The sequence below is a fragment of the Polyodon spathula genome, chromosome 4 (genome assembly GCF_017654505.1).
Source record: "Polyodon spathula isolate WHYD16114869_AA chromosome 4, ASM1765450v1, whole genome shotgun sequence".
Lineage (NCBI taxonomy): Eukaryota > Metazoa > Chordata > Actinopteri > Acipenseriformes > Polyodontidae > Polyodon > Polyodon spathula.
The window spans coordinates 54,742,762-54,872,644 of record NC_054537.1 but is presented as its reverse complement, the minus strand read 5'-3'; the positions used below and the strand labels follow the sequence as shown (position 1 = coordinate 54,872,644).

At 38.7% G+C, this 129,883-nt stretch overlaps 2 protein-coding genes across 4 annotated transcripts; one reads left to right on the top strand and one right to left on the bottom strand.

Moving 5' to 3' along the window:
* Nucleotides 1–31,735: 31,735 nt before the first annotated feature.
* atp2c1 (ATPase secretory pathway Ca2+ transporting 1) lies at nucleotides 31,736–114,017 on the top strand. Of its 2 annotated transcripts, XM_041248094.1 has the most exons (28): nucleotides 31,987–32,055; nucleotides 59,104–59,197; nucleotides 66,552–66,656; nucleotides 73,618–73,734; nucleotides 74,056–74,145; nucleotides 74,260–74,295; nucleotides 74,657–74,718; nucleotides 82,041–82,149; nucleotides 82,571–82,726; nucleotides 83,288–83,356; nucleotides 83,553–83,628; nucleotides 84,333–84,399; nucleotides 87,768–87,892; nucleotides 88,256–88,353; nucleotides 89,276–89,371; nucleotides 89,468–89,557; nucleotides 89,641–89,745; nucleotides 90,164–90,320; nucleotides 90,655–90,825; nucleotides 91,217–91,314; nucleotides 91,758–91,808; nucleotides 92,046–92,212; nucleotides 92,415–92,483; nucleotides 92,929–93,045; nucleotides 96,592–96,739; nucleotides 97,178–97,273; nucleotides 110,257–110,398; nucleotides 113,073–114,017. In XM_041248094.1, exons 3-28 carry the CDS (start codon nucleotides 66,588–66,590, stop codon nucleotides 113,189–113,191), a joined length of 2,700 nt encoding a protein of 899 aa, XP_041104028.1. In that variant the 5' UTR covers nucleotides 31,987–32,055; nucleotides 59,104–59,197; nucleotides 66,552–66,587; the 3' UTR covers nucleotides 113,192–114,017. The 2 variants fall into 2 exon arrangements, with proteins under 2 accessions (XP_041104027.1, XP_041104028.1); XM_041248093.1 differs by lacking the exon at nucleotides 59,104–59,197 and having other exon boundaries at nucleotides 31,736–32,055.
* Nucleotides 114,018–114,031: 14 nt separating this feature from the next.
* On the bottom strand, nucleotides 114,032–122,488 carry LOC121314640 (protein asteroid homolog 1-like). Of its 2 annotated transcripts, XM_041248091.1 has the most exons (5): nucleotides 122,432–122,488; nucleotides 117,385–118,709; nucleotides 116,899–117,109; nucleotides 116,233–116,410; nucleotides 114,032–115,899 (listed from the first exon to the last, which is right to left on the bottom strand). In XM_041248091.1, the coding sequence occupies exons 2-5, from the start codon at nucleotides 118,687–118,689 to the stop codon at nucleotides 115,608–115,610; spliced, it is 1,986 nt and encodes a 661-aa protein (XP_041104025.1). In that variant the 5' UTR covers nucleotides 118,690–118,709; nucleotides 122,432–122,488; the 3' UTR covers nucleotides 114,032–115,607. The 2 variants fall into 2 exon arrangements, with proteins under 2 accessions (XP_041104025.1, XP_041104026.1); XM_041248092.1 differs by lacking the exon at nucleotides 116,233–116,410 and having other exon boundaries at nucleotides 115,758–115,899.
* Between the last annotated feature and the right edge of the window lie 7,395 nt (nucleotides 122,489–129,883).

Below are 129,883 nucleotides of genomic sequence, written 5' to 3'. Positions count from 1 at the left end.
TATATATATATATATATATATATATATATATACATACAGTTCCTATAGAAAGTCTGAAAGTCTACACCCCATTGTTGTGTCAGTGACTCAAAGTTTCATGCACTAAAATTAGCTAATACTTGGTGGAAACACATGTGGCAGCAATTACAGCTGTGAGTCTGTTGTGATAGGTCTCTACCAACTTTATGCCCCTAGATTTGGCAATATTTGACCATTCTTTACAAAACTGTTCACTGTCAAGTTCTGTCAAGTTCCTTGGGGAGCGTTGATGGACAGCAATCTTCAAGTCATGCAAAAATTTTTCAATTGGATTTAGGTCGGGGCTCTAACTGGGTCACACAAGGCACTCAAGGCTGTGTTGGGTTTGCGTCAAACATAATGCTTTGGATTTAGGCCAAAAAGTTCCATTTTAGTTTCGTCAGACCACAAAACTTTTTGCCACATGGCCACAGAATCAGTTTTTTTTTTGTTTTTTTGCATACTTCAAAACAGGATTCTATCATACAGGCCAGATTTGTGGAGTGCTTGGGATATTGTTGTCGCATGCACACTTTGACCAGTCTTGGCCATAAAAGCCTGTAGCTCTTGTAGAGTTGCCATTGGCCTCCTGGTAGCCTCTCTGATCAGTCTCCTTCTTGCTCGGTCATCCAGTTTGGAGGGAGTGCCTGATCTAGGCAGGGTCTTGGTGGTGCCGTACACCTTACACTTCTTAATCGTCTTGACCATGCTCCAAGAGATATTCAAGGCCTCTGATATTTTTTTCTATACCCATCCCCTGATCTGTGCCTTTCAATAACTTTGTCCAGGAGTTCTTTTAAAAACGGCTTGGTGCTCATAGTTGAGTCTTTGCTTTGAAATGCACTACCTATCAGAGGGAACCTACAAGAACTGCTGAATTTGTCCTGAAATCATGTCAATCACAATTTAACACAGGTGGAGGCCACTTAACATGGTGTGTGATTTTGAAGGTGATTGGTTAGACCTGAGCTAATTTAGGATTGCTATTACAAGGGGACACTTATCCAACCAAGCTATTTCAGTTTTTATTTTGAATTAATTTTCTACAAATTTGTATAATATTTTTCACTTGGAAGTTGTGGGGTAGGATGTGTAGATAAATTTAAAAAAATTAATGCATTTTAATTCCAGGCTATAAGGGAACAAAAGGTGAACATTTTAAAAAGGGGTATAGACTAGACACTGTGTGTGTGTGTGTGTGTGTGTATGTATATACATACATACCATAAAACTTAAATTAAACACCTCAGGCGTTTATTTACAATATTTGCCAGCAGACCCGGCGCGTATTGGAGACTGGCGATTATTTGAGACCGGCGTTTATATTGGATCTCTAGCTTCACATGCTTCATGTGGTCATTGAGAAGCCTCTAACACACAACCTAGCAACATCGTAGCAACATCGTAACCCAATTTAAATATTACAGGAACTTTGTTAAAAGGTTGTGTGTCAGTGGAAGCAAAGTAACACTTTCATCACTGTCACTTATTAGCAGATCATTATGCTCAAGCTCCTCCTCATCTTCCTCATCTTCAATGGCAATGGCAGAGACCCTGCGCTTAATAGAGACCCAGTGCTTATATACAACATGTTCTAGCAGACCCAGCGCTTATTGGAGACAGGAGATTATTTGAGACCCTGTAATTATCTGAAGTTTTACGGTAATTACATATTCGTTCATGTAAATATATGCATATGTAACCATACAAAAACACATAGCAAAGAATCTACCACACGTGTGTAATCCTAATCAGTCACTGAGACAGGTTAAAGTAATGAAAGCGTTCAGTTTTAAACAAAAAGGTAAAAAGAGAGTTATAAATCCATGAGAGTATAGTCTAATTAAAACTCATTCTATCTATTCTCTTAAAATGTAATTCGATGAAGGGACCTGCTCATTCAAAACCTTGTTTGGTTTATTTTGAAGACCGTCTGCAAATTATTCAAGAGGCATTATCTTAGATACTAGTTTATCCCACATCTTTAAAGTTGGTACTGTTTCAGGGTTCCATAATAACAAAATATATATTTTAGCCAAGTAGCTAATCATATCCATCAGTCTTTCACAATCTGGGTCCAGCACCAACTCAGGATCTACACCAAAAAGGTACAGATCTGGGCATAAATTAAGGGATATATCAAAATTATCTTGAGTAATTGAATGTATAGACTTCCCAAATTCTTAAATTTCTAAAAAATATGGATAAGAGAGTCCAACTCAGAATGACATCTATGGCATAAGGGGGAATGATTGGGAAATATTCTATGGAGACAAATTGGAATCAGATAGGTTCTATATATGAACTTGTAATTAAGTTCCTTTATTTTATTGTAATTGAATGAGGGGTTGATTTTGACAGATCCTACAACACAGTTCATCTATTTGATGGCCAAAGTCTTTTTGCCATATAGCCCTGTGACAAAGTGCCCGCCCCGTGTGTATTTTCTGTTATATGTTGCGTGTGGTGTGTTAAATGTTGGTGTATAGTCATTGGTTCACGGGATATAAACGGGTCTGTGTAACACAAGTGTTTAAAATGTATATTTGTATTTAGGCACGAGGACTGCACAGCACTTCACATGCAAGTAAAATATAATATGTGAGCACGGGGAATTGCACTTTATTAATTCACGTGCAGTTGTACTGCGACTCCAATTGAATGACTGATTAGCAGTCGAGTCTCAGTACAGCTGCATAAAAGCAGCATGTTTTCACATACTCGGGGTTGTGTGTTCGATGAGTGGAGAACGGGATTGCAGACAAAGGTAATAATTGTGATAGGAATAATCGTATTTAAAATATCTGCTCACCGTGTTTTGTGTAGTGTTATTCCGTTTTGTTTATCTCTTTTGTTTTGGCGAATGTGCCGTGTCCTTGTATTTTTGTTTGTTACAACCTTTTAATTTTCTGTTCTGTTTATTTATTAAATGCTGAACGAAAGCATTCGCTCAGCTCCACCAAACTCCATCTCTCTCTGTTGCTTATTTCCTGGCTCTGGTCTGACGTCACCCACTCCGGCTGTCTTTCTGACAAGCCCTTAACAAGTTGAATGAAGTGGACATATTTCATAGAACATTACAGGGTTCTGAGATAAATATTTTTTTTGTTTAAAAGATGGCGTTTTGAGCAAGAACTGTTTGATTTATTCGATTAATTGTCGGATTTGAAGATCACTAAAAGATTTAAGTTCACTTTTTTTAAAAAGACAATTAAATACCTCTCACTCCAGTTCTTTAGGCCAATATCTGTACAGAGGGAGGTAGCTCTGGATTGAGGAGTAGAGGGGAAAAAAGAGAGGGGATTCCAAACAATCTCTTAGCATCTTGCCAAGCAAGAAGAATGTTATAAATTACAAAAGTTTTAGAAGTTAATCCCAAAGACTTAAAGTTAGTAATAAATGGAAGGGACATCAAAGGCACAGGATGACGAAACATGAGACACTCAATTTGTATCCAAATTGATTCTTTACGCTCCAAGAGCCAACTGATTATAGGTCTGATCTGAGCTGACCAGTAATAAAGTTGTAGACTGGGTAGGGCAAGTCCGTTCCCCAACCTTAGGCTCAATTACAGTTGAAAATGTAATCCTCGGTTTGTTATTGCCTTCAAATAAACAAAGAAATAATCTTGTTGATAGTTTTGAAAAAAAGGAAAGAAAGGATAGAAAGCAAGGGTTTGGAATAAGTAATTAAATCGAAGCAGCACATTCATCCTGATAACATTTATTTGACCCAGAAGTGAGAGTGACAATAAAGACCAATAGGCTAAATCCTCTGATTTTGCCAATTAAAAAGGGCAAAGTTTCCTTTATATAAGTTATGTAAGTTTGGAGTAACAGAAACACCCAAATATTTGAAAATATTTGAGCCCAGCAGAAGGGAAATATTGTTTTAAGTTTCTCAGAGACAGAGGAGCACAGAAGGCAGGCATTGGACTTGCTTAATTATAAGTTAATCTTATACTGAATTCAATATGGAATTCAAAGCAGCAGGGACAGATAAAGTGGAGTATCATCAGTGTACAGAGAGAGATTTTGTGTTCTACTTCCCCAGTCTGTATTCCACATACCCCACTGTTTGATCTTATTGATTCAGCAAGATGTTCTATTGCCAGAGTGAAGAGGACTGGGGATAAGAGGCATCCCTGTCTTGTACCCCTATGAAGTGTGAATCTTTCAGAGATAATTTCGTTTAAGACCTGAGCTTGAGGGTTCAAATACATTGTTTAATTTAATTGGTAAAATTAGATCACAGATCATTTTTTCCAGTACAGCAAACATTTCAATTTCACCCTTCCAAAAGCTTTCTCTGTATCAAGGGATACAACCAATGAAGACACCCTGTGTTTATCGGTTTAGTCGATTATATTAGACAAATATTGTCAGACGCAAATCTTCCTTTAACAAGGCCTGTCTGATCAGGTTGAATGATTTTTGGAAGGTGATTCTCAAGTCTTCTTGCTAACAATTTTGAAATTCATTTAAAATCAAGGCTTAACAAGGAAATTGGGTGAAAAAGATAAGCATTTTAAGACGTTCTCATGGATTCCAGTATTGATCCGTGTCCTATAAAATTTTTTAACATTGGGATAAAAATGGGCATGAGTTCTGGCCAAAATGTTTTATATAACTCAACTGGATATCCATCCAGTCCAGGGGATTTATTAGAAGGCATAGCTGTGACAGCCTGTATTACTTCATTGGGAGAAAAGGGGGAATTTAGAGCTTCTTTTTCTGATTCTGATATTTTGGGGAGAGAGATGCTATCTGAATACGAGTGCATGTCATCTTTTGTAAAAGTACACTCAGACTGATAGAGGTTCTTCTAGAAGTCCCAGAAAGTGTTGTTAGACATGGTTGGATCATAGGCAATTTCTTTTTTTTTCAGTGCGGACTGATTTAATACTACGTTCGGCTTGTTCTTTTTTTAAACTGATATGCCAACAACCTACTGAATTTGTTTCCGAATTTGTAATATTTTTGTTTTATAAAACATGAACTTAACATGATTAGAGTAATATAAATGTAATTGTGTTCTTGCTGTGGAGAGATTCTTCCAATTTGTATTAGAAGATTGGTTGTGGACCTGTTCTAAATGAAGTACCTCTGCTTCCAATTGTTTTCTTTGATTTAATAGTTTCTTTATTTGAAAGAGGTGTGTGAAGTGAAGTGACCATGTATGACTACCCTGGCTGCATCCCATTCAACTGAAGGCCAGCATACTGGACGATCCACTCTCTAACCTTTTTACAGATATCAGGGTTGGAAAAGAGAGATGTATTAAATTTCCAATACTTGGATTTAGGTAGTCTTGTCTGAGGCGATTTCTAAATCAACAGGTGCATGATCTGAGAATAAAACTGAACCAATTCTAAATGGCAGAACTGAAGTAATCTTGATGAATAAGACTGTAATCTAGACAGGAGTAAGATTTATGCGGGTTGGAATAAAATGTAAAATCCCTTATTTGTGGGTTTAACTCCCTCCAAGTGTCCAAGGCCATCTTATTCTGTAGAAATATGGAGCAGTTTAGATGCTTTGGCATTGGAGATAGGAAACAGAAGATTTGTCAAGGTCACTGGTAAGAATACAATGAAAATCACCAGCCATTATTCCCAGACCTTCACAATTCTGATTAAACAGTGCAACCATATCTACAAAAACTGTGGGCAATCATAAGTGTTCAAAAACTTTTTTTTGTTTTTGTTTTTTGTTTTTTGTTTACCATAAACTGAACCACAAATCAATATGTACCTGCCTTCCTGGTCCGCCACCTGATGCTGTAGAACAAAAGGAAGTTTATGTATAAGAATAGTAGTGCCCCTTCTATGGGATTTAAAAGAAGAAAAAATGACTTGCCCCACCCAATGTCTCTTCAGTTTTCTATGCTCAGTACCTAATAAATGAGGTTCTTGCAATAAGGCTATGGATACTTTATCTTTCTTTAAAAAGGTTAGTATTCAAAAGTGTCTGACATGTTGTGTAATGAGGACAGATATCACTTCTATGAGTATTTTCACAAGACATATTAAAAGTAAACGGAATTCCATTACTGTAGACAATCTCAGTTCGATACAATAAAGTAAAACAAAAAGGGAAAAAGAAAAACCCAAACACCCACCCCAGAACAAAGCCCTGACCCCAAACGACAAGGCAAAACAACAGCTAAGTCAACATACCCCGATGCAGAAGTCATACTCGGAACACCATGTAAATAAAAGTAGCTTTACAGGGTTATTTCACCAGTCAATCCTCCTAACTTGTTCTTAGATACTCAGAAAGAATTAAATGGATGTGCTACATTGTGGCAAAGTGGTTGGTAAGGGGAACAGGTGTAGCGGTGATGAGGTGCAGGAGTGATGAACAGACAACAGTGATTCAGTGAACAAGGTGTTGTAATTCGTAATCCAGGTCTGGTGACTGATAAATAATAACTCCCCGGCTATACACACCAATGTGATTAACGCGGAGATAACCAAAACTGGGCACAGTCCCGAACAAAACACAAGACGCAGTCACCAATCCTGGGTGCGTGCGGACGTGCAGGTGCTCGGTGTACGCAGGTGTGTGCAGTGCTGCTCCGGATAGTGCTTTCCTTTCGACAGCTCCGGAGGTGTGCGTTAACTGTCTAATAGTGTGACAAAAAGACAGACAATGACTCGCAGACAAAAATAAACACACAACACGTAAATCCTTTACACTGAGAGCTCCTCTCTCAATCCTTCTCTCTCCCACTGTTTAAACCAAACAAAAGAAAAGATCAGCGTTACCCTGGCCCCTATATGTAATCCTGCATGATATCTAGGTAAACGTTTGCAGCTGCCTTATTACTTGCAGCTGCCTCTCGTTTACCTTTCAAATCAATACGGTCTTACAACAGAGTCGCGCTTCTTTCCAGGCTGACCTACTTCCCTGAAACGAACTGTCAGGCCAACCCTTCCAGATACTTCTCCTCCCGTTCTTTAGCGCCCTCACAGGTCGGGAGGAAGACTCATCACCAGAACTCATCTTTCCGTCACATACATATAAACTAAAAAAGAGACAAAGCATTTTATATTGAATTCAAGTAAGCAATTTGCGAGGACCTGTCCCTAAGGCCACTAAGATGTAATTGGGAGAAGTACAGTAACGGAAAAATAAATGAACAAAAAAAAAGAAGGGATTTGTAGCTAACTATTCAGAGTATTATTTTTGTCAATCTTTGCTTCCCAGTACAGTATTTACTTAGACTTAAAAGTTTAAAAAGTAAAGAAAAAGTAACTTAAAGCCATAACAATCCAGACCTTCACAAAATTATTTGTCAGATTTGCTTCTCCATATTCAGCTTTGTCATAATGAACAAAGTAAGAGTTACACAACTAGGCAGCACAATGAGTTGATTCGTAGTAACGATATTATATTACGATTGTGTTCGTAGCACACAAGACTTCTCTTCGAACAGATGAGGAATCTTCCTGGCCCGTCAAGTTATGCTTTCAGAAATTCACAGGCTGCAGCAGGTGTTTCAAGCAGCTTGGTTTTCCGCTCATAAGCGACGAAGCTTTGCAGACTATGCAAATCCTCTGAACAGCCCCTTTCATTGAAAAAGTCGTATCTTCTCCACAGTACTTCAGCTGACATATCTTGATAGAATGAAAGCCTTGATCGGTTGTGTTGGACATTGGCCTTGATCCTAGCTGCTTTAGGAATTGCCTCTTAAGAAATTTAAAAAACTGAACCACAATACACCTCGGTTTCTGGTTAGGACCAGGTCTCAGTGCCAAAGATTTATGCGCCCCCTCAATTTCGAATGGTTGATCAGAGGGTAAGTCTAGCCACACAGGCAGTCTGCTTAACAGAAATCTGAAAAGTGGGCCTGCTCCCTATGTGCCTTCAGGTAGTCCCACAATTCGGATATTCTTACGTCTCCCAATTCTCAATATCATCCAATTTACATTCGGCGACTTTAGCACTCTATGAATTCACCAAGTGATCATTAGCGTGGAGAATGTCGTCAATGTGAAATCCTGCACTCTGCTGCTGTCAATCGTGCCTCGTGTGTGCTTACTCACTGTGAAATCTTGCTTTGCAAATTTTCCAAAGCAGATACAGATCAAATCGATATTCTGGTGGAGATGATCTGAGACCGAAGGTGACTCAGTGACACAGTAATAAATACCAAAAAACTCCTCATAGAATTTTGATAAAATACCACCTTCTTTTAAATGTATTTAAGATTTCTAGAGAAATGTATTTATTCTCATACAGGAAGTGTACTTTTTATTAATGATTTTAATAATGTACATATACTTTTATATTACTGTAGATATCATAGATGGCACTCTGATAGATACATTAATGCTTTGTGTTATGTTATTTTCAGCTAAATAACCATCATGCATTTGAAAAATGTATTAAACATTCACGCCTAAGCTACTCTGGACCTCACTGTGATACTTCAAACAAGCCATTTTAAAAGGATTTCAGTTTAGTTTGTGATTACCTTAAAAGTTTTTGTCCTTCACTAATAAGTAACTAATTCCAGTTACAAAACACAGATGTTTCCTTTTTTTTATTTCTAGAATGAATGAACTGTCCCAGACTATAGAAATGTCTAAGGATTTTAAATCAAAGTTCTGAAATGAAGAGAAACAGACACAAACCTGCATTTCAGAGAGAGAGAGAGAGAGCTGGCCCACAATGTGAACTTCGTGTCTCCTGTTTCCATGTCCCACATGGATATCTCATTATTTCCTTGCACAGCTGGAAAAACAAAACTAATGTAATTAGCAATAATAATACAATTAGTTCCCAATATGCTCATTTACTGATAATGTATTCCTCTCTGAATGCAAACTTACTATATTGTGTAAAAAGTAACTATATTATTGTAGAAATGCCTATAATCAATTGAATTATCTGCATTTCATAGGCATGGTAATGCTCACATCTGGCAGGAAATGGCGTTAGACCAGAAGAAAGCACACACAGGTCAAGTAGCTACAGTTTCAACAAAAAGACGCAGCGTGCGCTGTTTTTATTTTAAATACAACAAAAATAAATAAAATATTTAAACAAAAGCAACACTGCTCACAGAGCACAAAAATAAAATAGATAAACAAAAACAAATCACGAACACAGTAATAACTGTTAAGGTCCGGCTGGGCAGTAGCCTTCACGGATCCTTCAAGCATTTTTAGTTTTGTTTTCTCTTCTCTTGTTCCCCCTCTCGAACACCCCACCCGGAGAACACTTTCGGGAGATGGCAATCATCTGCATAGGTTTTAATGTGGATGGGGCTTCCCATCCTCGCTGCAAAACAATAGCAAAACCCATGGCGCTTCGCCGTCATACAATAAATATATACACAAATAAATAAATCATAATACAAACACAAAATACAGTACAGGGGCAGAGTGGGAAACAACGTTCTAAAAATATACAAATACAAAATAAAAAAGAAACAATAACGTGGCGGACAACACCACGCTCATCCTCCACATATAAACTCTTTAAAATAGCAGGGCTTTCCTACCGCCCGGCTACACCATTATTTAGTTTTTGCATAGAAAGTGTATATAAATAATAAAATGTGGTCCAACAGACCACTTCATTGAAACTATATGACTGAATGCTATTAGAACCCTTGTTCTAACTGAGGACTGGTACAGAGGATGCATAAGAAGACGCCTGATACAAGTTCTTGCAGAGTGAGAATGATTGGAGATCGGTAGCGGAAACCTCATATTCCAGCAAGCCATTGTGCCATTGCTAGTACCTGTAACAAAAATTATGTTTTGCAAAACAGTGATAAGAAATAATGATAATGTTGCAACAACATGACAGGGCTAAAAGGGAGTGCTAACTGGTTTAAAAAATGTATTTCATGCTGGCAACAAAATATATTCAATGACTGTCCTTCCAACACACAACCAGCACTGACATATGTTCACGGCAAATGATATAATGTGTCCTAGTCTCAGGCTGTGTTTCAGTGTCCAGGCGTTAATGGATGACCGGAGGTCCCAGCCAATGAGAGAACCATTTACTGCTGCTTAAGCCAGCACAGACTGAGCTCCAGAGTTGAAATGGTGCAAATCCACCACACAGCCATTATCTTACTGGTCCAAGAACCTAGAGAAAATCATTTCAGTTTATTTTACATGTACATTCTTGGTTATTTTTCTAACACCCCCACACAATAGTAAAAATACAGTATACATTGTTGGTTGCAATAACTGTAGTTAGTCCTGTTATCCACAGTAGAAGCATAAGCAATTCATAATGCTATTCAAACAAAAGTATTCTTGAAGTGCTGAACTAAAATATTTGCAGAAAATATGCATTAGTTATGTGCTCCGTGGACATGTAATTTTGACCATTTCGAATGTGGGGGAAAAAACTAAGGCACTCAATCCTAATTTGACTACCACTTTTTTATCCCAAAACAATATTGGTCACAGTTCTCTTACAGTACAACATATTTAGGAACAAATAAAACAGACAGTAAACATGCCAAAAGAAGAATATGGATCTTAATCCACCAATACAGACTAGACTGAATTGATTTTACTCTCATTTAATTTTTCAGCCTACAAAGATTATCCAAAGGAGCAATACAGGGCATTATTCATATAGCTCTGTCTTGTTCTAAAACCGATCCCCATTGTCATCCAGACTGAAAGCCAGTTAAGTGGTATTGTTATTTAAAAACAAAATCTGTCAGATTTAAATATTATTTTCATTTCAGAGTCTCTGGTAAATGTTATATACATTTAATATGTATATAATTTGCTATATGTTTACTGTAAACATAGCCATGGACTCATATGACGATTGCATATCCTATATAACTAATCTATTTCATATTTATTATCTTTTTGTTTTTGGCACAGTCCTCAAACATTGACTGTACATTTGTTAAGAATGTTTTCTTAAAATACACAAATAGCTATTTTGACCCAGCTTTAAACAATCCACTGTCTATTAGCCACACAGACTTCTGAGTTGGAAAAAAAAAAAAAAGATTAATGAAGATACTTTGTTTGAAATGGATGGACTTTCAAAGATTTGGGTGGTTTGTTCTATTCAATTGCCAAGCATTGGACAGACCCATTAGCTCAAGCTACAGGCAAGTAGTATGAGCCTTGGCAGAAGGTCAGTGTTTTGACATGTCCTCCACAATTTATTTTTTAGAAAACAAAACACACACAATGAAACACAATCCTCCCCCCGTCCCTGTAACAAAACAAATCCATTCATCTTAGCTATCGCACAGTTGGGTCTCAACTATGCAGTTTAAAAATAAAAAGCATTTTACAGCAAATAGATTTTATTGTTTTTAATCAAAATACATGAATCATTTTTAGGAAGTACCAGGGGTGTGGAATTTTTGAAAAACCCTTTTTGTCCAAGAGACAAAATGGCAGAATAATCTACTTGCCCCACCCCATTGCACAAAACACTAAAGTAGCATTTTGCCTTTGTTTAACAGTGAACACAATCAATCAATTTGGGATTAACAACCATTTTTGCTTAATTAAATTTGAGATAAAAAGTGGCAGGGCAGCATCATTCACTGGGACCTGAGTTAGACGCCTCTTTCATAGTTTTTTCTTTAAAAAGGCTTTTTTTCCTGAATCCAAAGTTGAAAGATTCTGAGATTTTGGTAAGAAACTACAGTTATTTTTGATGATTTATTTAACGACTCTGTTATAATACAGCACTAGACAATAACCTATTTCGTGAAAATGGAAATGGAATCAAAGTATCATTATTGAAATAGCAAACCATGCTGCCTTACAGTTTGGTACGACGGAATGTCTCTGTGCACCTTTATGTTTGTTAAACTGTAATGACCGTCAGACATCAAATGCTCCCGTGTCATATTTTACGAAACAACCTCTCTCCTTGTGTAGAACATCCAGTTAACCTCGGGTAGGTCTCAATATAAACATATGGATACCCTCGTCAGTCAAAATGTATCTTTAGATAACAGTCTATTTTTACAGTAAAATGGACCACAAAATATTACCTGGTTTTTATAAACAAAAGTGATCCGAATGACTTACTGTTAAGTTAATTTTAATGTAAAAACAAGTTCATATATCGACAGTCATTTACCATGGTTAGTCCTGGGATTGGACCCTAAGCTAATAGAATATCTGTAAATAGTCACTATCAGTACGTAATCGATGCACTGACTCAGTCAGGTACTGGTGGAAGTCCGTGGAGGAGTTCAGGCACCTCAAGTCTGTCGTTCAGACATTTGGAGTTGAAAGTCTATACTGGACTATATGGCACCCAACTGTACCAGTACTTGCATCAGCTTGTACTTGCACTGAACTGCTCCATACCTTGCTGCATTCAACTACTGCTCCTAACTATAACTACTTATCTTGTATTTGATTTTACTCTTATAGGTAACCGTACTCATGTTTTTTGTATTTGCTCTTATTTGAAATCATTCTCATCCATTTATCATACTTACTACATACTCTTACTGGACTTTACTCATATAAGCAAATAATTACTATAAGTTATAACTGCTCTTAGTCAAACTTGCTCTTACCTATACCTATACTGTATTCTTTATTTTGCTCCTAATTAAATTTGATCTTATTGTACTTTCATAACTGCTCTTATCTGTATTATGATATTCTGTAATATGATATTTTATAATGTGATATTTTGTAACAACAATTGTAAGTCGCCCTGGATAAGGGCGTCTGCATTAAATAAATAATAAATAATAATAATAATAATATATTATAATTATATATTATTATTATATATATATGTTTATCTTGTTAAGGTTAAAAAAATTTTTTTCTCTATGTTTCCTGAACAAAAATGTTGACTTTTCTTATACGTACGTAACGTAGTCTACTGGGAAATTGTAACATTATTATTTTTTATGATATAAAATTGATTCACTAAACATAGACTTGATACCAAGTAATGACAATTGTTGTTATATAAGGCTATTCTTTGTAAATTACCTCCATATATAAATGAATACTTTATAGTCGCTTTTTGTAACTACAGTATTAGATTGCATACATTTTTTAATTTCACGGTTCCTAAAGTGTGTACAGAGGCTGCTAAAAGATCATTTGCCTGTTTTGCTCCTTGGTCTTGGAATGATTTACAATCTAAACTTAAGTTGCAGTCCCAAATAACTTTAGTACAATTCAACAGTAATTTGCACGATTATCTACTTGAGAGTTGTGCATGTTTTAAAGTTGTTGAGTAGAATTGTTACCTTTTACTATCATACTAAATTCAGCTTCTTATTATATAACATTTCCATATAATTCAAACACAACTTTGTTTTGGAAAAAAAAAAAAATAGGATTGAATAGATTTTTTAAATTTAAAAAAAAACAAAACAACATATTTCCTTAATTTCTTAAATCAAGAAAACGTGAATGCAATAGGCTTACTTCTGATTTGCCTTTCCAACTCAAATGTAAACACCTATAGTGTGTTTCCTAGCAACGCGCTAATCTACTGTACTAGCACTAAAAGAAGCGCACTCACACTCAAGTTTTTAATGGGTGCGTTAAGTAAGTGAGCCGCTCAGAGTGGCTCAGTAAAAGAATCAATTTAACAGCTTGCTCAGTTCCGCTCCTGCTGAGCTGCTCAGAGTGCTCCTGAGCATTTTTCATCAGTGATCAGAGTAAGTGCACAGAGATGGCCACCTGCAGGAAACAAGTGGAGGTGACAGACAGAATTGACTAATTAACTTTGTATGTCACCAACGATATATTGGTTTGACTTAATCAAGGCAACCAGCTAACCCATAGAGGGCAAGGCTACAGTCCAACGTTGAAATATGATGGGAAGGTAAGCTGGAAAGCATTTATATTATGGTTTGAAACTATGGCAAACAACCATGGATTAAATGAATGGGAGAAGGTATCACATCTATTTGACTGCATAACTGACTAGGCACTTAAAAATCTGTAATCTGACATAACACGGATAAGCCACAATTATGCATTGCTTCTGTCTGCATTGGCCATGGAGGCTGGGGGAGGCACAGCTCCCCCTACTGCCAGGCAGACCCAACTTGAAGGTCCAGAGAGCTATAGCTACCCTGGCAACCCATCATGGATGCCCAATCTGATTGCCATGATCAGAACCTCAACCACACATTCCCCCCGTGCACCTCTGCCTCCCTCACGCCCTTGTTGGTCCTACGGACAATTTGGGCACATCCAGCATCGATGCTCTTTTGCTCCAGCTAAACCCCTCTTCCCCCAGGGCCAAAGCTTATACCCTGTCACCGCACAGGCACCCCAGTATAACCCAGGCCGCAGCCTGCACCGAGTTGCACTACCCCCACAAGCTCTTAGCTCTGGCCTCGGCTTACAATATGCCACCCGGCCATGACAGTCCAGGAGGGCGGGGCATCACTCTCCTGACAAGCAGCCAGTGGCTGGCCTGCCCGGACAGCAGTCATTGTGGGACCCATGTGGACAGGGGACTTCTGTCACATGCTAGTCAAGATAGAGGGGGCCCCCTGCACCGCATTTATCGACACCGATTCTACTGTGACCCTAGTCTGCCCAGATGTTGAATAATTGAATAATTGATTAGCAATCAAGTCTCGGTACAGCTGCATAAAAGCAGCATGTTTTCACTCACTTGGGGTTGTGTGTTCGTGAGTGGTGAACAGGAGGAGTTAGAAGGGGATTTAAAAATATAACAAATGCTACTCGTACGAGAGGACTCGCACGATACTTGTTTGGTTTGCCCACGTCTGTCTTGTGTGTGTCTGTTTGTTTGGCCAACGTGTCTTTTTGTTTGTGTTGGTTTTGTTTACATCTTTTATTTGCTGTTTATCATTTAATAAATATACTAAGCGCCACAGCTCAGTTTTCACCTGCCAGTCCTTGTTTTGGAGTCTGTGTTCTTCTGGGTCTGACGTCACCACTACAGTCATCCTGGTCACATACAGTTACAGTATCTCCAGGCCATTTTAATAAAACATTCATCTTTTTTAAAACTACAGTACTAGTTCTTAACACAGTAGGTCTACTAGTGACATTTTATCATCTTTTCCCATCTGTATGAAACATACATGGTTACTTTAGAGGAACAGTTTATACTTACAAAATAAAAAAAAAATAAAACACTCATTTAGTTTCAAATCACCCAGACAACAATTCCATAAAAACAATTTTTTTTTTTTTTTTTTTTTTACTGTACTGTCATTTGAACTTTACTGTTTGTGCCACGACTGTGTAAGCCTGTTGAATTTCTTTCCCATTGAACAATGTCATCTTTTTATTTCACAAAGCAATTTAAACTTAACAGCATTATTTTTTAAGCAGTTAAAAAAAAAAAACTTTGAACATGTTCAGGCAAACAAAAACAAAAAGTAAAAAAATAACTATTTTGCTGTTTACAAAACTGATGCTTTAGCTTAAGTCAGCCTTCCTTTGTGCAAAACTTGCACATATACAAACAAACCTCTTACTGTTCTTTTTTTTTAACATTTACTGTGGCTTATAAAAGTCACTTATTTTAGAAGGCATCAAGCCTTATTTCAGGTTAAAAAAAATCAGTCCTTTCCATCAAGGTAAGCCATTTGTTTTTATCCATTAGAATGTCTCTAATTGTCCTTCGATTAACACTATATGCCTCACTTAGGCGAGAAAACATTTGCAATGTCTTCCTGACTTGCTTTCTTATTTTCAGATGCATACATGCAGATTTTTTTTCTTTGCCTGGAATTACCCATATAAGTAATAAAACTTCGAGCATGTCTTGATCTTAGTAGGAGCACATGCTTCACTATATATTTGGACGAACCTTCGTGCTCCTCCCACCTCTGGGTATCGCGTTGCATAATCTACCACTGCTAATATATGCGTATACCCCAAGTCAGAAGGTAGCAAAGGGCCCACCATGTCCACTGCAATGCGGTAGCAAAGGGCCCACCATGTCCACTGCAATGCGTTCAAAGGGGGTGGAAATAATCAGCAAAAGGAACCAAAGGGGCGGGGCGCACTCAACCCAGCACTACTCGCTGGCAGTCTGGGCATGTGGCTACATATCTCGACACATCAGTATGAAGACCAACCCAATAGAATCGAGCCAATATTCCCTACCTTGTCTTCTCAGCTCCGAGGTGCCCTGCAAAAGGAATATCATACACAAGCCTTATGACCTCTGTCCGACAAGATGGGTGAACCAATAATTGTGTTACAGGCTGTTCTCTGCCCGTGGCTAGATTTATTTTATACAGTAATTGCCCCTTGATACTGAAATGTGGATATACTAGTGCCCCAGTGCCCTCAACATTCTTACCTTCAATAGACCGGACCTGACCCCAAGCGTGCACTAATGACGAGTCATTGTGTTGGCCCCACACTATGTCTGCACTTGAGTACCACATGTCCGGTATATTGAGAGGGGCCAGAGTAGCATCTGACCTGGTTGGCCCAGTAACCTCACCCTCTCTGTCACATTGCGTTCCAACTCCCTTTGACTGTCATTTGGAAAATTGGGGAAAACATTTCAGCATGAAAAGGAAACACATCATCAATTTGTTCCCTTTTTTTCTGCCACGTTTTCTCATGTACGTGTGAGACTGCCATTATTTGCATCAATTCTTTGAATTTTGGCCAGCCTTGGCCCAGAATAACTAGGTTTGGCAACCTTTCCGCCACTCTTACTACGAGGTGGCGTTTTATCATTCCTACTGATAAGTATACTTTTAGGGTGAGGTATTCCGCCGTGTCTCCATGGATACAGGAGATGGCCACCTCACCTCCTGGATGCCACAACACGCTGCCCAGGAGAGCTGTCCTAATTAAGGATTGCTCACAACCTGTGTCCACTAATGCGCAGGTTTTCACATTACCTAAAACCACATCAATCATACAAGGCCCTTCCCGACCATTTTCCCTACGCTTACCTATTTCAGGTGCCCAATTACACATGGCCACATCGCACTCCATGGCAGCGGGGCATGACCTGGCCATATGTCCCAGTTGATTGCACCTAAAACAAATCAGGGAGACAGAGGGAACAGGGGTTAAGAATCTGTCCTGCTGCTGGTATGGCAATGGGGCAGGGGCAACACCTCTACCCCAGCTGGGGAACAACCTTGGTCTCCATGGGGGGGAGGCAAGGGGGCCCATTGGTCTCGGAGGTTTGGGTCCCAGGACTGATGGTGGTGGTGGTGTTGGAGGAGAAAGAGGTAGGGGTTAGCTGCTCTGAATGGCTTGGGCCGACAGTATCCCGATCCAGGCAGAAGCTAGGGAGTCTTCGAAGTCTTCCGCCAGCTTCACGGCCTCCTCCAGGGTGTCGGGGTTGTGGCGCCGTATCCAAGCCTGGGTATCTGCGCCGACCACATGGCAGAACTGCTCCACCACTATTGCTTCCCACATCTGTACCACGGTCTTATTTTCTGGGGTCAGCCAGTGCACCATGTGGTCACACAACCTCTCTGTGACCACCTTGATACTTTGGTACTCCCTAAACTGTGCCCGATGGGTTTCTGCCATTATGTTTATGTGGCGGAGGGTCTGTTTGACCAGGTCATACGTAGTTGGCGGTGTTGAGGTCATTCATCGCCTGGTACGCTGCCTGAGCTTCCCCAATCAGGCAGGGTCCAAGCTGGCTTGCCCAGAACTCCCTCGGCCAAGCTGCAGTGGAAGCAAGCCGTTCGAATGCCACCAAGTATGCCTCTGGGTCATCCTCTGCCGACATTTTCATCGCCGGAGCTGTCGGTGCAGACTATGGAAATTGCCAGCCCTACCTGCTCAATGAGCGCAGTGTAACTCTCCTCCCTGCTTCTCTCCACCATGTCCAGTCTATTTTCCAGTGCCTCCAGCAGCTCCGCCAGTGCATTGCGATCCATCACACTCTAACACCACGTGTGGCAAAGTGGCTGGTAATTGTGAACAGGTTTAGAGGTGATGCAGTGCAGGAGTAATCACAGCGAATTGTAATCCGGTTTGGGAAGTGGTTTTATTTATAATCCGGGTCTGGCGACCAAATAATAAAACCAAATAATAATAGATGAAAACAGGGTCACAGTCCCAAACAATAATCACAGATGTATCTGCCCCACAATAATATGGCACACGGTCACCAGTCCTGGGTGCATGTGGTCATGCTCATGGTGGGTGATAAACAATGTTATTTCGTGACTATTGGTGAAGTGATGATCCGGCTTGTGCTGGCCCAAGGCGACAGCTCTAGATATGTATTAGCTGTCTGGTGGTTCTATAAACACAGGCAGTTACTAACAGACAATACAAACAAACACAAAACTCACTAATATTTTTTCACATTCTCTTTTTTATTTCTCCGGCAGTCACTACTGCAGCTCTCTCAGTCCTTCCAGGTTAAAGCACAAACACAAGCGAAGGAAAAGATTACTGATTCTCCAGCCCCTTTATGCTGTTACGCATGACCCCTTGGAAAATGATTGCAGCTGCTTTTATTACTTGCAGCTGCTACCTCGTTTACCCTCCTTTCCTGCAACGGAGTCACGCCTTCATCCAGGCTGACCGACTTCCCGACCCTGGAAATGAATTGTCAGGCCAGCCTGTTTCAGGACTTTCCTTTTCACTATTTTGTGCCCTTACAGGTCGGGAGGGAGATTTCCAACCAGAACTCATTATATTTCCGTCACAGTATGCATGTACAGTGTTCCAGCATCTAGTTGAATAGACGCACATTAAGTATTGTGACGATATCAACAACATAGCTTCAGTTCAGTTACTTGTAAACACAAAATACAAGTTTGATACTTATTCTGTTGGTACAATGTTTAAAACAAAGTCTTCTTAACATGGTTGTCCTCTCTGTACAAGTACGTTGTGCAGCAGCGCAGTGCAGTATCTCCATGAAGTCTGTAGGCAAAAGCTTTCGTCGTTCCGGAGAGAGCCCATCTTCTCCGGGACAGCTTTGAAAATTACATCATTGCATCTTTGTTGAAGAACTGCAGAGTCTGATTAGTTGAGACCGATGAGATGCTTTAAAGAAAGAGCAAATCCAGACAGCGAATCCAGAGAGAAAGAAAATCCTTGTTTTGAGTTTAAATAACACAATGTATAGGCGTTCCCTTGTACTGTAAACAAGCCCTTGTCGGTCATTCCATTGGTTCACAGTATTTGATAGACAGGTGTGTAAAATATTCACCTTTTTTGTTATCAAAGGATTTCACATTTATCATTTAAACCTCCTATTCAATATAAAGTTATATATATATATATATATATATATATATATATATATATATATATATATATATATATATATATATATATATATATAGTTACATACATTCATTACAGAAGCATATAAATTTTAGCTTCATTCTCTGTACACAATTATGATTACAAGCATATAAAACACATCATAATACAATCAATATATCAATCAACAATATTCAAAATAGTTATTAGTTAATAGTTATAGTTATTAAACCCTTCAGGTTTATTGGGAAACTTACTTAAAATAACTATTAAACCTGTGTATAGAAGTTATGCAATTAAAAATTATTCTTAAAGCATTTTAACTAACTTTTAACACAATAATGGTACAACTGCACAATTTGTGGCCTGTGCCTTGGTCTAATCAACAAGCTTTGAAGTAGATCTGGTTAAAAATGTTCTAAAACAACCCAATCACCACAGCGTGTAACACAGACAAGTGTTGAATTAAATATCTGGGAAATGCTCATATTAAAAATAATTTAACCATGAATTTCCTTGCCAACCTAATCAGAGACGGTGACAGGATGACGCTAATCGGTGATGTCAGGCCAGAAAAAACAAAAGCAGAAACAAAGGCAAAAGAAGAGCTGCGTGTTGTTTAAAGACAAAAAATAAATAAAATATTTGAACGCTGCTCACAGAGCATAAAAATAAAAGGTTTAAACAAAACAAATCACAAACACAAAACACTAAAGGTCCGGCTGGGCAGTAGCCTTCACGGATCCTCTGTATTATTTTTAAATTTCTCACTCTCTTTCCGCCTTTCAAACACCCCACCCGAAGTGCAGAGAGCTGCAGGTTTTTATACAGGTGACCATCTCCCGATTAACAACAAATTAAATCATTTAATTAACTCAGGAGATGACCCCCTTCTGCACAAGGTTTTTTTTTTTTATTTATTAATTATTCCTAGCAGAGGACAAGCTGCTACCTTTCCTCTGCCAGAACACACTCAAACAAACAACAAAACAACAAAACACTGCTGCATTTCGCCGTCATATATCAATAAACACAAATAAGTAATAATACAAACACAAAATAAAGCGGAGCGGGAGACCCCATTCTAAAAATAAATACACAATACATTTAAATAGCAGGGCTTTCCTACCGCCCTGCTACAGAGAAATTAGGGCCCATTCATACTGAAGATTACACTATATTTAACAGTTTTTAACAGTTTTATTTTCCAAAAGAAAATGCACTTGGTTGTAAAGAATTAACCTCTAAAATAGTACAGTTTCACAGAGATGTGTCTTGGCATGGTGTCCACCTTGATCTCAAGGGCTTTCCACAAGTTTCCCATCATTCCAATATCCCCCCTGGGACCCAAAGATCTGGACAATGGTGCACAGAAGCATTGACCCCCATCTATTTCAAAGCATGCCACTGGGGAGGAAAACAATACTTGTTGATTTTCATTAAATCTTTTCCTGGCACATAGTGCTGACTGGTCAAGTACTGAATCCAGATTAATCAATGTTGGAGTTTCTAAGATTGAGAAAGTCATCTGTTCTGTTGAGTAGCAAAATATACCACCGGACTAGTGCAAAAAGCTTGTACTGTATGAGCTATGACTGGGGTCCCAATTTTATCACATTTTCCTTAAAGCAATTTTGTTTCAGGAAAAGTGAATAATTTCGTTTACTTTTTGTGGATTTTTTTGTTTTATTTATTTTTTTACTACCAAATGCATGAAAATATATGTTAGTTAAATCTATGCAACACATTCTGCATTATCGAAACAACTGTATCAATAAATGTAAAGTACTTACTGTACAGCACATATTCATTAACTAAGAGCAGGACAGGGGAAAAAAATAAGGTATGGTCCTTAACAGTTCTCTATACACCTAGATCCATAAGTACATATGCCATAAATGCATCTGAAAATACAGTGATAACTTTTGAATATTAAAATGGACATCAATAACTACTGATCATTTAAAAAAATAGAACAATGTGTAACATGCTGTTTTGAAATGGAACTATATAGAAGACAGTTGAATTTAGCACCGAGAGAACAAGAGACAGAGACGAAAGAGACAGCTGGACAGGATGTCTGAGAGAGAGCTGGTCAGGGAGACAGGCATAGAGATGGAAAGGGAGACAGATAGAGAGCTGGGCACTGGCAGGGAGACAGAGATAAAGGTGGAAAGGGAGTCACAGAGAGAGAGCTGGACAGGGAGCCTGAAAGTACTATGAGTACCGCCACATGTTTTTTCCATTTCAAGCACTGGTCGTGTCCACCCCCCAGTATGGGAAAATGCTGTGGTAACAAGGGTCAAGCCTTGATGGTCTGAATGACCTTTTCTCATTCTCAGAATTTTCTTATGTTCTAATTCTTATGTTTATTTATTTATTTTGTTATATATACTTCTTCTATTTCAGCAAGTTTTGTAGGCTTTAGGCTGTGTCTCAACTGAGAATGAACTGGAGCCCTGGGGCACTTTCACAGCCTCAGCTCGATATCTTCACATTTCCCTGGCAGCATCCTCTATATCCAGGGAAGGAAGCCAAAAGTGAGTCGTTTCTGTCCAGTAAGTTAACACAGTTCAGTTTCAAAACCTTGCAGCAGGCTGACATAACTTAGGAGAAGAGTTAGCAATGCCAGATGGTATCTAATGCATTGTTGTAGACATTAGCTACACATTGATTGTGGGGCTGGCTTTTTAGAATTCTGCTTCAGATTGCGTGACAGTTGTCAGCATTATAGTGGATTTCACTCTGAACAGATTTGGCTTTAAGTATTTCCACTGTATCTTAACTGCATTCTCAGAATGGCTCTAGTTATGATATTACATCCAATATTACAACAGCAAGAGAACATTCAAAGAGGAGATTAAATGTTTAAGAGATACAAATGGCAAAATCGTAGAGGAAGAAAAAAAAATAGCAAATATGTTAAATGATTACTTTTCACAAGTTTTTACAAAGGAAGATACTGACAACATGCCCCACATGTCATCCAGTTCCTATCCAGTTTTAAATAACTTTAGCATAACTGAGGCAGAAGTGTTAAAGGGACTAGGAGCTTTTAAAATAAACAAATCCCCTGGGCTGGATGAGATCCTCCCAGTAGTACTCAAAGAAATGAAAGAAGTAATTTACAAACCGCTAACCAAGATCATGCAGCAGTCTCTTGACACAGGGGTGGTACCGACAGACTGGAAAATTGCAAACGTAATACCGATCCACAAAAAGGGAAACAAAACTGAACCAGGTAACTACAGACCAGTAAGCCTGACTTCTATTATATGCAAACTTATGGAAACTATAATAAGATCCAAAATGGAAAATTACCTATATGGTAACAGGGTACTGGGAGACAGTCAACATGGTTTTAGGAAAGGGAGATCGTGCCTAACTAACTTGCTTGATTTTTTTGAGGATGCAACATCGATAATGGATAATTGCAAATCATATGACATGGTTTATTTAGATTTCCAGAAAGCTTTTGACAAAGTCCCGCACAAAAGATTAATTCTCAAACTGAACGCAGTTGGGATTCAAGGAAACGCATGTACATGGATTAGGGAGTGGTTAACATGTAGAAAACAGAAAGTACTGATTAGAGGAAAAACCTCAGAATGGAGTGTGGTAACCAGCGGTGTACCACAGGGATCAGTATTAGGTCCTCTGCTATTCCTAATCTACATTAATGATTTAGATTCTGGTATAGTAAGCAAACTTGTTAAATTTGCAGACGACACAAAAGTAGGAGGAGTGGCAAACACTGTTGCAGCAGCAAAGGTCATTCAAAATGATCTAGACAAGATTCAGAACTGGGCAGACACATGGCAAATGACATTTAATAGAGAAAAGTGTAAGGTACTGCACGCAGGAAATAAAAATGTACATTATAAATATCATATGGGAGATATTGAAATTGGAGAAGGAATCTATGAAAAAGACCTAGGAGTTTTTGTTGACTCAGAAATGTCTTCATCTAGGCAATGTGGGGAAGCTATAAAAAAGGCTAACAAGATGCTCGGATACATTGTGAAAAGTGTTGAATTTAAATCAAGGGAAGTAATGTTAAAACTGTACAATGCACTAGTAAGACCTCATCTTGAATATTGTGTGCAGTTCTGGTCACCTCGCTATAAAAAAGATATTGCTGCTCTAGAAAGAGTGCAAAGAAGAGCAACCAGAATTATTCCGGGCTTAAAAGGCATGTCATATGCAGACAGGCTAAAAGAATTGAATCTGTTCAGTCTTGAACAAAGAAGACTACGTGGCGACCTAATTCAAGCATTCAAAATTCTAAAAGGTATTGACAATGTCGACCCAAGGGACTTTTTCAGCCTGAAAAAAGAAACAAGGACCAGGGGTCACAAATGGAGTTTAGAAAAAGGGGCATTCAGAACAGAAAATAGGAGACACTTTTTTACACAGAGAATTGTGAGGGTCTGGAATCAACTCCCCAGTAATGTTGTTGAAGCTGACACCCTGGGATCCTTCAAGAAGCTGCTTGATGAGATTTTGGGATCAATAAGCTACTAACAACCAAACGAGCAAGATGGGCCGAATGGCCTCCTCTCGTTTGTAAACTTTCTTATGTTCTTATGTTCTTAATTGAGAAGCTGGCTAGAAGCTGTGATAGATCCAAAGTAAAATTTTAATTTACTTATAATAAATTACTTATCTATACCAAAACACATTATTGTTCATCTTTATCTAGGAGTGCTGGTAAACATACTAATGAGCATCACTGTATTTACTTATTTTGTCAAATTCAAACTATGTTTCCATGTGTATGTTGTCCCCATAAAATTTGTCCTTAAAGGAGGGGGGAAAGTTTAAAAAATCACAAATATAAAGAATCAAAAAGTGATAGCACTGTTAATTTCTTCTTGCTTCCTTTACTATCTATTGCCAGCACTATCTGAGAGATAAAGATCAGACACATTTTCTATAATAGACTTAACATCCACGTTTGGTTTTAAACCACAGCTTTCTGATAAAGCCGCCTTTAAGGCAGGAGAATGAATATATGGTGAGTGGATTCCATGGTACCAAAACAAATGTAGCGTGTCTGGCATGAAAAACTAAAAAACGGGAAAATCTAAAAAATTAAGACACAGACATCATACTGCATAGAAATTCTAAGCAGCAAGTGAGTGTAGGTCTAATCTGTACTAAAGTTACAGAAATAAATTTACATCACTGTATTCTGATGGTTGATTCCAGATCTGTGCAGACATACATAGGTACATAGTAACGCTCAGATTTAATCTATATAAAGTATATACAAGATGCATAGCTTGTAAAACTGATTTAAATATTGCTGATTGAATTAAATTTGGACAGGTTTTAGTACTTTATATGAATTTATATATGGATCCATCTCTTTTCTTTAGGTTTTACTGACCCCTAGTGGAAATTCAGCGTGTTTGTCCCTTTTTTGATATTTACTATTAGCACTATTATTATGATATTCACTGGTCTTCTTTTAAAGATCTTTAGATTTTTATACTTCACTTTGGAATAGGAAGATATTTCAAAGACAATGACTTAGATGAAAAGTTTCTGTTGCTTTCTGATACTGTATCTAATCACTTCAACGGTCTAGCTTTGGTCATATGGCAAGCAAATAATCATTTAGATAGAAATTGCATTTTAAGATAACTTGCAATATTTAGAGATATCTGTAAATCATTTTCTGATATCTTTTAAAACGAAACTTGAGATATCTGTAAATAAACCATTCTGAAGATATCTTAATTTAATTTTGAGATATCTAAAAAATTAAAGAGATATACCAGTAGTCTCTGGCTAAGAGAACACCACTCAGGAACAAAGCAAAGAGTTCTCTAATTTCCAACTTTTTGTAGAAAGAGAAACAGTGGCGCATTTCAACGTTGTTAACATGCCATGAGGTGCACTCGAGAAAATCTGAATATAAAACGAGGAAATATTAAATGACAGTGGTTCTGGAAAGATAGAGAAAACCAGTCTGTGTGCCTCAAGACTCTCTCTCGATGACAAAACACATTTGAAAAGACTGAATAAACCATTTGAATTTAAGTTTGATAATGATTAATTATCAGGTTACAAAACCGTAGTGTATCAGTTGTGATTGAATCACTAGCGGTGCCAAAAAAGATGTTCTTTTAAGCAAAGTTTCTGTTCCTAGGTGGAGCATTTACAATGGGGAAAATCTGCTTCACTACAAGGGTGTTCTCTTAGCTGAAGTGTTCTCTTAGGAGGTGTTCCTATACGCAGAGACTAATGCATGTACTTACATCTTTAAGTAACGTTGTGCTAGCATGATACCACAAATGTCATTTAGATATATCTCTAAATAACTTCCTGTTCATTTAAAAATATTTGTAAATCATTTATGACTTCCTATTCATTTAGAGATACCTATAAATCATTTTAAGATACTGTATCTCAAAATGATTTATTGTTCATTTAGATATGTCTATCATTTTAAGATATTTTGAAATGAACAGGAAGTCTTTTCAAGATATCTCTAAATTACTTCCTGTGAAAATGCTCTATGTTTTAAACAGACTTTCTGTCCATTTAGCGGTATCTTTAAACAGGAAGTTATTTTGATGCATCTTAATTCATTTCAGATATCTTTAAATAGAGAGAGGAAGTAATTTCAAAAGATCAAATTTAATTTTAAAGTGATTTAAAGATATCTGAAAAGGAATTTTAGACATCTCATTAAAATCTCCATTGAAACATATCTGGAAATCATTTTCAGATCTCTCTAAATGTATTTTAGATATCTTAAAATGATCTAGAGTTATCTTTAAATATTTGAAGATATCTTCAAATATTTTGACATATCTGGAAGTGAATTAAAGAGATCTTAAATCAAGTACTTAGAGATATCTATAAATGAATGCAAGAGCTCTAAATGATCATTTGTCTTGCCATAGTAGTTAGACTATGTTACCACAAAGGTTAATGTTTGGTGTTGTAATTGAAATATTTGCATATTGTATGTATACAATCAGCACTCTGATATACGACACTCAGATAAAGTGGCTTTTTTGCCATCCTTGTATATATATATATATATATATATATATATATATATATATATATATATATATATATATATATATATATATATATACATACATTAATGCATTTACCACAGGTTTATTGTATCATGCATCTTGTAAAGCTCTTTGTGCTTGTAGTCTACTATGAAAGGCATTATATAAAATACAGATTGATCGATTGATCTTAGTTGCTGATTTTTATTTTTATTCAACATATTTCCTTCAAACGGTATCAGACAGTTAACAGCTCTATCATACTTTTTCTTCAGTTAACTTAAATAAAATAGCCCTCCATAAATTATGTTTATCTTAGCTATAAATCTAAAGCATGTATGTATTATTGATATAAGATACCAGAGTCATAGTTTTCATTGGGGTGCAATGCTTCTTTTGTATCTTCTCCGTTCAAATTATGTTCCACATTTAGGTTATTTTCTAGCAGCAGTTCTAGAATGAAGTGCAGTCTAAGCTATATTCTCTGTTAAAATGAAGACCAGGTTAAATTCTTAAAATACATTAATAGACAATATATTTAATGATATATCTGATGATTTGTATCTCCTATCAGGTTTAAAGAAAATATATTTTACATGAATGTACAACTGTACCTATCCCATACAAAGCACTTACCAGCATAGGCATAGTAGCTTCATCCTGGGCTAAATGGGCAATTCCAGGCAAGAGGTACTCTGGAAAGAGATTTATATCATTACAGGGGACCTCTCTGACAGCTCTGAGCTTTATAGCAAAGCTGCCGATAGGCCTCTGCACGAGCTGACGTGTAAGCCCGCCCCCCTGGGAGCTTACTATATACAGCGCGAGGAGACTCTCTTCTTCTTTTGCTCTTCAGGCTGTGAAGGCTTCTGGAGCGACCTCACGGTTTGATGGTTATTTTCTCTTTCAGGGAACCAGGGTTGCATCCTCAACCTATCATTCCCTTTCAAGTCGAAAATAACCATCAAGGTATGGGAACAGTGTACCTAAGCTGTCGCGAGGGAGGATTCTTGGCAGTAGGACAGACTTACGTCATAACGCTACTGCATAGGCAATACATCTACGCATATGCGGAGCTGCGCCTCCGCTTCTATGCTCGCAATGACACCTGTCCTAAGGTGGAATAGTCAACAACATATTGGCATCCTGAGGTGCCATAGAGTGGAGCAGAGGAATCTAGTACGTTTAACCGGTAAAACCTCATAAAAGTATGTGGTGTAGCCCAACTGGCTGCCGCGCAAATGTCAGACAACGACACCCCTCTAAAGAGGGCCCAGGATGTCACCATACCCCTAGTGGAATGCGCCTTCAACTGCCCTGGAGGTGGAAGGCCTGTAGATTCATAAGCTAATTAACAGCATCTCCCTCTATACTTAAAATGGTGAGACTTTGGGATTTTAAGGGGGGAGGTGGCCTTTGAGGCCATGTGTGCTTTGCACGGGTGGGGGGGGGGGGGGGGGGGATTATTTTCTGTTAATTCTGTCATATGTTGAGTGTTGTCAAACAAACAAAGTGGAGAACTCTATCCTCTGCCTCCTTTATTAGGAGAGAAATAATTGTGATCATAAATAACAGAAGTAAAATATCTGCTCACCGTGTTTTGTTTAGTGTTAGTCCGTTTTGTTTGTCTTTATTTTGGTGAATGTGCCGTGTCCTATTTTTGTTTGTTTGCAACTTATTTTCAGTGTCTGTTCATTCATTAAATGCTGAGCGAGACAATTCGCCCAGCTTCACCAAACTCCACCTCTCTGTCGTTTTATTTCCTGCTTCTGGTCTGACGTCACCCACTCCGGCCGTCTTTGTAACAGAGCCCCAAAGCCAATGCGACATGTGGAACGTTTTTGTCAGTCTTGTACAGTAAAATGTAATGTAGTAGACCTAAATAACGGCACCATTTAAATATACATAAAAAATGAATAAACCATATTTTACAAAAATACACTAAAGAGACTCTCAAACAATGTTATAAATGTTAGTCTTCACAAATCCCTTTTCAGTGACTATTTACCATACTTAATACCTACTTCAGAAGGAAATCCCTTTTTCTACAAATCAGGGCAGCATTTAAACAAAACTCAGAATAACTGATTATTTGGCTGCATTTATTGCACAGTCCAAAGATAGGATATTTAACACATTTCATCACCTTTAATAATAATAATAATAATAATAATAATAATAATAATAATAATAATAATAATAAATAATAATAATAATAGTTTAATAGTAGAAAGTGGCTGAAAAAATTATCGTAGTATCTATTAATCATGGCACACTAATGATCCAATCAGAAACTGTAATAGAAACAAATATATAGAACAAATAGCATGCCATATTAAAGGGGAAGAAATTATGTATTTTGAAAAAAAAATTGATTTTATAAAGTAACCATTTAATAAATAGAGATACTGAAATATGTAATGTTTTCATATAGTAAGGGTCTGCTATGCAATTGGACATTGGAAGATAGCATAGAGATAGAGACAGAGCTAGAATGAAAGTGGAAATCAAGAGAAGATGCAGTTTCTTGGTTAGAAAATGGACTAGATTTGCAGCAGAAATCAGCAATAAAATAGAATCTCAATTTGATATTATTAAATTGCTGCGGTGTAATTGTGACACAGCCGGCTGAGTGGTGACGTCAGAACCAGGAAATGAACAACACAGACCAAATGGGTGAGATGGTAAATGTGCTTTCGCCAGTTTATTGCAAATAAAAAGGCTGAACAAAACAAACACACAAAACAAACACACAAAACAACCGCGCCTTGGCCAAACAAACAGACAAACTCCATCCGTTCTCCACTCCCAAACACACAACCCCGAGTGAGTGCTTCGTGCATTTATATATACAATTGTGCTGGGATTCAATTACCAATTAATTATTCACTTGAATCCCAGCAGGGGAACTAATCTGTGCACTCCAGTGCTCACATATCAGTACACTTTTAATTTGCATGTGAAGTGATTTTGTCACCCCCGTGTCTAAATACAATTATACGCTTGTGCTCAGAACCCTCATTATATCCCGTGAACCACTACATCTACAAATAACTAACATCATGAAACACAAAAATAGCTGAGGGGCTGCCACTTTGCCACAGTAATGTAATAACTGTACTTGTTGTGTAGAAATAAAATTACAAAGACAATAAGATCATTCCACTCTGAATATCACCATGAGTCTCTGCATTCACTTTCAATGTGATATTAGATCAAACATTGCCAAAGTGAAAATAAAAACCAGAGCGCTTCCCTGAAGTTATTCACAATATTTCCATACTGTCCCAGTTTAAGTAATTAAAAATCTGGTCACCTTAAGTAAATAAGCCAATGTTGATGCCTTGCATTTAAAAATAATATGCAGTAGACAATATGCCATTAAGAATGTATGTCTGTGCTGTTCAGTAATGATCAGAGGATTTCCTTTATTGTTGACCAGCTCCATTTGGAATTTCAGTCATGAACAAAAGTCTACTGATGGTGCTCTACAATGGGGGGGTGGTGGTATGTCATCTTCCTGAATGACTACAAATACATTGCTGCTCTAAATCAACAGATGTGATTGAATACCAGCATCAGCACTTTTTGCAAAACATGTCTACATCAAATAAGGTGGCACTGTGATACCTTCAAATAGTGTGTGTCATTGTAGCAATGGCAGAGAACACTAAACTTTTTTGTGAGTGACCAAACATACCGTTCAGAGAGCACAATTGGAGGTACTCATCGCGAGATGTTTAACGTACTCTGTGGGAACATCTGGAGGAGTGCAAAAACATACCTCAGATTTCAGTGGTATAGGGCTACAGTGCATAGCAAGAGCCAATGTGAAGCAAACTTACAAAGGCTATCTACAAGACTACTGGTGAGAAAGGTTACTATCAGCATACAATGCTGACATACTGTAACATCTCTTAGACTAGATCAGCAGTTACCAAACTATATTGAGGACCACCTTTGTGTTATAATATATCTTTTAAAAGGTTTATTTCTAGCTTTAAAAATATGTAATCATCTTATCAAATGCATGTTTACAACAAAATGACAAGTTGATATGATAATCATTCATATCTTCCAATCATCGTTCAGTATGAATTCTAAGGTAAGAAACAGTACAGGAGACAGAAAGTGGCACTCGCCAAAACATTTGTCTACTTGACTTTGATTCTTATATTATGTAAATCACCAGTTATTTACATTATTGTTGGATTTATGTGTTTCTTTCATAACCTGTGGGAAAATGCAGTGATAAGTAACTTTCTTATTTACAGTGCCTTTGACCACTGATATCCTTAGGTGACTTCTGCTTTAATATGTAGTTAAGTGTGCAGAACAATAATTTGAAAGACAATCATGACATGCCATGTTAAAAGAGGTATAATATGCCAGCTCAAACTTCACTTTGTAAATTAGCTTTTTACTTCATGTTGTGGAAATATTCAGATTTATTTATTTATTTATTGTCTTCAGTATTCCAGAAGCAAATTATGAACTTTGGGTACCCCTTATTTTCAAAAACACCATTTGGAAAAATGTCAGTTCACATAGATTGAAGATATAATTTATATTATACAGTAGCAATGGAAATAAGCCTATTCGTTCATTATGGTTGTCATGATTTACATATTCCTGTGAACTGAAGAAGCCTGTGTAAAATCTGTGGAAAACCCAAACAAATCACATACATTTTAATGGGCATGTTAACATACTCCTAATCGTTTCACAAAAATGTCACATGATGTAGATAATGCAAGTCATACAGTAAATATACATTATTTTAAAACTTTTAGTAATGTTACATTATGGTGATGTGCAACACCCCTTCCTATGAGACCAAAAAACAAAACAAAAAACACAAAACGTCGTTTTAATCACACTTAAGCGCAAAGCAGTAGGTCCATTCCACTGACAGTCAATACATAACCCAGAGACATAACTGTGTTGCAATTAGCGGTGCAGATGACCCTGCTGTTAATGCTGTTTGTACGCATTAAAAAAATGAAATACTAAATACAAACGCATACAAATTTTGCAGCTCAACTTGTCTGCCACCCCTTAAACTACAACTACATCTCCCATAATACTAGTTACCACGAAACAACTACATCTCCCAGAATACTAGTTCCCAGGAAACTGTACACAAGAAAAATCAATTCAACAAGTATTATCCAGTCTCTGGCTAAGTAAGAATTACAAAAATTCAAAGCACAGGTTGAAACATTTTGTAACTTATTAATGCATTGACTTATTTTATTTATAAGTATGAATTTATATTGAAGATTTAACATGTTCATCGAGTTTAATAATTTGATGTTAAAATATTAGTAACGTAAATTGCGTGATTAATTTGCACAGTCAGTGTGATACCTCGAAAAAAAAAACGCACAGAGCCGATAAAGGACTTTGTGGAACACACGAGTGGTTGTATATAATAGTTCAAATTAATTAACATTGCAGTTAAAATGAAAGGCTCTTTTTTAATGCCTAACGCAATTACCATTAAAGACTGTACAGTATTTATCGAGATTACCTATGACTTCAAGGTAAAGTTGTATCCATGAAAATAAATTTGACTCTTTGTGTTAAAATTAGAGGGTAAATTAATCCTACACCGAAAACCTAACCTGGAGCGTTCGCTGGTTGCAACTGTTTTTTGTAAAAAACCACCTGAGCTAGAACGCCTTTGCGTCAGTGCGTAGCAACACCTCCTATGAGATTCTGCGTGTTGACCTCATGAGCCGTCACTTGGAACTGTGGAGCTCTCGGAAGATGCTGAATATAAGAAAATTAGTGGTGAGTTTTTGTTTTGGAGAAGTTTTTTGGGGGGTTATTTATTTATTTATTTATTTTTTTAAATGTTGTTTTATATGGGTTATTTTTATCAGCTTAAACGTAAATTAGTATGTTCTGCAGCCGCGCAGCGATTGCTCGTTATTGTAGTGTTCTTCATGTTTGTTTATTTTTTCCGTCAGCATTGCAATGGTAATATTGTTTACACTGCAGGCCTCCTGTTAGGTGCTGTTACTGGGGAACTTGCTGTGTATTTTTTTTTTCCTATGAAGAGAGAACAAACAATATGGGAACACGATCTTAAATGGCACTTCAATTATTTAGAAGGAGCTGTGTGGTGTGTCTGCTTAGTTAGTATTGCACGCAAGGTCCTGATGCTGTGCAAGTACGTAGTACATATCCTTCTACTTTTCAGGGTTGGGAAGCCAGTCACATTTAATTGAATATTTTAAAAACCGAATGTGTAATTTTAAGGCTATAATTTGTCGGTTTTTATTTTCCAAATCTCTACGTTTAAATGTTAGTATTTGTTAAGCTGTCTGCATCCTAATAAAGAGAAAACTAGTAATTAGACTGGGTTTAAGTTTTTTTTTGTCGTTGTTGCTACAAATCAAGGACATTTTAAATGATGGATTTGCTATCGGTGTACACTGCATACTGGGTTTTCTGCTGAAAATAAAATCTGTCGGGACAAGAGCGAAAATAACAAAAGCACAACGGTACACTAGGCGACTGAAAGAATGAAATGCAACTAGGACCAGCGATTAGCAATTTGTCACGTTTTGTTTGAAATAAAAATTAAGCAAAACAGAATCAGGCTAGATATGAAGATAAAAACAAGCTACATTGTTTTGTAATTAACAGCTTTTATTGAGTTTAATTAAGAAACAGAATCGGCTCACTATGGGTCGATTGCAGCGTACCAGTGACTTAGACCGCATTCAGCGCATTAAAAAGCGGTTTAGCTAATCCTGCAGATCTGTACTAAATTAGTCCTGATTGCAGCGTACCAAACAGCAGGTGGTTTACCGAGTCTGAACAAGTTAGCCAGACAATGAGGGCTAACCCATAATAAGCCTCTGCAAGTGCTGGTGGAAATGCACAATTGAAGGCGTAAAGACACCTTGTACATCGTCATTACAAACATTTTATTAAAAACATTTAGGATATTGAAAGCACCAGCAAAAAAGTCAGAAATATGAAAAAAGAAAATAGTTTAAAGAGAGAGAGAGGCAGGCCCATTAATGTTTCGGGCAAACACATTTAAAATTCATATTCATAATCGGTATCAATAGACCATATTGTACCTGTCTTTGTGCACATTCCACACTAGCGGATCATACTTGATTTTAACTTGCTGGTACCGTATTGCTGCATTGACACTGAACATTAATTTCTGAATTTGTTGTTTATATAATACTAATTGTCATATTTTAAGTTGGTTAAATTGAATACATCAAACATGCATTTTTTTTATTATTATTTAAATATAGGAGTATCTTCTTGTGTGGCACTATTACAGTTTTTGCAACATTTTTATGAATAAAACAAAACCACTCTCCTCAGTCTACCTAGAAAATGTATAATTGCTTAATATTGTGTATCAAAAATACAAGGTATTGATATAACATGCATACTGAAGTTGTAAATTATGTAATTTAAAATACTGTGTATAGGGGCTATGCAGGTCTACAGTACCTTGCACTGAGCATGAAGCACTTCATGCGACTCTGCATCGGTGAGCGACCCTTACTGAACAAAATGCTTTAAAAGGCTTTAATAATTTTTAGATGCCATTTCAGAGAATAATGAAACTGTCTTTGTTTCAAAATCTGCTGTATAAATGTAGGACAAGCAAGCGTACTAAGGTAGTCTTATACTTCATAGTACTAAGTTAGTCCACCTGAACTGCACTCATTTTAGTACAAGCAAGTGGACGAAACCTGCTTAATCCACTAGTTGGACACATCAAGTGGACTACCTTTGGTATGCTTCAGTCGACCCAATAAGTTTAAGGGACGTGATGTGAAAAAAAGTAAAATCTGAAGACTTCAAGTCCTACGTGTAATTTATGTGATTTTTTTTTTTCTACAATATGGAATATTGCATACAATTACAAAATCAACATAAGTCTTTAGCGATATAAAAGCTTTCCCCCCTAGTCGGATGCCCACCTCCTGGTTTGAAACAACCGCAAGGCCCCACACTTCTGTTATTGAAATGTCAATACCCAAGGTAACTGACTCAAGTTTTGACCAAAGGCACCATTTAAAAAAATAAACAATATACACCACCCACTCAATATATCACGGGTGTAGTGGTCCAATATAAATCTGCTATATATCGAGGGCCGCGGTAGACCCATTGAAAAAAATAGGCTAACAAATACTGTACAACCACTCCCTTGTTTTATCGGGTCCAGTATAAATCTTCTCTAGGCAATCTGCTTTTTCTCATGTTTCGTATAAAAATCAACACACTGTTTTAATTCATACAGCAGAGGGTAATTGCTTCTCATCAACTTCAGTCTAAATTAATTTACCTTTAAGAATCTTTCTCTCCTTTCTCAGATGCACAAACCCGCTGTATTAAAATAATCCTTTCCCAACAACAACGTAGGAGGGTTGTTGTTAGGGAGCTGACGTCGCTGCCTTATGACTTTTGCTAGCGCATTGCTGCCACACATGAACACCTTGTTGGCTAAAATAAAACCCGCTCCAGCTGTTTATTTTGCTTTGTGTTATTGTGCAATGCGTGTGCATATGATAACAGTACAATATTAATGCTTTGTTTTTAATTTTTGTAGTTGTTGTGATGTGCAGTACGAAATAAAACTGCCTATGCATATTGCAGCTAAGGCGTGCGCAGTTTGACAGTAAAAATTGGGAGCCAACTCCAGGACCATGATATATCTGAATCAGCAGTATAGGGGTGAAGATGTTTTAATCCTTTAAACCTTTTGTGTACTCTTCAAAAAGTATCATTGGTAAGGCTTTTAAGCCTAGCATACACAAGGAAACATGTTTCTTCTCATTGTCAGGGAAACATTGTCAGGAAACTTTTTCAAGCAGCATGTGGTCATTCCTGCCGCACACTTGAAAATCGATGAAAGCCTTATTGAGCGGTGCTGCACTTATAATTGCATTAAAACTTGATAGGTGCTGCGGCTGGTTCTAAAGAAAGACAGGTTTTATTAACCAAACATAAACAAACAGCACTGGACTCATCAGCCCCTGCCTAAAGTTTTTCAAAACTGTCACTTAATCGCCTTAAAATCCTTGTTTACATCGTTGTTTCTGTTAAATAGTTATAAACACGAATCATTGCAAGTTCTTTGAGAAGTACTTACATAAATATTAATGAATGCTCCTGTCATGTGGCTAACACCAGTAGTACCATCTTTGTTTGCTATGCTAATTCTTTTGAATGTTTCAGTTAAATGTGTGACAGCACGAATGAAATGATTGAATGAAAATCATTAAGTATAACTTAAACATTGCGTCTGGAAACGTGTTTCTGGTGTATGCTGGACTTCAGTAGTGCATTTCTTGGGAGTCCGTTCATGTCACCTTTTAAACTATTACTGGTCTATTCATTGTTTAAAGTCCCACTGAAAGTAAAACAACTGCTCCCTCCATCCTCCTACTTGATTGGGTTGGGACAATTGTCAAGAGAAACCTGTTTTATTATCAGAGTGCTCAAGTATTTGTTGTGCTGTGGGCTGTAAAGCTTTCAGGTTGGTGCCAGGAATTTGAAATTGCTATAGTGGCAATGCTGTAGAAAGGTGAATTTCATAAATCTCCCAGGCGTATCCTTTTTAAAGATGTCCTGACAACAATGAAGTGGCAGCAGCAGTTCACTTACAAATGTTGCAACGTCATTTCATACACTCTCAGTGTTAAAAAGGATTGATGATGTGAATTCAACACCATTGTTTGTGGAATGACCTGTTCTATGAACAGTACCTTTTAAAGGTCAGAATTCCAAATCTAGTTTTTACAGTACCAGCATGTGACAAAGTACATACTTATTAATGCTGATGTCCTTTTGTAGTTAAAAAAGTTTAAAACAAGCATTGCCATGTTAAATGTCACAGTGGAAAAAAACAAACTACAAAAGCTTAAGTGTGTATTATAGCACGTTTATGGCACGATTTAGCCTACTTATTGTTTGCACAACTATTGAACAGTTTTGTTAGGTTACACAGCAACAAGGACTCCCTGTACTAATTGCTTCCGCTCGATAATTTGGATTAAAATAAATACACATGCAGTTTTACATTTTATAAACCTAGCCCACAGAGAAACTGGTTAATTTGGGTTGTGGAGGTTTTGTTTTTCGCAGAAATGAAATCCTGAATTATGTATACATGTGTGTACATTTCCATAGTGCATGTCATGTTCAGCAATTTAAACGTACTGCCCTGTTTTACCTTTTTAAATGTTCAGCTCTTTGCACCTCAATATCCCTTTGTCAATTTAGTATTGGACTCGGTTGTTACCATTCAATGGAATTTGAAGGACAGTAGTTCAAGCTATTTTAAGAAAAAACAAAACAGTACCTTTGATGAGCAGAAAGTTTACCTGAAGCTTTTCAAAAAGAAAAAATGAAACAGGGCAGTGTTGACAGTAGTGTGCCTTCCCCCATCATGATCTCGGTTTTATTTTCCGTCATTACAGTCTTAGAGTAAGTACAATCACTGTGTAGTTTATTTAACTTCTACAATTATTTCCCTCTAAAGCCAACACTGTCGGTCGAATTAAGCAAAGGTGTTGAGTTTTAGCAATCCCAAATTAGCTCAGGTGTAACCAATCACCTTCAAAATCACACACTAAGTTAAATGGCCTCCACCCATGTTAAATTGTAGTGGTTCACATGATTTCAGAATAAATTCAGCAGTTTCTGTAGGTTCCCTCTGCTGGGTAGTGCAATTCAAAGCAAAGATTCAACCATGAACACCAAGGCGCTTTCAAAAGAACTGTGGGACAAAGTTGTTGAAACGCACAGATCAGGGGATGGATATAAAAAAATATCAAAGGCCTTGAATGTCCCTTGAAGAATGGTCAAGATGATTATTAAAAGAAGCGGAAGGTGTATAGTACCACCAAGAACCTGCCTAGATCAGGCTGTCCCTCCAAACTAGATGACAGAGCAAGATGATGACTGATCAGAGAGGCTGCCAAGAGGCCAATGGCAACTTTGCAAGAGCTACAGGCTATTATGGCCAAGACTGATCAAAGTGTGCATGTGACAACAATATCCCAAGCACTCCACAAATCTGTCCTGTAAGGTAGGGTGGCCAGAAGGACGCCCACCCTGAATCCTGTTTTGAAGTATGCAAAAAAAAAAAAAAAAAAAAAAAAAAATCACGCAGGAGGTTCTGTAGCCATGTGGCAAAAAGATTTTGGTCTGACGAAACTAAAATGAAACTTTTTGGTATAAATGCAAAGCGTTATGTTTGACGCAAACACAACACAGTGCATCACCCAAAGAACACCATCCCTACTGTGAAGCATGGTGGTGGCAGCATCATGTTATGGGGATGTTTCTTATCGGCAGGGACTGGGGTACTTCTCAGGATAGAAGGGAAAATGAATGGAGCAAAGTACAGAGAAGTCCTTGAGGAAAGTCTGCTGCCCTCTGCAAGAAAGCTGAAACTGGGACAGAAGTTCACATTTCGGCATGGCAACGACCCAAAGCTACACTGGAGTGGCTAAGGAACAAAAAGGTAAATGTCCTTGAGTGGCCCAGTCAGAGCCCTGACCTAAATCCAATCAAAAATCTGTGGCATGACTTGAAGATTGCTGTCCATCAACGCTCCCCAAGGAACTTGACAGAGCTTAAACAGTTTTGTAAAGAAGAATTGCAAATATTGCCAAATCTAGGTGTGTTGTGTGCAAAGTTGTTAGAGACCTAACCCAACACTCAGCTGTATTTGCTGCCAAAGGTGCTTCCATCAGGTATTAACTCAGGAGGGGTGGAGACTTACCCAATTATGATCTTTCAGTTTTGTATATTTAAAAAAAAAAAATTCTCAATAAAAACTTTTTTCCGCCTTAACAGTGTGGAGTATGGTGTGTAGATTTAAATCATTTAAATGCATGAAACTCTGAAGCATTGACACAACAAAATGTGAAAAAAAAGTTCAAGGGGATGTAGACTTTCTATAGACACTGTAGTTTTAAAACTTGTACAGCAGGGGTACTTAATTATATTTTCTGGTGGAGCAGATAAGTCAATGTCCAAACCTTTGAGTGGAAATCGTGAAAATCTGACTATCCAGTCATGTTTGTACAAATAGTAACAGAACGTTGCAACACTGCACTTGTACCAATCAACTACCACATCTCCGAAATAACTACTTACAATGATACACTATCTGATTGCCGTTTAGTTTTTCTGACATTAAAACGACTTCTTGCAAATAAATAATTATAGAAATCCCACTGTAATGCTATTAAAACAGTATGTTATTGATTTAAATTTAAGCAAATGTTTTCAAAATTAATGTGCAGCAAGCATTCAGGTAATGACGTGTCAATTATTAATCGCTTTATGTTGTATAAGCATATTAAACGTCTGATTTAAGTGTAGTACTGTCTAAATGTGCATGTTCTAACTCCAATGTGTTTTAAATTAAAAGTTTCTATATTAAATACATGGCATGACAGTAAACAGGGAAAATAAACAAGTGCATTTCCACTGTGCTATCTTCGACAGGCGTGCCGTAGGTACGTTTCTTATTGTTGCCAAACAGGTTTTTTTAAGCCCATTTGCCAATTTTCTGTGCCTGAACACGTACTGGTGGCCGCATAGGTAATTTTTCCTTAAAATACTTGGTTTATCATATGAAAAATCAAGAAAATGTAGACATATGCACATAATTTTTGCATGTATTTCTATAATAAAACCAAAAATCTGCTGTATTGCAAGATTAGAAAAAAACAAAACAAAAAAACAGGTCAAACGTAATAGGTTTATCAATCACATAACTTAGTACAATACATAAGCTAAAGTACATTGCTAACGTATTTAAGTTAAATACAAAAACCAATATCACTTTCTTCTTCTAATCACATGCTGCACAATTCCCAGCTAAATCTAGCAAAATTTGTGATTTCCAGTACTATTTATCCTAAAATTATATATAAATCTGTAATATTTCAGAATAGGTTGTGAAGGCTTTACTTTGCACCACTGAATTAACTATAAAGCAGAGGATGTCAAACTTAAAATTACACTTTTTTATGTGTGTTTCAGGCAGAAACAGTACAAAAGTAGACCTTGCCTTTTTTTGTTATGCCTGCCATTGTTTATTGTGAAGAAACTACAAAGTGGCAAATGACACATTTTCATAAAGTAATGGCATTACTGGGGTTTACTAAGTTTTTTTTATTAATATTTTTTTTAGCTGTGCACTGTGAAAACTGCCAAATTTAACTTAAACTGGAAAATTTGGTTGTACAATGAAAACAAATCACCATTTTGGGTTTTGTTCATTACTCATAACAGAAAATGGCATCACAATAAAACAAAACGCTGATCACTATACTTAACATTTGCTTTGCAGGTTTGTCCAGTGAGTGGTGATGTGTAGTACCTTCATCTATATCCCCAGATTCTGACTCACTTGCCAAATCTAAAGCATCACTTTGTTCTTGTTTTTTATGTTAATCACACACATCACTTGCCATTTTAGACACAGACTTGGACTTTTGCCTTCAATTTAATGTGCAGCAGTGACTAATATTCCGATAGTTTCTCAGCACTAAAGAAAATAATATTACTACTGCTGTTTTTCATATTGCTGTGCTAAAGCCTTCTCTCATTGCTTAACCAATGAGGCGCTGATGCTAAACTAAATGGGCGGAGATTTGTGACGCATGCCAAAATTAAATCTCATCAGAATGAAAGCTGGGCTAATCAGCTGACTTGTTCCTGTTAGGTTGCCAAAAAAAAGCTTGTTTGCGAACACAGATACCCTGTAGTCCATTTATTCAGCGCTTGTCAGATGCGTCGGGTCCAATTTATTTTCACACGCGCTGTTTATTTTACACATGCTTTTTACATTTTTTTCAGAGTAAAACGGGTTTAAAAGGCATTGAATCACAAAAGGACACTCATTACTGTATCTCCAGCCAAGCCCCACCCCTTGTTTGCTGTACCTGTCACATACACATACCTCTTTAAAGACATGCACACTGATAAATCCTCTCCTGATCACTTATTCTATCACCAAGCTCCTCAGTAATTCGACCCAAGTGTTACTATAACATATCAAAAAGCTCTGCAAATGTCTGTGATATTCTTTGAGTGTTGGATGCAGAAGCAGCTATCTCCTTTGTTTATGTCCGTGTTATCTCTGTGGTGCATGGATAGATCAGATGTGCCCTTTTTTTCCTGCTGCTGTTGGTCTCACTCAGCCATTGAAAGGTCTTCCCGTCTTTTTTTTCCAGAGAAAAAACGACTTAGAGACCTGTGCTTTACATATTTTTGATGATGTCGGAAAGGGTCCGACATAGGACCGCAAAGGGTTAAGCATTAAAAATATCAGAAAAACCTTCACCCAGCATCAATAAGTAACATTAAGATTATTTATGTACCTGGATATCATGTATATATTTACGAGCCCCTGAAACACCATATTATAGTGAAACCATCTGTGTTTGTTGACAAGTATCTGTTGTTGACTGTTACAGTCTTAAGTTCTGCATTGCTGCAGTTGCATTCCTTGACCAGAAATTGTTAGTCGTGTGAGACATGCAGGAGAGTAGTGTGACAGTACAGTGAAGACAGAGTGAAAGCAGTATGGTGATGGTGTAAGTTAGTGTGAATCAGGCTACGTTCACGCTGCATGTACTGTACCTTGAAGTCATGAGTACTTTCAATAAATATTGTACTTATAGCTTTCCTTGTTTTACACCTGAAAAAAAAAATCAGCAATGTATTTTTGCCATTTAGAGCTGCATTAATAATATTATAGTGCCAAAGTTGCTGTTATCGAAGTACAGGCGGTGGACAAAAAAATTGAAACACCTGGGTAAATGAGGAACACCAAGTATATTGAAAGCAAGGGCTTCCACACAGATGTGGCTCATGCGATAATTAAGCAGATAACATCCCAGCATGCTTAGGGTCATGTATAATAATGCTGGACAGGCCTGGTTGCTTATAATTATGGCTAGCATAGCTGCAACACTAGACCTCAGTGACTTTGAAAGAGGGGCAAGGAGCTTTATTGGCCAAGACAGCTCAACTTGGCTATGTTTCACGAGCAACAGTGTTAAGGTGATGTCAGCATGGAACTCTTAGGGAAAGACATCATCAGCAAAGGGCAACAGTGGGCGGAAGCACATACTCCAGGATTGTGATACCCGTGCATTAATTTGAAGTGCAAGGCAAAACAGGCGGGCAACTGCAGATCAATTGACTGAAAATTTCAACCTTTGCGCGAGCAGCCAGTTTCATCAAAAACGGTCCTCCAACAACTCCACAGAGCAGGATAAAGTAGTCTGGTTGCTGTGCTCTTCACACCTGGCATGCACATTTGCGAGTCCAGTGCTGCAAAGAGAACAGGCAATGGACTACTGAGCAGTGGAGAAATGTGATGTGGTCAGATGAATCATCCTTCACCATGTTCTCGACCAAATGTTCGAGTGCATGTGTGGCACCAACCTAAAGAACTCTACAGCCCTCAGTGCTTGGTTCCAATAGTGAAGGGTTCTGGTGGTTCTATAATGTTGTGGGGAGAATTTTCATGCCATGGTTTGGGTGTACTCATTCCCTTAGAAGGCAAGGTCAGTGCTAATCACATGTTGCAGCATTTCTTTCCTGCCGGGGAGGGCGTCTTCCAGGATCAGGATGACAATGGCCCCATCCACAGAGCATGTGTGGTCGCCCAATGGTTTGATGAGCATGACACTGATGCTATCCATATGTCATGGCCTTCTCAGTCACCAGATCTGAACCCAATCGAGCATTTATGGGATATTCTAGAACGACACCTGAGACTGCGTTTTCCACCTCCATCAGCCAGGCGTGAGTTGATTGACTTTCTCGTGGAAGAATGATGCCGCATACCTCCTGCAGAATTCCAGAGGCTGGTACTGGCCGCATGTGGTGGCCCAATGCCCTATTAAGTCACTTTACATTGGTGTTTCCATTTTTTTTTTTGTCCACTACCAGTAGTTTGCTACTGCGTTCACATAAAAAAAAATGTCCCAAACTATATTTATAAAAAGTTTTAACTGATACTGCACTAAACGATATTATATTTATTGAGTGCTTACTATAGCAATATAAAGCACCCTGATTCTCTCCAAATACAGAATATTGTATTTAATACATAGATTTACCTTTAAAAAATTCAGTTGACAAACAGCGCTGAGAAAGCCTATGGATCAAGAGCCAGTTAGCTTATTCACCAGTCACAAACACAAATGAATGGGTTCAACTGTGCTTTTTAATTATTTATTTTTTTAATTGAAAATCCAGACTTTTAGGCAATTCCTTGTTTCTGGCAATTCTAGGTAGACTACAGTTAGCTGTCTCGACATTACTATTATCCATTGTCTAGATAATGTATGCAGTATCATCACAATTGATGATTGAAACTCCGGGAACCAACAAAGTACAAGAAGCTTGGTAATATCAAACTCAAGCTGTGCAGCAAAATTGCTATGTGTAAAGAATATGCATTACATTTCAATATCTTGCGTAAAACACCCAGTATGCAACTTATCTGGAGCACTGTTTTTGTTGTTAAAAAAAAAAAAAAAAAAAAAAAGTGGTACTGTACATGTAAAAATGCCTTTGGTTCCCTTTTCAAGTAAGAAATGTAACCGTTACTGAATGGGTATTTACATCTTGACGACCCGAAACTTGAATAATATATCAGAGGCTCATTGAGCAGGACGCAGACATGGCCCGCCCCCGAGAACATAAAAACACTGCAGTCACAGGCCTCAACGTCATTTTTCCTTTTAAGATCTGACCTGACAGAAGGAGCCTATCAGATTAGTTCTTGTTACTTTATCATTTTTGCTAATTTATTTTGTTTTACATAATTTATGTGAATTTATTACACTGCAGTAGTTTTTTTGAATTATGCATATATTGTGCAGTAAAGCCTGTTTGTTACGTCCCACTGCGGCCTTGTGCCGGTAGCTTGAGTCGCCCCTTCCCAGGGATCAAGCAGCATATCTTGGCTGACTTTGTGCTCTCTCCCCAGGCTGCGATAGCTCAGTCTGGAATGATTTTATTCTCATTTTGGTTTTGGCCAGAATTACAAGACTGTTTGTGTAATTAAAGTAATTTTTAGTACTGTGTTTTTATTAGAGATTTTCTTTTCTTATTGTATTTTTCTGTAATTTCAGAGGCTCTGCATCAATATTATGAGGGCTGTTGGTTCATTCTAACAAGCAGGCTTCCCTCAGTCTTGTGTGAGTACTGACTGAGTGACTTTACCAGTAGCTTGCACAAATGGGCATCCCTGTACAGTGCTAACTGAGAACCGGTGGACCCATACCGTTATAGTACCGAGGTCACTGACTCTCTGTTTATCAAGCCGGTTTTGAACTGCCCTGCTGCTGTCTTTAAGTAGACTGAGGCAGCACCTATACAGGGTTACTGTACACTGCATTGCTACTTGCATAATGCCTGGGTTTTATCCCTGCGAGACATGCAAGACCAGTCTGCCTCTTGAGGACAAGCACGGCAGATGGTCTTTCTGCCAGGGGCCAGAGCACGCAAAGGAAGCACTGGTGAAGTTTCTGCGGGTTTTGTGCACATTTCTCCAAGCGCACGTTGTAGAAACATCTCTCCCAAAGCTCTGGGAAAGTAGCCCATGCAGAAAGCTGTCCACATGATCTTCCTCTTCCTATTCTGCCTCTCCTCCAAGGAAGAAGTCAACGTTCAAACTGTTTGGCAGACTCTGAGCAGATGGAGAAGCTCTGGGCAGCTGTTTTCCACCAAGGAACGGTGCTCGCAGAGTTACTGTGTGAATGTTCGGCACCTCCTGCCCTGCCTGTCCTGTCTGTCCCCTTGGGGTGCCAGGAGGCTACGAGCACGGATTGGTAACAGGATGACATGCTGTCCGTCATCACCTCCTGAGGATGTGGGCGAACAGGAGCTATCGTTACCATCCTGAGGACGTGGAGTCAAACCGCACATTCCCTGCGGTTATGCTCTCCCTATCGGCAGAGCTTCTACCACTGATCAAGAGGGCCACTGCAGTCTTGCAAGTGCCTTGGCCTACAGAAGGTCCCCCCAGTGCACTAATACTTTGAGATCCAGTCATCCTGGGGTCATCCGGCTACAGGTCAATGCTGTTTACCGGTCTGTGGACACATTATATAGGTTGCACGATGCGGAGAAGCTGGGCCTGGTAGAGGCTTCAGTTGCCGCGCTGGTACAGGTGCCTAATTTTAGCGCTCCTGTCCAAGGATGCTTTCTGCCAGAACAAACAATGCCAGTGCGTAGTATTCTAGTAGCTGAGGTCACTCTCTGACTGTCACAGGACCTCACTAGACAGTTGGATGAGCTGCGCCTGGTTAATAATAACCTGCTCTGTCTGTCAAAACCTGAACAGACAGGCTTTAGGAAGAAACCAAGCTGCATTGGTAGCCGAACATAGGCAGCTTTGGCTTTCCCAGGCACAAGTGTCTGACGGGGACAAAGTACCACCGTTGGATGCCCATATTGGACCAGGGCATACCTTTTGGTCCCTCGGTGCATGAGATGCTGCAGCACTTTCACCACATGCGGGAATCTACAAAGGAGCTGGTGCACTTGCTTCCCAGACGACCACCCCACTGCTCAAAACAGCAGCAAACGGCTGTGCCTGCTGCTGGAGGTGGTGTTCAGAACTGACTCGTGGCTGCTGTCCGCGGAGGCTGCAATAAGTTCCGCCGCACGGCGAGGAGGCAGAAGCCTAAAGCCACAAGCCAGGCAACAGCCCGAAGAATTTGCTGCCATGGACCTAGGGCCCCTTTTCAGGGAGCCATCTTGAGTATTGGCATCAGTGCACCACGGACATCTGGGTGCTTGCTATTGTTCAGACCAGCTACTCACTGCAGTTCAATCACCGTCCTCCTCCCATTTGAGGCATGACTGTAACTTAAGTCACAGACCCACAGGACGCAGTGATGGTCTCAGGAGGTAGCAGTTCTGCTGCAAAAATTAGGTATTTCCATGATAAACCCCCTAAAATTGGAGACAGGGTTCTACTCTAGATACTTCCTAATGGCCAAGCAGGATGGTGGCCTCATACCGAACCTCGACCACAGACAGGCCAACCCATATCTGAGTCGAAGGAGGTTCACAATGTTGACAATGCAATAACTGTTGCAGTCAGTCAGGCCAGGCGGACCTCAAAGACGCCTATTCCATATCGCTAGCATACAAGGTCTGGCTTCTCTTCTAGCTCCATGTGTCTTTTAGAAGTGCATGGAAACTGTCGTGGCCCCATTGAGACTTGAAGGCTTCAGAGTACAGTTAATTGAACGACTGGACCCAAACTAGCACAGGCAGACACCCACATGAAAGTTCTCACTGGCAACCTTCAACGGTTGGGCCTTGCGGTGAATCATGTGAAGAGCCAGCTCCCGCCTTCTCAGTCAGCCTCCTATCTATGAAGACAATAGAGTTCAGCTGAAGGGAGTGCTCACGGTAGTGACGTTCCAGGAACTTCTGTGCTTGATGGCAGCAGCTTCTCACCCTACAATTGGGTCTCCTGTGCATGCGCCCTCTGCAGGCCTGGTTCAACAGCAGGGTTTTGCAGTCCCCTATTTATAGTGTCTCGCCAAAATATCAAAAGTATTCCCAAAACCCATTCAAAAGTAAATAACTTTTTAGTTTTGAAATAAGCATTTTAAATCTTCTTCATATTGATTTTTGTTCTGGAGTTACTGCAATGCGTGGAAGACTCAATTAAACTACCATTTTCAAATTGGAATTTCTGATTGGCGTTTCCCGTGTGGAGTGCAGGATGCGGCCTGTAGCCTGGAGATTGGAGGTTTGAATCCAGGCTATGTCACTGCTGACCGTGACCGGGGGTTCCCAGGGGGCAGCGCACAATTGGCCGAGCCAGGGAGGGCTTAGGTCGGCAGGGGAATCCACGGTCCACCGCTCACCAGCGACCCCTGTGGCCAATAGGGCGCCTGCGGCTCTGCAGTGGAGCCTCCAGATCTTTGTTGTCCTCCGGCGCTATAGGTCTGGTGGCCACAGTGCGAAAAATGACGGATTGGCAGAGCACGTTTTCGGAGAATGCGTGTTCCAGCCTCCGTTTCGTGAGTCGCCAGGGGGTTGTAGCGGTGATCAAGGATACAGATATCAATTGGGCATTCTAAATTGTGGGGGGAAAGAAACAAAAAACATTGACGACGATTAAATAAATAATAAATAACCTGCCTAAGCAGAGGCTGTCCAAATGGATAGGAGACAGTCAGGACTGCCTATGAGCTGGCCAACTTGCACCCCTCTAGAATGCTCACTGCCCATTCCTCCAGGGGCATGGCAACATTGTGGACTTTGTTTCAGTGTGCATCTGTCAAGGACATTTGCAATGCAGTGGTGTGGGCTACTCTCCATACCATTACTAGGCTGTACGGACTTAGGTCGTGGATCAACAAAACCCTGGTTTTAGAACTAGAGTGTTAAGGGTGGCTTCACAGTCAACACTTACAGCACAGGCATAAGCCTTGTAGCATTCTTGTAACTGCTTGGGTATACTGACCCATGCGGTAATGGTTACATTTTGTACTTGAGGTCTATGACCGCAGTGTTTTTATGTCCTCGGGGGCAGGCCATGACTGCATCAAAGTCTCGTCAAGCAGGTTTGATATATCTTAATCAGGATTTGGGTCTTTAAGAGGTAAATGGCCATTCAGTAGTGGTTAAATTTTTATTTCAGAGAACCAGGGTTTTGATTATAACCTTACATTTCCTTGCATTATACTTTTGTCCTCTATTAGGAAACATTGGTTTATATTGTATTACAATAGTGTGACATGAAAAGTAAGGTATATCCCTAAAACAAATGATAATATAAAACTACAAGAAAAAGAATAAGGCAAAAAATAAAATAGGATACCCAAAATATAATTTCTGTTGTATTTCACTGTCAATGATTAGAACTTACCGACAAAAAGCGTATATACTTACTTAACTGAATATACTTCATTCCACAAAGTACATTGCTTCCTCACAGTTACTGTAAATTTATTTAAGAATTACTTGTAGTTCAAATAAGATGAGAGAATCTTTATGAAAAATCTTGGCAGTTATTGTGTTCGCCTAATTTGCAGACAGACCATCGTAATCAGTGCATAAGACCAGTTTACAATGTTCATCTACAATAAAACACTGAATTGGAAGATAGAATACTAAATAAACTGTTGGTCTCATGCACTATGTGGGATACCAAAACATTTGTTTTAATCACATAATTAAAAATCATAATGTTGCCCTTGCACGTGAGGATTCTGTTTAGGATAATGTAGTACTTCAGAGCAAAGTTCAGTTTGACAATAGAAAATTGGCATAAAGTAAGTAAAAAATGTATAAATAAATATAATGCTTAAGAACTGACATGTGGTTTTTAGATGTCTGGGTGGAGATAAGCTCTGTGATGAATCTAACAAGGTAACACTTTTTTGAAGTACATATGTAACATGCAATCTCACCGCTTGCCAGTACTGGAACAGAGACAATACTTGATATAACCATAGCTATGTGTACTGTAGGTAGATGAAGTTTGTCAATATGATACGTTTAACACTGTTTATTATTGGTTTATACTAAAACCTTTTTTCTCTCCCATGATGACCAACACAAATTCTGCTAAGTACTACCAGTCTTGTTACTTTAGTGTAGGGCTGACTAAATCAATGACTCTGATACTGTATCAGACTTCACGAGGTACTACAATATAGTACACCAGTCTGTACTATTGAGACCGGTTTATCTGTCTTACTGCACAGGTTTCCTGTAGCCAGCTTGAACAGATGTCATTGTCATCTGCTGCTGCAAGGACTCCAGCTCAGTACAGTGGGTTTTGCATCTTGTATTTTAATAATAGTAATATATAGTTAAGGAAATGTGGATGTTTTCAAATTTATTTCAAATGTTGTGTCAGGAAATAGCATAGTGTAATAATGAATAGGAATCGGCGATGTAGGCTGTGTTACAGTATAAGCAGGGTTATGGTTAGCTATCACAGGAGGAGCCCCCAGTGAGATGCATTAATTCAGTTCCACTGACGCTTGCTCTTGTTTTGTAGGCACGCTTATGTGTTAAAGCACAATTTTTTAGATTATGTTTGTAACATTGTTTCATTAAGTTAATTTTATTATTTGTCAGACCCCACTGATCATTTTCAGCCCCTTTTACATAATTCAAGTTAGAATGTGTTTCTGGTGATTGCCGTGACCTTACTTCAGCATGTGTGCTCTATCTGCAAAAGGGTACTGGAATGCCACATGGTTACTGTAGTTCTCTGTCCGTAGTGGCTGTTTTAAGAATGGGAGCCTTAACCAGGTTTAAGTACACGTGTGACCCAATTATCTGAATCCACCTCAGTAAAGCTTTTCTATCTAAACTCTTGTAGTGTATTCAGATAAGGAAAACTGAATGGAAGAAACATGTTGTACTTGATTGATCTCTGGGGAAGTGAGTATTTTTGTTAAAGGTGGCAAGGCTTGTGCATAGTACTTAACTGTATTTGTGATGTGAGTGAAAACCTTAAAGTAATCTTACTGTAAGAAAATAATTGCTTACGATTTGATGGTACTCATTGCCTGGGAGTGAGTGTTTTGTACTACTGTAGCATAGTAAATTGCAATTTATAAATGTAGCTGAGAGCTTGTCATTGTACTGTATGTTTTGCTTAGTCTGAATGAATGAGGGGGGAAATGAAATTGGTAGCTTAACTATATTTTCCTGCTTAATGATCCTGTACAATTAAACAGAATGAGCACACACCCCAGACATGGCACTGCATAACAAAAATTCCAAAAAATACAATATCTAGGCCTACTGCTTTACCTTTTAATTTAAAATATGAATACTGTGCCTTGAAGGAGATACAGTATAATGTTAATAGGGATGGGTTTGAGTACTTAAGTGCTGGAGCAATTATTTTGTTTAGAGTTCTCAATTCATTACTCGAGTACTCAAAAAATGTCACTATATTAAAATAAGTTAAATACATTTCAAAACTATACATGCATACCGTCTTCACTTGAGAACAATTATAAAAAGGAAGGGGTTTGGCAATTGCCTCCAAGTAGTTTTTCTAATTTGTAGGAATGGGAATTTTAAAAACTTTAAACATACAAACTTTAAAGAAGTGGTCAAACGTTTAATAATATGCTAGATATATAACCGGTCACGTGACAAATTTCACCAAACACATTTTTTAATGTATTTATTGGAGTGATTTATGTACAGTAGTCCACCACATGTCAGACTGCAGTATGCCACAGTAAGGTGGATGTTATAGAAAGGAAGAGGGTTTGGCAATTGCCTCCAAGCAGTTTTTCTTGTTGGTTCAACTGAAAGATTGACAGTGGGGCAGGTGATATCCTTGCTTGATGTGTAGCACTCTGTGTTCATGCTGTGGCAGGTGTGGCTTGGCATCCAGTCTACGTGGTAAGAGTTAATGACAAGCGTTTTTTCTGACGTTTTATTTTTTTAATAAAATGGCATCTCTAAACAAAGGAACGAGGCGAGCAACATTTGGAAGTATTTTGAGGAACTGGACGAGAGAACCGTGGTATGTAAATAATTATGCCAAACAAAATTGGTGTACCACAAAAACACAAGTTCAATGCTTCACCATTTGAAATTAAAACATTCAGACATTACTGAGTGTGGAGCTACCGATAGCAGTAAAAAGCAAACATTCAGAACAACATTTGCTATAGAATGGGCAGTGTGTCTTAAAGCTGAAAATTAATTTAATTTACAAACCATTTTTTAAAAACATAACTACGAACTAATCCTAACTTTCCCGCCGCGCGTCATATTTGTTGTACAGTCAGAATCTGAGACTGCGTACCGAAGTGCTTTTACAAATCGAGTTTTCTACAACTAAGCAACCAATAAGCCAAAAGGAAAGTGCTGAAATCAATAAATCATAAAGAGTGTAGTTATGAAAATAAATGAAGGACGAACATTTAGAGTGGAGGCTTCATTATGACAGAGAAAAAAAAAAAGTAAAGTTTTGCCTTGTTTGGCGTCTCCCAGACTTCCAGATAAAACAGAAGCTTTATTTGTTGTGAATTCAACATTTCGTTTAAATCATATCCAGTCTCACAGTATGATGTCCCGATGGATACCCAGACACACAATCTAATTGTCAGACTTTTTGATTTGGGATCCGATGTGTTCAGGTCAAAAATGTCATTTAGAATCTTTCCAGGACTCGTTGGTATCACTCTGCAAGATTGGCTGTGACTTGGGAGAAGCTACACAAGCGACAACGCTCTGAATAGGATTGTTATTATTTTGTATTATGAATATTGTTTTAATAGTGTTAATTAATTATTAGGGTTAGGGATGGGAATTTCGAATAGTTTCCTATTTGAATACACAGGGTGCAACCTTTCTGTGTATTCGATTACCAGAACTCTGGTCCCTTATGCTACCAAGAGTAAAAGGCAAATTCGTGTGCACAAGCAGACATCATAACAGTGTAAGCTGGCAAAGTTTAGCCGGGTTCAAACAATGTCCAAGACAAGATTTCTTCGCTCTACCCTATTTCCTTCGGCACAAGTTTTTTCTTTTGTTTACTGAATTAAAATACACGAACTCCATGAGCAGCAACGTCACAGCGCGTCTCTCTTCCAATTAAAGCAACAGTAGCATAATACTGCGCAAACCACCAAATAATAATATTTGCTGTAGTGTATTCAGAATAAAATAACACCTATCATATAGCAACCTAAATATTCTACATCTGTTTAATTCTAACATATTTGACAATCATACTGTAAATATTGTAACCTGGCCAAAATAGAAAATACATTCCAACATTACAATAGTTTAATATTACTAATTTTAGCCTACAACTAGCCATCAGATGAATTTCAATGTTACCCAAGTTTGGATTACCATACTTTTAGCACTTGCTATATACATGTTTAATGGCTGAAGTAACATGTATTGAAAAACTTTGTTTAGCCACTTTCTTTTGAGATGTGGGCTGGTTAACATACACGGTTAGAAACATACTGAAAATAGAAACCACCATGAAAAAATATATAAATATATTGGGCCAGATAAAATTGCATTCGGGCCAATAAAAACACTAGCTCAGTGGCCCGTGGGGCCAGTAGTTTAAAAATCTAAACGTAGAGCCTTGAATCCTATTGCAAAAGACAATGAAACCTGGATTAATCGTAATAATTTCTCAATATTATATATCTCACAAAATATCATTCTTTAGGATTGTACAATTCATCTAGATTTCATTTGGTACAGCAAATTATATTTTTCTTAGTGGATTTTATTGTGTAGCAGATTGTTTTTAAGACAAGAGGCCATTGAATTTCCAGACTTTAAAGGGAGAAAAAGTTATGATTACACTGTGTAACAAATTTTTATTTTTTTTTTGGTTCCTGGGTAGTAAGTGTTAGTTCCTAATTGCTTATGCCTCAAAAGTATAGAAAATGGCTATTACTCCCCACAAACTTTGCTTTTGTGACCAGGACAGTGATATTTTGAAATGTACCTATTTTCCAGAACATTCCAGATAGATTCAATGCTGAGTAAACTTGGAGTAACTTCTAGAACTTTCCAGTAATATAAATAGTAGTATAAATACAGGGCCCTTAAGCCCACCAGTTCAGTTTAGTAACAGCTGCCTAGCAGAGTACGGCTGGGAGGTCATAGGAGACTTCAAAATGGTGGCATTCCTGATGGGTCTCCAAGGCGGTTTTACCAGGTTTCCCTGGTATCTTTGCCTTTGGGATAGCAGGGACACCAAGGCGCACTAACACAGGCGGGACTGGCCACAGCGGACAGAGTTCTCTGTGGGGAGGAACAACGTCAAGTTGGAGCCACTGGTGGACCCCCGGAAGGTGTTGATGCCACCACTGCACATCAAATTGGGCCTTATGAAACAATTTGTCAGAGCTCTAGATAAGGAGTCGGCAGCCTTCAAGTACCTTCAAAACTTCTTCCCTAAGCTGTTTGAAGCAAAGGTCAAAGCTGGTGTCTTCGTCGGACCACAGATAAAGAAGATCCTGGAGTGCAATGAATTCCCCAAGAAGCTCACTAGTAAGGAGAAAGTGGCTTGGAACAGCTTTGTCGCAGTGGTTCGGGGCTTCCTGGGCAATCACAAGGCCGAAAACTATGTGGAGCTGGTTGAGACTCTGGTGAAGAACTATGGCACAATGGGCTGTAGGATGTTCCTCAGAGTACATATCCTTGATGCTCATCTTGATAAATTCAAGGAGAACATGGGAGCGTACTCGGAGGAGCAAGGCAAGCGCTTCCACCAGGATATACTGGACTTTGAACGCCGCTACCAAGGACAGTATAACGAGAACATGATGGGAGACTACATTTGGGGGCTGATTCGTGAAAGTGATTTACAGTATAATTGTAAATCTTGAAAAACTGCTCACTTCTAAATTTTTTGTAGTCATTTTTATATTAGTATAAAGATATGTTAATTTGGATTCATATGTTGTTTTTTTCTGACTTTATGTTAACGAAAAGACCGTTTTCTCATTGGAAATAGGTAAATTTCAAAATATCACTGTCCTGGTCACCAAAGCAAAGTTTGTGGGAAATAATAGCCATTTTCTATACTTCTGAGGCATAAGCAATTAGGAAATAACACTTGCTACCCAGGAACAAAAATTGTGTTACATAGTGTTATCACAGACTCATGGACCCCATTACCCATTCTTCCCATAGGTGGATGGCTTTTTTCACTTGAAATTGTTTTGTATGATTTTGGATCGTACAGGCGTTTTTATTTTTTAGTTAAGTTTTCGTTTGCACTAAAGCAAAGGTGCACAACCAAACTTTTATCATGGGACGCATATGCAGAAAACTAGCTTAAACTAATGTGTATAGTGGCCGCACATTACTAAAGAATAATTTGAGTTTAACCTTTAACTGCAATAAATTGAGTTATACGTATCCGTAATATATATATTATATATATATATATATATATATATATATATATATATATATATATATATATATATATAGACAGTTTTTCCCTTAGAATTACTGTTAATTTGATTTCGTACTGCACGATACACATCAAAAATATACAAAACAATTAAAAACAAAGCATTAATGTCGTATTGTTATACCTTATACACACGCATTGCACAATAATACAAAGCAAATTAAATATCTACTTGCTGAAGTGGTTTTTATTTTAGCACACAAGTTGTTCCCTTGTAGCAGGCAGCAATGTAGCAAAAGGGACAGGGTAGTGACGCCCCTTCCCTAGCAACAAGCCTTCTATGTTGGGAATGGGTTCTTGCAATGCAGCAGAAAGGAGAGGAAGACTCATGAAATTAGTCAGAGGCTTAAGCTGATGAGAAGCAATTACCCTCCGCAGTACAATTAAAATGGTGTGCTGCTTTTTAATGCGAAAAATTTGAAAAAATAATATATATATGTGTGTGAAATGGAATTAGTACACTGGGCCGCAGTCAGGTGTTGAAGTGCCGCGGTTTGCCTGCATTAAAGTAAAGGTCCTTAAAGACACTTCAGACAGGTCGGCTAGGCATCTCTGTAACAATTTCATGTAAAGCTTGTGTGAATTGGGAATACTTGACCAAATACAATGAACTGCAGATGGCGGCAAACATTATATTATATATATACTTGATTGTGTGTTAGATTGGCATTTAGAAATACGACTTGCGGCAATGTTTGGGAGGTTTATGTACACAAATATACGTACTGTAGAAAAGAGTGGTGTTGGATTAAATTACTTGGAAATTGTAATGCTAGAGTACTTGAGCAATGTACTTCTCGAAAATCCCACCCCTGGTTATTAACTACACAGATTACGTTTAGAGTTTTACTGGTATTACAATAACCAGGATAAAATAAGAAACACTGATTTTAAAAAAAAAAAAAAAAAAAAAAAAGCTCACTGTTAGCTGATTAGTTGCTACACAGGTTCAGCGCTGTGTATCACCCGATTTGTAATTTTAAATAGTGCCCCTTTTAATGTAAATTGATTATTAATTCTCCCAATTGTTGCTTTACTAATTCTGCCTTTTTGTTTGCTAAATTTAACAAAAGGTGTGTATCCGGACAGAACCATCTTTATGAAACAAATGGTGTGTAGAGTAGTGACTACGGCCCAGATATTTGAAGCAATGCGCCACCCCCCGCAAAATTTGTGCCTCTCAGAAATGAGGTCTTTTGCACAAAAATATTATTTTCCAACATGGCACAAAACAGTTGCGCGAAATTTGAAATTAGCAGTTTTTTGCTCAGTTTGCAAATTGTGTTTGTGCCTTGCAAAACCACCTACGCATTCATCACCAATCTAGCAGAAAAGCACAAGAACTACGCGTGAATGCACAGAACTGGAATACTACACAACAGTGGACTGTTAGCCAGTGTTGTGAGTAGCTCTGACCTGTACTCCTTACACTATTCATAAACATTTACAGAAGTGTGGACTAAAACAACCACACAATGTTGAGAACACTACTCTATTCAGAAGTCCCGAAGACCGTAATCTCAGCATGGAGCTGGCCAAGAACACTGCCAGTGGATGCAGTCTGTACATGTGTGTCCCTTACTCGCACTCCTGCTGAAAGCCCCTTCCAACTGCCCCCCCAACTCACCCCGCACCCTGCTCCTGCGACACCTGTATGGCATAGTCAGTAGCATGAAATGCAGGTCGTGGCTGTCAAAGTATGCTTCTGATTTCAATGAGAAAGAAGCAATGCAAAGTCGGCTGTGTCATTATACCTGAGTGTGGAATTGCCTTTGGAGAATGCAAATACAGGGATATTTTATGGATTGAGCCCTTGGCACTGTGGCCCTTTCCCAATGTTGCTGAGGATAGGGCACTTGGCAAAAGCATGTAATAGAAACATTCTGCGCACTGCAAGCCTGTTATTTAACACTTAGCCATTTTCATTCAAATTTGGCCTGTTGGAGCAATTCAAATAATTTTGTGCTTAAGCATATGTAATTTGCATACGTGCACACATTTTAATCTGTTTACATTATCACAAGCATTAGCGTGACTAATAAGCTAAATATTTAAAGGGCCATCACAGGCTATGGAAATCAAACAGATCTCCTCTCTATGCTGTGCTGTTTGCTGGGAAGTGTCTACTTCTGTCTCCATAATTGACATTTGTCACACAAATATGAGTACATGTTACCTATTCAAATTCATTTACATTTTTTGACTTGTTTTCTGTTACAGTACCATCTTTTTATTTTTTCTTCTCCTCTCTCTCTCGCTCTCTCTCTCGGTATTAGTCGTGATCCAGCTTATCAAACCGCTATTGCTCCCTGTCTGGACTGATCAGATTTTTAAGAACTGTAAGTCGCCCTGGATAAGGGCGTCTATTATAATAACATACATACATACATACATACATACATACATACATACAACAATTAATAATATTAATAATCCAGCTGGAATCGCCTGTTTTATGTATATTGGTAATTTGCAAATAACTATGTCAATTGGGCTAAAAAAAACTAAATCTAAAAAGTATTTTTATTTTTAGAAACATTTCCCTGTTTAGCAGACTTTGAAGTTTTGCATCCAAGTATTGACACATCATATTTTGTCATTTTTTATATAGATTTTTTTCTTTATTTTTACAAAAACTCTTTAGAATCTCATAACTGACAATCTGATAAAAACCTATTAAATCTGATTCTGCTTCAAAAAAAGTATTAAAACTGGTATTTCTAAAATGCTTTTCTTTAGTCTCTGTAATGTACAAAATAAATTAAATACAAACTTTATTTTTTATTTTTTCAGGCTTTATATCATAACCAACACCCCTTATGAATTTTAATACATAATTGTTTTTTTATGAAACCATTATGTTTTATAAAGAATACTTAAATATTAAGCACTTAGTGTAGAACATAACTATGCATTATTTTTTTAATTTTCCTGATATTTTGCATACATTTTTTCATATTAATGTCAATTATGATTGATTGGTGTTGGTTATGATAAAAAAAAAGACGATATGCCTTGCAAAGAAAATAACCAATTTAATCTAAATAAAGCTTATTTTACCAGATTATAGTAAATAGTCTTTCAAAAAAATAATGCAGAGAAACAAATGAGGCTCCCTTTATTTCAGGTTTATGGGCTAGCTCTTACTAATCAATTAATCAATTTACATACATAGACATAGGGCTGTATTCTGATGACATGAGTGCAAACGCATTTAGATAGTAGGCTGCTGCAAAAGAAAGTACAACTGCATGAAGATTATAAGAGAATGACGAGAGAGTAAGTACACACCTTTGTTGTAATAGTAAACTACAATATTTTGGTTTTAATATCCTGTTTTGTGTGTTATAGACCTTAAGTATTCTTGAGTGCTTGGTGCCTATGTAAAATACAACTGGAGCTTGCAGAGGGGATAACCCTCGTTGGGTTTCTGCAAAGAAATAAGCTGTCTAATGCGATTTTACCCCTTATATTCAAGGCCAATTATCCAACATAAATAAATACATATGCACAGACTGAATAATAAGCATGCGAATAAGAAGCTGGATAAATGTAGGAAGCCAACTTCAGCCTCGTATTTTCTTTTGTTTTGGAACTTTTTTTAAATGTTTGCTTGTTTTTTTTAACATATTACTGCTTACTCTGCACTGCAACTTAATGTTCGGTCTTGGCTACTTTGCTGTGTCCCCGGATTTGACAAAATATCGTTACCATATTTTATTCATATATTTGTTCATTGGTAATTGTCACAAAGACGGCTGAGTGGAGATGTCAGAACCAGGAAATGAATACACAGAGACAGGACAGATGAGGGGAAATGATGAAGATGCTTGCTTGCGCCGATTTATTGAAAATAAAAGGTTTAAACAAACAGAAGACGGGACATGGCACTTTGCGCCAAAACAGAAAGACAAGCAAAAACGGACTAACACTTAACAAACGGTGAGCAGATACACACTAACAAACACGGTGAGTTTAAATAAACAAGTACCGTGCTGGTCCCACCAGCACGTAATAGCAATTGATATATAACTAACTTGGTTTCACCTCCTCTCTCTCCCGTTCCCTACTCACCGAACACCCAACAACCCCGAGTGAGTAAAACGTGCATCTATATATACTGTTGTGCTGGGATTCAATTGCCAATTAATTATTCACTTGAATCCCAGCACATGAATTAATTATGTGCAACCTAATGTACAATCCCGTGTCTAAATACAATTCTACCTTTTTAAACACACATGAAACATGCCTATACACCAACATTTAACACGCCACAAGCAACATATACAGGAAATACACACAGGGGCAGGCACTTTGTCACATACTTTACAATGAATATTGTTAATGTTTTAGGTTTTGTATTTATTAATTAAATTTATTGCAATTTTGCTTCTTTGACTTCCTCGTTCTGTCTGTGAGTTGCTGACAATATCAATGTTCCCGATTGCGACGTTAAATAAAGCTGCTTTCTGCAAGTCTTAACGCAGTGCTCTATTGTCTTTTCGGGACCCCACTGCGCTGTCATCAGAATCACTTCGGTTAATATGTTAGTGATGCCACGCCCCAAAATGTTTGCCGACAGGTGGCGCTGGGGCAGGCGTGCTCTTATGGCACAGAATGCGTCTGCAGAATACCATTTCAGTAAAGTTCGTGTTTTTTACGTCTCCGCACCATTTATGCGCCTCAGAATCGGGGGCAAGCTCTATTCACATTTGCACTCGCGTTTGATCTGTGATTAGAATAGAGCCCATAGAGTTCAACTAATATTTTAACCAACTGCTTTTCCGCTTCATCACTACAGTATGTTTCCAAGTATCATTTTTTCTCTTCTCTGTACCTTCTACACTTCTCTGCATTATCTTTAGTTTTCATGGCCTGTAAAATGGCAATAATAGATTGTAAATAATACTGGAAAAAAATGGAATGGAAATTATACTGTAAATTTACAGTATAATTGTAAATCTCGAAAAACTACTCACTTCTAAATCTTTTGTAGTCATTTTTGTATTACTTTAGTATGAATACATGTTAATTTGGATTCATATGTTGTTTTTTTCTGACTTTATGTGAACAAAGACACAAAAGCTGCCATTTTCTCATTGGAAGTAGTGATATTTCAAAATATCACTGTCCTGGTCACAAAAGCAAAGTCTGTGGGGAATAATAGCCATTTTCTATACTTTTGAGGCATAAGCAATTAGGAAATAACACTTACTACCCAGGAACAAAAATTGTGTTACATAGTGTAATACATTCACAAAAGTTAATCTTCTTTCCTCTTCGTCATTCGAACGATGGAATATAAACCGGCTTAACGCTGAGTGCCACGTTGTTTTCACGTACAATGTTGTCTTTCACCAAAATTTATGATTTAATAAGAGGTTTTATGTATCCTTGAATATCCAAAAAATATATAAAAAATACAACTGAAGAATAATATGTTCCGTACTTTGCAGGCTATGAAATGGGTGGTTGTAAAGGTATGCATTTTAATATTTTGATTGGAAAACTGGGGAGTCTTCACCTCATTTCTCAAATGCAAAAACCTGCTCCATTTGAATAATCCATTCCCAACAACAACATAGGAGGCTTGTTGCTAGGGAGCTGACATCACTGCCCTGTGACATTTGCTAGTGCATTGCTGTCACAAGTAAACACCTTGTTGGCTAAAATAACAGTTTCAGCAAGTAGGTATTTATTTTGCTTTGTGTTATTGTGCAGTATATGATAACAGTACGGTATTAATGCTTTTGTTTTTAATTGTTTTGTTTATTGCTTGTCTTGTGCAGTTTGAAATAAAAATGAACAGTAATTATAAGTGCTTATGTATATTGCAGCTAAGGCATATGCAGTTACAGTAAAAATGGGGAGCCAACTCCAGGACCGCAACATATCCGAATCAGCTGTGTAGCGAGGAGCGATATAACGAGGGTGGGTGTATCTTAAATATATGATACTGTTTACTGTGGTGTTTTCAGTATTGTAAATAACAGAATGAAATCACTTAAACTTGTTTTTCTTTCACTGAAACAATAAATGGTTACATGTACGGTAAAAAAAAAAAAAAAAAAAAAAAGAAAGAGCTGTCTGTGTGCTCTGACCAGGACTTCAGTAACTGAGCATGGGAGCTGCAGCATGCTATTCCCATATTACAGCTGTACACAATATGGGAGCTACAGCATGCTATTCCCATGTTACAACTGTACACAATATGGGAGCTGCAGCATGCTATTTCCATATTACTACTGTACACAATATGGGAGCTGCAGCATGCTATTCCCATATTACAGCTGTACACAATATGGGAGCTGCAGCATGCTATTCCCATATTACAGCTGTACACAATATGGGAGCTGCAGCATGCTATTCCCATGTTACAACTGTACACAATATGGGAGCTGCAGCATGCTATTTCCATATTACAACTATATACAATTGGAGGTGCCATCACCAGTTCCATACATAACACTTGCAAAATATCTCGATTATAAATCTGTTCAACAATGAGGCAACATAACAAGTGAGTACGAACAGAAGTTACTATTTCAGTATCACTTTAGAGTCTTAACAATTTGTTGTATTTTATGTAGTTTAATATGGTAGCAACCAACTTGCTCCTGAAGTGGCACCCAGCAATCTGATTTGGCGCCCAATATATATATATTTTTTTTGCCTCGGACCCATTGGCTGTTAATCTGGAGCCCTGTCTAGGTTGCTAGTTCTTGGTTTTCATTATTGTTTAGGAATGCCTCTTTTGTAATATCTGCAAACGCACACACAGCAGCAATCGTTGGAAAGCACACTTTCTGTACTTTTTTTAAATTTAAAAATGTTGTATTTCTGTAAAGTGTGTGCAGTATATGTAAGGCACTGTACAGGGGCATCGGAGCCAGGGCCCAGCTGTTGGGAGTGTCCATTTTATTTTATTTTTCTGAGCCCACTTTAATGACTAGACGTGAAAAATATATAGGTTCTGACTATTGGGATTAGAAAAAAAAAATGTAGCAAGGTAATTGGCAGACTGTCAGTGGAAACACAAATTTGCAAACAGTTGACAGATTGTCCATCTGGGGGCAGGACGCAGAGCGAGGATTCTAGCAGTACTGGTGGAGCCCTGTAGGTACAGCTATAGCCAAAAGTTTTGCATCACCTACTGGGTGTGAGGTGTTTTTTTTTTTTTTTTTGAGACATAATTAAAAAAAAAAAAAAAAAAACTATAGAATGATATGGCAAGGCAAGTCTACCAGAAGGCATAATAATTGTACAATAGTATTTCTTGTTGGATTTTGAAATGTTTTAATTGTCAGTGTTTGATTAAGTATAGAAAACTGCAAAGTGGTATGTAATTCAATATGTTAATGTAGCATTATTCCACAGGTTTCATTTGACTGTGAAGCTAAATGATTTAATTATATAGGGAGATGCAAAACTTTTGGCCATAGCTGTACTGCTAATTCACTGTATTCCAATACATAAATTACAACAGTACTGGCAAATACAGGAAACTATTTACGATGGTCTGTGTTGTATAGTGAGATTCATGATGTATATTGACCCATAATATTATTGTTATAGTTTTACATATGGTATAACTACTGCATGGAACTTTGTCATTAAAACTGATGTATATCTCATCATCTCAATTCACAAACAGCATCCCCAAATCACTGTCAATGATGATGCTAGAACAGAAATGGAACTAAGAAATGATTTCGCGAAAAGGCTAAAACCTGTTACTGTTCCACATTGAACAAGCTGAATGGGACAGTGTGTCTGCCTCATGAAATTCCACCGTAACTAATGGATGGTAAAAATTCAAAAAAAACAAACAAAAAAAAACACATGCTTTTGGGATATTAATTTTAAGTGTGTTGATAAATTTGTTTGAGTTGTAACGAATGCATGCATTGTGGGCTAGGTTTTGAGATGCACATGAATGTTGTTTTTTTTTTTTTTTTTTGGAGAAATGTTTTCATACTAATTTTTGTACTTGATAACATTCATTTAAAAATACAGTTGATTCCTATGTAATACATTTTGTGACCTGATTTGAAGCTATTATGTTTCAAGATCAACAAAATAGTTACTAATCAAATTGATTCATCTTGTTAATTGATTTATTTAAATGCTTGGATATACTGTTACTTGATTGATTACTGTCTTGTTCAGAGTCATCTTAGTTAAAATGTTTTGTTGAAAAATAAATATGTTTTATACCCATTCGAGTTTTTCTGCTAATGCAGGGTACCTTTTTAAGCCCACCAAATCTATTTTGAACCTTTTTTTAGATACTCTATGTAGCTCAGGTGTTCTGCCAGTTATGAGCGGTATAAATGAAAAATTAATCTCCTTTTTAATTTAGCTTTTTCATTACTTTATATAAACTAATATTTTTGATAAATTATAAATAAATAACTTTCAAAATGCGAGCTGAATCTGGACTGGTCTTAATCTGGACATTATGTACCATTTAAGCCCACATGTGTTCTATTAAGCCCAGTGTTTGTTTCCTTTTTTAAAGGTTGCAATTCAGAATTGTCTTTTGTTTTAGTAAAACTTCAATATAAAACAATGTTCAAAAGAATCTCTAAAAATCAAGCCCATTAAATACTCAAATAATAAAATGCATCAAACTAACATATTACACAGATAGTGACATTTTGATATTTACTGTACCAATAGTATTTCATGTTAATTAGCTTATTACCCTGCAAAATCAAAACTTTAAAGCCTTACTTTTTACTAACATGTCACACGTTAACTGCATTTTAGCACAGTTTTGATGATTCACTTTCTTATTGTTTTTCTATCCATTACTTCTATTTCGTTATGATTTTGTAAATAGAATGGTCCAGCACTCTCCAATTGATGAATGATTGATGAAAGATGAATTTTCTTTCAACGCTTTCTATTTTGTCCTTTTGAAGGTAGAACATACTTGTTGCCAGGCCGCCTGTTCAGAAACTTCATGGCGTCTTTTCCCTGAGGGTGGAGTGCAATCATTCAGACATCTCCCAATATACAGTGCCTATAGAAAGTCTATACTCCCTTTCAAAACTTTCACATTCTGTTGCCTTATAGCCTGGAACTAAAATGCATTAAGTTTTTTTTTTTTTCATTTGTCTACACATCCTACCCCACAACTTCCAAGTGAGAAAATTTGTAAATTTTGTAGGAAATTGAAAATTAAAAATAAAAACTGAAATGGCTTGGTTGGATACGTGTCCACCCCCCTTGTAATAGCAATCCTAAATTAGCTCAGGTGTAACCAATTGCCTTCAAAATCACACACCAAGTTAAGTGGCCTCCATCTGTGTTAAATTGTAGTGATTCACATGTTTTCAGGATAAATTCAGCAGTTCCTGTAGGTTCCCTCTGCTGGGTAGTGCATTTCAAAGCAAAGACTCAACCATGAGCACCAAGGCGATTTCAAAAGAACTCTGGGTCAAAGTTGTTGAAAGGCACAGATCAGGGTATGGGTATAAAAAATATCGATGGCCTTGAATATCCATTGGAGCACGGTCAAGACAATTATTAAGAAGTGGAAGGTGTATGGCACCACCAAGACCCTGCCTAGATCAGGCTGTCCTTCCAAACTTGATGACTGAGCAAGAAAGAGACTTATCAGAGAGGCTACCAAGAGGCCAATGGCAACTTTGCAAGAGCTACAGGCTTTTATGGCCAAGACTGGTCAAAGTGCACATGTGACAACAATATCCCAAGCACACCACAAATCTGGCCTGTATGGTAGGGTGACAAGAAGGAAGCCATTACTAAAGAATGCCCACCTTGAATCCCGTTTTGAAGTATGCAAAAAACACTCGGGAGATTCTGTAGCCATGTGGCAAAATGTTTTGTGGTCTGATGAAACTAAAATTGAAACTTTTTGCCTAAATGTAAAGCGTTATGTTTGACGTAAACCCAAAACAGCTCATCACAAAAGGAACACCATTCCTGCTGTGAAGCATGGTGGAGGCAGCATCATGTTATGGGGATGTTTCTAATCGGCAGGGACTGGGGCACGTGTCAGGATAAGAGGGAAAATGAATGGAGCAAAGTATAGAAGTCCTTGAGGAAAACCTGCTGCCCTCTGCAAGAAAGCTGAAACTAGGACGGAAGTTCACCTTTCAGCATGACAATGACCCCAAGCACACAGCTAAAGCTACATTGGAGTGGCTAAGGAACAAAAATGTAAATGTCCTTGAGTGGCCCACTTAGAGCCCAAGCTAAATCCAATCGAAAATTTGTGGTGCATCAACAGTTCCCAATGAACTTGACAGAGCTTGAACAATTTTGTAAAAAGGAATGGTCAAATATTGCCAAATCTGGGTGTGCAAAGATGGTAGAGACCTATCCCAACAGACTTGCAGGTGTAATTGCTGCCAAAGGTGTTTCCACCAAACTTTTCCCCCAAACAGTGTGGAGTATGGTGTGTAGATAAGATAAAAATCCACATTTAAATGCATGAAACTCTTGAGGCACTGACACAACAAAATGTGAAAAAAGTTCATGGGGGTGTAGACTTTCTATAGGCACTGTAATAAGCAGGAGGTTTGGTGAAATACACAGCATAGTAGGTGGTGTTGTCAATGATCAGGGATGACTCGCAGTTGTTGAATGCATCTGCTTTACCGTCATTATCTGTGTCCTCACTTTGGTCTACTGTTTCTGATTTGGTTGGGCTTGCTTGCTTCTGGCGTTTTTCTATTTGTTTTTCATTTTCATGCTACAGCTTGTTCAGGTGTTCTTTCCATACTTCATACATGTCATTTTTAATGATGGGTGGAGTGTTGGTTAGACCAGTAGAGCTTGATGGGAGAGTGGAAGTTGATGGCAAAGACCAAGGTGTAGGGGTGTTATCTGGAGGAAGGGCCACTTAAATGTTTGTTTTATGAAGTGTGTTTGTCCCAGGTATAGCGTCAACATTTAGAATGATCTGGTTTTTGGAGTAATCTACTCCTCCAAGTGGTATAGGGACCGCAGTTGGTTGTGTTAAGGAGATGGTGTTGAGGGAGCCAGAGTAGGTGGGGTCGACATAAATCGGCTGAACAGGATGGGAGTGTTGGGGCTTCAGCGAAAGGCACACAGTCTTCTGATATGCATCTATCCATACCTTCTTTTTAAAGCCAAATCATGCACGTCCTTGAGCTTGGATGGAAAATCTTTTTCTGAACTTGTCATGACTGGCACGTGCATGACATCGTAGCTTGTTCCTCCATTGTTGTTTTACCTCTCCAAACACAGATTTGTCCAGTGCTTATAAAAGATGAGTTAGGTGAGATGGGAGCCTTCAAAGTACTTGCCTAAATAAATGTTTTAAAATTAGTGTAGTTTTGATTATCACCCAACAACTCCATTTATAATTAAGGTATAATTATACAATTAGCTTACTCTTCTAATAAAGACCTCTTCAGATAGAATTGTATTTATGGATGTTGAGCATTAAATTAAATTTGGGGACAGAGCACATTGAAATGTACAGTGGCTGTGTGATCTGAAGTGGTTATGTACCTTTAAATAAAATATTGCTGTCGTTTTCATTTTAAGTTGGAAAGTCACCAGAAGGTGTAGGATATGCAGGATTTTAGGCTTTTTTGTTTCACAAGTATAATACCATAAGACTGAACATGTGATCAGCTTCAGATTAGTTTCCAAAATTTCAGATAACCCATCTTGTAGAGGATAATATTACTTATGAAAGTACTAATTTTAGACAGGCTTTCGAACTAAGATACAGAACATTAATCTCTTAAATTTACAAAAAAGCATTAATACTTGCCCCTAAATCCATCAAAAAAGATGTAAAATAGTTTTGGTTGCCTGGAGACAGAAGTTGTGCCTTTTTGAAGATCGCCACCAGGAAGTACAAACCAGAAAATAATTTGTATCTTAAGAACAAAAGCTGCGATTGGCTTCAAATAAAAAATAAGATGGGTAGAACAACCCACTGGATTTGTAAAGACTGAAAAAAAGAAACTGTTTAAGTGATGGTTTTCTTTAGGTTGTGTAGTAGTGGTTGGTGGGGGGTGGGGGGTCTACTTCACAGTCTTGACCAGGGCCCAGTAAATCCTAGCTCCGGCACTGCATGGCCCCCTCACTGTTTGACAAAAGAAACGCATGCAGGGCTCCCAAGTGGCTCATCCAGTAAAAGCGCAGGATGTGCCCTATAGTCTGGCAATCGCAGGTTCGAGTCCAGGCTCTGTCACAGCCGACTGTGACTGGGAGTTCCTGGGAGTGGCAGACAGTTGGCCGAGCACTGCCCGGGTAGGGAGGGTTTAGGTCGGCAGGGGAATCCACGGCTCGCTGCGCATCAGCGACCCCTGTGGCCAATAGGGTGCCTGTGGTTCTGCAGTGGAGCTGCCAGGTCTGTGTTGTCCTCCAGCGCTATAGGTCTGGTGGCCTCGCTGTGGATCCACATTAAGGAAAATGCCGGATTGGCAGGAGCACGTTTCAGAGGACGCGTGCTCCAGCCCTCGTTCCCCGACTGAGCCGAGGATACAGATAATTTGGCACGCTAAGTTGGGGAGAAAACTGGGGTAGAAAATTGGAGATGACCTAAATTTAAAAAAAAAATAATAAAAATGTGCACAGTGTAAAAATGTTTAGTTGCAGTTATACTCTTTTTGCAACCCTCTTCTTCATGTCATTTGTGCACCAAATATCACAGGAAAGTTGGAACTTCTGATTTTATAGCAGTGCAACGATATACTGTTTATGATAAGCAGCACAAGAAACATTCCAATAAAGAATACAAATAATATTTGTGTCTATCTGTACCTCTAATTTTATTTTAAACAATGCTTTTGTTGCCAGTAACATTGAGATTATTTGTTACTGATTTCCCGTTGCTCATTATTATAGGTTGATGCAGAATGTTTGGCCATAGCTGTAGTTTAATTGTGAAATATCTTTAAAATACCTATTTTTAGACCAAAAAAAAAGCATTTTTTACAATGAAAACAATACCACCCTATCCATAACTGAACAGTGTTTAAACCACATCTTCTTCCTACATGTTCAGAAACATCTGCCTGATTTCTATAAATCTTACAAATGTTTTACATAACTTGTGTTGCTAGTTTTTTGGGGGGTGGGGGGAGAATGCTGACATGCTGTAGAACCTATATTGACATTTTATAAATAAAACCCTGTTTTCCAACATATGGGGCAGAACATATTTCTCTTTTCTAACAAAGTAAGTCCTACAGAAATTGTACAATTTTTCAGTTCAACAGTTCCTCCTGTAATGTAGTGCCTATCTTACTGTTTTTGTGTCTCTGTGTAGCTTGCTGAAGATCTACCTCGCTGTGAAGATGAGAATATGGTTCCGGTACTAGCATCAAAAAGAGCGAGTGAACTGCCGGTGAATGAAGTAGCCTGCATTTTACAGGTATGTTTCTGTATTTTTAAAATGCAGATGTTTTGACACACAGGTACGCGCACTACCTGCATGTACTTGTAAGGGTCATAGGGGGTATGCAGGATCGCTTGTATTGCAAAAACTAATATAAGCAAAAGAAAATAATTTGTATTTATTTTTTAAACAGGATTATATGTTAAACCACTGTGCATAAATATTTCATTTGTTTAGCAGGTCCGTTTACAGTGACCGATAGTTTTAAAATTGTCATCCACCTGAATGCATGTCATTTCAATTGAACATGTTTCCATTTCTAAGGTGCGCTGCATTTTAGTAATAATAGTGATTGGTTGAATTGTTTTCTGTGTTTTGATATTACATTTTATTCGTCAACATGGTGCAGTTTTGTCTGTGTTTTAGTGCCGGCCTGTAGCGACACCTCCGGGGTAGTGTGAGCAGTCTAATAACAACAAAAATAACAACAAACAAGTAGATTTTAGATATGACAAAACAAACCAAACACTCACGATAATCCCACAGTACTCCTTCCGGTTCAGCTTAACCATTACAAAAGTACAGATCACCTAGCCACGTTCCCTTTTTGTACCTTCAGTCACGCCCCCTTGGTTAGCGAGTGCAACCGTTTCTCCTCCAATCTGCGGTTGCCACATCGATTTCCTTCTGGAGCGATGATTTAATGTACTGTAGCTGTGCCCCCTTTCTAGATGGCTGACTTTCACCTAACCAAGGGAATGAATTGTCAGACCATCCAGTCCAGGGCACTGTACCCAGCGCCCTCACAGGTTGGGAGGGAGATTTATCACCAAGAGATTTGTCACGCCTGCTCAGTACCGAAGTAGGTACCAGCTACCTTTTTATTGGTACCAAGGTCGGAACCAGTAATCTGGCTCATACCAGAATCGGTTTGGTGTGGCTCAGCACCAAAAATATTTAAATTGCTTAATTCTTGTGCACTCTGTGTACACAACAGTTTTAGCACTAGTGAGCGTTGTTGTCTGTTTCTTTCTTGTCTGCATAAGTTGCACGGCTGAACTGTTTTTTCACCCTTTTGCTGTTTGCAAGAGAAACATTCTGGCACAGGATAAGCGTGACAGGTACATCCACTACCTGGGCAGGGAGCGTGCAAAGGGAGCAATTAAGGACTACCGCTCTTGTGCGTATTGTGCTCATTTTTGTAAGAGGACACTAGAAAGCAGCCCCCCCCCCTCCTCCGTCAAGGAAGAGATACAGAAGCTGCTGCAGCATGCATTCTGGCAATACAGACTGGGTTGTGGGTCAAATCAAAAAGCTTTTTGAAGCTATGAACCAGCAGCAGTCCCTTTTGACGGAGCTTCAGAGGACGCAGAATCTGGCATCTTGACTCCCACGGTAATCCCCTCCCTTTCAGTGGACCTCGCTGCCCATATCAGACGTGCTACTACGGCGTTGCAGGTGCCTTGACCCATGGAGGTTGAGCATAAATGCTCCATCTTTGATAGGGTTCCTGCTGCTATACGCCAGCTGGCACGCCAGCAAAGCAATGGCGAAGCAGGCACCCGTGGCCCCAGAAACAGGTGCAGGCTCATACAGCCTGTGATAGGGCTAATGTGCAGAGCCGCTTTCAGGGTTCGCACGCGTAGGTTGGTGCAATTTCCAGTGTCCTGCTCCCAAGCAGCAAGTGCATGCGCAGCCCCCTGCAAGCCAGCAGTCTTTTGGATTTTGCTGTCCAGGGCCCATTTTTTTAGGCTCTTCTGGATTATTGATGATCCTGCACCACAGACACCTGGGTGCTTACCACCATCAAGGTCAGCTACTCTCTGCAATTTTCGTTTTGGCCCTCCTCTCTTTCAGGGCATGATTGTAACAATGGGTTTTACTCCAGGTATATTTCTTGGTGCCGAAACTAGATGTAGTTCTCAGACCGATCCTCGACTTAAGACGTTTCAACTTGTACTCGATAGTACGAAGGTTCAATATGCTGACAGTGCAGCAACTATTGCAGTCAGTCAGGTCAAGCAACTGGTTCACTACGGTGGACCTCAAGGAAACCTATTTTCCCTCCCCATTAAAACCCGGCCATAGGAAATATTTGGTTCACTTTTCAAGGGACCGTGTACGATTTCCGTATACTGCCGTTCGGCCTCTCTTTAGCTCCTTACACTTTCATAAACGTGATGGCCACCGTCAGACGACAGGCTCCAGAAGCTAACTGTCTGCTTGGAGCTTTTTAAGCCAATGTAGCATTTCCAGAGTCTTCTGGGCCTGATGGCAGCCTCCGCCAAGCAGGTTGGTGAAATGGTCAAAGGTGAAAGCCTGTTTTGTTTTTTTCAGAGGCCAGAAATAAGGTTACCCTCTGTACTAACCCTGCCTTTCTCCCAAAAGCATGTTCTGCTTTCCAAAGGAGAGAAAGAAAAAGAAAGAAAATACTGTCATTATTACGTTGGCCACACCCAGAGTTGGTGGCAGTCCAAGCAATCGTTTGTTTGCTTTGTGTCTAAGTTCCACGGACAAGCCCTGTCTAAACAGCGGCTGTCGAGGTGGATTGTAGACAGTCAGGATTGGATACGATCTAGCCAAACTGGCCTTGCAACCTCTTGGGACCTCTTCAGAGTGCTTCTGTCCCAGATGTTTGGAATGCTGCAGTATGCATCATAATTTTACCAGACTGAATGTCCTAGATCAGCAGAACCCTGGTTTTGGGACCAAAGTGTTAAGGGCAGCCACTTGTTCTGCCTTTTTTTTTTTTTTTTTTTTTTTTTTTAATACGCTTTTTATTGCATTTCACTTTATGTCCTGGAGTAGTTGGCCACAAACCTTATTTGGATTTCTAGTGTTAAATGTTTACTCTGTGTTACTTTGCTACATATACAATGCACGAGGGCCCTCCCTCACTGCACTGTGGACTATATGCCTTTGACCCGGTCTTCGGCCGGAATGCTAAAGGCAGTTTATCTTCCTTTTAGCACAGATGCCGGTGCTGCAAGTCCTTCACTTGCAATGACTTGGGCATTGTATCCCATTCGATAATGGTTACATTAGGTAACCATTATCCTTCAAGGTCGTTGCGTTCACTCCAACGCAGCAGGCCTGAAGAGAAAATGATGCTGAGACTTGTATCACTTGTATTTGTCTCCTGGGGGCAGAGACGACGCCTGGCGCACTGGTGCGCTTAAAGAGCAGAGAGAGAGCCCATTTGGAAATGGCTACATTGATATTTTCAGGGATCCTGGATTATGATAACCTAATGATTTCTCACTTGTAAAAGAAAAACAAAGGAAGAAACAAGTCTACAGAAAATGCAACATTTTAAATGGCACGCATAATTATGCTGAGGTGCCAAGTAAATTGTAGCGTAATAAACATTTACAGTGCAGAATATTTTGGATTATTTATAATAACTTTATCAAATAGAAAACAAATACGTGTATTTTCAAAAAGATTCCCAAATTGTGGGCATCCAAATCATATAATTGAAACCAAGACGGCTGTAGTGGGGACATCAGACCAAAAGAAACACTCAGTGCTGCGAGATTAAATGATAAATGGATGCGCTGCTGCATGGTTTATTATAAAATAAAACAGTACAAAAACCAGGACATGGCACTTGACGCCAAAATAAATGGACAAACAAAACAGACTAACACTTAAACCAACAGTGCACTAACAGACAAACATGGCGAGTCAAAACAACGGCTATATATTTATGTTTAGTTACGTTTTACTTTCTCCTTCTCCACACCCGTTCTCCACTCACTGAACACACAACCCCGAATGAGTGAAAACATGCTGGTTTTAGGCAGCTGTACCAAGACTCGATTGCTAATCAGTCATTCAGTTGGAGTCGCGGTACAACTGCACATGAATTAATAAAGTGCAATTCCCCGTGCTCACATATTATTGCATTTTATCTGCACGCGAAGTGCTGCGCAATCCTCCTGCCTAAATACAAAAAACACTCGTGTTACACAGACCCATTTATACCCTATGTACCAATGACTATACACCAACATTAACACACAACGTACAACACAAAATACACACAGGGGCGGGGCACTTTGCCACAGATGGCCTCAATGGCCACCTCCCCCCTTAAAATCCAAAAAGTCTCGCTCAAAGTCCTGGGCCAAGAACAGGGACTTTAAGGGGTTGATGGGAGGCAGTGTTGACAGTAGCCAGGCTGCTACTGACCAAGCTGTCAGCAGACGTGCTGACAGTGGGGTGAATCTCTCCTCCCGCTGTACCACTGACAGCGGAAATGCTGCCAATGGTGCGGCTGTCAGCAGACGTGCTGACAGCTCCCAGACTGACTCCTTCAGCCAGAGCAAGTCCAGCAGCGGAAAAGACCTTCCCCAAGATCTCCGGCAGTGAAACTGCTGTGGAAGAAGGTGGTCTCCTGACCTATCCCATCTTCATAGCCGGGAGCTCCCTCTGGGGGGACTTCAGCCTCTCTCTTGGGCTGTGGACGTTCAGGCTCTTGCCCCTCAGGCTGTGGAGGCGAAACCAGCACACACACCTCCCTCTTGGGTGGTGGACTCACAGACTCCTCCCTTTTTGGCTGTGGAGCTGGTATTCGCTTCTTCCACTTTCTGTGGGCTGGTCTCTGGGCCTTTAGGCGAAGCCACTCCTCCGCATCCTCCACCTCTCCCTGATCGAGGGCCTTCAAAAAGAGAGTGAGTAGTTTTTTGAGATTTACGATTATACTGTATTTACAGTAATCGTAAATCTCAAAAAACTACTCGCTTCTAAATCTTTTGTAGTCATTTTTGTATTACTTTAGTATAAATACATGTTAATTTGGATTCATATGTTGTTTTTTTTCTGACTTTATGTGAACGAAAACACACACATTTGCCTGTTTTTCCATTGGAAATAGTGATATTTTGAAATATCACTGTCCTGGTCACAAAAGCAAAGTTTGTGGGGGATAATAGCCATTTTCTATGCTTTTGAGGCATAAGCAATTAGGAAATAACACTTACTACCCAGGAGCAAAAATTGTGTTACATAGTGTAATCAATCATTCAATTGGAGTCGCGGTACAACTGCACGTGAATTAATAAAGTGCCATTCCCCGTGCTCGCATATTATTACATTTCACTTGCACATGAAGTGCTGTGCAATCCTCCTGCCTAAATACAAATATACATTTTAAACACTTGTGTTACACAGACCCATTTTTATATCCTGTGTATTAATGACTATACACCAACATTAACACACAACATACAACACAAAGTACACACAGGAGCGGGGCACTTTACCACAGTAATATACAAATTCTAAGAATTACTTTTTGGTATTCTGTCCTAAACCAGCAGTTTCAGTCCCAAGCTGTTGTGACATACTTGATATATTGTTAATCAAGTTATAATGCCTTTTACTGCATCTGTGGTACCATTCAGTAGAGTAAAAATTGTAAAGGGGTACTTGAGCTGAAACCAGATAGAGGTACAATTAAAAGAAAAAAAAAAGAAAACCTCTACTCTAGGGATTTAATATATAGTCAGTTCAAAGATTTACTTAATATTTCATAAAGCTGGGAATATGGCATGAATAGCAATGTCTGGGGAGTGAAAAGCGCAAGAGTTTATGTTTATTGCGGACCAGGAAACTAGGAAAAATAGGCGTATATGTTGTCCATGCTCCTGGCCTTTATCTACATCCCTGCTGTAATATGACTCTGCTGTACTGTGTTAATACAGTATGCATCACAATTTTAACTGTTGTAGTGTGATTAAAGTTTTAACAATAAAATGTCAAGTTATAAAATGTTATAAGTTATCAAGACTGTGAATTAACTTTTTTTTTTCTGATTCTAAAATATAAATCACTACTGCATGCTAACTGGGTTACCATGACTGCTAACAGAACTATATTCTACTACAGCAAAATCTAGTATTTGGATCTTAGAGTAAGTAGCAGGGTTCCAAGAAATATAGTGTTGCCGTACCACAAAAAGTTCAGTGCTTCGTCATTTGAAATGAAAACATTCAGAATTACTCTAGATGGAGTTACTGAATGCAGTAAAAAGCAAAGTCATACAGAATGCTCTAGATGGCAACTCTGAATACATATATCACATACGTTTAAATGAATTGTGCATAGGCATTAATTTGCCAGTACACTTACCCAAATCATTTTGTTTAAAAAAAATAAAAAAATAATCCTTTGTGTAATTTGTGAACAGAAGAGGATATTTAAAAATAAATAAATTAATAAAATAATTGGGTTTCCCATTTGTGGCACCGATCCCTAAACAGTAGAGTTAATATAACAATGTATTTATATGTGATAGATTCTGTAACATATGTAAGCTGTGTATTAGTATTATTATTGGTTTGTTTTATTATTTGAATATAATTAATAAAAAAAAAAAAAAGTGTATTCACTTTGTGCCCACAGGGTCAGCACAGGTACATCTCAATAGCGCAGTAGAAATACAAAGAGACATTGACATAAAAATAATAAAGCAAATGCTTTTAAAAGACCAAATTTCCATTGGGCGTATTTATTTATTTATTTTTGAGATTCTGTTGTTTTTCAAGTTTTACTTGCAGGCCAGACGCTATAAGATCATTACCTTTTATTAAAATGTGCACAGATTAATCTACTGGGTGGGGGTGGGGGTGGATGGTAGGTAGATCTACAGGTTAATCAGATGCCCATGGACTGCTCGGGTGAGTCCTCATTTCAATATATACTTTGGTGTATGTTGTTAAATCGTCCTTCCTGCAGGGATCTTAGAAGGCACAGCTCAAACCCGGTGCACAACAGCGCCCATTTTTTAAAAGAGCTTTGAAACACTTTTAAAGTTATAGGTGTAAAGTTGTATTTTTCCTTTTTTTATATAAATTTAGTCTTATCCAATTTTTTTACACCAGTTTTCTCCCCAATTTAGTGTATCCTCGGCCCACCGCTCGCAACCCCCTCGCCGACTCAGGGAACAGAGTTACTGCGGTTTGTGTTGACCCTTGATTGCTTTCTTTAACAGGCTGACCTGCAGGATGGTTTGAGTCACAGTGAGGTTTCCCGTCGGCGTGCGTACCATGGCTGCAATGAATTTGATATTTGTGAAGAAGAGCCCCTGTGGAAGAAGTACATTTCACAGGTACACTTATATGTTGACTTTTGTAGTCTAGCAACATTCAGAATGTTGTTTACAGAAGGGCAACCAAAGTGATTGCAATGCAATACAAGTTGATCATCACAAAAATATTTTACTGGTGTATTAAATTAAATAAATAAAAATAAAAAATGAATGCTGGCTTTAACCCTATATTAACAAATTGTTTCCTGGCAATACACTAGTTTAACTGAGCCTGTGTGTCATTTTTTTAATTTAAATGCCTAACCCCTGAAGGAAGGCATTGATGTAAATGGAGCTATGAACTGTGTTTTCATTGACCTGCCTCTTTACTTATGTTTTCAGTTTAAAAACCCTCTCATTCTGCTTTTGCTGGCATCTGCTGTAATCAGTCTGCTAATGCATCAGATTGATGATGCTGTCAGCATCACTGTGGTAAGAGCTTTTTTTTTTCATTGCTTAATATTCCAATTGCAAATATTCTTGAAATGAAATATACAGTCTATAAATTGAATATACTTTAATATACTTTTTTTGCTTTTGTTTTAGGCCATTATTATCGTTGTAACAGTTGCCTTTGTACAGGTATTTTTTTAATGTATTTTTCAAATTTCTATAAGCAAGTGTCACATGTCAGGGTATCTGGTTGTGCTGAGATATTGTTTGCTTTGGGCTTTTTAGACACCCTCTGTCTGCTCTATATATCTCCCTCAGCTTTGCTGGGTTTTTCCTGTTTTAAGGAGAGAAGGCTATCTGCAGGAACATTAAGCTCTGCATCCCCTTAACTTCTGGTCTAGTGATCCTAGTTTCACTCTGGGTTAACACTGTATTTACAGTTAACTTTGGTATTATGCCAATTGCTGGTGTGTTTTACACTAATTGAATAAAGGTTAATTCAATAAAAAAAATTCTTGTGTAATTGTCAATTGTCTTCTGTTTGTTGTAGGAATATCGCTCTGAAAAGTCTCTTGAAGAACTGGGCAAGCTAGTGCCTCCAGAATGTCACTGGTAGGAAATGACCTGTTACGTGTTTCAGTGACTGGGTTTACATGCACATGAAAATCGACTCTTCAGTCATGACTGCGTGACGTTGTCACGAGAGTACATTGTGAAACAGCAAAAGGACGTCCTTTAGGCAGCGTGACTTTAAGGGCAGGGTCATTCGCTTTCTCATGATAGAAATAGCTGTAAAAACCCATGTAAACTGGAGCAGGAATCGTGCTTGTGGCTCACGAGATTTCAGCAGTCAAGATCCAGTTCTTCTGACTTAGTCCCATGTAATCTCCAGCAGAAAGGCTGTACCAACATACACACACAAAATATACATTTATGGACTACTTTAACACTAGAACGGATGCTCATACCAACAACCGCCACCGGCAGTCATTATCACGGTACATTATAAATGTCATTAATATTAAAATGAAAGACAAACTATCAGATACAACAGTAGTAAAGGTATGACATCTAGTGTCAAAATGTTTTTTATGACCCTTTTGTAATAGATTTATGACCCATAAGTTGATTTATGGCCTGTAAGTCCCTCCCCTTCCTGTGACGTGTTTTTATCCCTCCCCTATCCTGTGATACGTAGGCCATTTTGTTACTCCATATAGGGTAATTTTGTGTGAGTGTGATCTGTTAACATACATTTTATTATGGAGCGGTTTACTTTATTTTTTAAGATGTAAGGGGTTAGTGCTTGTGTTAACCCAGGGTCATGGGTACCTTTTTAAAACATTTACAGTGGGACAAACCCCCCCCCCCCCCAAAAAAAAAAAAAAAACCTCAGAGAGAGAGAGCATTATGGTCCGTTCCTAAAAAACATAAAGTAGGATTTCTAATTGTACATCATTTACACCTATCTGAATTGATAACTAATTCCTTAAACATACACACACCAACCACGATCCAGGAATAGCATCTAGGACCTTATAACAGGAAAACAAACAAAATATTCTTTATATTGTGTATTTAAATGAAATAAAACATTTCTTAAGATATGTATAAAAACAAAAACACTATATTCTCGTCTAAATCTACATACTAATTTTATTGAAGACGTTGAGAGTTACCCCCGTGATTCGACAACGTCGTTTCAATGCCTGCCTTGGAAAAGTAAACCACTATGAAAATAAAAGGTGTAAATATTTGTTACAAAAGTGCATAGCCTTACAAACCTCTTAAATAATAATAAATTATATTAAAAGTGTTAAATAAAGTAGCATACAGTTGATCCTTAAAGAAGCTAGAGCGGTTCGTAAATTTGACTTATCGCAGTCTTATCGTTTTCAAAAAACGTGTTTTATTTAGTTGTTTATTTATTTTTTTGGAGGCTCTGAAGAAAGCCTGAGAAATGTCGTTGCAAGTCAAAGATCTTTCCAAAATGAAAGGGGTGCTTTTTGGCCTTTGTTAGATCTGCCGTATCAAAAAATCGATCGCGCCTTTTTCCGTTTTGACACTAGGTGTCATATCTTATAATAATAAAACTCAAAAGTTTTATTAAAGCACATCATATCAAACATCTGCACAGCTTAAACGCTATATTTAAATGAACTTACCTTACCCAATAAGTTACCTTTTCTAACTTACCACATATAAAGTACAATTTCAAAAAATGCAAAACTATAATAAAATAAACATTTCAAAAGAAACTAGTGTGTAAACAGGTTTATGTACATAGAAAACTGTAAAAACAAAAGTAGTTTTTTTTTAATCTAAAATGAAAATATATGATTTCTCTTGCGTGTGTGTCACTCGCATCAAAGAATCCAGGAATCCAAGCCTGCAGCTTTCTGATCAAAATGTTTCTGCTGAAGTGCTGTGGCTAGCTTCAAGATGAAATCTCTCCTACTGATATTTTCCCGGGTGCATTTCTTGTACAAAACCTCTGTGTGTGTGTGTGTGTGTGTGTGTGTGTGTGTGTGTGTGTGTGTGTGTGTGTGTGTCTTATAAACACAGTGTACAAAATTGAAGGCATATGGAAGAAAAGGTTTTTAAAACATGTACACAGTTTAAGACTTAAAATCTTTTAGTGCACAATTGGTGCAGGTCTTGATGATTGACAGTCATATAAATGAGAAAATGAGGGCATTCTAGCACTGCTTAAGTCAACGAGATCTGTCAGAACAGGGTGAAACTACAGTACTAACGCACCACTGAGATGACTGACAGCGGCCCCCAGCCATTCAGAGTGGAACGGAGACTGGACAGACAGCAAGTGTAAAAACTACACAAACTAGAGAGGATTTCTAAATGATGATTTTTTGTAAGAAAATTACAAAAAATTGCGTTGTGGCTTTACGGATGTTTATCAACTATAAATACAAACTCATTTTTGAGGAATTCAACATTTTAACAAGCTTTACTGATTTTAATATTGAAAAGTAGCAAGCCTAATAATAAACTACTGATCTATCGACATTGAAATATTACAGTGAAAATACAATTTTTACACTTTCAAATTTTAAGCAAGCTACAAGCTTAGCAGTGCAACTCTGAGTTAGTCTTCGTCACCCGGGTGTTGTAAAACAGAGCTGCAGCATTCGCCAGCCAGATTGTCGTGAGACGCTGGAGTTGAGCACAATTCCAAGTTTGCTGCTGTTTACCTTTTCGTTTCAATCAATTTGTTTAGCGCTTACCATGTGTTTGTCTGCCTACGAGTGTGATGTACAGCCATGCCAAAACTCATTGATCTGAACTTTAGGAGTGATTGTTATTTTTTTTCAGCATTTTTGAACAGCTCTGGATACTGAAGGAAGCAGTTTTATTAGACAGATATGTTTATGTAAATTTAAAGCAAAGTTGCCTGTATTTGTTTATATATGTTACTGTGGCAAAGTGGTGAGTCCGTACAGGTGAGTGCAGTGCAGAACAGATTAATCACACAGACAATGATTCACAGGTGCAAGGGTGTTTATTAATGATTATAATGTCCAGAGCCTTATGGCAAAACCTGTAAACAGTAATAATGATGGAAGTGGTACAGCGGTGTGTATCACTCTTGTTTGTAAATCCTACGGGTTTGACCCTGATGCTGGCTAGCGGCTGGATCTCCGGATCGTGTTAGTAATCTTGAAACGGACAATACAAACAAACAGCATTACAAGACAAAACTAACAAACACTCACGGTTTCTTTCACAAATAATGGGAACTCCCTCTAGATTGCTGCTAACCATATACAAATATATACGCCCCCTACTTATACCCTCGCTCATGACCCCTAGGTTAACGAGCACATCTACTCCTCCATTCCTTGGATGCCATGCCGTCTCCCGTCCGAGTCATTGAATTTGGGTGCCGAAGCTCAGCCCCCTTCCGAAATGACTACTTCCACCTACACTAAGGAATAAATTGTCATGCCATTTAGTAAGGGTACTCCGTTCCTTTTACACAGTGCCCTCTCAGGTCAGGAAGGAGATGTAACACCAAGAATCGTTCGATCTCTGTCACGCATACGTGTATTGATTTGGTTATTATCTAACAAATAACAAAAGCCTTGCATGTTTTTTTGCCACTTCCCAAAAGTAAAACAAAAAAAGAACTGTTATTCTAGACAATCTAATTAGTAATGTGATACGAAATGGCAGCCTAAGTCTGCTTTGCTCTCATACATATGTAATGGCCGGCCCTGGTCTCGGATTGCAGGCCCTGGGCCACATCAAATGGCAGCATAAATCTGGGCTGGCCCTGGGCTGCCTTTTCTTTTTTGGAGCGTTCACATATGAGAAAGGCGGCCTTGAAGCTGCCCTGGGCTGCCTTAAATCACAAGCAGAGCATGCGAGTGGAGCGAGGAGTGGAGCGGGGCCATTTTGCTAGAAGCATGGAGTGGAGTGGGTAAAGTGCCTGAGCGTGAAAAGCCTCTGGCGCCATGCCCACTCCAAAAGGCATAACAGTTTTAAAGATATGATCCATAAACAATGCAGCTTTTGAGATGCTCTGACCAATATTGTACAATCTATGAAATTGTCCTGTATAATTAAAGTTAACAAAATAATCATTAATATCCAATTTGCACAGTAAGAGTTTTATTACAACACCAAAAGCCATTGTGTGCTTGTATATGAACCATGTTAATTGGATTTTTTTCAATTTTTGGTAGATTGTAGCCTAGACCCTTATCTACATTTCCTGCAAGTTTCATTTTGTGCCTGCTGTTGGTTGAGGCACAGCACAGAGTTCAGTGCAGTGTGTCAGATGAATCTTCCAAGTGAAGGAATTTACACACCTAATACAATTAAACAAATATTTATTGCAATAGAGTATACTCTCCTGTTAAATTGAAGCTGCATTGAACTGGTGCAGCTGTAACAGCTATTTAATATATTAATAAATTAATCAAGTTGCCCTATTTACCCAATTGGCTAAAACAAATAAATAAAACAGGTGAATTAAATATAAATCAATACTGAATTGTGCATGTTTAATTTTGTCCACACTGGTGGTACTTCTGTTGGCACATGTTTGGTATTTTAAGTGATGCTTCTCCAGGAGCTGTAATTTACCACTGTTCAATTCCAGTGAATCTGAGCCTGGAAAAGAAAACGTATTTTTGTATGGGGTGGAAATGTAGATATTTAATTTTCAGGTCTCTGTCTTTATATTTCTGCATGCAACACAGTTTACCACTCACCTATGCTTAAATTGCCCCAGCTTTATATTCTGGTGTGTTGTGCAGACACCACTTTGGTTTCAGCTCTGCAAATTTGGAGAAGCCGATTATGTTAGTATGCTATAGTCTGAAAGATTACAGAGATCCCCCCCCCACCCACCTCAAGGCATCGCTTCTCTTCCTGTAAAGCCTTGGCTGTTCTGGACATGTGGTAGGTAGCACCAAACTCAGCAGCAGTCTTCTGTATAGACCAAGACATTGGGACAGCTGTCAAAATGTGAACTTGCTGACTTCGACTGATAGTTCAATTACATTTTTCCTTCAACTGGGCCATCATCTCTTGATATGCCTGAGCCTGCTCCTTGGTTGTTACACGGTCTTCCACTTCTGTTTGTGGGAAAACCTTTCTTGGTTTTCTCTATTGCTCGTCCGACCTTCTTTACCTTCTGAGCTGCATATGCCTTTTGTGACAATTTCCTTCTCTTCAGTGGAGATTCTTGTATTGCCTCCAAGGCCTTATTTATTTGTGAAATCTCATGTTCCTTTTCAGCTTTGAAAACTTTGTTGCTTTGAGGTTGTTTGTCTTGAAAAGCATGAGGGCTGGATTCTCTGGAACTAGACTCCTTGGAGTCACTTTGTGTTGAAGATGATGTTTGGCAACTTCATACAAGGGTAACATAACTTCTGGCCATACGCAAAGTTCAGGTTCTGAAGGTCCTTGCTCTGCATCTTTAAGTTGCAGCGCACTCCATGATGCTTTGCAAATTGGTCACAGATGGCTTTTAATGTCTTTTAACACCAATAGTCATTGGAAGTACTTGTTATTTATGCAACAAATTGTCTTCAATATCAAATAGGCTGCAAAACTGCAACAGTTTGTCAAGAATGTTAAACTGATAAGTATAATATATAAATGTATTTTGGTTTAAGGTCACACTTTAGTTGAGTTATATAGTTGGGTTTTCTTGTTTTTCACTTTATAAAGGGCACATTTCAGTATTGACCTGTAATTAATTCACCTGTGCTGGACTCGTCACATGTGTTAATAGGCCAAATTGGTTAATTAACATAAATGTTACAGCTGCACCAGTTCGCTGCTGCTTCATTTTAACAGGTCAGTATACTTTTTGCTTTCAATTCTGCTGTGCCGCAACCAACGATAGATAGAAAGTTGCGCAAGGTTACATCACAAACAGGATTTTTACTGCTGAAGTCTCATAAGCATAAGGTACAGCTTTCGAACATGTATCCATGCCAAAAAAAAAACTCTGACAGTTTGGTCAATTGAATCACTTTTTAGCGTTGCAGTGTTTTAGACGCGCACTTCCTATAGCGCGTGGAATGTGCGTGGTATGTGCTGCTACATCACAAAAGTCATGACAGTGGAGAGAGAATTAAGTTTTTAAACTTCACGGAAACTGGGCCAGTGTCCACAGTCAACTGGAAGTTGTACCGTTTCATTTGAGAAAATAAAATGTTAATGTTGCATAACTAATATCAAACACACTTTAAAATCTTTAAATTAAGAAGTGTATTGTACTATTTCAAAAATGGTGCAGATTGCATTTTGGTATAAAGACCTTGAAGGGTCTGATTGGAACAATGATTTTATAGTTCCCATGAAGTTCAAAACAAAAAAAAAGCTTGTTTGTATTGATGATATTAGAGAATGTATTTCTAATTTCTTTGCTGCAGTCTGAAGTTGAATTCTGATTTGCACAACAAACATTTGTGGAACAACTTTATTTATATATTGATATTGAAGCTGTTAGAAATGCATGCAGAAACAGAAATGTATGTAATGTATGTATGCAAGTAAATAACCAATAATGCATAGTATTATGTCTTTTTGATTTAAGGCATGTGCTGCCCTTGATTTTTTTATATATATATATATATATATATATATATATATATATATATATATATATATATATATATATATATATATACACACAGTACTGTGCAAAAGTTTTAGGCAGGTGTGAAAAAATGCTGTAAAGTAAGAATGCTTTCAAAAATAGACATGTTAATAGTTTATATTTATCAATTAACAAAATGCAAAGTGAGTGAACAGAAGAAAAATCTACATCAAATCAATATTTGGTGTGACCACCCTTTGCCTTCAAAACAGCATCAATTCTTCTAGGTACACTTGCACACAGTTTTTGATGGAACTCGGCAGGTAGGTTGGCCCAAACATCTTGGAGAACTAACCACAGTTCTTCTGTGGATTTAGGCAGCCTCAGTTGCTTCTCTCTCTTCATGTAATCTCAGACAGACTCGATGATGTTGAGATCAGGGCTCTGTGGGGGCCATACCATCACTTCCAGGACTCTGTTCACTCACTTTGCATTTAGTTAATTGATAAATATAATCTATTAACATGTCTATTTTTGAAAGCATTCTTTCTTTACAGCATTTTTTCACACCTGACTGAAACTTCTGCACAGTACTGTGTGTGTGTGTGTGTCTCTCTCTCTCTCTCTCTCTCTCTCTCTCTCTCTCTCTCTCTCTCTCTCTCTCTCTCTCTCTCTCTCTCTCTCTCTCTCTATATATATATATATATATATATATATATATATATATATATATATATATATATATATATATATATATATATATATATATATATATATGTGTGTGTGTGTGTGTGTGTATATGTAAAAAATATATAAATAAATAAATCACACACATTATTTTACTTTTTTTCGCTAGTGTGAGGGAAGGGAATCTAGAACACATGCTTGCAAAGCAGTTGGTTCCAGGAGATACAGTTTGCCTGTCTGTTGGAGAAAGGGTTCCAGCAGATTTACGTCTGTTTGAGGTAAGTTTAAAGCACATAGCTAGGCAAACCAAAAATGTTTGTATCAAATACGAATATCTCAGTGTCTGAATGGCTAAGTTGTAGATCTAAAATTGAGGGTTACCATGTGTTGTCTAGGTAACATGTCTTCTATAGATATAAACTGAAATTACATGATTTTATTTATCTGCTTACTTTTCTTTTGGGGGGGGGGGGGTATTTTCCTAAAACTTCTCCATTGGTTATTATAGTTGGAGAATTTAAATCTCCCAGTGTTGCTAATACTGCATTAAAGTTACATAGGGTAACCTATGCATGCACATTTATGGTGGAAACTTGTCTTGCTCGTCACTTTCTGTGATTGAGAAGATTAGTACTGTAAACTGTAGAAATATCAAAGGTTGCTTTAATATAACTGATGAACCTTTTTTCCACCCTGCAGGCTATTGATCTATCTATTGATGAGTCAAGTCTGACAGGAGAAACGACCCCTTCAACAAAATGTACTGCTCCTCAGCCTGCTGCAACCAATGGGGACCTCACCACAAGAAGTAATATTGCTTTTATGGGAACATTGGTTAGATGTGGAAAAGCAAAGGTAACCTCATTTATATATATATATATGTTTTTTCTTTTTTTAAACATTTCCAAGACAAAATTTTAAAGGCAATACAACATCATATCACGATAATCAAACAAAGATAAATGTAGAAGGGCATGTACTTTTTGCTCTATTAACCTTTAAGCCCCATGTGTACCACTTAGACTTCTCTGTGTTCAGTTAAGTTATTGATGTGCTTTATTTTGTCCAATGTTCATGCATATGATCTCAAATGCTTTTTGTGTGAACATTGTCATGCAGTACATGTTGACAGCCTTGTTGTACTGCTTGCCCACTTCTACAACTGTTAATGTCCCATAAATCATTTAAAATGCCTTGTTCATATTTGTAATGTTTTGGATACATTTGGTACATAGCTGTATACTATTAACACATTCATTTCTGGCATCCATGTCCTCTAAGAGTGCAAAATGAGACCAATATTTTTGGCTGGTGTTAGCTTGCATTTCATTATTTGTTATTCATTTATTTAGCAGACACCTTTATCCAAGGCAACCTTACAGAGACATTTAATTCCTCCTTCATACATTTTTGTAGGGAATAGTTATTGGAACAGGGGAAAACTCTGAATTCGGGGAGGTTTTCAAGATGATGCAAGCTGAGGAGGTGAGTGATTTTAAGTTTAGTCATCATACTTCACAGCACACAATAATAAGGCTGTAATTCCGTTGAAGTTCTGGTGACATAAAAAAAAAAAATGTTGGAATACTGAATTACCAAAGCTTTATTAAATACAATTGTTGAACTAGGCATTTAAAGAAAATGTGTTTGTTTATTATTAACACTTGTGTTTCCTTAAAAGGCACCCAAAACCCCTTTACAGAAAAGCATGGATTTGCTTGGAAAACAGCTCTCCCTGTATTCCTTTGGCATCATAGGTACAGTCTTAGTTTTTCCTTCCCAACACATCCTGCTTTCTAAATCCCTGTTGCTGCAGCAGACTAAATCACTGTACATTTCTGTGCAAGACAGATATTTTTGAATTTTTAAATCAAGGGGGTTGGGGGGGGAACTCAAAGAAATTTCAGGCTTGGACATTCTTGAAATGCTCTGTCCAGAGTCAACTGTCATGTCTGCTCAGTCCATTTTGAGCAACTTCACTATTTTATGTTGCAAGATAAGGCCAATACAAAACAGTCAATACTCATTTGTATGTGTGTTTTGTTGTTGTTGAGCGCTATTTAAACATTTTGTATTTGCACTGCCTTGTAGGTAAATTGAGGCAGTGCAAAAAATACTGTAAACTGCAGACATATTAAAAAAGTACTGTTTGCAATCCTGTTCTCAAAGGTCAAGTATACCAGATGGTATACTAGGCTCAACTGCACTGTAATCCTATAGTGATCCTTATGAACGCACCTTGTGTACACTTTACATTTCCCTTGATAAAGTGATTGTTTTATCTAGGTCATGCAGTACTTTCATTATTATTTCATTCTGTCCATCATATATATATATATATATATATATATATATATATATATATATATATATATATATATATATATATATATATATATGAACTGTGTCAAGTTCAGTTCGGTCTGTTTTTTATGCAATTCCTTTTTCGTTTCTATTTCAGGTGTCATAATGCTTGTTGGTTGGATGCAAGGAAAGCATACACTTGACATGTTTACTATTGGTGTAAGGTCAGTCATCTCAAAAGCAAGATGTCAGTATGTAACTGTTCAGGGTGTAGTATGTTTGCACAGACGTGCAGGCACTTGCACTTTCTGTATACTTTGTTGTTTTCACTTAATTTTTCTTTTGCAAGTAAGAAATGTATCAATTTTGGATTCAAAACGATGCACAGGATAATCTGAATGTACACCAAAAACTATTCAACCAGCTGCTATTGCTGTTACTAAAATGAAGCTGCGACTAATATGCAAACATGCTCAACTGAAATCATGTGTGCAGGTGCAACTAGTCTGGCTGTAAACTTTGAGCTGCTAAATAGTGTTTATGCACAGTGGTTTAGAGAGAATCTATAATGCCTTTTAAAAATAAATAAGTAATAAAACAACATTCAAAAGAATGATTTTACTTTTATTTTTGCATTTCTTGACCTGTCCCCTATGACCCTTGGAAGTACCCCAGGCGTATGCATACCCTGGTTGATAACCCCTGCAATATAAGGTTAATGTTATGAAACGTAAAGAGAAACTGCATATTTTCTCCCCTTGAATAGAAGAACCATTTAGGGTTCAGTGTGTAAGCAGGGTCCAGCTGGGAGAGTTGGCATGAAGGCAAAGCTGCACACGTTTTAGACACCACACACTTTGAGACAGGGGTCCCTATGTTTCGTTCGTTTTGGATTATGTAGTGGTTGTTTTTTTGCATTTTTTTCAAGTAATGTGTTTTGTATAACTTCTGTTTGTTTCTTGCTAAGCTGGTTACCAGTGGAATGGAATTACACTGAACAAAAATATTAACGCAACATGTAAAGTGTTGGTCCCATGTTTTATGAGCTGAAATAAAAGATCCCAGAAATTTTCCATACACACAAAAAGCTTATTTCTCTCAAATTTAGTGCACAAATTTGTTTACATCCCTGTTAGTGAGCATTTCTCCTTTTCCAAGATAATCCATCCACCTGACTGTGTGGCATATCAAAAAGCTGATTTAAACAGCATGATCATTACTCTGGTGCACCTTATGCTGGGGATAATAAAAGGCCACTCTAAAATGTGCAGTTTTGTCACACAACACAATGCCTCAGATGTCTCAAGTTTTGAGGGAGCGTGCAATTGGAATCCTGACTGCAGGAATGTCCACCAGAGCTGTTGCCAGAGAATTGAATGTTCATTTCTCTACCATAAGCCGCCTCCAACGTCATTTTGGAGAATTTGGCAGTACGTCCAACCGGCCTCGCAACCGCAGACCACGTGTAACCACGCCAGCCCAGGACCTCCACATCCGGCTTCTTCACCTGCGGGATCGTCTGAGACCAGCCACTTGGACATCTGATGAAACTGTGGGTTTGCACAACCGAAGAATTTCTGCACAAACTGTCAGAAACCATCTCAGGGTAGCTCATCTGCGTGCTCGTCGTCCTCACCAGGGCCTTGACCTGACTGCAGTTCGCCGTCGTAACCAACTTCTGTGGGCAAATGCTTACCTCCGATGGCCACTGGCATGCTGGAGAAGTGTGCTCTTCATGGATGAATCCCAGTTCCAACTGTACCGGACAGATGGCAGCGTGTGTGGCGTCGTGTGGGCGAGCGGTTTGCTGATGTCAACGTTGTGAACAGAGTGCCCCCCGCATATCTGTATTCCCAGTCATGTGAAATCCATAGATTAGGGCCTAATGAATTTATTTCAGTTGACTGATTTCCTTATCTGAACTGTAACTGTATATTTTTGTTCAGTGTAGATTAACATCAATAGTGCAGAGAAAGCTTGAAGAAGAAAAAGTGTCAGACTGTGGCAATTTGGCTGGTGAATGTGACAGGTGTAGAGGTGATGCGGTGTACAAGAAATTACAAACAATTGTAATCCGGTAGAAAACGGGGTTTTAATTATAATGCGGGTCTGGTGACCAAAAAGAAAAACGCTTCAGCAATACACAATGTAAATGCGCGGAGCCAAACAAAATGGGTTTACAGTCCCAAACAATAAACATTATCCGCCCCACAGTACTAAAACACGGTCACCAGTCCTGGGTGCATGTAGTAGTGCTCGTGGTGGGTGATAACAGGCTATTTGGTGACAGTTCTTGCAGTGCAGTTCCGGCTTGTGCTGGCCCAAAAGTGACAGCTCTGGAACGTGTTTAGCCATCTGGTGATGCAATAAACAAGACAATTACTAACACTTAAAAACAAACAAACACTCACGAAGATTCTTCAGCAGTTCCCACTGCAGCTCTCAGTCCTTCCGGGTTTACGTATACAAACCCAAGCGAAGGAAAAGATTAGCGTTTCTCTGGCCGCTTTATGCTACTCTGCATGATCCCTTGGTAAACGACTCCAGCTGTGTCTGTAGTTTGCAGCTGCTACCTCATTTACCTTCCGGGTCAATACATTCCTGCAACAGTGTCTCGCTTCCATCCAGGCTGACCGACTTCCCGACCTCAGAAACTAACTGTCCGGCCAGCACGTCCAGATGATGCTTTTTTTCCTTTTGCTATTTAGCACCCTCACAGGTTGAGACGGAGATTTACAACCAGAACTCATTGTATTTCTGTCACACAGACCTATTAGGCTACTTGAAAAATTTACCAAACCATAATAGTGAGTCATCTCTCTCTCTAGACAGATAGATTATATAGTTATAATGAACCCCCTGGGACCTGGAGAAATGTTTATTATATCGGGTTGTTCACCATAATAGGGTTTGGCAATTTGCTATATCAGTAACGCCCAAATTGAATTGAACATCTTCATACGGTATACAGTAGTTCTTTTATCTTTCAAGGCAACTTCACATTGATCAATATTTAAACTGTATATTTAAAAGAAAACAATTAAAAGTACAATTACATGCTGAATACAGTAATTACATGTCCTTTCTCTTGAGAAACATATCCAGCATAGATTGCCCTATTTTTTTCGTGCTTTTCTCAAAGCACGCTGTTTCAATCTTGTTATTTCCTCATGCCTGTTGCAGGTTGTGTGAAGATGGCAACGGCTGCATACGTCCAACATGATTCACACTATAATCAATGAATCGGCCTTCTCTTTGAATTAACCTACCAAGGTCTTTGCTTTCACTGAAAAACATTATAGTAACGAAATTCTGTATGCTAATAAGATGAATGAAACTTCACATTTAAATTAGATTTTACAAGGAAAATACAATGACACTTCAGGCCCATTGCCTTTTATATTTGGTTCTCCTGAGCTTGTTTAATTCCCTCAATAACTTCCTGTTTCAGGTTCTACCGCATTATTTTACCTCCCATTTTACTCAGTTTTTCACATCCATTTTACTCCATGTTTACAAACCATTTGATTGGAGGTGCTTTGTTTTTGTTCAGAACCCCCCATTTAATGTTATATTTTTAACTTTCTTTTAGTTTGGCTGTGGCCGCCATTCCCGAAGGCTTGCCCATTGTGGTGACGGTGACATTGGCTCTCGGAGTAATGCGAATGGTGCAGAAGAATGCTATTGTAAAGAAACTACCAATAGTGGAAACACTAAGTATGGTCATTTTCTGAAACACAGCTCTTTCTACTCAGAGCCCTTAAGCTAAGAGTTTAGATAGTTGGCTTTTATTGCACGGAACATTATTGCTGTTTATGCAGTAGTAAAGCAGTAATTTTTCATAGACCTTCCTGTTTCAATGATGTTATCAAGCTAATAAATCTATACATCGTGCAACAATTGGGTTCAAACTAAAATAATAAAACCATGTCATTTATAATAAATAATTAACAAAGGCTAGGTCTCTCTTTCTCTCACTCTCTCCCTCTCTCTCTGAGGGAGAGAGAGAATAATGTAACAACTGTTGTTTTCTTTTTTATTATTCAATACTACAATAATTGTTTTTGATGTTTACTCCAGGCTGTTGCAATGTAATTTGTTCTGACAAAACTGGAACACTGACCAAGAATGAAATGACTGTTACCCATATATTTACATCTGATGGCCTCCATGCTGAGGTGAGTGTAAAGCTTTCGAAATCTAAAGTCACACACAAATAAATAAAGAAGATTATGAATAATACTTTACACTAAAACCTAGAAACTGTGAAACCAATCTTAGTGAATCACGCAAAGCGATGCTCGAAATGCACTAGTCAGAAATAGTTACTGGCCACATGCATTCTAAATGCGTAATCAGTCTTGTGAACAGAGGCAGTAATACACAGGACTTCTGTCCCCATATAAATACATACTGTACATAAGAATATGTATATGTTTCACTTGCACATTAACATATAGCTACGGCCAAATGTTTTGTATCACCCTATAGAATTAACAAAATAAAGTTGTATGAAACCTGCTGAAATAATGTTACGTTAACATATTGGATTACATACCACTTTGTAGTTTTCCATATACCAGTACTTAACAAAAAACTGTCAATGAAAAATGTAACATTTCTTTATTTAACATGAAATACTCTGCAACTGTTGTGTCTTCTGGTAGACTTTTGCAATATCATTTTGTAGTTTCTTTAATTTGTACATTGTTAAATAAAATATCTAGATTGTCTCAATCATAAAATTGTGGGTGATGCAAAACTTTGTCATAGCTGTATGTCTGGAGAACCAGACAAAAAACCTCTGAGTGTTTTATGCCAATGAGAAGTAAGATGTTACATTTACTAGTGGTGCACTTATTTTAAATCACTTGTACATTAAACTGATTTGGTATGTGGTTTATTTCACATTGTAAGACAAAAGGTAACTTTACCTCTTAAACAAGCATAAACATGCTACCCTGATTGGCTGAAGCCTACAAAATTAGAAAAATTACAAAACTGTTGGAAGTAATACAATGACAATGATTGTATACTTCTCCTTTAATACAAACAGAAACATGTCTATACATGGAACCAATGAAATGTGTCTGCCCGCAGGTTACAGGAGTTGGATACAATAGTTCAGGAGAGGTGATATCGGATGGTGAAGTGATACATGGCTTTTCCAGTTTATCTATATGTAAAGTTGTAGAGGTATGAAAAATATAATTATTTGATGTTGGAGAAAACAATTTTTTATTATTAAACATGTCCTGTAGATTATATTAATATTATGATTATTATTTTTAGGCGGGGTGTATTTGCAATGATGCTGTTATTAGAAATAATACATTAATGGGAAGGCCTACAGAGGGAGCTCTAATTGCTCTTGCAATGAAGGTATGTTGTGTTTTATTTATTTATGTATTTATTTACATATCGGCTCCCCAGAATACCACTTCTAATTTTTTTATCTGCTTTAGATGGGATTAGATGGTGTTCAGAAAGAATATGTTAGGCGAGCTGAACACCCCTTCAGCTCAGAGCAAAAGTGGATGGCTGTCAAGTGTGTTCACCAAACCCAGCAGGTACAGTAGGCTATTCTGTTACACTGAAGTACTGTTGTTGTATGAAGCAACTGCTGAAGATTGTCTGTGGAAGACATTACAACCCTAATAAAAAGCTTTCCACTTTGTTTTGTCATACTTTTCTTTTAGAATGTTGAACTTGCAAAAAAGAAAGCTGTTCATTTATTTATAACTACTCTATTTAGTATATGTCCATATCATAAGGGTGTCCTGAGTAGATGTGTGTTGTAATTTCAGATTTATTGTTACAAACTGTAACTTATTGGGTTATCTGAAAAGGTAATATCGGTTGGTTTCTGCAATATCACATAAGTTAGATTTTATGTTGAGAAAATATTGTTGTAACCATGATCCTACCAAAATATGTGTTTACTCCTGTGGGTGGTAACATTTTAAACCTTTTTTTTTATTTTTATAGGATAAGCCTGAGACATACTTTATGAAGGGCGCCTATGAACAAGTGATACATTGTTGCACAACCTATAATAGCAAAGGGCTGACCCTGCCACTTAACCAACAACAGAGGGAACTGTATCAGCAAGAAAAGACATACATGGGGTCTGCAGGACTGCGAGGTAAGCCATTATTGCAGCAGCTGAATTGACAATATATTTAACTGTAGACATATCTGTCATTTGTGTAGGAAGAAAATATAGTGTTATACATATGAATGTCACGTATTTCATGTGCCTCAAAATTCTTAAAACCAGCTTGTCAGACTAGAAAAACATTTCCTAAAACTTACATTAACTAGTACTGTGTACAGCAGAGATCTGTGCATTTGTTTTTAATGCATCTGTAAAATGTTAACCAGCTTGCGTGTTTTTTTTTTTTTTTTTTTGGGGGGGGGGATTATAAAATGAAAATATACATTCGGTAGAAATGTGTGTATTTTTTTCCTCTTGTCAGTACTTGCCTTTGCTTCTGGTCCGGAGATTGGCCAGCTTACCTTCCTGGGTCTGGTGGGAATTATAGATCCTCCAAGGACAGGGGTGAGGGAGGCTGTAGCTACACTGATTGGCTCAGGGGTTGCCATCAAAATGGTAACTGGAGATTCTCAGGAGACTGCCGTTTCCATTGGTAATCAAACAAAACCCTTTTTTCATTCAACGCATACTGAAAGAGTCCGTCAAAAACATTTATTGTTTTTAAGAATTACCATTGATGCATAATAGCATAACATTTGAATTACATTTTGATTCACTCCTTCATAGTTGTCTGTTTAGGACCTGTCTACTGATAAAAGGTGATTTTAACATTGAAAATATACTGTGTTTACTCAGCAACAGCAATACAGTGTACATAGTTCATAACGTCCTATCAAAGTCTGGATAATCTGTTTTTGTTCTTTTACACAGGTCTTGTAATGTAGGTTTGATTAACATTCTATATTTTTGTTAAATTTCTATGTCATTGGCAAAAGAGAACCTGTTTTTCACACTTTTTTTACTTTTTTTTTTTTTTTCTGTAGCTAGCCGATTGGGTCTGTACTCTAAAGGATCTCAGTCAATTTCCGGAGAAGAGGTTGACCAGATGGACATTCATCAGCTATCGCATGTAGTTCCACAGGTATGGCGAAACAAACAGACCTCTATGTTTTTATTTTTAGAACAGTCATTTTATTTTTATATTTATGAAGTAATTGTAGCAATCCTTTTGCAATAACACACTTGCAGACAAAAACTAAAACATTCATATGTAAATGTAAACTGTTAACTCTTTTATTTGTATATTCATTTATTTAGTGGCACAATTTTGCTTCCATTACATCTTGGATAACATTTACATATTATGTAAATTCTGTCACTAATCTTCTCTATGGAGCTATGAATTTTTTTTTGCTTGCCTTAAACACAATATTATGCAAATAGTTGATACGAGGAGTAATTACGTTTCAGTTTTAATAGTCTATCATTTGTAAAGTTTCACATCTAGGTAGATAAATGCACTGTTCAGTTGTTGTTATTATGAACTTGAATAAAATAAAAGCTGCTGTTTCTCCCCCCCCACAGACAGCCGTGTTTTACCGAGTCAGCCCCAGGCACAAATTGAAGATTGTGAAGGTAGATGTTCTCAGGAATAGGCATTGAAATTGACTGTACAAAGCTGAATGTGTTTGTTAAAATATACCGTGCTTGTGCAGAAATCCAAATGCTCCACTTAAATTGCATATGTTAAACTGTAAATCATAAAGTTCATCATTCATAAAGTAAGGAGTTGTATTGTAAACATCATCTGGGGTAGTGTTTGATCTGAGTTTTTTGTTTGTTTTTCTTATATTTTTGTATTCTCTGTCAAAGTCTTTGCAGAACATTGGTTATGTGGTGGCAATGACAGGCGATGGAGTGAATGATGCTGTAGCACTGAAAGCTGCTGACATAGGAGTGGCAATGGGGCAGACTGGCACTGATGTGTGCAAAGAAGCTGCTGATATGATTCTGGTTGACGATGATTTTCGGACAATCTTGTAAGTTGTGTTTCTCTTTATATAGGGCAGCCCGTACTGTGTTTCTGTTCTTCAATTGGCACATGTTAGTTCTATTCAAGTTTTAGATGGTTATAGTAATATTATCTGTTTAGGAAGTATATCACTATACAGAAAAGTATACAAAGAAGGAATACGCTGAGGAACTAAAGACATATAGAAATCAATAAACTTCTACTTGCAGGTCTGCCATTGAAGAAGGGAAAGGAATTTACAATAACATCAAGAACTTTGTCAGATTCCAGCTCAGCACGTAAGTATTCTTAACCCTAGATATTACCGAGTCTTGCTTTCAGTATTGCACTTCAAGGATCAAGTCCAGCTCACAGTACATGCTACTGGCTGGCATGGACTTTATCTGCAATGTCTATGACGGGCTTCATAAAATGTATGATTCTTGTTTGTCCATAAATCCAATAAGCCTTATGATGAAACTATCTTGGATACCTTTCAGTAGTAGCTGATTTTATTTGAAATAAAATTTTCTTTATTGTACATTTTTGCTGTTTTCAAATTCCCCTTTGGTTTTATACATAACAAACAGCAGAGCTGTAATTTCTAAATATTTAAATATCCAGTATGCTATTCATGACTATGAAATGTTTCTGTGATGTGTTTAAATTCCCTTGGCCTACCGTATATGCTTAAACAGTATTGCTTTGTACTAATTTGTACTAATGTACATTATTTATTTTCAGGAGCATTGCAGCACTGACTTTAATTTCATTGGCTACTTTGATGAATTTTCCAAATCCTCTAAATGCAATGCAGATTTTATGGATTAATATTATAATGGATGGACCTCCAGCTCAGAGGTAAAGTAGCAGTATTCATTTTAGACTGAAATATAACATCAGAAGGCAAAAAGCTTTTCCAAGTGCCTTATCTTTTTGCTTAGTGTTTATACTATTTGATTTGGATGAAGTCCCTTATCTTAAAACGACACATTTTTTGTCCCTATTGACTTCAAGTGCTGCAGGTATTGGGACCCTTCCTGAACCTCACTGACGTTCTGTGCCTACGTAGTCTTATATGCAAGGACAGGTGGGGGATCTAATGGCCGCAGCACCGAAAGTGAACATTGTTTATTCTGATGCATATAATATAGAAAACCTATCCTCTCAACATTGATCTTGGACTGCCGCACCTAAGATTAACATTAGGTAGTTCAAGATTAGTGCTTGTCAGGGTCTGTGAAACTTTAGGTACGTATTGTAGCAAAATAAATGTACTTCCCCTGTGGAATACTGTAATGTAGATGCATGATTTTAAAGAAATAAAGAACATAAGAACATAAGAACATAAGAAAGTTTACAAACGAGAGGAGGCCATTCGGCCCATCTTGCTCGTTTGGTTGTTAGTAGCTTATTGATCCCAAAATCTCATCAAGCAGCTTCTTGAAGGATCCCAGGGTGTCAGCTTCAACAACATTACTGGGGAGTTGATTCCAGACCCTCACAATTCTCTGTGTAAAAAAGTGTCTCCTATTTTCTGTTCTGAATGCCCCTTTTTCTAAACTCCATTTGTGACCCCTGGTCCTTGTTTCTTTTTTCAGGCTGAAAAAGTCCCTTGCGTCCACACTGTCAATACCTTTTAGAATTTTGAATGCTTGAATTAGGTCGCCACGTAGTCTTCTTTGTTCAAGACTGAACAGATTCAATTCTTTTAGCCTGTCTGCATATGACATGCCTTTTAAGCCCGGAATAATTCTGGTCGCTCTTCTTTGCACTCTTTCTAGAGCAGCAATATCTTTTTTATAGCGAGGTGACCAGAACTGCACACAATATTCAAGATGAGGTCTTACTAGTGCATTGTACAGTTTTAACATTACTTCCCTTGATTTAAATTCAACACTTTTCACAATGTATCCGAGTATCTTGTTAGCCTTTTTTATAGCTTCCCCACATTGCCTAGATGAAGACATTTCTGAGTCAACAAAAACTCCTAGGTCTTTTTCATAGATTCCTTCTCCAATTTCAATATCTCCCATATGATATTTATAATGTACATTTTTATTTCCTGCGTGCAGTACCTTACACTTTTCTCTATTAAATGTCATTTGCCATGTATCTGCCCAGTTCTGAATCTTGTCTAGATCATTTTGAATGACCTTTGCTGCTGCAACAGTGTTTGCCACTCCTCCTACTTTTGTGTCGTCTGCAAATTTAACAAGTTTGCTTACTATACCAGAATCTAAATCATTAATGTAGATTAGGAATAGCAGAGGACCTAATACTGATCCCTGTGGTACACCGCTGGTTACCACACTCCATTCTGAGGTTTTTCCTCTAATCAGTACTTTCTGTTTTCTACATGTTAACCACTCCCTAATCCATGTACATGTGTTTCCTTGAATCCCAACTGCGTTCAGTTTGAGAATTAATCTTTTGTGCGGGACTTTGTCAAAAGCTTTCTGGAAATCTAAATAAACCATGTCATATGCTTTGCAATTATCCATTATCGATGTTGCATCCTCAAAAAAATCAAGCAAGTTAGTTAGGCACGATCTCCCTTTCCTAAAACCATGTTGACTGTCTCCCAGTACTCTGTTACCATATAGGTAATTTTCCATTTTGGCTCTTATTATAGTTTCCATAAGTTTGCATATAATAGAAGTCAGGCTTACTGGTCTGTAGTTACCTGGTTCAGTTTTGTTTCCCTTTTTGTGGATCGGTATTACGTTTGCAATTTTCCAGTCTGTCGGTACCACCCCTGTGTCAAGAGACTGCTGCATGATCTTGGTTAGCGGTTTGTAAATAACTTCTTTCATTTCTTTGAGTACTACTGGGAGGATCTCATCCGGCCCAGGGGATTTGTTTATTTTAAGAGCTCCTAGTCCCTTTAACACTTCTGCCTCAGTTATGCTAAAGTTATTTAAAACTGGATAGGAACTGGATGACATGTGGGGCATGTTGTCAGTATCTTCCTTTGTAAAAACTTGTGAAAAGTAATCATTTAACATATTTGCTATTTTTTTTTCTTCCTCTACGATTTTGCCATTTGTATCTCTTAAACATTTAATCTCCTCTTTGAATGTTCTCTTGCTGTTGTAATATTGGAAAAAACATTTTGGAATTGGTTTTAGCTCCCTTAGCAATGTTCATTTCTATTTCTCTCTTGGCCTTTCTAACTTCCTTTTTGACTTGCATTTGCAGTTCTGTGTACTCTTTCTGTGTACTTTCTTTTTGGTCCTTTTTTAATGCTCTGTAAAGTGCCTTTTTTCGCTGAATATTTTTTTTAATTGATCTATTAAACCATTTTGGCAATTTAGTTTTACATTTAGATTTGTCTACTTTAGGGATATAATTGTTTTGCGCCTCTAGTACTACGTTTTTGAAGAACAACCATCCTTCTTCTGTGGGTGTTTTCTCTATTTTACTCCAATCTACTTCTGTTAGTCTCTGTTTCATGCCTTCATAGTTTGCTTTTCTAAAATTGTAAACCTTAGCTTTAGTCATTACTTTTGGGGATTTAAAAAACACTTCAAATGAGACCATGTTGTGGTCTGAGTTTGCCAGTGGTTCTCTGACCTCTGTTTTAGTTATTCTATCTTCGTTATTTGAAAAGACTAAATCAAGGCATGCCTCCCCTCTAGTGGGTGCCTTGACAAATTGTGTTAGGAAGCAGTCATTTGTCATTTCCACCATTTCTATTTCATCCTTCGCGCTACCCACCGGGTTTTCCCATTTTATTTGGGGGAAGTTGAAATCCCCCATTAGTATGGCTTCTCCTTTGCTACACACATTTCTAATGTCATTGTATAACAGATTATTTTGCTCACCGTCTGAATCTGGCGGTCTATAGCATGCTCCTATTATTATGCCTTTTGAATTTTTGTCTGTTATTCTGACCCATATTGATTCGGTTTTATTTTCTTTGTCCAGGTTTAACACCTGGGCTTCAAGACTGTTTCTTATGTATAGCGCTACCCCTCCTCCTCTTCTGTCCTGCCTGTCTTTCCTATACAGTGTATACCCACAAATATTATATTCGTCCCCATCACTCTCAGATAACCACGTTTCTGTAACACCTATCACATCATAGTTACCTGTTAGTGCAGTAGCTTCAAGTTCTAGAATTTTGTTTCTGATACTTCTAGCATTTAGATAAACACATTTAATGGTTGTCTTACCTGAGTTGTTGTTCTTGTTTTGATGCGGTCTCCCTTCTGTTTTTTTGTTGATTTCTCCCCCCTTCCTTTCTAGTTTAAATGCTTCCGAACCTGCTCGAGGATCTTTTTACTGATTTTATTATGTTTGTTAGAAGAGATGTAGCATAACATAAATAAAACAAAGAAATGCTATTGAATATATTTTTATGGTTTGACAGAATTGTGTAATATTCTTTCTTTCTCTTTGTAGTTTGGGAGTTGAACCAGTTGATAATGATGTCATACGGAAACCTCCAAGGAATGTAAAAGACAGCATTCTCACCAAGAACCTGATAGTGAAAATTTTAGTTTCATCACTTGTCATTGTGTGTGGGACACTCTTTGTCTTCTGGAGAGAGGTATGTCACTGGTACTGTTTACTGTTGTATTTTTTTTTTTTATGTTAATGAGTTTCAACTAATACCATTCACAAATTTAAGGTATAGTATGTCTAAATACTACTGGACTGTGAAAGTCCTTATTTTTCTTGAATTTGATTATTATAAAAAATGTATGCCTTTACGTCTTAATAACAAGCACTAAATTACATTGAGACTATTCTTACATCCTGTAGACAATGGCAGGGCATGATGATGAATCGGCCTGTCCTTCTGGTTTAGCAACTTTTGCTGGGTAAGGCGGTCTCTCCTAATAGTCTCTCAAAGGGTGAAGACTATTTAGCTTGTAACTGGTTCATATTTTAAATCAGTCTAAAAGACCCCACCTGCATTATTTTCAGCAGTAACATTGACATCTCTGTAATCCCTAATAAAGTCCTGTATTCAATTCTTTCATAGTTGCGTGACAATGTCATAACACCCAGAGACACAACCATGACCTTCACCTGCTTTGTGTTTTTTGATATGTTTAATGCACTCAGCTCGAGATCACAGGTAAGATATACATTTTAAATGTGTTGCTTTAATGTAAATAAATGGGAAATAAAAAGACTTCTGGTGCATTTGATTAAGACTGCAAATCTTGGGTTCTAGGGACTTAAGTAACTATGGCTAAAAAATACATCTTGCAGTGGTGAGTATTCCCATGTATATGCTGCATTCTGTCGTTCATGTTATCAAGATATAATTCCTCCCATATCATACCATAATACTTGCAGGGACAGCTATACACCCTCTGGGAACCATACGATTAGTCCTAGAAAGTTGTTCCCTTTCAAGTACGAAATGTAACCATTACCGAGTGGAATATATGCTTTATATATGTACAGTGATACCGCATAATGTTGCATAATTCCCTGGGGTGTATCTAGTATATAATCCAGCTACAAATAAACAGAAAGAAACAAGTATGTGTTCAAACAGGATTTAAAAAGATTAAATTGTGCTAATATTCCTCATATGAATCGGGAGCAAGTTTCAAAGACATGGGGCATTATAACTAAATGCCCTGGCTCTGACTTTGAGGGACTGTCAGAAGATTAGAATTTTCAGATCTCTGGGAATGACCAGAGCATATGGGGTTAGCAGATCTTGAAGGTAAGGTTCAAGACCATGTAAGGCCTTATAGGTAATAAGAACTACTTTTAAAATAATAATAGCATCAGTAGTAAAACTCTATCTATCTATCTATCTATCTATCTATCTATCTATCTATCTATCTATCTATCTATCTATCTATCTATCTATCTATCTATCTATCTATCTATCTATCTATCTATCTATCTATCTATCTATCTATCTATCTATCTATCTATCTATCTATCTATCTATCTATCTATCTATCTATCTATCCACAGAACCAGTCAAATGTTTGAGTACACCTGCTTGAAAAACTCTTGCTCAATTTCACCATGAAATTGCATGGTTCACCCAGAGCGAAGGGGATGTTCTCTAGTACTGACGCCCAACTGTCAGTTCAAAAGATCTGTAATCACTGTAGAACCCTGGCCTGAAGACTATAAAAGTTTCTTTGTTAGAGTCTCTAGATACGAAAATGACATATTTGCAGGTATATATGCTTTTAACTGTATAAACTTGATAATATTTCATTATATGATACGTGTACTTATGTAAGCTGATAATCATAAATTAATTGCATTCAGAAATTTTATTTTTAAATGAAAATGTAAATCTTGTCAATTTCAATGAAATGGTCACCCAAGCAAGGGGATTTCAGTCTGAAGCCCAAGTCAGTTAAAAGTCTGAACACTGTTAGAACACTGGCTGAAGTATAAAAGTTTCTTTGTTAGATGTTCTCTAAGTTAACTAGCATGTTTCCTAAAACGATTTGAAGAAACTGGCACTCACTGAACAAGGTCAGGCAGGCCAAGGGTGACCTCAGAATCAGAGAACAAGTTCATTCGAGTCACAAGTGGTTTTAAGAAAGGGAGATCGTGTCTAACTAACTTGCTTGATTTTTTTGAGGATGCAACATCGATAATGGATAATTGCAAAGCATATGACATGGTTTATTTAGATTTCCAGAAAGCTTTTGACAAAGTCCCACACAAAAGATTAATTCTCAAACTGAACGCAGTTGGGATTCAAGGAAACACATGTACATGGATTAGGGAGTGTGTGAGGCGAGAGTGTATTAAATGGAATGTCCAGACAGTAATTTATGTGTACAGAAATAAAATAATTTATTTTTATTTTCTATACACAACAAAAGGATTAAATAACAAACGAAAAAACAAAATGGTGTGAGGGAAGGAGTGCAGGGGTGAAATCCAAAACAAACTGTGATGACTCGTCTTTAATTTGTCTTCGTGGTGACCATACATAAACAAAAAAAAGACAAAAGAAATGTTAGTGTTTTCAAAAATCCCGCTGCACAAAACCAGTCTCTCCCTCCACCCGTTACTCCTCCTACTTTACTTTCGGACCAACCCCGAACACAGTAGTACGTTCCCTTTAGTATGTAATGTCCCGCCTCTGTAGTCAGTGGAACACCAATCCCCAACCGACACGTGTCCTTATCCTTCACTTGACTCCAGTGGCTGGAATTTACATACTCGTACTTCCGCCCCTCACCAAGGTGCCGCCCCTCAAAAGATGACTTTTGCCATGGTCACGAGATCTTGGTAAGGGAAGTCCCGAGTTGGTTTGATGCCATCTACTGTCGGGAGGCTGAATCACAGACCGAAAACCCCTTTGACTCATCACATATCCCACCCCTCAGAGTGGAGCCGAAGGAACACTCGGAAACCTCTAACCCTTCCCTTTTACCTCCCTCCCGGGAAAAAAAATCAGCATTTTGATGTAACTTACCCGCACGATACCTTATTTGAAAGGCGAAGGGTTGGAGCGCCAGGTACCACCGCGTAATCCTAGCGTTTGAATCCTTCATCGTGTCTAACCACTTTAAAGAAGCGTGATCTGTGATGAGTACAAAGGGTCGTCCCAGAAGATAGTATTTTAAGGACTCCACTGCCCATTTCACTGCCAGGCATTCTTTCTCCACTACCGAATACCTCTGTTCTCTGGGCAGTAACTTCCGACTGATGTATAGTATCGGGTGTTCTACACCATCTCTCTCCTGGGACAGAACCGCCCCCAGACCAGTCTGCGATGCATCTGTCTGCAGGACGAACTCTCGGCTGAAATCCGGGCTTATTAATGCTGGGGCCTGACTCAAATTAGTTTTAATAGATTCAAAGGCTGTCTGACACTCTGCACTCCACTTAATTTTATTTGGAGCGTTCTTTTTAGTGAGATCAGTGAGAGGGGCGGCTATAGTGGAAAAGTGTGGAATAAAGCGGCGGTAATAACCAGCCAACCCTAACAGTGATCTCACCTGGGTTTTCGTGGTAGGTACCGGTGAATCCAACAAAGCCTGGACTTTTGAAACCAACGGTTTCACTCTACCCTTACCCATTATGAAACCTAAATATTTAGTTTCTTCTTTTCCAATAGCGCACTTTGCCATGTTCGCTGTGAGCCCCGCCCTCCTCAGAGACTGTAAGACGGCTTCTAATCTAGTCAAATGTTCTCTCCAGGAAGAACTATAAATGACTACATCATCGATATACGCAGCTGCATACTCTCGATGAGGTTGTAAAACCCTGTCCATTAGTCTCTGAAAAGTAGCAGGCGCTCCATGAAGTCCGAACGGCATAGTACAAAATTGAAAAAGACCCTCTGGGGTTGAAAATGCCGTTTTCTCACGAGAGGCTTTCGTTAATGGAATTTGCCAATATCCTTTCGTCAGATCCAGAGTTGAAATAAACCGAGCTTGCCCCAGTTTGTCTAAGAGTTCATCTACTCGAGGCATGGGATATGCATCAAACTTGGAGATAGCATTCACCCTCCTAAAATCGATACATAATCGTAGTGACCCATCTGGCTTGTCTATTGGTACTATTGGGCTACACCACTCACTTCGGGAAGGTTCAATTACCCCAAGTTTCAACATACACTCCACCTCCCTTCGAACAGAATCTCTCCGACTCTCTGGAATGCGATACGGTCTCTGTCTAACTCTTAGACCTGGCGGAGTGATAATAGCATGTTCGATCAAATGCGTTCTTCCAGGCACGTTAGAAAACACATCACTGAACATTTTAATTAGATTGCTTACCTCTTCACGCTGATCAGGAGTTAATTGTTCCCCCATCGGGACCTCAATTGCTGACTCTGACTCAATTGAGGGTCCAAAATCCTCTCCCTCCTGTACAGGAGATATAAAATGGACTTCCCGTTCTTTCCACGGTTTCAGGAGATTAACATGATAAATTTGACTTTCTTTCCGACGCCCAGGCTGTCGGATCTCATAATTGACTTTACCAATTGCTCGAATAACCTGAAAAGGACCCTGCCATTTAGCAAACAACTTAGATTCCGATGAGGGCAACAATAACAACACTTTATCTCCAGGTCGAAAGTTCCGAATTCTTGCATTTTTATTGTAGCTTTGTTGCTGCTTCTGCTGTGCCGCTTTGAGATTGTCATGTGCCAATCGACCGACTAATTCTAAGCGATCGCGTAACTGCAACACATATTTTACTACATTTTTAGACTCCTTTGACTGTTCTTCCCAGCCTTCTCTTATGAGATCCAAGATACCCCGCGGCTGCCGACCGTACAAGAGCTCAAACGGGGAAAACCCCGTTGAGGATTGTGGTACCTCGCGAACTGCAAAGAGCAAGTAGGGAAGCAGTTTAGCCCAATTGCGTTTTTCTTGATCTACAAAGCGGCGCAACATATTTTTCAAAGTCTGATTAAATCGTTCAACAAGCCCATCCGTTTGTGGATGAAAAACTGAGGTTCTAATTGAACGAATTTTCAATAATTTATATAGTTGCTGAATACAGTCTGACATAAAATTAGTGCCCTGATCAGTGAGAATTTCTTTCGGGATTCCCACCCTAGAGAATATTTTTACCAATTCATTCGCTACAGCTATTGCATTCATAGAGCGTAAGGGAACAGCTTCTGGATATCTCGTTGCGTAGTCCACTACTACTAAAATATACCGATATCCTGACTCTGTTCCCTCCAGAGGGCCTACTAAATCTACACCAATCCTTTCAAACGGTACCCCAATAATTGGAAGTGGAACCAGAGGTGCGGGGCGAACTGACTTAGGGGCAGCTAATTGACATTCAGGACACTCCGATACATACTTCCGCACAAGACCATAAACCCCAGGCCAAAAAAAAACGGGCCAGAATTCGTTCCTGAGTCTTTTCAGTTCCCAAATGACCTGAAAATGGAATGTCATGCGCCAATCTCATGATTTCTGACTGAAAAGGCCTAGGAACCAATAACTGTTTTACGAGCTGTCCCGTCCCGGGAGCCCGGGTTATTCTATATAATAAGTGCCCAGATACAGAAAAATGCGGAAATACCACCGGTTGTCCTTCCTGCATATCCTTCCCCTCGATATATCTAACCTGTTTCCAAGCATACTGTAACGTGGGATCATTTTGTTGTTCATATCCCAAGTCAATATCTCGGTCCCAATGGTTAGGTACACAGAGAGGAGTGTCTTTTATTACATGACCTTCCACCTCAGTAACCTCGCAGCCCCGGTTACACTGAATACCTACTCCCTTTCCTTGCCGTTTCAGCGATTGGTTTACTTTTGTGTCAGACCCCTCCCCTTGTCGTCTCAGAGTTCCCTCATATTTTTCCACCCGACGCTCTCTTTTTGTTTTTCTTGGGCGGATTTTAGGGTTAAACAGGTCGGATTGCAACGGAAAAATCTCGCCAATTGTTTTCTCCTGTTGCTTTAATTGTCCCCTGGTAGAAACTAAGACCATTTCCCGACCTAAAATACGATCAAAAAACGGCCAGTCTCTTCCCAGGAGAACAGGGTATGGTAAACATTGCGCTACAGCCACTTTAACGCAAGCTGAATAATCACCTACAATAAGTCTAACTTTAGTGGTGGGATAAACCCGAGTTTCTCCATGAATACAGGAGATAGCCACTTTACCCTGTGGCTCCCAGGCTACCCCATCCAAGAGAGCTTGCCGAATCAATGTTTGTGCACACCCAGAGTCCGCAAATGCGTAAGTACTCTTTCCCCCGACCTGTACTCTTAACTGATAAGGGCCCTCCCGACATTCCCCAGTGTTCCTACCTGTTACTGCTGACCAGGATCTTGTCGCCAGGTCCACCTTTATTACTGGACAATTCCTGGCAATGTGTCCAGGCTCATTACATTGGTAGCACACTTGGTTAGGAGGCATCAACGGAGTTAATCTGTCCTGCGAGTCCGCGACCGGCAGGTTAGGGGGATTCTCTCTCGCCCAGGATGGGGCTAACCTCGACCTCCATGGTCTGAAGGTCCGGTTACCCCCTCTGGGCTTCATTGGTTGGTTGGTCCGAGTTAGTTTAGGGGCAGGAGTGGGGTCTGACCCGGCACCTTCGTTTGCGTCTTCGTAGGCCTCCGCCAGGAGGAGGGCATCCTCGAGAGTGGTAGGTCTATTCCTCTTAATCCACTCTCGATTCCCTGGCGGTAGTATAGACGCAAACTGTTCTATAACTATTTTCTGCACCAGTTCTTGGGGTGTATGTTCTTCTGGCCGCAGCCACCGGGTGCACTGATCTAAAAGATATTGTCCCGCAACCCGGGGCCGCATCCCCTTGGACAGCTGGTATTCCCGAAAACGGCGCCGGTATGTTTCCTCCGTGATCCCGAGGCGTGAGAGAATGGCTTCTTTAACTTTAACATAGTCCCCTGCATTCGTGGCCGTCAGGGCTCGATACGCTGCCTGAGCTTCCCCTGTCAGGCAGGGTGCCAATTTCATGGCCCAGTGTTCCCTAGGCCACTCTGCAGCCTCTGCCACTCTCTCAAAAGTAATCAAGAAAGCCTCGGGATCATCTTCCGAGGTCATCTTCTGAAGATTAGGCTGAGCTGCAAACATCCGGGCAACCGCTCTCTCTGATGTTGATATTGATAGTTTTTCTACCAGCTGTCCCAAGAACTGGGCGAGCTGTTCCAGGTGCCGTGTCTCTCTCTCCTCTCGCTTCTCCTCCTGCTCCCTAAACATTGTCAAAACTGTAGCTGGATCCATTTTCACTTCTGACACCACGTGTGAGGCGAGAGTGTATTAAATGGAATGTCCAGACAGTAATTTATGTGTACAGAAATAAAATAATTTATTTTTATTTTCTATACACAACAAAAGGATTAAATAACAAAAGAAAAACAAAATGGTGTGAGGGAAGGAGTGCAGGGGTGGAATCCAAAACAAACTGTGATGACTCGTCTTTAATTTGTCTTCGTGGTGACCATACATAAACAAAAAAAAGACAAAAGAAATGTTAGTGTTTCAAAAATCCCGCTGCACAAAACCAGACTCTCCCTCCACCCGTTACTCCTCCTACTTTACTTTCGGACCAACCCCGAACACAGTAGTACGTTCCCTTTAGTATGTAATGTCCCGCCTCTGTAGTCAGTGGAACACCAATCCCCAACCGACACGTGTCCTTATCCTTCACTTGACTCCAGTGGCTGGAAGTTACATACTCGTACTTCCGCCCCTCACCAAGGTGCCGCCCCTCAAAAGATGACTTTTGCCATGGTCACGAGATCTTGGTAAGGGAAGTCCCGAGTTGGTTTGATGCCATCTACTGTCGGGAGGCTGAATCACAGACCGAAACCCCTTTGACTCATCACAGAGTGGTTAACATGTAGAAAACAGAAAGTACTGATTAGAGGCAAAACCTCAGAATGGAGTGTGGTAACCAGTGGTGTACCATAGGGATCAGTATTAGGTCCTCTGCTATTCCTAATCTACATTAATGATTTAGATTCTGGTATAGTAAGCAAACTTGTTAAATTCGCAGACGACACAAAAGTAGGAGTGGCAAACACTGTTGCAGCAGCAAAGGTCATTCAAAATGATCTAGACAAGATTCAGAACTGGGCAGACACATGGCAAATGACATTTAATAGAGAAAAGTGTAAGGTACTGCACACAGGAAATAAAAATGTGCATTATAAATATCATATGGGAGATACTGAAATTGGAGAAGGAATCTCTGAAAAAGACCTAGGAGTTTTTGTTGACTCAGAAATGTCTTCATCTAGACAATGTGGGGAAGCTATAAAAAAGGCTAACAAGATGCTCGGATACATTGTGAAAAGTGTTGAATTTAAATCAAGGGAAGTAATGTTAAAACTGTACAATGCACTAGTAAGACCTCATCTTGAATATTGTGTGCAGTGCTGGTCACCTCGCTATAAAAAAGATATTGCTGCTCTAGAAAGAGTGCAAAGAAGAGCGACCAGAATTATTCCGGGCTTAAAAGGCATGTCATATGCAGACAGGCTAAAATAATTGAATCTGTTCAGTCTTGAACAAAGAAGACTACGCGGCGATCTAATTCAAGCATTCAAAATTCTAAAAGGTATTGACAGTGTCGACCCAAGGGACTTTTTTAACCTGAAAAAAGAAACAAGGACCAGGGGTCACAAATGGAGATTAGACAAAGGGGCATTCAGAACAGAAAATAGGAGGCACTTTTTTACACAGAGAATTGTGAGGGTCTGGAATCAACTCCCCAGTAATGTTGTTGAAGCTGACACCCTGGGATCCTTCAAGAAGCTGCTTGATGAGATTCTGGGATCAATAAGCTACTAACAACCAAACGAGCAGCATGGGCTGAATGGCCTCCTCTCGTTTGTAAACTTTCTTATGTTCTTAAGTCTGTGAAACCGGCGATTTAGCTGCCCCTGAAATACAAGCTCAGCTAAATGCTACTAGAAGTACAGATGTTTCAACATCAACTGTTCAGAGATTGCGTGAAGCTGGCCTATCTGGAAGAATTGCAGCAAAGAAACCATTGTTTAAAAGTGCAGAATAAGAGGAAGAGACTTGTCTGGGCCAAAAAACACAGAAACTGGACGTTTGAGGAGTGGAAGTCGGTCTTATGGACCAGTGAGTCAAAATTTGAAATATTTGGGTCCAACCGTTGAGTATTTGTAAGACAGAGAAGGTGAGTGCATGAGTTCTGCATGTATGGTCCCACTGTCAAGCATGGAGGAGGCAGTGTCATGGTCTGGGGTTGCTTTGCTGGTGACAGAGTTGGTAATCTTTACCAAGTCCATGGCAAGCTCAACCAGCATGGCTATCATAGCATACAGAGCCATTTCATCAGAATTACGGCTAGTTGGGCAGTCCTTCATTCTTCAGCACGATAATGACCTGAAACACACTTTAAAGTTGTGCAAGAACTATCTGACAAAGAAGGAAAGTGAAGGACAACTCAATCTAATGACCTGGCCTGCCAAGTGTCCAGACCTCAATCCCATAGAACTTGTATGGGACAAACTGGACAAAAGAGTCAAAGCGAAGCTACCCACAAGTGCCCTACATCTCTGGGAATTGCTGCAGAAGAGCTGGGAAGACATGTCGGGTAATTTCCTGATGAAACTTGTTAACCGAATGCCTCGTGTTTGTGAGGCTGTTAAGTCAAAGGGTGGCTATTTTGAGGAATCCAAGATTTAGAGACAATTTTCAATTTTCTTAAACATTACTTTGATACTTCTTATGTTTTGTTTTGTATATTGTAACATGCATTTTCATTTTCAAGTATTTACAGAAATGTATTCGACGTAAAACATTGTCAATTATGAAAAAAACAGCAAGTGTACTCGAACTTTTGACTGATACTTGTGTGTGTGTGTGTGTGTGTGATATATATGTGTGTATATATATGTGTATATATATATATATATATATATATATATATATATATATATATATATATATATACACACACAGTACTGTGCAAAAGTTTTAGGCAGGTGTGAAAAAATGCTGTAAAGAATGCTTTAAAAAATAGACATTAATAGTTTATATTTATCAATTAACAAAATGCAAAGTGAGTGAACAGAAGAAAAATCTACATCAAATCAATATTTGGTGTGACCACCCTTTGCCTTCAAAACAGCATCAATTCTTCTAGGTACACTTGCACGCAGTTTTTGAAGGAACTCGGCAAGTAGATTAGCCCAAACATCTTGGAGAATTAACCACAGTTCTTCTGTGGATTTAGGCAACCTCAGTTGCTTCTCTCTCTTGATGTAATCCCAGACAGACTCGATGTTGAGATTAGGGCTCTATGGGGGCCATACATCACTTCCAGGACTCCTTGTTCTTCTTTACGCTGAAGATAGTTCTTAATGACTTTTGCTGTATGTTTGGGGTCGTGGTCATGCTGCAGAATAAATTTGGGGCCAATCAGATGCCTCCTTGATGGTATTGCATGATGGATAAGTATCAGCCTGTACTTCTCAGCATTGAGGAGATCATTAATTCTGACCAAATCCCCAACTCCATTTGCAAAAACTTGCAAGGATCCTCCACCATGCTTCACTGTTGCCTGCAGACACTCATTCGTGTACCGCTGTCCAGCCCTTCAGCGAACAAACTGCCTTCTGCTACAGCCAAATATTTCAAATTTTGACTCGTCAGTCCTGACCGTGCTCTAAGGGATATTCAAGGCCTTTTGATACTTTTTTAAACCCATCCCTTGATCTGTGCCTTTCAACAACTTTGTCCCGGAGTTCTTTTGAAAGTGCTTTGATGCTTATGGTTAAGCCTTTGCTTTGAAATGTACTACCCAGCAGAGGGAACCTACAGGAACTGCTGAATTTATCCTGAAATCACGTGATTCGCTACAATTTAACACAGGTGGAGGCCACTTAACTTGGTGTGTGATTTTGAAGGTGATTGGTTACACCTGAGCTAATTTAGGATGGGGGGTGGACACTTACCCAACCAAGGTAGTTCAGTTTTTATTTTTCATTTTCTACAAATTTCTCGAATTTTTTTTTTTTTCACTTGGAAGTTGTGGGATAAGATGTGTAGATAAAATGAAAAAAAAAAAATAAAAAAACGATTTGAATGCATTTTAATTCCAGGCTATAAGGCCACACAAGGTGAAAATGTTGAAAGGGGGTGTAGACTTTCTATAGGCACTGTGTGTGTGACACAGATAAACTGGGCCTTGGCTAATTTCCACCTGTTGCGGCTTCCATCGCACCTCTGGTGCAGATGCTCAATCTAGCCTTGCTGCAAAGTGAGTCTCATGTCCTAATAAACAGTGGTGCATCACGGAGGTGATGCGGAAGAATGCTTATGCGGCCTCAGCGTTTTTCACACGCCTTGGTAGCTACAGTAGCATACTGGTGGCTTACCAGTCCATGATGTTGCAGACTCTGTCCGCTTTTGCGGCAGCTTGAACTAAGGTTATTCTCCGCATTAATCCTGCTTTTCTCCCTAAAAACATTTCTGCTTTCCATATCCACTAGTCTGTGGAATTGGAGGCCTTCCATCCACCTCCTTTCCAGTCTGACAGGGAGAGAGAGTTCTATAAGCTCTGCCTGGTTAGGGAACTGGTGTGTTATGTTGACCTCGCCCAGAGTTGGCGACAATCAGAGTAGTTTGTTTATTTACTTTGGGTCTAAGTTCCATACATAAGCTTGTCTAAACAGCGGCTGTCAAGGTGGATAGCAGACAGTCAGGATTGCATACGATGTAGCCAACCTGCCCCCACCAGAAAAGGTCACTGGTCACTCCACAAGAGGCCTTGCAACCTCATGGGTTTTATTCCAGGGCGCATCTGTTGCAGACATTTGCAATGCTGCAGTATGGGCCACGCCTCATGATTTTACCAGGTTCTACCAACCTAAATGTCGTAGATCAGCAGAATCCTGATTTTGAGACCATTGTTAGGAGTTAAATGCAGAGATTACTCAGTGTAATCTTGCAGCATATACACTACATAAGAGTTCTTCATTGCTGTACTTTGGAATATATGCCACAGATCCTTTTCGGTCCTTAACCAGAAAGTTAAAAGCAGTGGTCTTCCTTTCTAGCACATCTGCCAGTGCTGCAAGTCCTTCACTTGGGATGGCTTGGGTATTGGATCCCATTTGGTGATAATTACATTTCATACTTGAAAGGAAACTTTCCCTGAATTAGAAATGTAACCATTAACCTTCAAGGTCGCTGCATTCACTCCAAAGCAGCAGGCCTGAAGTGGCGTATTTTATCTCTTGAGGGTGGAGACGACGTCTGACACACATGCTGTTCTTAAAGGAGCAGCTTCATATATCCCATTCGGAAATGGTTACATTTGTATTTCGGAGAACCAGGGTTATGATAATAACCTAATGTTTATTTCTGTGGCTGATAATTCGCGTTATATATGAATCCTAAGCAGAATTGCACAACGTCCTACATTTTGGCCTTGACTTAAGTTTAGTGCCCACTACAAATTTATTGAACTGAAGGCCATTTTGGCCTTGGCTGTTTTTTGTTTTGCTAATTTAGATCCCTGGTGTTGTATTTTACAAGATAGCTTCAGCTTTTGCTACATGCCTTGCTTAAGTTGTATGTGTGGCAGGCAGTGGAAGCCGTTCTAGCATGTGTGTTATCAACGTACTGACGAGAGCTAAACATTAAGCGAGTAAAGGATGTGGTGTGCATATACATGTTGGAGGGAAAGGAAAACGCTCTGCTCATAAACTAGGTATTTAATACAACATTGGCTAACATGAAACTGCAGAATTGGCATCAAACTTCGAGAGAATTGCTGATTGTTCAACTAAACTCTGTCTGCTTTACTTATATTAACCCTTTGCGGTCCGACATTACAATTGTCATTTTCCAGTCCGATGTCAGACCCTGTCCGACATCATCAAAAAGACGTAAAGCACTGGTCTCTAGCTGTTTTTTATGGCTGACTAAGACCGATGGGAGCCGAATGAAGCCGAAAAAAGGGGCGTGTCTGACAGTCCCATGCACCACAGAGATAAGACACAAACAAAGGAGATAGCTGCTTCTGCATCCAGCGCTCAAAGAATATGACATTTGCAGAGCTTTTTGAAATGTTATAGTAATCAAATAATCACTTGGATCGCATTATTGAGGAGTTTGGTGATGAAACGAGTGATCAGGAGAGGATTTATCAGTATGCACTTCTATATAGAGGTATGTGAAAAATGCAGCGAACAAGGGGTGGGGCTTGGCTGGAGATGCAGTACTGAGTGTCCTTTTGCCACGGAAAATGTCGACCTTTCCGCTGCTGTTTTACTCGGGGGGGGGGGGGGGGGAACAGTTGTGTGTATTTGTACAAATAAACGGTTTTTGCAACACTCTTTTATTAAAATGGGACTGAAAAGCACTGTTCGTGACTGAAAATAAATGGCGATTCCCAAGGGGTTGAATATAATGTTTTAAAGGCATAAAACATATCTGTGCCGCAAAAATGTGGCGTAGTGTTGTAAAAGGAAATCAATACATGTAAAATCCAGCCTTTTGAAATCATGTGGCAAAGCATATCTGTTGAAGAAAAAGTTGATTGTTGTATTTGCAAACATGTCTTTTGTTAGTGTTAATTTTGTTATGTATGTTGGATATTTAATTGAATGTACAATATCTTTCCTTCTGCAGACAAGATATATTTTTGAGATGGGCCTGTGCAGTAACAAAATGTTTTGTTATGCGGTACTTGGATCTCTAATGGGACAGCTGCTTGTCATTTACTTTCCACCATTGCAAAGAGTTTTCCAGACTGAGAGCCTCAGCATGTTTGGTAAGATCTAGTTTTTAGAATCCAGTGCCATATTTTTCCCTTTTAAGATTTTCCCCTTTTAAGATTGAAAATCGTCATCTTTTTAAATGTCTCTTGAACTGTTCAATATTAGCCTTTTCACACTTGTGCACCCGAGCCGAGCCCAGCCAGCGTGGCTCGGGTGTTCGCAGTACTGTTCAAAGTACAATCTGCACTGTGGAACATGGTGTCAAATTCAGTGACCCAGTGTTATGGTTTTGCATTTTAAATGGTTTAAAAAAATCAAATTAAAAGACATTCAGAGGACTCCAGAAGGATGACACTGATATATTAAAAAAAAAAAAAAAAAAAAAAGAAATACGCATCCCAACACGAACATTGGTTTCCAGTTTGCATTATAATCAGCAATGTGTATGCAACAGAAGCTACTGGCAGGTTACAAAAACGATTAATTAAACTTAGGCTAGGTAGTTGTTATCTTAGTATGTTTTTATTCTCTATTAGTTAAATTATATTCATTGAAAAAGGCAACAGAGAATCGGATTGTTATTTTTTTTTATTGTTTTGGTTTAATATAATATAGCAGGCTAATTATCCTATTGAAGTAGGGTACATTTTTTTTTTGTTCATTAAAGTTGTTGTTCTTTGTTGAAATTAATATCCAGCTTTCATGTTTTGTTGTGTACTACTCATTTAATCAAACCAAGTAGTGTAAGATGATGTTTTTCAAATCAAGTAAACTTATTTGTGTATAAAACGAGAGTTGCAGCCAGTGTCATCTTACTTAAAGGCACTAAAGTAATTTTTATTTAAAGTAGGCTACGAATGAAGCAGTGGACTGTCTCTCTTTAGCGTCTGCAAGTTCTTACATGCACTTCATACAACTGTGTTGAGAATTTAAAAAGGAAGCATTTTATGAGATTTTTAACTAGACATACCGGGAATATGACTCTAGATGCCCAGAGGTTCCAAGGCCCTGCCCTGGCACAAATTAAGCACTGCGCAGTGCAAAACAGCGTTGTGAAAAAATAAAAAAATTGTTTTGTATTTGTTTTTCACATGCTGCTGAATGCAAATATAAACCAAATAATTTTATTGTTAGTTAGATTAACTACGACTACTAATAACAACTTTAAGACGTTACAGATAGTATTTGAAAAATGTCAGTAAAGACTTAAAGATCTGAAGTGGCCTTTTAAAAACATCTAAACGTAACATTTAAAGATATTTCTTTATAACTTGTTTTTATGCATGCAATGTTAATATACAGTATTTTTTGTAAATGACCATATTGAATGTGATTTTCAGATACTTTACACATTTCCATTTATATGTATCTTTATTTTTTTTCTGTTAAGGACTGGTTTATAAAGGAACCACAAAATAACAAGTGCAATTACTGATCACTATTTTGTTTTTCACTTTTATTAGAAAAAATATATGGAATACAAACAGCAGTAGATCTTGCAGTTAACACACAGTAAAGGGTTTTTTTTGTTTGTTTTTTTTTTTTTTTTTTTTAATGATACCTGTCAGCATTAAACAATTTTTAAAGGAGAAATATTTATATATAAAAAATAAATAAATAAATAAATAAAGTGGCAAAGCTTAAAGAATGTTGTAATATGTAAACTCAGCTTCATTCCATGTGGGACTGCACATCGATTCCAGAAGACAAGTCGCCGAATTCAACATATCGGTGCCGGTCGTTGCAGGGCTGTGACCAAGAACTGCGTTTATTAAATCATAATGTTTACTTTTTTTGCGGTCTGACCTGCTTTTATTGTTATGATCTTTTAGTTTTTTTGTAATCCTATTTTTATTTATTTATTTATTTTTTTAAATTTTCACAACACTGTTTCGTGCTGTGGTTTAGTCCCGTACTTCTCAATTCCTGTGAAATCTTTTATTAGACTTTATCGTTTCAGACAGTATGAGTTAACCCCGTCCCCAACCTCAACATCGAGCCAGTACCAGATATCTTGCGAGGCCAGAGTTTCACGGTTCCCGCTCGGCTCAGCTCGATAAAATGACAAGTGTGAAACTAGCCATACTGTGAGGGCTCAGCTTGCTTCGGGTGTGGAAGGGTGAAAAGGGTATATTTTAGCTGTATCCCAGATAACCAGGAATAGTAAGGGGATCCAAGAGTATCTAATCTTTTAGAATGTAATTTACCTGCATATGTTTAAGAATTCAGATTTTCTGTTTTTAACAGATTTAAAACACACATCTGGGTATAGCCAATAAACTCTGGAAAAACAGTGGAAGTTGTTACTCAATTCATGTTTATATCACTCCTTTACGCATTAAAAAAAAAAAAAAAAATCTAATTTTGTGACATTTTAATGTGTGATTTTATAGTATTCAGCACTGTAAAACAGTCTCTGTTAGTACAGAAACATTAGTATAGGGACATTTAAAATTGGTTTGTAATACATAACTGCATACCTTTTGTTTCAATATGCCTTGTGTTTTAGTAGCATTTAATCTAATGTTCTAGTTAGATTTTTCATCAATAAGGTTATGGTTATATGAACTACAGCCATTGCCACAAGTAGTTCTTAAAGGACACAGCTAACTAGATACAATCCTACAGGATCAAACTGAGTGCCCTGGCTTGGTCCCACCAGCTCTACTATAGACTATAAAAATATTTAGCTCTTTCAGCAAGTAACTTCTTTTTTTCTGCTTTCAGATTTACTTTTTCTGATTGGACTAACATCTTCAGTGTGCATTGTCTCCGAGACTATAAAGATGATAGAAAGAATGAGTGATCGAAACCCAAAGCATGAAACACCTTTTCACGAAGTATGATGCATATTGCATCTCCAGTAATGGAATAGGCGAAATCTGAAGAACTGGAGACAACCTGGTGAAATTGACAGCAAACGTATATTTGCAATTTTTTTTTTTATTAGGATTTTTGTTTTAATATTTTCCTAACCATAAATCTACAGGGAAGGCACTGGCTCCACAACGGCTACTGTAATGGCAACACATTTTTCCCTTGAAGATTTGGGTTGCTGCTTTAGGTCTAAAACCTATCATCTTTCAGAAAAGTCATAATTTTTTATTTTATTTATTTAAAGGTGGGGTTTTTTTTTATCCTTAAAACATTTTGGTGGTAGATTTTAAAGGCACAGTATGGTTTGTGACTTTTTAGCCATTCCATTTGCTCCTATTTTGAGTAAAAAACTAACTATATTGTAGCCACAATATTTAATTTATTTGATTATATACTAGAAAATGAACTGTTGAAGTACTTTGTGCTACCATTTTGTATACAAATTTTGGAGGAGGTGACCACTGGTGAATCATGTCCTTTTTTGTGATTAAGCCTTTTCTAAAAAAAAATATGAATATGGTATGTTTGTGTTTTATACAGTGTACTGAATAAGTATGACTGTGTATGATTTGGTGTTGAATGAAGCTATGTACACAGTTCCATTCTGCATGTTTAAGTGCTCAGTCTGTACATACTGTATACTAGGTTCAGTTATTCAGTATACATTTATTGCAAATTAAATACTACCCCTTCTTGTACGGAAACTATTAAATAATTGGTTTATGGGTGATGTTCTTGTTCATGTATCTGACTTTGTTGTGGTTTTGTTTTGTTACCAGTAAAAAAAAAAAAAAAAAAAAAAAAAAAAAAAAAAAAAAAAAAAAAAAAAAAAAAGTGTTATATATTCAAGTGTGAACCAGCCCTTAACACCCCCACCACCACCCCCTTTTAAAAGGGAAAACCAAGACTTTCAGAGTGCTGATCTTGTTTTTTTTTTTTTTTTTTTGTGCAGATACCATTACTCTGACAACACTGTTTAAAAATAATCTATTTTAAATTTTGTATAAACCTTTTCATCTTAATTTATTGCACTGAACTATAAATTCATAATTTGAAGAAGTTGTGTTACTGAGTCAGGGGAGTAGTGGAATAGAAACTCTATATACTGTTAAACCAACATTTCTGGCAGACCTGTGCTATTGAGACAGCTGGTCCAGATTTGAGAACGCTGTTATTCCTACTGCACGTATCTAGACTATTATATCGCTGCATTTTAGTATCTTTTTTTTATATAGAGATTAAATGTGTGTTCACACTGGATCCATTTTAGGGTGTGGTCCACACTGTGAAGTGTGAACAACAGAGTCCACTTGGGAAAAGAACCGTACCGAGTCTCTGACCATTTGGCAAAGTCTGATTCACTTGCTAAAAGTCAATGTGACCAACTGCTGGACTCTGTCCTTTTGCACATAGGTTACCTTGTATAGTTTGTTTCCTGACTCGGAAGTAAACATTTTGCATGTAGTTTACTATAGCAGTCTTTTATTAAACAAGAATGCAATAATTTGAAAAGACGGTTGCAGCATCTGACAAAACAAAATAAATTATTACACAGGGTTTTTTTTTTTTTTTTTTAAAGGATAAACAAATGTTCACATGGATCAACACAAAATGTATAAAATCATACAATTAACACGATCTAATAACTCTAATAATTACATAATTTCAACCAACAACCTGATTTAAACTGTCTTTACTCCTGAAGTGCCATTTTTTTTGGTGAAAGGAAAAGAAAAAAAATTTAACAAAATAGAAGCACAGAATTCAAAGGTGATCTCCACTTATTTCATTCTAGGTTTAGAACCTTGCACATTATTTTCCAAACAAGGTTGCAAATAAGTTTGGATAAATACCTTAATAAATCTGTCCCAATATGAATGTATAATTTATGCAGTTTGATTGCAAGAACTGTCAATCAATATGCAAATTTGGGTTTCATGATTTTGCAAAAATAATATTTATGTACATTTATTTTTAACAGAAGTACAAAGGAGACTTCCTTGTAATAAAGTATTTTTTAGCACCAATAGAGTAAAATTGTCAGTTAAAAAAGTATTGCTGCAGTATTAAAAATGGCACAGATATTTAAGATTTCTAGATTGCGTAAAAACTGAACAGTTTGCGTGTGTGTTCTATACACACACAGAGTTAATTGTTAATATGAATTTCAAGGGACCAGCAAAAAAAAAAAATGCATCGTCAGTAATTCATGTTATTAGAAGTCTATACCAAATGCATACTATCACTTTTTATTTGTTACAGTAACACTGAAATATTTCCAATTAGTTTAATTATACAATGAAAGGTGCATTTGATTGAACATTTGGCTGTAAGTGAGCTTTTAAAAAGTACACATTGCAAAGGAACTGCACTTGAAATCTGCAGTTATTCATCATGAGTTAAGAGTGAAAACCTGTTATTTATGTTTTGCCAGGAGAGTGGCTCCTCCGTGTCACCCCTGCCCTCTTTTGAACGGCCATTCTTCTGTTGTTTTGTAGACTTTCTGGCCTTTTTTATCCTGGTCCGGAAAAAATCTGCAGGTACCTCTGACAATACAGCACTGAGAATGTCTTTGAAGAGTCTGCAGGCCACTGCACATCCAGACAACAGGAAATCAGGAGATCGGTCTTCTTTCAACTTTCTAAAGACTTGGTGTACAAAGGTTCCACTGTAAAGCCTGCAGAAAGAAGATACAGAGCTCACAAGGCACATTTCTTGGCAATATTAGTTGGTAAAATAGAAAGGGTTGCTTGCAAACAAAAACAGGAAAATAGACTATGAAATTGCATGGCTGTTTCTAATGCAAGGATTCAGAAAACGCACTGAATCAATGAGGCTGAACTGTAGACCATTTGCTAGACTCAAATCCAGCTATTGTTACCTGTATTTTTTTTGTATTTCCCACTGTAGGGTTAAAAAGAAAGTACAAATAACTAATTAAGAGACTAGTGACAAAAGTAATAACAAAGTTGACTTAAAGTCCAATGAATGGTAAATACAGCTGTCTTACCATGATATATCCGGCTGTTGGAGCGGAGTGCAAAGCACCTGATTAAGGTATAGGCTTGTGTGAATGCAAGTCTGCCACTGGCAAAATATGTGGGCAAGATTAATGTCCATGTCTGTCTGTCTGTCTGTCTGTCTGACTCTCAGTCTCCATAGCCTGTCACATGTTATTTTAACATCAGCTGTAGGTCAAGAATGCCAGGAAAAAAGAAAGAAATGATTATTAATAGATATATATATATATATATATATATATATATTATATATATATCTAAACACTTCTTGGTTGGTTTCTCTCAGTCCCGCTCAATGCAAATATCCCCTTTTATTAAACACTCTTTAGTGGTAGCAATAGTCTATAAAACTTTTAATATTCAATAATTTGTTGTTAGTTTTAATACTGCAGTGAGTGAAATGACTGTGGTATCTCAACTCGCACTTAGTAGACAGTAGATCATGACCCAAATTCACCACAGAACTGGCATGGACAGTCTTAAAACATGCCAATTTGAGAAGTCATAGCAGTTGGGGGATGTAGAAAAGCTGACACTGCTACTACTTGTGTCGTCTTCCTGCCTGGGGATAAACTGCCACCTTCGCTGCCAAGCATCCACCCTTCATGTGCTCCAACATGTTTGCAACTTGTAGTAAATGATTTGAAAGAATCTACCTGCATCACACTCTAATCTGCGTAGCTCTCCATACACAATTCCCATCAAAAGGGCCTGAAGCTGCATCAGATTCGGTTTTGGCGCTGAATGAGTCAACCAGTAACAGGTGACAGCCACTGGTAAAATCAGGTGGGAAGAAACTGCGTCAACAATGCAGGGTTTTACTCCCAGGGTCTCCAAAAGTATTTTAAGACGGACTGGTAATGAAACCTGGATTGAAAAAAATATATATAAGATAATTACATGTACATCTAAAAGAATGGATACTATAACACATTTTAATTTAATATGTGTAAACATTTCTAAATAAAGATCTGCAGAAAAAAGTATTTGCATAGTATTGCTGAGGTGCTAAAAGGAAGTCTCTTCATGTTTAATAATGCAGTATGTAGTGCATCTGACAATTAATTTCATAATTATGTTTGGCTAGGTTTTAGAATACCAAATTTCACAAAATGCATCTTAATAAAAAGGGGTTACTGTACCTCTGCAATTGCCTCCAGTGAAAGGCTTTCTGAAGAGCCTGTCACCACAGCTTTAACCTGACTCTTTGCAAGGGTCAGATCATGTCTGTAATATTCTTCCACCAGTGGGACTGTATTCTTCCCTTGGGCACCTTTCCCTACCTTACTAGGATTTCTGCCATTTAAAAGCAATCCATACATAACCTGACGAATTGGCAAAGCACACATGTGGCTAGAAGGAAGTCGAGTGTCCTCCACCTGTGCAACTAAGAATACTCTTTGCAAAACCAGTACATTAATGACATATGGGCCAAGCTTCCCTTTCCCTAAAGCAACCACAACCCAATCTGGTAGCATGTCCATTACCACGGGAACTTTAGACAAAGGTGTTCCTTTAGTGAAGAACCCTGCAAGGTGGCTTTCAGACAGTTTATACTCCTCCATAGCCAGGCACAGACATTTCTGAACTCTATCCTTGTTACCGTCCACAAGGTACCCTAGCACTTTTTCTATAGCCTCTCCTGGTTCTTCAAACTTAGACAGCCAGGTGAGGAGGCCGTGAATGCGGTTATTCTTCTTGGCATTGCGAACATCCCCTGAGCGAACAATCACTTGGGAAAAAAAGTTCTCCATCGCAGGTAGAGTAACATAATCATTGCCACTCATTACTGCAAAAAGAGGAAGGAGTGCCTTGTTCATATGACTAAAATGTGCACAGAACTTGTCTATAGAAAAACATAGTGCCGGAATATAGAATTCAGAACTGTCTTTGCACTTGCTTGTACACCTCCAGTTAAAATCATTGAGGGGGTAATAACCACCCTTCAAATCAAAGACACAGAAGTCACTATCGTTTGCCAAAACAGGGCAATTCCACTGGTTTGCCAGTGAGGCTACCTCCCAGTCTGCCTCTGCAAAGCATTGGACAAAGGGTACTTTGAGCTGAAAAAGGACGGTTTTGAAAACATCTCTGGTTAGCAGTGGCAACACACTGCCATTAGAACCTCCTGCAATGCAATGTGCCACTCTAATTTTGTCTTTGGCACGCAGCTTAAGTGTTTCAAACTTCTTGTCCGTGTAATCGTCTCCTCCATCTAACACAACATAGGGATTTATGTGGCAGAGAAAGAGCTGTTTGAAAAATGAACGTACAAGATCTGCAAACAAGTCATAATCTCCTCCGTGCCGGATGTCAAAGCCTGAATTAAAATAAAGATGGTAGTACAGGCTGTTACCATCAATAATAATGTTGGTATTTTTTAACTTTGTGTCAATAAAAAAATTACAGTTGTTTCTAACGTAACTTGTTAATCCATGGATCCCCATTCCAGCTGTCTAGGGCTAACCTGTGAAGAAAATGTTCAGGTATTAGAAGAGAAACACATGTAGGAAATTAGGATAATTTCTATAGACATGCAGGGCAGTGACAACAGTAGCAAAAACTACTCTTTTTTTGTACTTCTACCCAATGTCTAACTAGGTTCATTAACAGGTATAACACACACATACACTATTATATATATATATATATATATATATATATATATATATATATATATATATATATATATATATATGTATAGTGTTACACATATGTGGTGTGTTATACAATGTTACTATGAACCTATATGTCTATATATATATATATATATACTATATATATTTAATATAATTTTGGTACATAAAACTTGCATTTATGGTGATACTAATCCATACAGAACAAAAGGGCAACCGCTATGGTGTACATCACCAGTACAGTCAGTGACACAGAAAATTGGTCGACATCGTCAATACTGCGCATGCATGAATTTCTTCACTCAAATCCCTGCTCAAAACACACCAAATCTAGGGCAAATACATATCAGATGGAACAGACTTTCTGGCTTCATAACACACCTCTTTCTTGAATAATCATAGTCATCTTATCAGGTTGCAACAAAAACATATGAATTATCTTATACTATATTTCTCAGCTGTTTAAATTTCATTTTCTCCGAATCTGCTAATTATAATATGTATTTAAACTGTGTTGCCTTTTATCTGGAGGTGTACCAGTGCAGGCTTTATTGGGGGGTAAGAATAAGTTTTCTATTGGAGTTTTGTTTTTGTTAGACACTCATTTGATTTATTTTCTGTTTTTCAGTTTTTGCCTAGCGTGTTGCTTTTATCATACAGTATTCCTGTACATCCTCAGTAATATAGTCTGCAGCTGTTAATATAAAATTAAAACTATCAGTATTATGAAAACATGATGACCATGCCATGTATCAGTAGTTTGTGCACAATAGTACAGAATAAGAAAGAAATGTTTAATCACAACATGCAATTCTACAGATGTACACTACCGGTCAAAAGTTTTAGAGCATCTCCATTTTTCCAGTTTTTATTGAAATTTACGCAGTTTAATGTCTCAATGTACTCTGGAATTAAAGCATAGAACACATAAACAACTGGAGATAAAAAAGAAATCATGGAATCGTTTTGTTTAACAAAATTTAATCTAAATTTTTGACTCATCAAAGTAGCCGCCTTTTGCAAATATAACAGCTGAACACACTCGTGGCATTCTTTCTACAATGGAAATCAATGTTGTTCGGAAAGTTCTTCCCAACACTGTTGCAGAGGTTCCCACAAATGTGTTGCACTTGTAGGTTGCTTTGCTTTCACCCTTCTGTCCAGTTCATCCCAAACCAGCTTGATGGGGTTTAAGTCTGGAGACTGTGCTGGCCATTCCATGATTTGAAGCCTACCGTCTTGTTCTTTTCTTCTAAGGTAGTTCTGCCATAGCCTGAAGGTATGTTTTGGGTCATTATCTTGCTGTAGGATAAATCCCTGACCAACTAGGTGTATACCAGAGGGTATTGCATGGCGCTGCAAAATGCTGTGGTAGCCGTTTTGGTTCAGGGTGCCACTCTGTGCAAGTCTCCGACTCTGGATCCAGCAAAAGAGCCCCAGACCATCAGCTTCCTCCTCCATGTTTTACAGTTGGTGTCACACACCGAGGAACCATCCTTTAGCCTACTCGACGGTGTACAAAAACCCTGCGTAATGAACCGGAGATTTCAAATTTTGATTAATCGGTCCATAAGACCTTCTTCCAGTCTTCAGTAGTCCACTGGCGGTGCTTCTTGGCCCAGGCAAGCCTCTTTTTTCTTATTTTGCCATCTTAGCAATGGCTTTCTTACTGCCACTCCACCTGTCAAACCTGCAGCTCGATGTCTTCTCTTCACAGTTGAAACTGAGACTTGCTTATTTCGACCAGTGTTAATCTGTGCTTGAAGCTGTTGTCCTGTGAGCCTCCTATCAGGCAAGCTGTTGACTCTCAGAAACTTGTCTTCTGATTCTGTTGTGGCTTTGGGTCCGCCAGACCTCTTCCTGTCAGAGTTTCCTCCAGTTTCCAAGTGTCTTTTGATGGTGTAGGAAACTGTACTCACTGGCACATTGGCTTTCTTTGAAATTTCTCTAAAGGAAAGACCTACACTTTTAAGGGTTATAATGGTCTGTCTGTCTTCCTTTGTTAATTGCCTTTTTCTCACATTATGATAGCAATATACTACTTCCTGCAGTACAATACTGTCCAAATAATGCTTAAGAGGGTGTAGTTACACAGTCTGTTCCAACACTGCTTTTATACAGACAGAGGGTTTGTAAGTAATCAGAAAAAGTTGGGACACCTGTAGGAATTGTTAGCATCAACTTTCAAGGCTTAATTTACTTCCATTGCTGCAGAACAGCTGTAAGTTGTTAACCCATTACTTGTTCCCTGAAAAAGGCCTTTTTGTATAACTCTGAAATGTACATTATTTTTCAGTTTTTGGTAACCCAAACTTTTTTTTTAACCTCTGGCAGTTTAACGCTTGCCTTTGTACCATTTCAGGTTATTCTTGGTTAAGACTTGATCTGCTTAAATATCAATAAAAACTGGAAAAATGGGGGTGTTCTAAAACTTTTAACCAGTAGTGTATGCAAAAATGTCAGCACGACAGGCAAACAGCTGGACGAACAGGCACCTCCACATACTCTTTTAAAATAAATATGAAGTTATTAAATACATTCTATCTACAATGTGGTTACTTCCAAATGCCATCTTTGGCAAAGTCACTTGTTGCTGTAAACATATATTATCTATTACACTTGTAATGGAGTAAAACATATTAGACACACTAATTTACCTTTCCAAAACCAAATAATTTCTTCCCGATACGTAATAAATGTGGGAGGATATCAAACTTGTGCTATTTAATTTCTTCCCACAGGAACGACGTTTGTCTTACTGGGAATGTGCTATTGTTTTCAAAGACATACCAAAATAAATTATAACAAATTTCAAAAGTTCACCTCAGTAATTGTGAAGTTTTACCATATATAAACATGTACTTTATATTAACATATTGTACTATGTATTAAAATAGTAATTACAATGATAAAACCGCGGTTTGTATATTTTCAGTTAAAGAATGAGAAAAGGATATTTTAAAAGTGCGATTACAGAAGGGATTAAACGTGAAATGCCTTACTTGTCTATCTAGATGAAACCCAAAAAGTGACATTATACAAAAACCCTGTTTTTATGATAATAAATAATGCTATTTCAGTACTGTAATCTTCGTTGACTTCCCAACAAGCACTTCTTTAAAACTGAATTGTTGGGCAGTAAATGATGTCAACTTTTCCCCGGCCGAGCAATTTCCAGGGACGCCAGTCAAAGTGGTCAATAGCCCAGTTTTATTATTCCTTAAATTATCCATGCGCCCGTTTGTAACTTTGTGTATATTTTAAATGCAATATATTATGTATAAAATAAAAACGTTACAATAATCAAAAGTATTTACTTCCTTGTGAAGAAGTGCCCAGTGGAACCGCGTATGTCACCCGGGTTTAGATTCTGGTTTATTGTAGCACCTCACCCTGTATTTGTTTTTTTTTTTTTTAACTTGTAGTATTGCAGTTTTGCATTCCAAAACTTACGACTTGTAAGTACTAAAAATTTAATATTATAGTATCATTGTGTAAAATGACCACAGCAGCAATCATGTGAAATAATTTAAAAGCTCGTCACTTAACTTACTGTTTGTTTTTTTCGCTCTGTCTGGCTGTGTGAAGCGTGCAAGAAGAAGCAACTTCCGGTAGGAGTATATAGAGTCATTTAAAAATAACTCCCCTTGTGGAAGACACTCGTCGTTACATTAAACGATAAATACATACTAATAACTTAGTAATATGAATATAATATGTAAAACAATTTTAAATACTTTCGCATCTGCTCAAAAAGTATAACAAATAATTACATTTTCTTAAATATATGACAACTCATTGAATAAAATGTGTTTAAAATGCAAGAGTAATGGAGCATACATATTGGCATGTTCTGAAAAATCTAATGATTTATTTAACTCAATAAAAGGTGGGTGAGATGTGAATGTGAACTAGAGACCTTTTCTGAATAGAAAACACTTTTGGTTGCACCAGATCTACATAATTGTAAATGTTGCTGGACTTTTCGTATGGGTGGAGAGCTGAATAAATACGGTATACGGAATAGTGAGTCCCCTAGCTACTTGTGGTCTTATGCTGCCATCTAGTGGAATAACAAGGTTATGTATTATAGGGCAAGGGGAGACGGAAGCTGTGTGTATGTGGCTCCCGCGTAGGAGAATAAAAAGGTTTTCTCCATTGTTGACTTCTTCTCACAAGCCTGTCTCTCTTTGTCTTTGTTTTATTCTGTCAGTAGGTTCATCGGCTCGAACGCTGCATTATTATTATTATTATTATTATTATTATTATTATTATTATTATTATTATTATTATTATTATTATTTATTAATGTACCGCCGCGCTTATGTCATTCACAATGCAGTGCCTTTAATTCTGTTCACGATGAAGTGTGCTTCCTTTTAACGTATATTTTTAATGAAAAAATCGGCTGTACAATTAAACCTGTTAAAACTAAAAATAATAATAATCCGCCATTGGCATACATTCATATGCAGCGCTTTTTCACCGTGACGTCACATGAAAACCCTCCATAAAGCACAGTGCCAGCATGAGACACAGCGCTGTCCTTACAAAGGTACCACCAAATGTTCCTTTCAGGACACTGCACTTTGATTGGTTCTCATATTATTGTTAATAAAACAATGAATAATCCTCTCCCAACACCGAAACCCTAAACCTAAGGTCAGTATCCTATACTGCAGCCATTACACATCTAAAGTAGTTCACGTTTGGCAGTGAATAAGCGTTTTCGTTACTTAAAAAAAGTCAGTTGTCCTGACAGGAACATTTCGTGGTACCTTTGTAGGCACTGCCAGAAGCTGGAACCCATGAGATAGTGCGGGCCTGTACAGTCACGTGATCAAAGCGTATGATAGAGCTTGGAAAAGCCACTATCTATTATATATATATATATATATATATATATATATATATATATATATATATATATAATATATATATATATATAATGAATGATTATAAATCTGGGGGTCTAAACTTTTTAGACTTTTCCTCCCTAAACAAAACTTTTAAAATTTGGAACTTTATTCCTGCCCATGTCTTTAATAATTTAGGTGGCTTAAATTTCATACTCTTATGTAATTATGATATTAATAAAATTCCTATAAAACTTTGCTGCCCTATCAGGGCCCTGCTGTGAGGGGGAAGTCCCTCCCACCTCCTGTTGAAGAGGGACGTTGTTACAGTAGCACATCACCATTGTCTTTCGAAAACAGAGGTCAGGTATGGTAATAACCTAACGTCCCCTTTCAATTCGAATGACAACCATTGTGTACTAAAGCGGTCGTGGCTCCAGATTACCGACAGTACAGCCCCACGGTGATAGCATCAGAGCCCACATGACGCCTAAGGGCATGCTGTCTGCAGAACTCTAAAGCCCAGTAAGGGTCTCGTTCGGTTTGTAACATCAAGGTGGTAAAAACGTACAAATGTCTGACTACCTGTACATGTAGCAGCATTGCATAACTCATCTAAGGAGGTGCCATAAAGGAAAGCCCACGAAGTGTCCTGGTCCCTGTAGAATGGGCCGTAATGTCCCCCAGTAACGGGGAGTCCATCTGTTCATACGCCAAGCGTATCGCATCTGTCACCCAGTGTACTAGACGTTGCTTCAATAGGGCCTGATCTCTACAGCGGGACCCTTAGCAGACAGACAGCTGGTTGGACTGTCTCAAGGATGCCGTCCTATCCAAATAACAGAGCAGAGCCCAAACTGGGCATAGCGTATGTTGTCTACAGTCCTCCTCTGACTCGTGTTGGGGAGGTCTGAATGGGTTTTGGAAACTTTGATTGGTTAATGTGGAATGAGGATACCACCTTTGGCAAAAAGGATGAATTTGTTCTTAATGTTACCCGCGAGTCATTCCCAGTGATTCAGCACCGGCGAACGTCTTCGAGGCCGTCTACAGCCCGACGCCAACCGCGCTACACGTCGGCATCGACCTCTGCACCGATTGACTTGGCACCGACTGCGCTCTTTTTCGATTGATTCGGCACTGGGGAATAGCTTCGAGGCCGTCTACACCCGGCACCGAACGCACATACACATCAGCACTGACCTCGAAGCCGATAGACTAGGCACCGACAGCGCTCGCCTCGACGCAGATCCCGGCACCGATTAATTCGGCACCAGTGAATCGCTCAAAACCACACTACTATCGACACTGAGCACAGCAGTTCATCAACAAAACCATGTCGGTCCAATCAATTGGGTCCAGTGTGACCAATACGCGGCGAAGCTAGAAAGGATGAGCACCGGTCCTGTGCCTGATGTCTAGGGCCAGAACACGGGGCCAAAGCACTGGCAGGTGAGCTGGACTGCTCTCCATGTCGGAAGTTCTCGAGGAGAACTAAGTGACGAAGAGCAGACCAATCCACAACAGAGTATCTCTCCTCCAACCAGGGGAGAATGAGATCAGTGGTCCAAAAACCTCAGCAGAGGTCATCCAGGACCCCCCCCCTGCTACAGTGACCAGGGAGCTCTCACGCTCATCTGGGTCACCCTCCCCTACCCCACCACCGGTACAGAGGAGCAAACAGCTCTCAAGGGAGGCGAGATGGTCACTGCCGAGGCGGTACCACTGGAGGGGACGCTCACCAGGAGACAGGCAGTCGCTGCGTAGGCACCTCTACCCTTCCCCAAGGGACAGGTGGTCGCCGCTCAGGAACCGCTTCCCTTCTCCAAGGGACAGGTGGTCGACGCTCAGGCACCGCTTCCCTTCTCCACACAGGCGCAGACGTTCACTGTCACAGTCGCCTCGAAGGCGCCCAAGCACGGCCGAGCGGCGCTTCATGGAGCTGGCAGAGACTGTAAGGGCTCAACAGACCATGCTGGAGACCCTATTGAAATCTCAGGGCAGGTTGCTCCCTACCACCGGGCAATCCCAGCCCCCACAGTCTCATTCCCCATCCCCTCTGCCTAGACCCCCTAGCCCAGACAAGCTATCCTTGTCCACATCGAGATCAGACATCTCGGACCCAGCCACTTCCATCGGGCGGGCCACAGAGGGAGGCTCTGTAACACCCTTGCCACACGTGTCGCAGAGGGAAGAGTTCTGGGCCCTAATGCAGCGTGCAGCTGCAGCCACAGACGTTTCCTGGCTGGCAGAACAAGAGGGAAAGAGAAACCGCTTCCGCCAACAAAAAGGGCACCCACAGCATGCCCTCCCCCTATGCCAGGACTTCTTGGAATTGGAGCCATCCTCCTGGAGCAACCCAGCATCTGCACTCTCAGCCTGCAGAACAGCAGAGTCTCTTCTTCTTACTGCAGGAGCCCAAGAAACGGGTCTAGGCGTATTCCCCACTGGCGGTGCCGATGGCTGCCCTTCGGCATTTGTGACTGACACAAGTCAAGGTCGTGGAGACTGAAAAGGTGGCCCTACTGGATGCCCCCATTACACTGGGGCAGATTTTTGGGGCGACCATTGATGTGAGCCTTGAGAGGTCCCACAAGGCCACGGAGGTCGCCTCCAAGTTTTCGCACCTTCCGGCTTACCGTCAGCGCCCAAGATGGCATGGGTAGCCTGCCGGGGTGAAAGGATCTGAACATCGCCCTCCATCCCAGAATAGACAAGCAGGCAGAGGTAGAGGCAGGGCCAGCGGCAGGGGACCACCGCAGACCAGGGGTAACCGGTTCTTCAGATGGAAGAAAGACCCACCCCCTCCCAAGCCCAAGAGAGACCATCCCTGAGGGCCCCGGCTGCCACCAAACCCTCCCACAACCAGACTGACCAACGGCAACAACCCATGGCAAGACTGCACCCAGGACTCGTGGGTGCTATCGATAATGAGACACAGATATGCCTTATAATTCCGCACAGGTCCGCCACCCTTCAAGGGTGTGCTCCCCACCACTATCGAACCAGTGAGGGCGATACTCCTTCAACAGGAGATCGCCAATCTTCAAAGGAAGAATGCTGTACGCTTGGTAAGCCCAAGCAATGCCCTCAGTGACTTTTACTCCAGGTACTTCCTGGTGCCCAAAAGGGACAGCAGTTTCAGACCAATTGTGGACCTCAGGGTCCTCAACTTGTTCCTCAAACAGAAGAAGTTCAACATGTTGACAGCACAGCGTATCATCCAGTCCGTCCAAACGGGCGACTGGTTCACATCGATCGACCTGCAAGACACTTACTTTCACGTCCCGATCCATCCCGTGCACAGAAAATATCTGAGCTTCGCCTTTCAAGGCAATGCGTACGGATTCTGCCTGTCTTTTGGCGGCTCGCTGGTGCCCCGCACTTTTTCAAGTGCATGGATGCAGCACTGGCTCCACTCAGGCTGCGGGGTATTCGGATCCTGAACTATCTGGACGATTGGCTAGTTTGCGCGCATTCAAAAGCATGCGCAGAGGCACACACAAAACAGGTCATAGATCATGTGACGAAGTTAAGGTTCTCTATACATCAACAGAAGAGATTACGCTCTCCTACAGTTCTGAATATATTAAAGTTGTTGGGGCTGATGGCAGCCGACTCGAGAATCCTTCCACTAGGGCTGCTGAAAATGCGCACGCTTGAAGCCTGGGTGCGCTCAAGGTGCACCCGGTCTGGTGCAATCGGTACCGGCTGGTGCGAATGTCCAGACAATGCCGGAAGACACTGGAGTGGTGGCTCCGTCCCAGCAATCTACTCCTCGTATCTACCCTCGGATCCCCTCACAGAAACTACATATGCCTCCAGCCTGGGATGGGGAGCGGTCTAGAACGGGAGGGGAATGGAAATCAATGGAAAGGACATTGGCAGTAAGTGCACATAAAAAAGTGCTCCAGACAGCTCGGAGTGGAGGCTGCAGCCTCTAGTGGTGAAACAGATTTGGGAGAGGTTTCGACCGGCATGAGTCCACTCATTGCCCCCTATGGTTCTCCATGGAGAGAGAAGGGGGCCCTGAGAGTAAACATGCTAGCTAACCCTTGGCCACAGGGGCTATTGTATGCATTTCCTCCACTACCATTATTACCCTTGACAGTAGAGAGGATCAGGGTGGAGAGAGCACAGGTTTTGTTGGTTGCACCCAGATGACCGAGGCGCCCCCGGTTTGCTCTCTTCTCCGACATGTTGTCGGATCAGTTGTGGCAGCTCCCGCTGCGTAAGGACCTCCTGAGCCAAGCAGAGGGGCTATTATGGCACCTGAACCCAGCCCAGCTCCAACTCTGGGTCTGGCCGTTGAACGGAGCCGTCTATTTGGACGAGGTTTACCAGATGCAGTAGTAGAGACACTACTGTCTGCTAGGGCGCCGAGCACTAGAGCCCATATATATGAAAAGTTTTCCAAGACTGGTGCCTTGTCGAAAGTCACGATCCTGTGACTTGCCCGATTGAGACGATATTAACCTTCTTACAACACTTGTGTGACGCAGGAAAATCAGCGTCCACTTTGAAGGTATACCTGGCAGCAATATCAGTGTGCCACGACAAAATTGACTCTGTCCCCTGGGGCACATTTCCTGGCAGTACAATTTATTAAAGGGGCTTGGAGGCTTCGTCCTCCCATGACAAGTATAGTCCACAAGTGGGATCTAGAACTGGTATTGCGGGCCCTTATGGGTCCCCCATTTGAGACCATGGCATCAGCAGAACTGCGCCCTCTTTCATTGAAAGTGACATTTTTAATAGCCATTACGTCTGCCAGACGAGTAAGTAAGCTTCATGCGCTGTCCATCGATGACACATGTATGGCTTTAACTGGAAATGACTCGGGGGTAACATTAAGAACAAATCCATCCTTTTTGCCAAAGGTGGTATCCTCATCACATATTAACCAATCAATGGTTTTGGAAACTTTCAAACAAGACAGGCTACGCCCAGTTCGGGCTCTTACTATTTCTTACTATATTCTCTTATAGTATTTCTTACTATGATTTATCTGGACATGTACAACTGTTGAATAGTCTGTGTAGTATTGAGTCCGACTCGAAACTTGTTGTTGGAGGCGGGGCGTCATTCAAGCAGGCAGGGAGTGGATAAGCTTGTGCTGAAAGAACTGAAACAGGGTTTGGAGTTTGACTGGCTGGTTTTGAGGGAGGGTGACAGAATTATGGACCAATCGTGTCTTCCCTGTTTATTTACTGTCTAGTAGCTGCGAATTGAGCCATCTTTACGATGTCCTGTTACAGACATGATTTCCCTTGTCTCTACACCAATGTCACACACTATGTTTTAAGTAGCTTTTTATGTTATCAGATTAGTTGTAGATTAGAATGTTCAGGGAAAAAGCTGGTATTTTTGTGCGGATTGATTTTAAAATGTAATTCACAGTTAAGCACTTCAATGTTCAAGCGGGCATTTTACAAAATAGAAGCCCGCTAGATCTGGAAGCTGATTGGCTGTTCACACTCAATTGTTTTCTAATTAAATTTATATAAATAAACATTTAATATATCATTTAAAAATCAACGGCAGCCATATTTAAATTTGCAATAAAGATGACTGACTTGGTATAGCAAGTTTTATCTTTCTGGAAATCAAACTCTAGATGAGATTTTGGTTGAGTCTGAATCAGACACCAAGAGGGCCATGGGTTTAATCCCAGATGGGGGACATTGCTGTACCCTTGAGCAAGGTACTTTACCTAGATTGCTCCAGTACAAACCCAACTGTATAAATGAGTAATTGTATGTAAAAATAATGTGATATCTTTTAACAATTGTAAGTCGCCCTGCATACGGGTGTCTGCTAAAAAATAAATAATAATAATACATGCAATACTTAGTAGACTTCATAAGGTGTAGTCAAGTTCAGTTTTAGGGACAAGCACATTATAAATCAATGTAAAGTAATACAATGTAAAATAATACTAAGTGTAGAATGTTCAAGGCCGTAGCCAGCAATGTAGCACCCGAGGCACGGGCCTCTGTAAAAAATCATAGGAATAATTACTTATTTAGGCTCTTTTACACATTGCTTTGCCGTGGAATGAAATGCATTTCATCCCTTGTTGTGAGCATATAGGAATTCCCAAGTCCCGTTGATATCATAGCCTCTGCTTTTCAGCATCTTTCCTGTCT

Coding starts and splice junctions, on each gene's coding strand:
- atp2c1 (XM_041248093.1), top strand. CDS start 31,996: ATGAGCCGTCACTTGGAACTGTGGAGCTCTCGGAAGATGCTGAATATA. Junction 74,719..82,040: donor GTGCCTCCAGAATGTCACTG/GTAGGAAATGAC, acceptor TTTTTTCGCTAG/TGTGAGGGAAGGGAATCTAG. Junction 89,372..89,467: donor CTATATGTAAAGTTGTAGAG/GTATGAAAAATA, acceptor TATTATTTTTAG/GCGGGGTGTATTTGCAATGA.
- LOC121314640 (XM_041248091.1), bottom strand. CDS start 118,689: ATGGGGATCCATGGATTAACAAGTTACGTTAGAAACAACTGTAATTTT. Junction 116,411..116,898: donor CAGATTAGAGTGTGATGCAG/GTAGATTCTTTC, acceptor CTTGACCTACAG/CTGATGTTAAAATAACATGT. Junction 115,900..116,232: donor CAACAGCCGGATATATCATG/GTAAGACAGCTG, acceptor TTCTTTCTGCAG/GCTTTACAGTGGAACCTTTG.